Raw genomic sequence first — 144179 nt, 5'->3', positions numbered from 1 at the left:
GAGCACAGAGTACCCTGAGTACTGAGCACCCAGCACCCCGAGCACTGAGCACCCAGCACCCTGAGTACTGAGCACTGAGCACCTAGCACCCCGAGCACTGAGCACCCAGCACCCTATGTACTGAGCACTGAGTACCCAGTACCCCGAGCACTGAGACCCAGCACCCTGAGCACTGAGAACCCAGCACCCCGAGTACTGAGCACCCAGCACCCGAGTACTGAGCACCCAGCACCCTGAGTACTGAGAACCCAGCTCCCTGAGTACTGAGCACTGAGCACCTAGCACCCCGAGCACTGAGCACCCAGCACCCTGTGTACTGAGCACTGAGTACCCAGTACCCTGAGCACTGAGACCCAGCACCCTGAGCACTGAGCACCCAGCACCCCGAGCACTGAGCACCCAGCACCCTGAGTACTGAGCACCCAGCTCCCTGAGTACTGAGCACCCAGCACCCCGAGTACTGCCACCCAGCACCCTGAGTACTGAGCACCCAGCACCCTGAGCACTGAGCACCCAGCACCCCGTGCACTGAGGACCCAGCACCCTGAGCACTGAGCACAAAGCACCATGAGTACTGAGCACCCAGCACCCTGAGTACTGAGCACCCAGCACCCTGAGTACTGAGCACCCAGCACACTGAGTACTGAGCACCCAGCACCCTGAGCACTGATCACCCAGCACCCTGAGTACTGAGCACCGAGTACCCTGAGTACTGAGCACTCAGCACCCCGAGCACTGAGCACCCAGCACCCTGTGTACTGAGCACTGAGTACCCAGTACCCCGAGCACTGAGACCCAGCACCCTGAGCACTGAGCAACCAGCACCCCGAGTACTGAGCACACAGCACCCTGAGTACTGAGCACCCAGCACCCTGAGTACTAAGCACCGAGCACCCTGAGCACTGAGCACCAAGGACCCTGAGCACTGAGCACCCAGCACCTGAGTACTGAGCACCCAGCACCCCGAGCACTGAGCACCCAGCAGCCTGGGTACTGAGCACCCAGTACCCTGAGCACTGAGCACCGAGCACCCTGAGCACTGAGCACTCAGCACACTGAGGACTGAGCACCCAGCACTCCGAGCACTGAGCACCCAGCACCCTGAGCACTGAGCACCCTGAGTACTGAGCACTGAGCACCCTGAGTACTGAGCACCGAGCACCCTGAGCACTGAGCACCCAGCACCATGAGTACTGAGCACCGAGCACCCTGAGTACTGAGCACCCAGCACCCTGAGTACTGAGCACCCAGCACACTGAGTACTGAGCACCCAGCACCCTGAGCACTGAGCACCCAGCACACTGAGTACTGAGCACTGAGCACCCAGCACCCCGAGCACTGAGCACCCAGCACCCTGTGTACTGAGCACTGAGTACCCAGTACCCTGAGCACTGAGACCCAGCACCCTGAGCACTGAGCACCCAGCACCCCGAGTACTGAGCACCCAGTACCCCGAGAACTGAGCACCCAGCACCCCGAGCACTGAGCACCCAGCACCCCGAGCAATGAGCACGCAGCACCCTGAGTACTGAGCACCCAGCACCCCGAGTACTGAGCACCCAGCAACCTGAGCACTGACCACCCAGCACCCTGAGTACTGAGCACCCAGCACCCTGAGTACTGAGCACCCAGCACCCCGAGCAATGAGTACCCAGCACCCTGAGCACTGAGCACCCAGCACCCTGAGCACTGAGCACCCAGCACCCTGAGTACTGAGGACCCAGCACCCTGAGTACTGAGCACTGAGCACCCAGCACCCCGAGCACTGAGCACCTAGCACCCTGAGTACTGAGCACTGAGCACCCAGCACCCCGAGCACTGAGCACCCAGCACCCTGAGCACTGAGCACCCAGCACCCGAGTACTGAGCACCCAGCACCCTGAGTACTGAGCACCCAGCTCCCTGAGTACTGAGCACCCAGCACCCCGAGTGCTGAGCACCCAGCACCCTGAGTACTGAGCACCCAGCACCCTGAGCACTGAGCACCCAGCACCCCGAGCACTGTGGACCCAGCACCCTGAGCACTGAGCACCCAGCACACTGAGGACTGAGCACCCAGCACCCTGAGTACTGAGCACCCAGCATCCTGAGTACTGAGCACCCAGCACACTGACTACTGAGCACCCAGCACCCTGAGCACTGATCACCCAGCACCCTGAGTACTGAGCACCGAGTACCCTGAGTACTGAGCACCCAGCACCCCGAAAACTGAGCACCCAGCACCCTGAGTACTGAGCACTGAGCACCCAGCACCCCGAGCACTGAGCACCCAGCACCCTGTGTACTGAGCACTGAGTACCCAGTACCCCGAGCACTGAGACCCAGCACCCTGAGCACTGAGCACCCAGCAGCCCGAGTACTGAGCACCCAGCACCCCGAGCACTGTGCACCCAGCACCCTGAGCACTGAGCACCGAGCACCCTGAGTACTGAGCACCCAGCACCCTGAGTACTGAGCACCCAGCACCCTGAGCACTGAGCACCCAGCACCCTGAGCACTGAGCACCCAGCACCCTGAGTACTGAGCACCCAGCACCCTGAGTACTAAGCACCGAGCACCCTGAGCACTGAGCACCCAGCACCCTGAGCACCTAGCACCCAGCACCCTGAGTACTGAGCACCCAGTACCCCGAGCACTGAGCTCCCAGCACCCTGAGTACTGAGCACCCAGCACCCTGAGCACTGAGCACCGATCACCCTGAGCACTGAGCACCCAGGACCCTGAGGACTGAGCACCCAGCATCCCGAGCACTGAGCACCCAGCACTCTGAGCACTGAGCACCCTGAGTACTGAGCACTGAGCACCCTGAGTACTGAGCACTGAGCACCCTGAGTACTGAGCACCCAGCACCCTGAGCACTGAGTACCCAGCACCCTGAGAACTGAGCACCCAGCACCCTGAGCACTGAGCACCCAGCACCCTGAGCACTGAGCACCCAGCACCCTGAGTACTGAGCACTGGGCACCCAGCACCCGGAGCACAGAGCACCCAGCACCCTGAGTACTGAGCACTGAGCACCCAGCACCCCGAGCACTGAGCACCCAGCACTCTGAGCACTGAGCACCCAGCACCCGAGTACTGATCACCCAGCACCCTGAGTACTGAGCAACTAGCACCCTGAGTACTGAGCACCCAGCACCTCGAGTACTGAGCACCCAGCACCCTGAGCACTGAGCACCCAGCACCCTGAGCTCTGAGCACCCAGCACCCCGAGCACTGCGCACCAAGCACCCTGAGCACTGAGCACCCAGCACCCTGAGCTCTGAGCACCCAGCACCCCGAGCACTGCGCACCAAGCACCCTGAGTACTGAGCACCCAGCACCCTGAGCACTGAGCACCCAGCACCCTGAGCACTGAGCACCCAGCCCACTGAGCACTGTGCACCCAGCACCCTGAGTAGTGAGCACCCAACGTACTGAGCACCGAGCACCCCGAGCACTGAGCACCCAGCACCCTGAGTACTGAGCACCGAGCGCCCCGAGCACTGAGCACCCAGCACCCTGAGTACTGAGCTCCGAGCACCCCGAGCACTGAGCACCCAGCGCCCCGAGCACTGAGCACCCAGAACCCTGAGTACTGAGCACCCAGCACCCCGTGCACTGAGCACCCAGCACCCCGAGCACTAAGCACCCAGCACCCTGAGTACTGAGCACCCAGCACCCTGAGTACTGAGCACCCAGCACCCTGAGCACTGAGCACCCAGCACCATGAGTACTGAGCACCCAACACCCCAAGCACTGAGCACCCTGAGTACTGAGCACCCAGCACCCCAAGCACTGAGCACCCTGAGTACTGAGCACCCAGCACCCTGAGTACTGAGCACCCAGTACCCTGAGCACTGAACACACAGCACCCTGAGTACTGAGCACCCAGCACCCTGAGTACTGAGCACACAGCACACTGAGTACTGAGCACCCAGCACCCTGAGCACTGAGCACCCAGCACCCTGAGTACTGAGCACTGAGCACCCAGCACCCCGAGCACTGAGCACCCAGCACCCTGAGTACCGAGCACCCAGCACCCTGAGTACTGAGCACACAGCACACTGAGTACTGAGCACCCAGCACCCTGAGCACTGAGCACCCAGCACCCTGAGTACTGAGCACTGAGCACCCAGCACCCCGAGCACTGAGCACCCAGCACCCTGTGTACTGAGCACTGAGTACCCATTACCCCAAGCACTGAGACCCAGCACCCTGAGCACTGAGCACCCAGCACCCCGAGTACTGAGCACCCAGCACCCCGAGCACTGAGCACCCTGCACCCTGAGTACTGAGCACCCAGCACCCCGAGCACTGAGTACCCAGCAACCTGAGCACTGAGCACCCAGCACCCTGAGCACTGAGTACCCAGCAACCTGAGCACTGAGCACCCAGCACCCTGAGCACTGAGCACCCAGCACCCTGAGAACTGAGCACCCAGCACCCCGAGCACTGAGCACCCAGCAACCTGAGCACTGAGCACCCAGCACCCTGAGTACTGAGCACCCAGCACCCTGAGTACTGAGCACCCAGCACCCCGAGCACTGAGTACCCAGCAACCTGAGCACTGAGCACCCAGCACCCTGAGCACTGAGCACCCAGCACCCTGAGCACTGAGCACCCAGCACCCTGAGTACTGAGCACTGAGCACCCAGCACCCCGAGCACTGAGCACCTAGCACCCTGAGTACTGAGCATTGAGCACCCAGCACCCCGAGCACTGTGCACCCAGCACCCTGAGCACTGAGCACCCAGCACCCGAGTACTGAGCACCTAGCACCCTGAGTACTGAGCACACAGCTCCCTGAGTACTGAGCACCCAGCACCCCGAGTACTGAGCACCCAGCACCCTGAGTACTGAGCACCCAGCACACTGATTACTGAGCACCCAGCACCCTGAGCACTGATCACCCAGCACCCTGAGTACTGAGCACCGAGTACCCTGAGTACTGAGCACCCAGCACCCCGAGCACTGAGCACCCAGCACCCTGAGTACTGAGCACTGAGCACCCAGCACCCCGAGCACTGAGCACCCAGCACCCTGAGTACTGAGCACCCAGTACCCCGAGCACTGAGCTCCCAGCACCCTGCGTACTGAGCACCCAGCACCCTGAGCACTGAGCACCGATCACCCTGAGCACTGAGCACCCAGGACCCTGAGGACTGAGCACCCAGCATCCCGAGCACTGAGCACCCAGCACTCTGAGCACTGAGCACCCTGAGTACTGAGCACTGAGCACCCAGAGTACTGAGCACTGAGCACCCTGAGTACTGAGCACCCAGCTCCCTGAGTACTGAGCACCCAGCACCCCGAGTGCTGAGCACCCAGCACCCTGAGTACTGAGCACCCAGCACCCTGAGCACTGAGCACCCAGCACCCCGAGCACTGTGGACCCAGCACCCTAAGCACTGAGCACCCAGCACACTGAGGACTGAGCACCCAGCACCCTGAGTACTGAGCACCCAGCATCCTGAGTACTGAGCACCCAGCACACTGACTACTGAGCACCCAGCACCCTGAGCACTGATCACCCAGCACCCTGAGTACTGAGCACCGAGTACCCTGAGTACTGAGCACCCAGCACCCCGAAAACTGAGCACCCAGCACCCTGAGTACTGAGCACTGAGCACCCAGCACCCCGAGCACTGAGCACCCAGCACCCTGTGTACTGAGCACTGAGTACCCAGTACCCCGAGCACTGAGACCCAGCACCCTGAGCACTGAGCACCCAGCAGCCCGAGTACTGAGCACCCAGCACCCCGAGCACTGTGCACCCAGCACCCTGAGCACTGAGCACCGAGCACCCTGAGTACTGAGCACCCAGCACCCTGAGTACTGAGCACCCAGCACCCTGAGCACTGAGCACCCAGCACCCTGAGCACTGAGCACCCAGCACCCTGAGTACTGAGCACCCAGCACCCTGAGTACTAAGCACCGAGCACCCTGAGCACTGAGCACCCAGCACCCTGAGCACCTAGCACCCAGCACCCTGAGTACTGAGCACTCAGTACCCCGAGCACTGAGCTCCCAGCACCCTGAGTACTGAGCACCCAGCACCCTGAGCACTGAGCACCGATCACCCTGAGCACTGAGCACCCAGGACCCTGAGGACTGAGCACCCAGCATCCCGAGCACTGAGCACCCAGCACTCTGAGCACTGAGCACCCTGAGTACTGAGCACTGAGCACCCTGAGTACTGAGCACTGAGCACCCTGAGTACTGAGCAACCAGCACCCTGAGCACTGAGTACCCAGCACCCTGAGAACTGAGCACCCAGCACCCTGAGCACTGAGCACCCAGCACCCTGAGCACTGAGCACCCAGCACCCTGAGTACTGAGCACTGGGCACCCAGCACCCCGAGCACAGAGCACCCAGCACCCTGAGTACTGAGCACTGAGCACCCAGCACCCCGAGCACTGAGCACCCAGCACTCTGAGCACTGAGCACCCAGCACCCGAGTACTGATCACCCAGCACCCTGAGTACTGAGCAACTAGCACCCTGAGTACTGAGCACCCAGCACCTCGAGTACTGAGCACCCAGCACCCTGAGCACTGAGCACCCAGCACCCTGAGCTCTGAGCACCCAGCACCCCGAGCACTGCGCACCAAGCACCCTGAGCACTGAGCACCCAGCACCCTGAGCTCTGAGCACCCAGCACCCCGAGCACTGCGCACCAAGCACCCTGAGTACTGAGCACCCAGCACCCTGAGCACTGAGCACCCAGCACCCTGAGCACTGAGCACCCAGCCCACTGAGCACTGTGCACCCAGCACCCTGAGTAGTGAGCACCCAACGTACTGAGCACCGAGCACCCCGAGCACTGAGCACCCAGCACCCTGAGTACTGAGCACCGAGCGCCCCGAGCACTGAGCACCCAGCACCCTGAGTACTGAGCTCCGAGCACCCCGAGCACTGAGCACCCAGCGCCCCGAGCACTGAGCACCCAGAACCCTGAGTACTGAGCACCCAGCACCCCGTGCACTGAGCACCCAGCACCCTGAGCACTAAGCACCCAGCACCCTGAGTACTGAGCACCCAGCACCCTGAGTACTGAGCACCCAGCACCCTGAGCACTGAGCACCCAGCACCATGAGTACTGAGCACCCAACACCCCAAGCACTGAGCACCCTGAGTACTGAGCACCCAGCACCCCAAGCACTGAGCACCCTGAGTACTGAGCACCCAGCACCCTGAGTACTGAGCACCCAGTACCCTGAGCACTGAACACACAGCACCCTGAGTACTGAGCACCCAGCACCCTGAGTACTGAGCACACAGCACACTGAGTACTGAGCACCCAGCACCCTGAGCACTGAGCACCCAGCACCCTGAGTACTGAGCACTGAGCACCCAGCACCCCGAGCACTGAGCACCCAGCACCCTGAGTACCGAGCACCCAGCACCCTGAGTACTGAGCACACAGCACACTGAGTACTGAGCACCCAGCACCCTGAGCACTGAGCACCCAGCACCCTGAGTACTGAGCACTGAGCACCCAGCACCCCGAGCACTGAGCACCCAGCACCCTGTGTACTGAGCACTGAGTACCCATTACCCCAAGCACTGAGACCCAGCACCCTGAGCACTGAGCACCCAGCACCCCGAGTACTGAGCACCCAGCACCCCGAGCACTGAGCACCCTGCACCCTGAGTACTGAGCACCCAGCACCCCGAGCACTGAGTACCCAGCAACCTGAGCACTGAGCACCCAGCACCCTGAGCACTGAGTACCCAGCAACCTGAGCACTGAGCACCCAGCACCCTGAGCACTGAGCACCCAGCACCCTGAGCACTGAGCACCCAGCACCCCGAGCACTGAGCACCCAGCAACCTGAGCACTGAGCACCCAGCACCCTGAGTACTGAGCACCCAGCACCCTGAGTACTGAGCACCCAGCACCCCGAGCACTGAGTACCCAGCAACCTGAGCACTGAGCACCCAGCACCCTGAGCACTGAGCACCCAGCACCCTGAGCACTGAGCACCCAGCACCCTGAGTACTGAGCACTGAGCACCCAGCACCCCGAGCACTGAGCACCTAGCACCCTGAGTACTGAGCATTGAGCACCCAGCACCCCGAGCACTGAGCACCCAGCACCCTGAGCACTGAGCACCCAGCACCCGAGTACTGAGCACCTAGCACCCTGAGTACTGAGCACACAGCTCCCTGAGTACTGAGCACCCAGCACCCCGAGTACTGAGCACCCAGCACCCTGAGTACTGAGCACCCAGCACACTGATTACTGAGCACCCAGCACCCTGAGCACTGATCACCCAGCACCCTGAGTACTGAGCACCGAGTACCCTGAGTACTGAGCACCCAGCACCCCGAGCACTGAGCACCCAGCACCCTGAGTACTGAGCACTGAGCACCCAGCACCCCGAGCACTGAGCACCCAGCACCCTGAGTACTGAGCACCCAGTACCCCGAGCACTGAGCTCCCAGCACCCTGCGTACTGAGCACCCAGCACCCTGAGCACTGAGCACCGATCACCCTGAGCACTGAGCACCCAGGACCCTGAGGACTGAGCACCCAGCATCCCGAGCACTGAGCACCCAGCACTCTGAGCACTGAGCACCCTGAGTACTGAGCACTGAGCACCCAGAGTACTGAGCACTGAGCACCCTGAGTACTGAGCACCCAGCACCCTGAGTACTGAGCACCCAGCACCCCGAGCACTGAGTACCCAGCACCCTGAGAACTGAGCACCCAGCACCCTGAGCACTGAGCACCCAGCACCCTGAGCACTGAGCACCCAGCACCCTGAGTACTGAGCACTGGGCACCCAGCACCCCGAGCACAGAGCACCCAGCACCCTGAGTACTGAGCACTGAGCACCCAGCACCCCGAGCACTGAGCACCCAGCACTCTGAGCACTGAGCACCCAGCACCCGAGTACTGATCACCCAGCACCCTGAGTACTGAGCAACTAGCACCCTGAGTACTGAGCACCCAGCACCTCGAGTACTGAGCACCCAGCACCCTGAGCACTGAGCACCCAGCACCCTGAGCTCTGAGCACCCAGCACCCCGAGCACTGCGCACCAAGCACCCTGAGCACTGAGCACCCAGCACCCTGAGCTCTGAGCACCCAGCACCCCGAGCACTGCGCACCAAGCACCCTGAGTACTGAGCACCCAGCACCCTGAGCACTGAGCACCCAGCACCCTGAGCACTGAGCACCCAGCCCACTGAGCACTGTGCACCCAGCACCCTGAGTAGTGAGCACCCAACGTACTGAGCACCGAGCACCCCGAGCACTGAGCACCCAGCACCCTGAGTACTGAGCACCGAGCGCCCCGAGCACTGAGCACCCAGCACCCTGAGTACTGAGCTCCGAGCACCCCGAGCACTGAGCACCCAGCGCCCCGAGCACTGAGCACCCAGAACCCTGAGTACTGAGCACCCAGCACCCCGTGCACTGAGCACCCAGCACCCCGAGCACTAAGCACCCAGCACCCTGAGTACTGAGCACCCAGCACCCTGAGTACTGAGCACCCAGCACCCTGAGCACTGAGCACCCAGCACCATGAGTACTGAGCACCCAACACCCCAAGCACTGAGCACCCTGAGTACTGAGCACCCAGCACCCCAAGCACTGAGCACCCTGAGTACTGAGCACCCAGCACCCTGAGTACTGAGCACCCAGTACCCTGAGCACTGAACACACAGCACCCTGAGTACTGAGCACCCAGCACCCTGAGTACTGAGCACACAGCACACTGAGTACTGAGCACCCAGCACCCTGAGCACTGAGCACCCAGCACCCTGAGTACTGAGCACTGAGCACCCAGCACCCCGAGCACTGAGCACCCAGCACCCTGAGTACCGAGCACCCAGCACCCTGAGTACTGAGCACACAGCACACTGAGTACTGAGCACCCAGCACCCTGAGCACTGAGCACCCAGCACCCTGAGTACTGAGCACTGAGCACCCAGCACCCCGAGCACTGAGCACCCAGCACCCTGTGTACTGAGCACTGAGTACCCATTACCCCAAGCACTGAGACCCAGCACCCTGAGCACTGAGCACCCAGCACCCCGAGTACTGAGCACCCAGCACCCCGAGCACTGAGCACCCAGCACCCCGAGCACTGAGCACCCAGCACCCCGAGTACTGAGCACCCAGCACCCCGAGCACTGAGCACCCAGCACCCTGAGTACTGAGCACCCTGCACCCTGAGTACTGAGCACCCAGCACCCCGAGCACTGAGTACCCAGCAACCTGAGCACTGAGCACCCAGCACCCTGAGCACTGAGTACCCAGCAACCTGAGCACTGAGCACCCAGCACCCTGAGCACTGAGCACCCAGCACCCTGAGCACTGAGCACCCAGCACCCCGAGCACTGAGCACCCAGCAACCTGAGCACTGAGCACCCAGCACCCTGAGTACTGAGCACCCAGCACCCTGAGTACTGAGCACCCAGCACCCCGAGCACTGAGTACCCAGCAACCTGAGCACTGAGCACCCAGCACCCTGAGCACTAAGCACCCAGCACCCTGAGCACTGAGCACCCAGCACCCTGAGTACTGAGCACTGAGCACCCAGCACCCCGAGCACTGAGCACCTAGCACCCTGAGTACTGAGCATTGAGCACCCAGCACCCCGAGCACTGAGCACCCAGCACCCTGAGCACTGAGCACCCAGCACCCGAGTACTGAGCACCTAGCACCCTGAGTACTGAGCACACAGCACCCTGAGCACTGAGCACCCAGCACCCCGAGCACTGAGCACCCAGCACCCTGTGTACTGAGCACTGAGTACCCATTACCCCAAGCACTGAGACCCAGCACCCTGAGCACTGAGCACCCAGCACCCCGAGTACTGAGCACCCAGCACCCCGAGCACTGAGCACCCTGCACCCTGAGTACTGAGCACCCAGCACCCCGAGCACTGAGTACCCAGCAACCTGAGCACTGAGCACCCAGCACCCTGAGCACTGAGTACCCAGCAACCTGAGCACTGAGCACCCAGCACCCTGAGCACTGAGCACCCAGCACCCTGAGAACTGAGCACCCAGCACCCCGAGCACTGAGCACCCAGCAACCTGAGCACTGAGCACCCAGCACCCTGAGTACTGAGCACCCAGCACCCTGAGTACTGAGCACCCAGCACCCCGAGCACTGAGTACCCAGCAACCTGAGCACTGAGCACCCAGCACCCTGAGCACTGAGCACCCAGCACCCTGAGCACTGAGCACCCAGCACCCTGAGTACTGAGCACTGAGCACCCAGCACCCCGAGCACTGAGCACCTAGCACCCTGAGTACTGAGCATTGAGCACCCAGCACCCCGAGCACTGAGCACCCAGCACCCTGAGCACTGAGCACCCAGCACCCGAGTACTGAGCACCTAGCACCCTGAGTACTGAGCACACAGCTCCCTGAGTACTGAGCACCCAGCACCCCGAGTACTGAGCACCCAGCACCCTGAGTACTGAGCACCCAGCACACTGATTACTGAGCACCCAGCACCCTGAGCACTGATCACCCAGCACCCTGAGTACTGAGCACCGAGTACCCTGAGTACTGAGCACCCAGCACCCCGAGCACTGAGCACCCAGCACCCTGAGTACTGAGCACTGAGCACCCAGCACCCCGAGCACTGAGCACCCAGCACCCTGAGTACTGAGCACCCAGTACCCCGAGCACTGAGCTCCCAGCACCCTGCGTACTGAGCACCCAGCACCCTGAGCACTGAGCACCGATCACCCTGAGCACTGAGCACCCAGGACCCTGAGGACTGAGCACCCAGCATCCCGAGCACTGAGCACCCAGCACTCTGAGCACTGAGCACCCTGAGTACTGAGCACTGAGCACCCAGAGTACTGAGCACTGAGCACCCTGAGTACTGAGCACCCAGCTCCCTGAGTACTGAGCACCCAGCACCCCGAGTGCTGAGCACCCAGCACCCTGAGTACTGAGCACCCAGCACCCTGAGCACTGAGCACCCAGCACCCCGAGCACTGTGGACCCAGCACCCTAAGCACTGAGCACCCAGCACACTGAGGACTGAGCACCCAGCACCCTGAGTACTGAGCACCCAGCATCCTGAGTACTGAGCACCCAGCACACTGACTACTGAGCACCCAGCACCCTGAGCACTGATCACCCAGCACCCTGAGTACTGAGCACCGAGTACCCTGAGTACTGAGCACCCAGCACCCCGAAAACTGAGCACCCAGCACCCTGAGTACTGAGCACTGAGCACCCAGCACCCCGAGCACTGAGCACCCAGCACCCTGTGTACTGAGCACTGAGTACCCAGTACCCCGAGCACTGAGACCCAGCACCCTGAGCACTGAGCACCCAGCAGCCCGAGTACTGAGCACCCAGCACCCCGAGCACTGTGCACCCAGCACCCTGAGCACTGAGCACCGAGCACCCTGAGTACTGAGCACCCAGCACCCTGAGTACTGAGCACCCAGCACCCTGAGCACTGAGCACCCAGCACCCTGAGCACTGAGCACCCAGCACCCTGAGTACTGAGCACCCAGCACCCTGAGTACTAAGCACCGAGCACCCTGAGCACTGAGCACCCAGCACCCTGAGCACCTAGCACCCAGCACCCTGAGTACTGAGCACCCAGTACCCCGAGCACTGAGCTCCCAGCACCCTGAGTACTGAGCACCCAGCACCCTGAGCACTGAGCACCGATCACCCTGAGCACTGAGCACCCAGGACCCTGAGGACTGAGCACCCAGCATCCCGAGCACTGAGCACCCAGCACTCTGAGCACTGAGCACCCTGAGTACTGAGCACTGAGCACCCTGAGTACTGAGCACTGAGCACCCTGAGTACTGAGCAACCAGCACCCTGAGCACTGAGTACCCAGCACCCTGAGAACTGAGCACCCAGCACCCTGAGCACTGAGCACCCAGCACCCTGAGCACTGAGCACCCAGCACCCTGAGTACTGAGCACTGGGCACCCAGCACCCCGAGCACAGAGCACCCAGCACCCTGAGTACTGAGCACTGAGCACCCAGCACCCCGAGCACTGAGCACCCAGCACTCTGAGCACTGAGCACCCAGCACCCGAGTACTGATCACCCAGCACCCTGAGTACTGAGCAACTAGCACCCTGAGTACTGAGCACCCAGCACCTCGAGTACTGAGCACCCAGCACCCTGAGCACTGAGCACCCAGCACCCTGAGCTCTGAGCACCCAGCACCCCGAGCACTGCGCACCAAGCACCCTGAGCACTGAGCACCCAGCACCCTGAGCTCTGAGCACCCAGCACCCCGAGCACTGCGCACCAAGCACCCTGAGTACTGAGCACCCAGCACCCTGAGCACTGAGCACCCAGCACCCTGAGCACTGAGCACCCAGCCCACTGAGCACTGTGCACCCAGCACCCTGAGTAGTGAGCACCCAACGTACTGAGCACCGAGCACCCCGAGCACTGAGCACCCAGCACCCTGAGTACTGAGCACCGAGCGCCCCGAGCACTGAGCACCCAGCACCCTGAGTACTGAGCTCCGAGCACCCCGAGCACTGAGCACCCAGCGCCCCGAGCACTGAGCACCCAGAACCCTGAGTACTGAGCACCCAGCACCCCGTGCACTGAGCACCCAGCACCCCGAGCACTAAGCACCCAGCACCCTGAGTACTGAGCACCCAGCACCCTGAGTACTGAGCACCCAGCACCCTGAGCACTGAGCACCCAGCACCATGAGTACTGAGCACCCAACACCCCAAGCACTGAGCACCCTGAGTACTGAGCACCCAGCACCCCAAGCACTGAGCACCCTGAGTACTGAGCACCCAGCACCCTGAGTACTGAGCACCCAGTACCCTGAGCACTGAACACACAGCACCCTGAGTACTGAGCACCCAGCACCCTGAGTACTGAGCACACAGCACACTGAGTACTGAGCACCCAGCACCCTGAGCACTGAGCACCCAGCACCCTGAGTACTGAGCACTGAGCACCCAGCACCCCGAGCACTGAGCACCCAGCACCCTGAGTACCGAGCACCCAGCACCCTGAGTACTGAGCACACAGCACACTGAGTACTGAGCACCCAGCACCCTGAGCACTGAGCACCCAGCACCCTGAGTACTGAGCACTGAGCACCCAGCACCCCGAGCACTGAGCACCCAGCACCCTGTGTACTGAGCACTGAGTACCCATTACCCCAAGCACTGAGACCCAGCACCCTGAGCACTGAGCACCCAGCACCCCGAGTACTGAGCACCCAGCACCCCGAGCACTGAGCACCCTGCACCCTGAGTACTGAGCACCCAGCACCCCGAGCACTGAGTACCCAGCAACCTGAGCACTGAGCACCCAGCACCCTGAGCACTGAGTACCCAGCAACCTGAGCACTGAGCACCCAGCACCCTGAGCACTGAGCACCCAGCACCCTGAGCACTGAGCACCCAGCACCCCGAGCACTGAGCACCCAGCAACCTGAGCACTGAGCACCCAGCACCCTGAGTACTGAGCACCCAGCACCCTGAGTACTGAGCACCCAGCACCCCGAGCACTGAGTACCCAGCAACCTGAGCACTGAGCACCCAGCACCCTGAGCACTGAGCACCCAGCACCCTGAGCACTGAGCACCCAGCACCCTGAGTACTGAGCACTGAGCACCCAGCACCCCGAGCACTGAGCACCTAGCACCCTGAGTACTGAGCATTGAGCACCCAGCACCCCGAGCACTGAGCACCCAGCACCCTGAGCACTGAGCACCCAGCACCCGAGTACTGAGCACCTAGCACCCTGAGTACTGAGCACACAGCTCCCTGAGTACTGAGCACCCAGCACCCCGAGTACTGAGCACCCAGCACCCTGAGTACTGAGCACCCAGCACACTGATTACTGAGCACCCAGCACCCTGAGCACTGATCACCCAGCACCCTGAGTACTGAGCACCGAGTACCCTGAGTACTGAGCACCCAGCACCCCGAGCACTGAGCACCCAGCACCCTGAGTACTGAGCACTGAGCACCCAGCACCCCGAGCACTGAGCACCCAGCACCCTGAGTACTGAGCACCCAGTACCCCGAGCACTGAGCTCCCAGCACCCTGCGTACTGAGCACCCAGCACCCTGAGCACTGAGCACCGATCACCCTGAGCACTGAGCACCCAGGACCCTGAGGACTGAGCACCCAGCATCCCGAGCACTGAGCACCCAGCACTCTGAGCACTGAGCACCCTGAGTACTGAGCACTGAGCACCCAGAGTACTGAGCACTGAGCACCCTGAGTACTGAGCACCCAGCACCCTGAGTACTGAGCACCCAGCACCCCGAGCACTGAGTACCCAGCACCCTGAGAACTGAGCACCCAGCACCCTGAGCACTGAGCACCCAGCACCCTGAGCACTGAGCACCCAGCACCCTGAGTACTGAGCACTGGGCACCCAGCACCCCGAGCACAGAGCACCCAGCACCCTGAGTACTGAGCACTGAGCACCCAGCACCCCGAGCACTGAGCACCCAGCACTCTGAGCACTGAGCACCCAGCACCCGAGTACTGATCACCCAGCACCCTGAGTACTGAGCAACTAGCACCCTGAGTACTGAGCACCCAGCACCTCGAGTACTGAGCACCCAGCACCCTGAGCACTGAGCACCCAGCACCCTGAGCTCTGAGCACCCAGCACCCCGAGCACTGCGCACCAAGCACCCTGAGCACTGAGCACCCAGCACCCTGAGCTCTGAGCACCCAGCACCCCGAGCACTGCGCACCAAGCACCCTGAGTACTGAGCACCCAGCACCCTGAGCACTGAGCACCCAGCACCCTGAGCACTGAGCACCCAGCCCACTGAGCACTGTGCACCCAGCACCCTGAGTAGTGAGCACCCAACGTACTGAGCACCGAGCACCCCGAGCACTGAGCACCCAGCACCCTGAGTACTGAGCACCGAGCGCCCCGAGCACTGAGCACCCAGCACCCTGAGTACTGAGCTCCGAGCACCCCGAGCACTGAGCACCCAGCGCCCCGAGCACTGAGCACCCAGAACCCTGAGTACTGAGCACCCAGCACCCCGTGCACTGAGCACCCAGCACCCCGAGCACTAAGCACCCAGCACCCTGAGTACTGAGCACCCAGCACCCTGAGTACTGAGCACCCAGCACCCTGAGCACTGAGCACCCAGCACCATGAGTACTGAGCACCCAACACCCCAAGCACTGAGCACCCTGAGTACTGAGCACCCAGCACCCCAAGCACTGAGCACCCTGAGTACTGAGCACCCAGCACCCTGAGTACTGAGCACCCAGTACCCTGAGCACTGAACACACAGCACCCTGAGTACTGAGCACCCAGCACCCTGAGTACTGAGCACACAGCACACTGAGTACTGAGCACCCAGCACCCTGAGCACTGAGCACCCAGCACCCTGAGTACTGAGCACTGAGCACCCAGCACCCCGAGCACTGAGCACCCAGCACCCTGAGTACCGAGCACCCAGCACCCTGAGTACTGAGCACACAGCACACTGAGTACTGAGCACCCAGCACCCTGAGCACTGAGCACCCAGCACCCTGAGTACTGAGCACTGAGCACCCAGCACCCCGAGCACTGAGCACCCAGCACCCTGTGTACTGAGCACTGAGTACCCATTACCCCAAGCACTGAGACCCAGCACCCTGAGCACTGAGCACCCAGCACCCCGAGTACTGAGCACCCAGCACCCCGAGCACTGAGCACCCAGCACCCCGAGCACTGAGCACCCAGCACCCCGAGTACTGAGCACCCAGCACCCCGAGCACTGAGCACCCAGCACCCTGAGTACTGAGCACCCTGCACCCTGAGTACTGAGCACCCAGCACCCCGAGCACTGAGTACCCAGCAACCTGAGCACTGAGCACCCAGCACCCTGAGCACTGAGTACCCAGCAACCTGAGCACTGAGCACCCAGCACCCTGAGCACTGAGCACCCAGCACCCTGAGCACTGAGCACCCAGCACCCCGAGCACTGAGCACCCAGCAACCTGAGCACTGAGCACCCAGCACCCTGAGTACTGAGCACCCAGCACCCTGAGTACTGAGCACCCAGCACCCCGAGCACTGAGTACCCAGCAACCTGAGCACTGAGCACCCAGCACCCTGAGCACTAAGCACCCAGCACCCTGAGCACTGAGCACCCAGCACCCTGAGTACTGAGCACTGAGCACCCAGCACCCCGAGCACTGAGCACCTAGCACCCTGAGTACTGAGCATTGAGCACCCAGCACCCCGAGCACTGAGCACCCAGCACCCTGAGCACTGAGCACCCAGCACCCGAGTACTGAGCACCTAGCACCCTGAGTACTGAGCACACAGCTCCCTGAGTACTGAGCACCCAGCACCCCGAGTACTGAGCACCCAGCACCCTGAGTACTGAGCACCCAGCACACTGATTACTGAGCACCCAGCACCCTGAGCACTGATCACCCAGCACCCTGAGTACTGAGCACCGAGTACCCTGAGTACTGAGCACCCAGCACCCCGAGCACTGAGCACCCAGCACCCTGAGTACTGAGCACTGAGCACCCAGCACCCCGAGCACTGAGCACCCAGCACCCTGTGTACTGAGCACTGAGTACCCAGTACCCCGAGCACTGAGACCCAGCACCCTGAGCACTGAGCACCCAGCACCCCGAGTACTGAGCACCCAGCACCCCGAGCACTGTGCACACAGCACCCTGAGCACTGAGCACCGAGCACCCTGAGTACTGAGCACCCAGCACCCTGAGTACTGAGCACCCAGCACCCTGAGCACTGAGCACCCAGCACCCTGAGCACTGAGCACCCAGCACCCTGAGTACTGAGCACCCAGCACCCTGAGTACTAAGCACTGAGCACCCTGAGCACTGAGCAGCCAGCACCCTGAGCACTGAGCACCCAGCACTCTGAGTACTGAGCACCCAGCACCCCAAGCACTGAGCACCCAGCACCCTGAGTACTGAGCACCGAGCACCCTGAGCACTGAGCACCGAGCACCCTGAGCACTGAGCACCCAGCACCCCGAGGACTGAGCAGCCAGCACCCCGACCACTGAGCACCCAGCACCCTGAGCACTGAGCACGCTGAGTACTGAGCACTGAGCACCCTGAGTATTGAGCACTGAGCACCCTGAGTACTGAGCACCCAGCACCCTGAGTACTGAGCACCCAGCACCCCGAGCACTGAGTACCCAGCACCCTGAGCACTGAGCACCCAGCACCCTGAGCACTGAGCACCCAGCACCCTGAGTACTGAGCACTGTGCACCCAGCACCCCGAGCACTGAGCACCCAGCACCCTGAGTACTGAGCACTGAGCACCAGCACCCCGAGCACTGAGCACCCAGAACTCTGAGCACTGAGCACCCAGCACCCGAGTACTGATCACCCAGCACCCTGAGTACTGAGCACCCAGCACCCTGATTACTGAGCACCCAGCACCCCGAGTACTGAGCACCCAGCACCCTGAGCACTGAGCACCCAGCACCCTGAGCACTAAGCACCCATAACCCCGAGCACTGAGCACCCTGAGTACTGAGCACCCAGCACCCTGAGCACTGAGCACCCAGCACCCTGAGCACTGAGCACCCAGCACCCTGAGCACTGAGCACCCAGCACCCTGAGTAGTGAGCACCCAACGTACTGAGCACCGAGCACCCCGAGCACTGAGCACCCAGCACCCTGAGTACTGAGCACCCAGCATCCCGAGCACTGAGCACCCAGCACCCCGAGCACTGAGCACCGAGCACCCCGAGTACTGAGCACCCAGCACCCCGAGCACTGAGCACCCAGCACCCCGAGCACTGAGCACCCAGCACCCCGAGTACTGAGCACCCAGCACCCCGAGCACTGAGCACCCAGCACCCTGAGTACTGAGCACCCTGCACCCTGAGTACTGAGCACACAGCACCCCGAGCACTGAGTACCCAGCAACCTGAGCACTGAGCACCCAGCACCCTGAGCACTGAGTACCCAGCAACCTGAGCACTGAGCACCCAGCACCCTGAGCACTGAGCACCCAGCACCCTGAGCACTGAGCACCCAGCACCCCGAGCACTGAGCACCCAGCAACCTGAGCACTGAGCACCCAGCACCCTGAGTACTGAGCACCCAGCACCCTGAGTACTGAGCACCCAGCACCCCAAGCACTGAGCACCCTGAGTACTGAGCACCCAGTTCCCTGAGCACTGAACACACAGCACCCTGAGTACTGAGCACCCCGAGCACTGAGCACCCAGCATACTGAGTACTGAGCACTCAGCACCCTGAGTACTGAGCATCCAGCGCCCCGAGCACTGAGCACCCAGCACCCTGAGTACTGAGCACTGAGCACCCAGCACCCCGAGCACTGAGCACCCAGCACCCTGTGTACTGAGCACTGAGTACCCAGCACCCCGAGCACTGAGCACCCAGCACCCTGAGTACTGAGCACCCAGTACCCCGAGCACTGAGCTCCCAGCACCCTGCGTACTGAGCACCCAGCACCCTGAGCACTGAGCACCGATCACCCTGAGCACTGAGCACCCAGGACCCTGAGGACTGAGCACCCAGCATCCCGAGCACTGAGCACCCAGCACTCTGAGCACTGAGCACCCTGAGTACTGAGCACTGAGCACCCAGAGTACTGAGCACTGAGCACCCTGAGTACTGAGCACCCAGCTCCCTGAGTACTGAGCACCCAGCACCCCGAGTGCTGAGCACCCAGCACCCTGAGTACTGAGCACCCAGCACCCTGAGCACTGAGCACCCAGCACCCCGAGCACTGTGGACCCAGCACCCTAAGCACTGAGCACCCAGCACACTGAGGACTGAGCACCCAGCACCCTGAGTACTGAGCACCCAGCATCCTGAGTACTGAGCACCCAGCACACTGACTACTGAGCACCCAGCACCCTGAGCACTGATCACCCAGCACCCTGAGTACTGAGCACCGAGTACCCTGAGTACTGAGCACCCAGCACCCCGAAAACTGAGCACCCAGCACCCTGAGTACTGAGCACTGAGCACCCAGCACCCCGAGCACTGAGCACCCAGCACCCTGTGTACTGAGCACTGAGTACCCAGTACCCCGAGCACTGAGACCCAGCACCCTGAGCACTGAGCACCCAGCAGCCCGAGTACTGAGCACCCAGCACCCCGAGCACTGTGCACCCAGCACCCTGAGCACTGAGCACCGAGCACCCTGAGTACTGAGCACCCAGCACCCTGAGTACTGAGCACCCAGCACCCTGAGCACTGAGCACCCAGCACCCTGAGCACTGAGCACCCAGCACCCTGAGTACTGAGCACCCAGCACCCTGAGTACTAAGCACCGAGCACCCTGAGCACTGAGCACCCAGCACCCTGAGCACCTAGCACCCAGCACCCTGAGTACTGAGCACCCAGTACCCCGAGCACTGAGCTCCCAGCACCCTGAGTACTGAGCACCCAGCACCCTGAGCACTGAGCACCGATCACCCTGAGCACTGAGCACCCAGGACCCTGAGGACTGAGCACCCAGCATCCCGAGCACTGAGCACCCAGCACTCTGAGCACTGAGCACCCTGAGTACTGAGCACTGAGCACCCTGAGTACTGAGCACTGAGCACCCTGAGTACTGAGCAACCAGCACCCTGAGCACTGAGTACCCAGCACCCTGAGAACTGAGCACCCAGCACCCTGAGCACTGAGCACCCAGCACCCTGAGCACTGAGCACCCAGCACCCTGAGTACTGAGCACTGGGCACCCAGCACCCCGAGCACAGAGCACCCAGCACCCTGAGTACTGAGCACTGAGCACCCAGCACCCCGAGCACTGAGCACCCAGCACTCTGAGCACTGAGCACCCAGCACCCGAGTACTGATCACCCAGCACCCTGAGTACTGAGCAACTAGCACCCTGAGTACTGAGCACCCAGCACCTCGAGTACTGAGCACCCAGCACCCTGAGCACTGAGCACCCAGCACCCTGAGCTCTGAGCACCCAGCACCCCGAGCACTGCGCACCAAGCACCCTGAGCACTGAGCACCCAGCACCCTGAGCTCTGAGCACCCAGCACCCCGAGCACTGCGCACCAAGCACCCTGAGTACTGAGCACCCAGCACCCTGAGCACTGAGCACCCAGCACCCTGAGCACTGAGCACCCAGCCCACTGAGCACTGTGCACCCAGCACCCTGAGTAGTGAGCACCCAACGTACTGAGCACCGAGCACCCCGAGCACTGAGCACCCAGCACCCTGAGTACTGAGCACCGAGCGCCCCGAGCACTGAGCACCCAGCACCCTGAGTACTGAGCTCCGAGCACCCCGAGCACTGAGCACCCAGCGCCCCGAGCACTGAGCACCCAGAACCCTGAGTACTGAGCACCCAGCACCCCGTGCACTGAGCACCCAGCACCCCGAGCACTAAGCACCCAGCACCCTGAGTACTGAGCACCCAGCACCCTGAGTACTGAGCACCCAGCACCCTGAGCACTGAGCACCCAGCACCATGAGTACTGAGCACCCAACACCCCAAGCACTGAGCACCCTGAGTACTGAGCACCCAGCACCCCAAGCACTGAGCACCCTGAGTACTGAGCACCCAGCACCCTGAGTACTGAGCACCCAGTACCCTGAGCACTGAACACACAGCACCCTGAGTACTGAGCACCCAGCACCCTGAGTACTGAGCACACAGCACACTGAGTACTGAGCACCCAGCACCCTGAGCACTGAGCACCCAGCACCCTGAGTACTGAGCACTGAGCACCCAGCACCCCGAGCACTGAGCACCCAGCACCCTGAGTACCGAGCACCCAGCACCCTGAGTACTGAGCACACAGCACACTGAGTACTGAGCACCCAGCACCCTGAGCACTGAGCACCCAGCACCCTGAGTACTGAGCACTGAGCACCCAGCACCCCGAGCACTGAGCACCCAGCACCCTGTGTACTGAGCACTGAGTACCCATTACCCCAAGCACTGAGACCCAGCACCCTGAGCACTGAGCACCCAGCACCCCGAGTACTGAGCACCCAGCACCCCGAGCACTGAGCACCCTGCACCCTGAGTACTGAGCACCCAGCACCCCGAGCACTGAGTACCCAGCAACCTGAGCACTGAGCACCCAGCACCCTGAGCACTGAGTACCCAGCAACCTGAGCACTGAGCACCCAGCACCCTGAGCACTGAGCACCCAGCACCCTGAGCACTGAGCACCCAGCACCCCGAGCACTGAGCACCCAGCAACCTGAGCACTGAGCACCCAGCACCCTGAGTACTGAGCACCCAGCACCCTGAGTACTGAGCACCCAGCACCCCGAGCACTGAGTACCCAGCAACCTGAGCACTGAGCACCCAGCACCCTGAGCACTGAGCACCCAGCACCCTGAGCACTGAGCACCCAGCACCCTGAGTACTGAGCACTGAGCACCCAGCACCCCGAGCACTGAGCACCTAGCACCCTGAGTACTGAGCATTGAGCACCCAGCACCCCGAGCACTGAGCACCCAGCACCCTGAGCACTGAGCACCCAGCACCCGAGTACTGAGCACCTAGCACCCTGAGTACTGAGCACACAGCTCCCTGAGTACTGAGCACCCAGCACCCCGAGTACTGAGCACCCAGCACCCTGAGTACTGAGCACCCAGCACACTGATTACTGAGCACCCAGCACCCTGAGCACTGATCACCCAGCACCCTGAGTACTGAGCACCGAGTACCCTGAGTACTGAGCACCCAGCACCCCGAGCACTGAGCACCCAGCACCCTGAGTACTGAGCACTGAGCACCCAGCACCCCGAGCACTGAGCACCCAGCACCCTGAGTACTGAGCACCCAGTACCCCGAGCACTGAGCTCCCAGCACCCTGCGTACTGAGCACCCAGCACCCTGAGCACTGAGCACCGATCACCCTGAGCACTGAGCACCCAGGACCCTGAGGACTGAGCACCCAGCATCCCGAGCACTGAGCACCCAGCACTCTGAGCACTGAGCACCCTGAGTACTGAGCACTGAGCACCCAGAGTACTGAGCACTGAGCACCCTGAGTACTGAGCACCCAGCACCCTGAGTACTGAGCACCCAGCACCCCGAGCACTGAGTACCCAGCACCCTGAGAACTGAGCACCCAGCACCCTGAGCACTGAGCACCCAGCACCCTGAGCACTGAGCACCCAGCACCCTGAGTACTGAGCACTGGGCACCCAGCACCCCGAGCACAGAGCACCCAGCACCCTGAGTACTGAGCACTGAGCACCCAGCACCCCGAGCACTGAGCACCCAGCACTCTGAGCACTGAGCACCCAGCACCCGAGTACTGATCACCCAGCACCCTGAGTACTGAGCAACTAGCACCCTGAGTACTGAGCACCCAGCACCTCGAGTACTGAGCACCCAGCACCCTGAGCACTGAGCACCCAGCACCCTGAGCTCTGAGCACCCAGCACCCCGAGCACTGCGCACCAAGCACCCTGAGCACTGAGCACCCAGCACCCTGAGCTCTGAGCACCCAGCACCCCGAGCACTGCGCACCAAGCACCCTGAGTACTGAGCACCCAGCACCCTGAGCACTGAGCACCCAGCACCCTGAGCACTGAGCACCCAGCCCACTGAGCACTGTGCACCCAGCACCCTGAGTAGTGAGCACCCAACGTACTGAGCACCGAGCACCCCGAGCACTGAGCACCCAGCACCCTGAGTACTGAGCACCGAGCGCCCCGAGCACTGAGCACCCAGCACCCTGAGTACTGAGCTCCGAGCACCCCGAGCACTGAGCACCCAGCGCCCCGAGCACTGAGCACCCAGAACCCTGAGTACTGAGCACCCAGCACCCCGTGCACTGAGCACCCAGCACCCCGAGCACTAAGCACCCAGCACCCTGAGTACTGAGCACCCAGCACCCTGAGTACTGAGCACCCAGCACCCTGAGCACTGAGCACCCAGCACCATGAGTACTGAGCACCCAACACCCCAAGCACTGAGCACCCTGAGTACTGAGCACCCAGCACCCCAAGCACTGAGCACCCTGAGTACTGAGCACCCAGCACCCTGAGTACTGAGCACCCAGTACCCTGAGCACTGAACACACAGCACCCTGAGTACTGAGCACCCAGCACCCTGAGTACTGAGCACACAGCACACTGAGTACTGAGCACCCAGCACCCTGAGCACTGAGCACCCAGCACCCTGAGTACTGAGCACTGAGCACCCAGCACCCCGAGCACTGAGCACCCAGCACCCTGAGTACCGAGCACCCAGCACCCTGAGTACTGAGCACACAGCACACTGAGTACTGAGCACCCAGCACCCTGAGCACTGAGCACCCAGCACCCTGAGTACTGAGCACTGAGCACCCAGCACCCCGAGCACTGAGCACCCAGCACCCTGTGTACTGAGCACTGAGTACCCATTACCCCAAGCACTGAGACCCAGCACCCTGAGCACTGAGCACCCAGCACCCCGAGTACTGAGCACCCAGCACCCCGAGCACTGAGCACCCAGCACCCCGAGCACTGAGCACCCAGCACCCCGAGTACTGAGCACCCAGCACCCCGAGCACTGAGCACCCAGCACCCTGAGTACTGAGCACCCTGCACCCTGAGTACTGAGCACCCAGCACCCCGAGCACTGAGTACCCAGCAACCTGAGCACTGAGCACCCAGCACCCTGAGCACTGAGTACCCAGCAACCTGAGCACTGAGCACCCAGCACCCTGAGCACTGAGCACCCAGCACCCTGAGCACTGAGCACCCAGCACCCCGAGCACTGAGCACCCAGCAACCTGAGCACTGAGCACCCAGCACCCTGAGTACTGAGCACCCAGCACCCTGAGTACTGAGCACCCAGCACCCCGAGCACTGAGTACCCAGCAACCTGAGCACTGAGCACCCAGCACCCTGAGCACTAAGCACCCAGCACCCTGAGCACTGAGCACCCAGCACCCTGAGTACTGAGCACTGAGCACCCAGCACCCCGAGCACTGAGCACCTAGCACCCTGAGTACTGAGCATTGAGCACCCAGCACCCCGAGCACTGAGCACCCAGCACCCTGAGCACTGAGCACCCAGCACCCGAGTACTGAGCACCTAGCACCCTGAGTACTGAGCACACAGCTCCCTGAGTACTGAGCACCCAGCACCCCGAGTACTGAGCACCCAGCACCCTGAGTACTGAGCACCCAGCACACTGATTACTGAGCACCCAGCACCCTGAGCACTGATCACCCAGCACCCTGAGTACTGAGCACCGAGTACCCTGAGTACTGAGCACCCAGCACCCCGAGCACTGAGCACCCAGCACCCTGAGTACTGAGCACTGAGCACCCAGCACCCCGAGCACTGAGCACCCAGCACCCTGTGTACTGAGCACTGAGTACCCAGTACCCCGAGCACTGAGACCCAGCACCCTGAGCACTGAGCACCCAGCACCCCGAGTACTGAGCACCCAGCACCCCGAGCACTGTGCACACAGCACCCTGAGCACTGAGCACCGAGCACCCTGAGTACTGAGCACCCAGCACCCTGAGTACTGAGCACCCAGCACCCTGAGCACTGAGCACCCAGCACCCTGAGCACTGAGCACCCAGCACCCTGAGTACTGAGCACCCAGCACCCTGAGTACTAAGCACTGAGCACCCTGAGCACTGAGCACTGAGCACCCAGCACCCCCAGCACTGAGCACCTGAGCACCCTGAGCACCCCAAGCACTGAGCACCCAGCACCCTGAGCACTGAGCACCCAGCACCCTGAGCACTGAGCACCGAGCACCCTGAGCACTGAGCACCCAGCACCCTGAGGACTGAGCACACAGCACCCCGACCACTGAGCACCCAGCACCCTGAGCCCCCGAGTACTGAGCACCCAGCACCCTGAGTATTGAGCACTGAGCACCCTGAGTACTGAGCACCCAGCACCCTGAGTACTGAGCACCCAGCACCCTGAGTACTGAGCACCCAGCACCCTGAGTACTGAGCACCCAGCACCCCGAGCACTGAGCACCCAGCACCCTGAGTACTGAGCACTGAGCACCCAGCACCCCGAGCACTGAGCACCCAGCACCCTGAGTACTGAGCACCCAGCACCCCGAGCACTGAGCACCCAGCACCCTGAGTACTGAGCACCCAGCACCCGAGCACTGATCACCCAGCACCCTGAGTACTGAGCACCCAGCACCCTGATTACTGAGCACCCAGCACCCCGAGTACTGAGCACCCAGCACCCTGAGCACTGAGCACCCAGCACCCTGAGCACTAAGCACCCATAACCCCGAGCACTGAGCACCCTGAGTACTGAGCACCCAGCACCCTGAGCACTGAGCACCCAGCACCCTGAGCACTGAGCACCCAGCACCCTGAGCACTGAGCACCCAGCACCCTGAGTACTGAGCACCCAGCACCCCGAGCACTGAGCACCCAGCACCCTGAGCACTGAGCACCCAGCACCTGAGGACTGAGCACCCAGCACCCGAGCACTGAGCACCCAGCACCCCGAGTACTGAGCACCCAGCACCCCGAGTACTGAGCACCCAGCACCCCGAGCACTGAGCACCCAGCACCCCGAGTACTGAGCACCCAGCACCCCGAGTACTGAGCACCCAGCACCCCGAGTACTGAGCACCCAGCACCCTGAGTACTGAGCACTGAGCACCCAGCACCCCGAGCACTGAGCACCCAGCACCCCTGAGCACTGAGTACCCAGCAACCTGAGCACTGAGCACCCAGCACCCTGAGCACTGAGCACCCAGCACCCGAGCACTGAGCACCCAGCACCCCGAGCACTGAGCACCCAGCACCCTGAGCACTGAGCACCCAGCACCCTGAGTACTGAGCACCCAGCACCCTGAGTACTGAGCACCCAGCACCCTGAGCACTGAGCACCCAGCACCCTGAGCACTGAGCACCCAGCACCCTGAGTACTGAGCACCCAGCACCCTGAGTACTAAGCACCGAGCACCCCTGAGCACTGAGCACCCAGCACCCTGAGCACCTAGCACCCAGCACCCTGAGTACTGAGCACCCAGTACCCCCGAGCACTGAGCTCCCAGCACCCTGAGTACTGAGCACCCCAGCACCCTGAGCACTGAGCACCGATCACCCTGGAGCACTGAGCACCCAGGACCCTGAGGACTGAGCACCCAGCATCCGAGCACTGAGCACCCAGCACTCTGAGCACTGAGCACCCTGAGTACTGAGCACTGAGCACCCTGAGTACTGAGCACTGAGCACCCTGAGTACTGAGCAACCAGCACCCTGAGCACTGAGTACCCAGCACCCTGAGAACTGAGCACGCCAGCACCCTGAGCACTGAGCCCCAGCACCCTGAGCACTGAGCACCCCAGCACCTGAGTACTGAGCACTGGGCCACCCAGCACCCCGAGCACAGAGCACCCAGCACCCTGAGTACTGAGCACTGAGCACCCAGCACCCCGAGCCACTGAGCACCCAGCACTCTGAGCACTGAGCACCCAGCACCCGAGTACTGATCACCCAGCACCCTGAGTACTGAGCAACTAGCACCCTGAGTACTGAGCACCCAGCACCTCGAGTACTGAGCACCCAGCACCCTGAGCACTGAGCACCCAGCACCCTGAGCTCTGAGCACCCAGCACCCCGAGCACTGCGCACCAAGCACCCTGAGCACTGAGCACCCAGCACCCTGAGCTCTGAGCACCCAGCACCCCGAGCACTGCGCACCAAGCACCCTGAGTACTGAGCACCCCAGCACCCTGAGCACTGAGCACCCAGCACCCTGAGCACTGAGCACCCAGCCCACTGAGCACTGTGCACCCAGCACCCTGAGTAGTGAGCACCCAACGTACTGAGCACCGAGCACCCCGAGCACTGAGCACCCAGCACCCTGAGTACTGAGCACCGAGCGCCCCGAGCACTGAGCACCCAGCACCCTGAGTACTGAGCTCCGAGCACCCCCGAGCACTGAGCACCCAGCGCCCCGAGCACTGAGCACCCAGAACCCTGAGTACTGAGCACCCAGCACCCCGTGCACTGAGCACCCAGCACCCCCGAGCACTAAGCACCCAGCACCCTGAGTACTGAGCACCCAGCACCCTGAGTACTGAGCACCCAGCACCCTGAGCACTGAGCACCCAGCACCATGAGTACTGAGCACCCAACACCCCAAGCACTGAGCACCCTGAGTACTGAGCACCCAGCACCCCAAGCACTGAGCACCCTGAGTACTGAGCACCCAGCACCCCTGAGTACTGAGCACCCAGTACCCCTGAGCACTGAAACACACAGCACCCTGAGTACTGAGCACCCAGCACCCTGAGTACTGAGCACACAGCACACTGAGTACTGAGCACCCAGCACCCTGAGCACTGAGCACCCAGCACCCTGAGTACTGAGCACTGAGCACCCAGCACCCCCGAGCACTGAGCACCCAGCACCCTGAGTACCGAGCACCCCAGCACCCTGAGTACTGAGCACACAGCACACTGAGTACTGAGCACCCAGCACCCTGAGCACTGAGCACCCAGCACCCTGAGTACTGAGCACTGAGCACCCAGCACCCCCGAGCACTGAGCACCCAGCACCCTGTGTACTGAGCACTGAGTACCCATTACCCCAAGCACTGAGACCCAGCACCCTGAGCACTGAGCACCCCAGCACCCCCCGAGTACTGAGCACCCAGCACCCCGAGCACTGAGCACCCCTGCACCCTGAGTACTGAGCACCCAGCACCCCGAGCACTGAGTACCCAGCAACCTGAGCACTGAGCACCCAGCACCCTGAGCACTGAGTACCCAGCAACCTGAGCACTGAGCACCCAGCACCCTGAGCACTGAGCACCCAGCACCCTGAGCACTGAGCACCCCAGCACCCCGAGCACTGAGCACCCAGCAACTGAGCACTGAGCACCCAGCACCCTGAGTACTGAGCACCCAGCACCCTGAGTACTGAGCACCCAGCACCCCGAGCACTGAGTACCCAGCAACCTGAGCACTGAGCACCCAGCACCCTGAGCACTGAGCACCCAGCACCCTGAGCACTGAGCACCCAGCACCTGAGTACTGAGCACTGAGCACCCAGCACCCCCGAGCACTGAGCACCTAGCACCCTGAGTACTGAGCATTGAGCACCCAGCACCCCGAGCACTGAGCACCCAGCACCCTGAGCACTGAGCACCCCAGCACCCGAGTACTGAGCACCTAGCACCCTGAGTACTGAGCACACAGCTCCCCTGAGTACTGAGCACCCCAGCACCCCGAGTACTGAGGCACCCAGCACCCTGAGTACTGAGCACCCAGCACACTGATTACTGAGCACCCAGCACCCTGAGCACTGATCACCCAGCACCTGAGTACTGAGCACCGAGTACCCTGAGTACTGAGCACCCAGCACCCCGAGCACTGAGCACCCAGCACCCTGAGTACTGAGCACTGAGCACCCAGCACCCCAGAGCACTGAGCACCCAGCAACCCTGAGTACTGAGCACCCAGTACCCCGAGCACTGAGCTCCCAGCACCCTGCGTACTGAGCACCCAGCACCCTGAGCACTGAGCACCCGATCACCCTGAGCACTGAGCACCCAGGACCCCTGAGGACTGAGCACCCAGCATCCCGAGCACTGAGCACCCAGCACTCTGAGCACTGAGCACCCTGAGTACTGAGCACTGAGCACCCAGAGTACTGAGCACTGAGCACCCTGAGTACTGAGCACCCAGCACACCTGAGTACTGAGCACCCAGCACCCCGAGCACTGAGTACCCAGCACCCTGAGAACTGAGCACCCAGCACCCCCTGAGCCACTGAGCACCCAGCACCCTGAGCACTGAGCACCCAGGCACCCTGAGTACTGAGCACTGGGCACCCAGCACCCCCGAGCACAGAGCACCCAGCACCCTGAGTACTGAGCACTTGAGCACCCAGCACCCCGAGCACTGAGCACCCAGCACTCTGAGCACTGAGCACCCAGCACCCGAGTACTGATCACCCAGCCACCCTGAGTACTGAGCAACTAGCACCCTGAGTACTGAGCACCAGCACCTCGAGTATCTGAGCACCCAGCACCCTGAGCACTGAGCACCCAGCACCCTGAGCTCTGAGCACCCAGCACCCCGAGCACTGCGCACCAAGCACCCTGGCACTGAGCACCCAGCACCCCTGAGCTCTGAGCACCCAGCACCCCGAGCACTGCGCACCAAGCACCCTGAGTACTGAGCACCCAGCACCCTGAGCACTGAGCACCCAGCACCCTGAGCACTGAGCACCCAGCCCACTGAGCACTGTGCACCCAGCACCCTGAGTAGTGAGCACCCAACGTACTGAGCACCGAGCACCCCGAGCACTGAGCACCCAGCACCCTGAGTACTGAGCACCGAGCGCCCCGAGCACTGAGCACCCAGCACCCTGAGTACTGAGCTCCGAGCACCCCGAGCACTGAGCACCCAGCGCCCCGAGCACTGAGCACCCAGAACCCTGAGTACTGAGCACCCAGCACCCCGTGCACTGAGCACCCAGCACCCGAGCACTAAGCACCCAGCACCCTGAGTACTGAGCACCCAGCACCCTGAGTACTGAGCACCCAGCACCCTGAGCACTGAGCACCCAGCCCATGAGTACTGAGCACCCAACACCCCAAGCACTGAGCACCCTGAGTACTGAGCACCCCAGCACCCCAAGCACTGAGCACCCTGAGTACTGAGCACCCCAGCACCCTGAGTACTGAGCACCCAGTACCCTGAGCACTGAACACACAGCACCCTGAGTACTGAGCACCCAGCACCCTGAGTACTGAGCACACAGCACACTGAGTACTTGAGCACCCAGCACCCTGAGCACTGAGCACCCAGCACCCTGAGTACTGAGCACTGAGCACCCAGCACCCCGAGCACTGAGCACCCAGCACCCTGAGTACCGAGCACCCAGCACCCTGAGTACTGAGCACACCAGCACACTGAGTACTGAGCACCCAGCACCCTGAGCACTGAGCACCCAGCACCCTGAGTACTGAGCACTGAGCACCCAGCACCCCGAGCACTGAGCACCCAGCACCCTGTGTACTGAGCACTGAGTACCCATTACCCCAAGCACTGAGACCCAGCACCCTGAGCACTGAGCACCCAGCACCCCGAGTACTGAGCACCCAGCACCCCGAGCACTGAGCACCCAGCACCCCCGAGCACTGAGCACCCAGCACCCCGAGTACTGAGCACCCAGCACCCCGAGCACTGAGCACCCAGCACCCCTGAGTACTGAGCACCCTGCACCCTGAGTACTGAGCACCCAGCACCCCGAGCACTGAGTACCCAGCAACCTGAGCACTGAGCACCCAGCACCCTGAGCACTGAGTACCCAGCAACCTGAGCACTGAGCACCCAGCACCCTGAGCACTGAGCACCCAGCACCCTGAGCACTGAGCACCCAGCACCCCGAGCACTGAGCACCCCAGCAACCTGAGCACTGAGCACCCAGCACCCTGAGTACTGAGCACCCAGCACCCTGAGTACTGAGCACCCAGCACCCCGAGCACTGAGTACCCAGCAACCTGAGCACTGAGCACCCAGCACCCTGAGCACTAAGCACCCAGCACCCTGAGCACTGAGCACCCAGCACCCTGAGTACTGAGCACTGAGCACCCAGCACCCCGAGCACTGAGCACCTAGCACCCTGAGTACTGAGCATTGAGCACCCAGCACCCCGAGCACTGAGCACCCAGCACCCTGAGCACTGAGCACCCCAGCACCCCGAGTACTGAGCACCTAGCACCCTGAGTACTGAGCACACAGCTCCCTGAGTACTGAGCACCCAGCACCCCGAGTACTGAGCACCCAGCACCCTGAGTACTGAGCACCCAGCACACTGATTACTGAGCACCCAGCACCCTGAGCACTGATCACCCAGCACCCTGAGTACTGAGCACCGAGTACCCTGAGTACTGAGCACCCAGCACCCCGAGCACTGAGCACCCAGCACCCTGAGTACTGAGCACTGAGCCACCCAGCACCCCGAGCACTGAGCACCCAGCACCCTGTGTACTGAGCACTGAGTACCCAGTACCCCCCGAGCACTGAGACCCAGCACCCTGAGCACTGAGCACCCAGCACCCCGAGTACTGAGCACCCAGCACCCCGAGCACTGTGCACAACAGCACCCTGAGCACTGAGCACCGAGCACCCTGAGTACTGAGCACCCAGCACCCTGAGTACTGAGCACCCAGCACCCTGAGCACTGAGCACCCAGCACCCTGAGCACTGAGCACCCAGCACCCTGAGTACTGAGCACCCAGCACCTGAGTACTAAGCACTGAGCACCCTGAGCACTGAGCAGCCAGCACCCCTGAGCACTGAGCACCCAGCACTCTGAGTACTGAGCACCCAGCACCCCAAGCACTGAGCACCCAGCACCCTGAGTACTGAGCACCGAGCACCCTGAGCACTGAGCACCGAGCACCCTGAGCACTGAGCACCCAGCACCCCGAGGACTGAGCAGCCAGCACCCCCGACCACTGAGCACCCAGCACCCTGAGCACTGAGCACGCTGAGTACTGAGCACTGAGCACCCTGAGTATTGAGCACTGAGCACCCTGAGTACTGAGCACCCAGCACCCTGAGTACTGAGCACCCAGCACCCCGAGCACTGAGTACCCAGCACCCTGAGCACTGAGCACCCAGCACCCTGAGCACTGAGCACCCAGCACCCTGAGTACTGAGCACTGTGCACCCAGCACCCCGAGCACTGAGCACCCAGCACCCTGAGTACTGAGCACTGAGCACCAGCACCCCGAGCACTGAGCACCCAGAACTCTGAGCACTGAGCACCCAGCACCCGAGTACTGATCACCCAGCACCCTGAGTACTGAGCACCCAGCACCCTGATTACTGAGCACCCAGCACCCCGAGTACTGAGCACCCAGCACCCTGAGCACTGAGCACCCAGCACCCTGAGCACTAAGCACCCATAACCCCGAGCACTGAGCACCCTGAGTACTGAGCACCCAGCACCCTGAGCACTGAGCACCCAGCACCCTGAGCACTGAGCACCCAGCACCCTGAGCACTGAGCACCCAGCACCCTGAGTAGTGAGCACCCAACGTACTGAGCACCGAGCACCCCGAGCACTGAGCACCCAGCACCCTGAGTACTGAGCACCCAGCATCCCGAGCACTGAGCACCCCAGCACCCCCGAGCACTGAGCACCGAGCACCCCGAGTACTGAGCACCAGCACCCCGAGCACTGAGCACCCAGCACCCCCGAGCACTGAGCACCCAGCACCCCGAGTACTGAGCACCCCAGCACCCCGAGCACTGAGCACCCAGCACCCTGAGTACTGAGCACCCTGCACCCTGAGTACTGAGCACACAGCACCCCGAGCACTGAGTACCCAGCAACCTGAGCACTGAGCACCAGCACCCTGAGCACTGAGTACCCAGCAACCTGAGCACTGAGCACCCAGCACCCTGAGCACTGAGCACCCAGCACCCTGAGCACTGAGCACCAGCACCCCGAGCACTGAGCACCCAGCAACCTGAGCACTGAGCACCCAGCACCCTGAGTACTGAGCACCCAGCACCCTCGAGTACTGAGCACCCAGCACCCCAAGCACTGAGCACCCTGAGTACTGAGGCACCCAGTTCCCTGAGCACTGAACACACAGCACCCTGAGTACTGAGCACCCCGAGCACTGAGCACCCAGCATACTGAGTACTGAGCACTCAGCACCCTGAGTACTGAGCATCCAGCGCCCCGAGCACTGAGCACCCCAGCACCCTGAGTACTGAGCACTGAGCACCCAGCACCCCGAGCACTGAGCACCCAGCACCCTGTGTACTGAGCACTGAGTACCCAGCACCCCGAGCACTGAGCACCCAGCACCCTGAGTACTGAGCACCCAGTACCCCGAGCACTGAGCTCCCAGCACCCTGCGTACTGAGCACCCAGCACCCTGAGCACTGAGCACCGATCACCCTGAGCACTGAGCACCCAGGACCCTGAGGACTGAGCACCCAGCATCCCGAGCACTGAGCACCCAGCACTCTGAGCACTGAGCACCCTGAGTACTGAGCACTGAGCACCCAGAGTACTGAGCACTGAGCACCCTGAGTACTGAGCACCCAGCTCCCTGAGTACTGAGCACCCCAGCACCCCGAGTGCTGAGCACCCAGCACCCTGAGTACTGAGCACCCAGCACCCTGAGCACTGAGCACCCAGCACCCCGAGCACTGTGGACCCCAGCACCCTAAGCACTGAGCACCCAGCACACTGAGGACTGAGCACCCAGCACCCTGAGTACTGAGCACCCAGCATCCTGAGTACTGAGCACCCAGCACACTGACTACTGAGCACCCCAGCACCCTGAGCACTGATCACCCAGCACCCTGAGTACTGAGCACCGAGTACCCTGAGTACTGAGCACCCCAGCACCCCGAAAACTGAGCACCCAGCACCCTGAGTACTGAGCACTGAGCACCCAGCACCCCGAGCACTGAGCACCCAGCACCCTGTGTACTGAGCACTGAGTACCCAGTACCCCCGAGCACTGAGACCCAGCACCCTGAGCACTGAGCACCCAGCAGCCCGAGTACTGAGCACCCAGCACCCCGAGCACTGTGCACCCAGCACCCTGAGCACTGAGCACCGAGCACCCTGAGTACTGAGCACCCAGCACCCTGAGTACTGAGCACCCAGCACCCTGAGCACTGAGCACCCAGCACCCTGAGCACTGAGCACCCAGCACCCTGAGTACTGAGCACCCAGCACCCTGAGTACTAAGCACCCGAGCACCCTGAGCACTGAGCACCCAGCACCCTGAGCACCTAGCACCCAGCACCCTGAGTACTGAGCACCCAGTACCCCGAGCACTGAGCTCCCAGCACCCTGAGTACTGAGCACTGAGCACCCTGAGTACTGAGCACTGAGCACCCTGAGTACTGATCACCCAGCACCCTGAGTACTGAGCACCCAGCACCCTGAGTACTGAGCACCCAGCACCCTGAGTACTAAGCACTGAGCACCCTGAGCACTGAGCACCCAGCACCCTGAGCACTGAGCACCCAGCACCCTGAGTACTGAGCACCCAGCACCCCAAGCACTGAGCACCCAGCACCCTGAGTACTGAGCACCGAGCACCCTGAGCACTGAGCACCCAGCACCCCGAGGACTGAGCAGCCAGCACCCCGAGCACTGAGCACCCAGCACCCTGAGCACTGAGCACCCTGAGTACTGAGCACTGAGCACCCTGAGTATTGAGCACTGAGCACCCTGAGTACTGAGCACCCAGCACCCTGAGTACTGAGCACCCAGCACCCCGAGCACTGAGTACCCAGCACCCTGAGCACTGAGCACCCAGCACCCTGAGCACTGAGCACCCAGCACCCTGAGTACTGAGCACTGTGCACCCAGCACCCCGAGCACTGAGCACCCAGCACCCTGAGTACTGAGCACTGAGCACCAGCACCCCGAGCACTGAGCACCCAGAACTCTGAGCACTGAGCACCCAGCACCCGATTACTGATCACCCAGCACCCTGAGTACTGAGCACCCAGCAACCTGAGTACTGAGCACCCAGCACCCCGAGTACTGAGCACCCAGCACCCTGAGCACTGAGCACCCAGCACCCTGAGCACTAAGCACCCAGCACCCCGAGCACTGAGCACCCTGAGTACTGAGCACCCAGCACCCTGAGCACTGAGCACCCAGCACACTGAGCACTGAGCACCCAGCACCCTGAGCACTGAGCACCCAGCACCCTGAGTAGTGAGCACCCAACGTACTGAGCACCGAGCACCCCGAGCACTCAGCACCCAGCACCCTGAGTACTGAGCACCCAGCGCCCCGAGCACTGAGCACCCAGAACCCTGAGTACTGAGCACCCAGCACCCCGAGCACTGAGCACCCAGCACCCTGAGCACTGAGCACCCAGCACCCCGAGCACTAAGCACCCAGCACCCTGAGTACTGAGCACCCAGCACCCTGAGTACTGAGCACCCAGCACCCTGAGCACTGAGCACCCAGCACCATGAGTACTGAGCACCCAACACCCCAAGCACTGAGCACCCTGAGTACTGAGCACCCAGCACCCCAAGCACTGAGCACCCTGAGTACTGAGCACCCAGCACCCTGAGTACTGAGCACCCAGCACCCAAGCACTGAGCAGCCTGAGTACTGAGCACCTAGTACCCTGAGCACTGAACACACAGCACCCTGAGTACTGAGCACCCCGAGCACTGAGCACCCAGCATACTGAGTACTGAGCACTCAGCACCCTGAGTACTGAGCACCCAGCACCCTGAGCACTGAGCACCCAGCACCCTGAGTACTGAGCATCCAGCACCCCGAGCACTGAGCACCCAGCACCCTGAGTACTGAGCACTGAGCACCCAGCACCCCGAGCACTGAGCACCCAGCACCCTGTGTACTGAGTACTGAGTACCCAGCACCCCGAGGACTGAGCACCCAGCACCCTGAGCACTGAGCACCCTGAGTACTGAGCACCCAGCACCCTGAGCAATGAGCACCCAGCACCCCGAGCACTGAGCACCCAGCACCCAGAGCACTGAGCACTGAGCACCCTGAGTACTGAGCACCCAGCACACCGATCACTGAGCACCGAGCACCCTGAGCACTGAGCACCCAGCACCCTGAGTACTAAGCACCCAGCACCCTGAGTACTAAGCACACAGCACCCTGAGTACTGAGCACCCAGCACCCTGAGTACTGAGCACCCAGCACCCTGAGTACTGAGCACTGAGCACCCCGAGTACTGAGCACCGAAAACCCCGAGCACTGAGCACCCAGCGCCCCGAGCACCGAGCACCCTGAGTACTGAGCACCCAGCACCCTGAGCACTGAGCAACCAGCACCCTGAGCACTGAGCACCCAGCACCCTGAGCACTTAGCACCCAGCACCCTGAGTACTGAGCACCGAGCACCCCGAGCACTGAGCACCCAGCACCCTGAGCACTGAGCAACCTTAGTACTGAGCACTGAGCACCCTGAGTACTGAGCACCCAGCACCCTGAGTACTGTGCACCCAGCACCCTGAGCAATCATCACCCTGAGTACTGAGCACCCAGCACCTTCAGCACTGAGCACCGAGCACCCCGAGCATTGAGCATCCAGCACCCGGAGTACTGAGCACCCAGCTCCCTGAGTAGTAAGCACCGAGCACCCTGAGTACTGAGCACCCAGCACCCTGAGCACTGAACAGCACCCAGCACCCTGAGCACTGAGCACCCAGCACCCTGAGTACTGAGCACCCAGCACCCCGAGCACTGAGCACCCAGCACCCGAGCACTGAGCACCCAGCACCCTGAGCACTGAGCACCCAGCACCCTGAGTACTGAGCACCCAGCACCCTGAGCACTGAGCACCCAGCACCCGAGCACTGAGCACCCAGCACGAGTACTGAGCACTGAGCACCCTGAGTACTGAGCACTCCCTGAGTACTGAGCACCCAGCACCCCGAGTACTGAGCACCCAGCACCCTGAGTACTGAGCACCCAGCACCCCGAGCACTAAGCACACAGCACCCTGAGTACTGAGCACCCAGCACCCTGAGTACTGAGCACCCAGCACCCCGAGCACTAAGCACACAGCACCCTGAGTACTGAGCACCAAGTACCCTGAGTACTGAGCACCCAGCACCCCGAGCACTGAGCACCCAGCACCCTGAGTACTGAGCACCGAGCACCCTGAGTACCGAGCACCCAGCACCCTGAGTCCTGAGCACGCAGCACACTGAGTACTGAGCACCCAGCACCCTGAGCACTGATCACCCAGCACCCTGAGTACTGAGCACCGAGTACCCTGAGTACTGAGCACCCAGCACCCCGAGCACTGAGCACCCAGCACCCTGGGTACTGAGCACTGAGCACCTAGCACCCCGAGCACTGAGCACCCAGCACCCTGTGTACTGAGCACTGAGTACCCAGTACCCCGAGCACTGAGACCCAGCACCCTGAGCACTGAGCACTGAGAACCCAGCACCCCGAGCACTGATCACCCAGCACCCCGAGTACTGAGCACCCAGCACCCTGAGCACTAGGCACCCAGCACCCCGAGCACTGAGGACCCAGCACCCCGAGCACTGAGCACCCAACACCCTGAGTACTGAGCACCGAGTACCCTGAGTACTGAGCACCCAGCACCCCGAGCACTGAGCACCCAGCACCCTGAGTACTGAGCACCGAGCACCCTGAGTACCGAGCACCCAGCACCCTGAGTACTGAGCACCCAGCACACTGAGTACTGAGCACCCAGCACCCTGAGCACTGATCACCCAGCACCCCGAGCACTGAGCACCCCGAGAATGAGCACCCAGCACCCTGAGTACAGAGAAGCGAGCACCCTGAGTAATGAGCACTCCGCACCCTGAGTACTAAGCCCCCAGCACCCTGAGTACTGAGCACCCATCACCCCGAGCACTGAGAACCGAGCACCCCGAGAATGAGCACCCAGCACCCTGAGTACTGAGCACCCAGCACCCTGAGTACTGAGCACCAAGCACCCAGAGAACTGAGCACCCAGCACCCCTAGCACGGAGCACCCAGGACCCCGAGCACTGAGCACTGAGCACCCAGCACCCGAGTACTGAGCACCCAGCACCCTGAGTACTGAGCACCCAGCTCCCTGAGTACTGAGCACCCAGCACCCCGAGTACTGAGCACCCAGCACCCTGAGTACTGAGCATCCAGCTCCCCGAGCACTGAGCACCCTGAGTACTGAGCACCCAGCACCACGATCACTGAGCACCCAGCACCCTGAGCACTGAGCACCCAGCACCCTGAGCACTGAGCACCCAGCACCCTGAGTACTTAGCACCCAGCACGCTGAGTACTGAGCACCCAGCACCCCGAGCACTGAGCACCCAGCACCCAGAGTACTGAGCACTGAGAACCCAGCACCCCGAGCACTGAGCACCCAGCACCCTGAGTACTGAGCACAGAGTACCCTGAGTACTGAGCACCCAGCACCCCGAGCACTGAGCACCCAGCACCCTGAGTACTGAGCACTGAGCACCTAGCACCCCGAGCACTGAGCACCCAGCACCCTGTGTACTGAGCACTGAGTACCCAGTACCCCGAGCACTGAGACCCAGCACCCTGAGCACTGAGAACCCAGCACCCCGAGTACTGAGCATCCAGCACCCGAGTACTGAGCACCCAGCACCCTGAGTACTGAGAACCCAGCTCCCTGAGTACTGAGCACTGAGCACCTAGCACCCCGAGCACTGAGCACCCAGCACCCTGTGTACTGAGCACTGAGTACCCAGTACCCTGAGCACTGAGACCCAGCACCCTGAGCACTGAGCACCCAGCACCCCGAGCACTGAGCACCCAGCACCCTGAGTACTGAGCACCCAGCTCCCTGAGTACTGAGCACCCAGCACCCCGAGTACTGCCACCCAGCACCCTGAGTACTGAGCACCCAGCACCCTGAGCACTGAGCACCCAGCACCCCGTGCACTGAGGACCCAGCACCCTGAGCACTGAGCACCCAGCACCCTGAGTACTGAGCACCCAGCACCCTGAGTACTGAGCACCCAGCACCCTGAGTACTGAGCACCCAGCACACTGAGTACTGAGCACCCAGCACCCTGAGCACTGATCACCCAGCACCCTGAGTACTGAGCACCGAGTACCCTGAGTACTAAGCACCCAGCACCCCGAGCACTGAGCACCCAGCACCCTGAGTACTGAGCACTGAGCACCCAGCACCCCGAGCACTGAGCACCCAGCACCCTGTGTACTGAGCACTGAGTACCCAGTACCCCGAGCACTGAGACCCAGCACCCTGAGCACTGAGCAACCAGCACCCCGAGTACTGAGCACCCAGCACCCTGAGTACTGAGCACCCAGCACCCTGAGCACTGAGCACCCAGCACCCTGAGCACTGAGCACCCAGCACCCTGAGTACTGAGCACCCAGCACCCTGAGTACTAAGCACCGAGCACCCTGAGCACTGAGCACCCAGCACCCTGAGCACTGAGCAACCAGCACCCCGAGTACTGAGCACCCAGCACCCTGAGTACTGAGCACCCAGCACCCTGAGCACTGAGCACCCAGCACCCTGAGCACTGAGCACCCAGCACCCTGAGTACTGAGCACCCAGCACCCTGAGTACTAAGCACCGAGCACCCTGAGCACTGAGCACCCAGGACCCTGAGCACTGAGCACCCAGCACCTGAGTACTGAGCACCCAGCACCCCGAGCACTGAGCACCCAGCAGCCTGGGTACTGAGCACCCAGTACCCTGAGCACTGAGCACCGAGCACCCTGAGCACTGAGCACTCAGCACACTGAGGACTGAGCACCCAGCACCCCGAGCACTGAGCACCCAGCACCCTGAGCACTGAGCACCCTGAGTACTGAGCACTGAGCACCCTGAGTACTGAGCACCGAGCACCCTGAGCACTGAGCACCCAGCACCCTGAGTACTGAGCACCGAGCACCCTGAGTACTGAGCACCGAGCACCCTGAGCACTGAGCACCCAGCACCCTGAGTACTGAGCACCTAGCAACCTGAGTACTGAGCACCCAGCACCCTGAGTACTGAGCACCCAGCACCCTGAGTACTGAGCACCCAGCACACTGAGTACTGAGCACCCAGCACCCCGAGCACTGAGCACCCAGCACCCTGAGTACTGAGCACTGAGCACCCAGCACCCCGAGCACTGAGCACCCAGCACTCTGAGCACTGAGCACCCAGCACCCGAGTACTGATCACCCAGCACCCTGAGTACTGAGCACCTAGCACCCAGAGTACTGAGCACCCAGCACCTCGAGTACTGAGCACCCAGCACCCTGAGCACTGAGCACCCAGCACCCTGAGCTCTGAGCACCCAGCACCCCGAGCACTGCGCACCCAGCACCCTGAGTACTGAGCAGCGAGCACCCCGAGTACTGAGCACCCAGCACCTTGAGCACTCAGCACCCAGCACCCCGAGCACTGAGCACCCAGCACCCTGAGTACTGAGCTCCCAGCACCCCGAGCCCTGAGCACCCAGCACCCTGAGTACTGAGCACCCTGAGTACTGAGCACCGATCACCCTGAGCACTGAGCACCCAGCGCCCCGAGCACTGAGCACCCAGCACCCTGAGCACTGAGCACCGATCACCCTGAGCACTGAGCACCCAGCACCCCGAGCACTGAGCACCCAGCACCCTGAGCACTGAGCACCCAGCACCCCGAGCACTGAGCACCCAGCACCCTGAGTACTGAGCACCGAGCGCCCCGAGCACTGAGCACCCAGCACCCTGAGTACTGAGCTCCGAGCACCCCGAGCACTGAGCAACCAGCGCCCCGAGCACTGAGCACCCAGAACCCTGAGCACTGAGCACCCAGAACCCCAAGCACTGAGCACCCAGTACCCCGAGCACTGAGCACCCAGCACGCCGAGCAATGAGCACCCAGCACCCTGAGTACTGAGCACTGAGCACCCAGCACCCCGAGCACTGAGCACCCAGGACCCTGTGTACTGAGCACTGAGTACCCAGTACCCCGAGCACTGAGACCCAGCACCCTGAGCACTGAGCACCCAGCAGCCCGAGTACTGAGCACCCAGCACCCCGAGCACTGTGCACCCAGCACCCTGAGCACTGAGCACCGAGCACCCTGAGTACTGAGCACCCAGCACCCTGAGTACTGAGCACCCAGCACCCTGAGCACTGAGCACCCAGCACCCTGAGCACTGAGCACCCAGCACCCTGAGTACTGAGCACCCAGCACCCTGAGTACTAAGCACCGAGCACCCTGAGCAATGAGCACCCAGCACCCTGAGCACCTAGCACCCAGCACCCTGAGTACTGAGCACCCAGTACCCCGAGCACTGAGCACCCAGCACCCTGAGTACTGAGCACCCAGCACCCTGAGCAGTGAGCACCCAGAACCCTGAGTACTGAGCACCGAGCACCCTGAGTACTGAGCACCCAGCACCCTGAGTACTGAGCACCCAGCACACTGAGTACTGAGCACCCAGCACCCTGAGCACTGAGCACCCAGCACCCTGAGTACTGAGCACTGAGCACCCAGCACCCCGAGCACTGAGCACCCAGCACCCTGAATACTGAGCACCCAGCACCCTGAGTACTGAGCACCCAGCACCCCGAGCAATGAGTACCCAGCACCCTGAGCACTGAGCACCCAGCACCCTGAGCACTGAGCACCCAGCACCCTGAGCACTGAGGACCCAGCACCCTGAGTACTGAGCACTGAGCACCCAGCACCCCGAGCACTGAGCACCTAGCACCCTGAGTACTGAGCACTGAGCACCCAGCACCCCGAGCACTGAGCACCCAGCACCCTGAGCACTGAGCACCCAGCACCCGAGTACTGAGCACCCAGCACCCTGAGTACTGAGCACCCAGCTCCCTGAGTACTGAGCACCCAGCACCCCGAGTGCTGAGCACCCAGCACCCTGAGTACTGAGCACCCAGCACCCTGAGCACTGAGCACCCAGCACCCCGAGCACTGAGGACCCAGCACCCTGAGCACTGAGCACCCAGCACACTGAGTACTGAGCACCCAGCACCCTGAGTACTGAGCACCCAGCATCCTGAGTACTGAGCACCCAGCACACTGACTACTGAGCACCCAGCACCCTGAGCACTGATCACCCAGCACCCTGAGTACTGAGCACCGAGTACCCTGAGTACTGAGCACCCAGCACCCCGAGCACTGAGCACCCAGCACCCTGAGTACTGAGCACTGAGCACCCAGCACCCCGAGCACTGAGCACCCAGCACCCTGTGTACTGAGCACTGAGTACCCAGTACCCCGAGCACTGAGACCCAGCACCCTGAGCACTGAGCACCCAGCAGCCCGAGTACTGAGCACCCAGCACCCCGAGCACTGTGCACCCAGCACCCTGAGCACTGAGCACCGAGCACCCTGAGTACTGAGCACCCAGCACCCTGAGTACTGAGCACCCAGCACCCTGAGCACTGAGCACCCAGCACCCTGAGCACTGAGCACCCAGCACCCTGAGTACTGAGCACCCAGCACGCTGAGTACTAAGCACCGAGCACCCTGAGCACTGAGCACCCAGCACCCTGAGCACCTAGCACCCAGCACCCTGAGTACTGAGCACCCAGTACCCCGAGCACTGAGCACCCAGCACCCTGGGTACTGAGCACCCAGCACCCTGAGCACTGAGCACCGATCACCCTGAGCACTGAGCACCCAGGACCCTGAGGACTGAGCACCCAGCATCCCGAGCACTGAGCACCCAGCACTCTGAGCACTGAGCACCCTGAGTACTGAGCACTGAGCACCCTGAGTACTGAGCACTGAGCACCCTGAGTACTGAGCACCCAGCACCCTGAGTACTGAGCACCCAGCACCCCGAGCACTGAGTACCCAGCACCCTGAGAACTGAGCACCCAGCACCCTGAGCACTGAGCACCCAGCACCCTGAGCACTGAGCACCCAGCACCCTGAGTACTGAGCACTGTGCACCCAGCACCCCGAGCACTGAGCACCCAGCACCCTGAGTACTGAGCACTGAGCACCCAGCACCCCGAGCACTGAGCAACCAGCACTCTGAGCACTGAGCACCCAGCACCCGAGTACTAATCACCCAGCACCCTGAGTACTGAGCACCTAGCACCCTGAGTACTGAGCACCCAGCACCTCGAGTACTGAGCACCCAGCACCCTGAGCACTGAGCACCCAGCACCCTGAGCTCTGAGCACCCAGCACCCCGAGCACTGCGCACCCAGTACCCTGAGTACTGAGCACCCAGCACCCTGAGCACTGAGCACCCAGCACCCTGAGCACTGAGCACCCAGCCCACTGAGCACTGAGCACCCAGCACCCTGAGTAGTGAGCACCCAACGTACTGAGCACCGAGCACCCCGAGCACTGAGCACCCAGCACCCTGAGTACTGAGCACCGAGCGCCCCGAGCACTGAGCACCCAGCACCCTGGGTACTGAGCACCCAGCACCCCGAGCATTGAGCATCCAGCACCCGGAGTACTGAGCACCCAGCTCCCTGAGTAGTAAGCACCGAGCACCCTGAGTACTGAGCACCCAGCACCCTGAGCACTGAACACACAGCACCCTGAGTACTGAGCACCCTGAGCACTGAGCACCCAGCACCCTGAGTACTGAGCACCGAGCACCCCGAGCACTGAGCACCCAGCACACCGAGCACTGAGCACCCAGCACCCTGAGTACTGAGCACCCAGCACCCTGAGTACTGAGCACCCAGCACCCTGAGCACTGAGCACAAAGCACCCGAGTACTGAGCACCCAGCACCCTGAGTACTGAGCACCCAGCTCCCTGAGTACTGAGCACCCAGCACCCCGAGTACTGAGCACCCAGCACCCTGAGTACTGAGCACCCAGCACCCCGAGCACTAAGCACACAGCACCCTGAGTACTGAGCACCCAGCACCCTGAGTACTGAGCACCCAGCACCCCGAGCACTAAGCACACAGCACCCTGAGTACTGAGCACCAAGTACCCTGAGTACTGAGCACCCAGCACCCCGAGCACTGAGCACCCAGCACCCTGAGTACTGAGCACCGAGCACCCTGAGTACCGAGCACCCAGCACCCTGAGTCCTGAGCACGCAGCACACTGAGTACTGAGCACCCAGCACCCTGAGCACTGATCACCCAGCACCCTGAGTACTGAGCACCGAGTACCCTGAGTACTGAGCACCCAGCACCCCGAGCACTGAGCACCCAGCACCCTGGGTACTGAGCACTGAGCACCTAGCACCCCGAGCACTGAGCACCCAGCACCCTGTGTACTGAGCACTGAGTACCCAGTACCCCGAGCACTGAGACCCAGCACCCTGAGCACTGAGCACTGAGAACCCAGCACCCCGAGCACTGATCACCCAGCACCCCGAGTACTGAGCACCCAGCACCCTGAGCACTAAGCACCCAGCACCCCGAGCACTGAGGACCCAGCACCCCGAGCACTGAGCACCCAACACCCTGAGTACTGAGCACCGAGTACCCTGAGTACTGAGCACCCAGCACCCCGAGCACTGAGCACCCAGCACCCTGAGTACTGAGCACCGAGCACCCTGAGTACCGAGCACCCAGCACCCTGAGTACTGAGCACCCAGCACACTGAGTACTGAGCACCCAGCACCCTGAGCACTGATCACCCAGCACCCCGAGCACTGAGCACCCCGAGAATGAGCAACCAGCACCCTGAGTACAGAGAAGCGAGCACCCTGAGTAATGAGCACTCCGCACCCTGAGTACTAAGCCCCCAGCACCCTGAGTACTGAGCACCCATCACCCCGAGCACTGAGAACCGAGCACCCCGAGAATGAGCACCCAGCACCCTGAGTACTGAGCACCCAGCACCCTGAGTACTGAGCACCAAGCACCCAGAGAACTGAGCACCCAGCACCCCTAGCACGGAGCACCCAGGACCCCGAGCACTGAGCACTGAGCACCCAGCACCCGAGTACTGAGCACCCAGCACCCTGAGTACTGAGCACCCAGCTCCCTGAGTACTGAGCACCCAGCACCCCGAGTACTGAGCACCCAGCACCCTGAGTACTGAGCATCCAGCTCCCCGAGCACTGAGCACCCTGAGTACTGAGCACCCAGCACCACGATCACTGAGCACCCAGCACCCTGAGCACTGAGCACCCAGCACCCTGAGCACTGAGCACCCAGCACCCTGAGTACTTAGCACCCAGCACGCTGAGTACTGAGCACCCAGCACCCCGAGCACTGAGCACCCAGCACCCAGAGTACTGAGCACTGAGAACCCAGCACCCCGAGCACTGAGCACCCAGCACCCTGAGTACTGAGCACAGAGTACCCTGAGTACTGAGCACCCAGCACCCCGAGCACTGAGCACCCAGCACCCTGAGTACTGAGCACTGAGCACCTAGCACCCCGAGCACTGAGCACCCAGCACCCTGTGTACTGAGCACTGAGTACCCAGTACCCCGAGCACTGAGACCCAGCACCCTGAGCACTGAGAACCCAGCACCCCGAGTACTGAGCATCCAGCACCCGAGTACTGAGCACCCAGCACCCTGAGTACTGAGAACCCAGCTCCCTGAGTACTGAGCACTGAGCACCTAGCACCCCGAGCACTGAGCACCCAGCACCCTGTGTACTGAGCACTGAGTACCCAGTACCCTGAGCACTGAGACCCAGCACCCTGAGCACTGAGCACCCAGCACCCCGAGCACTGAGCACCCAGCACCCTGAGTACTGAGCACCCAGCTCCCTGAGTACTGAGCACCCAGCACCCCGAGTACTGCCACCCAGCACCCTGAGTACTGAGCACCCAGCACCCTGAGCACTGAGCACCCAGCACCCCGTGCACTGAGGACCCAGCACCCTGAGCACTGAGCACCCAGCACCCTGAGTACTGAGCACCCAGCACCCTGAGTACTGAGCACCCAGCACCCTGAGTACTGAGCACCCAGCACACTGAGTACTGAGCACCCAGCACCCTGAGCACTGATCACCCAGCACCCTGAGTACTGAGCACCGAGTACCCTGAGTACTAAGCACCCAGCACCCCGAGCACTGAGCACCCAGCACCCTGAGTACTGAGCACTGAGCACCCAGCACCCCGAGCACTGAGCACCCAGCACCCTGTGTACTGAGCACTGAGTACCCAGTACCCCGAGCACTGAGACCCAGCACCCTGAGCACTGAGCAACCAGCACCCCGAGTACTGAGCACCCAGCACCCTGAGTACTGAGCACCCAGCACCCTGAGCACTGAGCACCCAGCACCCTGAGCACTGAGCACCCAGCACCCTGAGTACTGAGCACCCAGCACCCTGAGTACTAAGCACCGAGCACCCTGAGCACTGAGCAGCCAGCACCCTGAGCACTGAGCAACCAGCACCCCGAGTACTGAGCACCCAGCACCCTGAGTACTGAGCACCCAGCACCCTGAGTACTGAGCACCCAGCACCCTGAGCACTGAGCACCCAGCACCCTGAGTACTGAGCACCCAGCACCCTGAGTACTAAGCACCGAGCACCCTGAGCACTGAGCACCCAGGACCCTGAGCACTGAGCACCCAGCACCTGAGTACTGAGCACCCAGCACCCCGAGCACTGAGCACCCAGCAGCCTGGGTACTGAGCACCCAGTACCCTGAGCACTGAGCACCGAGCACCCTGAGCACTGAGCACTCAGCACACTGAGGACTGAGCACCCAGCACCCCGAGCACTGAGCACCCAGCACCCTGAGCACTGAGCACCCTGAGTACTGAGCACTGAGCACCCTGAGTACTGAGCACCGAGCACCCTGAGCACTGAGCACCCAGCACCCTGAGTACTGAGCACCGAGCACCCTGAGTACTGAGCACCGAGCACCCTGAGCACTGAGCACCCAGCACCCTGAGTACTGAGCACCTAGCAACCTGAGTACTGAGCACCCAGCACCCTGAGTACTGAGCACCCAGCACCCTGAGTACTGAGCACCCAGCACACTGAGTACTGAGCACCCAGCACCCCGAGCACTGAGCACCCAGCACCCTGAGTACTGAGCACTGAGCACCCAGCACCCCGAGCACTGAGCACCCAGCACTCTGAGCACTGAGCACCCAGCACCCGAGTACTGATCACCCAGCACCCTGAGTACTGAGCACCTAGCACCCAGAGTACTGAGCACCCAGCACCTCGAGTACTGAGCACCCAGCACCCTGAGCACTGAGCACCCAGCACCCTGAGCTCTGAGCACCCAGCACCCCGAGCACTGCGCACCCAGCACCCTGAGTACTGAGCAGCGAGCACCCCGAGTACTGAGCACCCAGCACCTTGAGCACTCAGCACCCAGCACCCCGAGCACTGAGCACCCAGCACCCTGAGTACTGAGCTCCCAGCACCCCGAGCCCTGAGCACCCAGCACCCTGAGTACTGAGCACCCTGAGTACTGAGCACCGATCACCCTGAGCACTGAGCACCCAGCGCCCCGAGCACTGAGCACCCAGCACCCTGAGCACTGAGCACCGATCACCCTGAGCACTGAGCACCCAGCACCCCGAGCACTGAGCACCCAGCACCCTGAGCACTGAGCACCCAGCACCCCGAGCACTGAGCACCCAGCACCCTGAGTACTGAGCACCGAGCGCCCCGAGCACTGAGCACCCAGCACCCTGAGTACTGAGCTCCGAGCACCCCGAGCACTGAGCAACCAGCGCCCCGAGCACTGAGCACCCAGAACCCTGAGCACTGAGCACCCAGAACCCCAAGCACTGAGCACCCAGTACCCCGAGCACTGAGCACCCAGCACGCCGAGCAATGAGCACCCAGCACCCTGAGTACTGAGCACTGAGCACCCAGCACCCCGAGCACTGAGCACCCAGGACCCTGTGTACTGAGCACTGAGTACCCAGTACCCCGAGCACTGAGACCCAGCACCCTGAGCACTGAGCACCCAGCAGCCCGAGTACTGAGCACCCAGCACCCCGAGCACTGTGCACCCAGCACCCTGAGCACTGAGCACCGAGCACCCTGAGTACTGAGCACCCAGCACCCTGAGTACTGAGCACCCAGCACCCAGAGCACTGAGCACCCAGCACCCTGAGCACTGAGCACCCAGCACCCTGAGTACTGAGCACCCAGCACCCTGAGTACTAAGCACCGAGCACCCTGAGCAATGAGCACCCAGCACCCTGAGCACCTAGCACCCAGCACCCTGAGTACTGAGCACCCAGTACCCCGAGCACTGAGCACCCAGCACCCTGAGTACTGAGCACCCAGCACCCTGAGCAGTGAGCACCCAGAACCCTGAGTACTGAGCACCGAGCACCCTGAGTACTGAGCACCCAGCACCCTGAGTACTGAGCACCCAGCACACTGAGTACTGAGCACCCAGCACCCTGAGCACTGAGCACCCAGCACCCTGAGTACTGAGCACTGAGCACCCAGCACCCCGAGCACTGAGCACCCAGCACCCTGAATACTGAGCACCCAGCACCCTGAGTACTGAGCACCCAGCACCCCGAGCAATGAGTACCCAGCACCCTGAGCACTGAGCACCCAGCACCCTGAGCACTGAGCACCCAGCACCCTGAGCACTGAGGACCCAGCACCCTGAGTACTGAGCACTGAGCACCCAGCACCCCGAGCACTGAGCACCTAGCACCCTGAGTACTGAGCACTGAGCACCCAGCACCCCGAGCACTGAGCACCCAGCACCCTGAGCACTGAGCACCCAGCACCCGAGTACTGAGCACCCAGCACCCTGAGTACTGAGCACCCAGCTCCCTGAGTACTGAGCACCCAGCACCCCGAGTGCTGAGCACCCAGCACCCTGAGTACTGAGCACCCAGCACCCTGAGCACTGAGCACCCAGCACCCCGAGCACTGAGGACCCAGCACCCTGAGCACTGAGCACCCAGCACACTGAGTACTGAGCACCCAGCACCCTGAGTACTGAGCACCCAGCATCCTGAGTACTGAGCACCCAGCACACTGACTACTGAGCACCCAGCACCCTGAGCACTGATCACCCAGCACCCTGAGTACTGAGCACCGAGTACCCTGAGTACTGAGCACCCAGCACCCCGAGCACTGAGCACCCAGCACCCTGAGTACTGAGCACTGAGCACCCAGCACCCCGAGCACTGAGCACCCAGCACCCTGTGTACTGAGCACTGAGTACCCAGTACCCCGAGCACTGAGACCCAGCACCCTGAGCACTGAGCACCCAGCAGCCCGAGTACTGAGCACCCAGCACCCCGAGCACTGTGCACCCAGCACCCTGAGCACTGAGCACCGAGCACCCTGAGTACTGAGCACCCAGCACCCTGAGTACTGAGCACCCAGCACCCTGAGCACTGAGCACCCAGCACCCTGAGCACTGAGCACCCAGCACCCTGAGTACTGAGCACCCAGCACGCTGAGTACTAAGCACCGAGCACCCTGAGCACTGAGCACCCAGCACCCTGAGCACCTAGCACCCAGCACCCTGAGTACTGAGCACCCAGTACCCCGAGCACTGAGCACCCAGCACCCTGGGTACTGAGCACCCAGCACCCTGAGCACTGAGCACCGATCACCCTGAGCACTGAGCACCCAGGACCCTGAGGACTGAGCACCCAGCATCCCGAGCACTGAGCACCCAGCACTCTGAGCACTGAGCACCCTGAGTACTGAGCACTGAGCACCCTGAGTACTGAGCACTGAGCACCCTGAGTACTGAGCACCCAGCACCCTGAGTACTGAGCACCCAGCACCCCGAGCACTGAGTACCCAGCACCCTGAGAACTGAGCACCCAGCACCCTGAGCACTGAGCACCCAGCACCCTGAGCACTGAGCACCCAGCACCCTGAGTACTGAGCACTGTGCACCCAGCACCCCGAGCACTGAGCACCCAGCACCCTGAGTACTGAGCACTGAGCACCCAGCACCCCGAGCACTGAGCAACCAGCACTCTGAGCACTGAGCACCCAGCACCCGAGTACTAATCACCCAGCACCCTGAGTACTGAGCACCTAGCACCCTGAGTACTGAGCACCCAGCACCTCGAGTACTGAGCACCCAGCACCCTGAGCACTGAGCACCCAGCACCCTGAGCTCTGAGCACCCAGCACCCCGAGCACTGCGCACCCAGTACCCTGAGTACTGAGCACCCAGCACCCTGAGCACTGAGCACCCAGCACCCTGAGCACTGAGCACCCAGCCCACTGAGCACTGAGCACCCAGCACCCTGAGTAGTGAGCACCCAACGTACTGAGCACCGATCACCCCGAGCACTGAGCACCCAGCACCCTGAGTACTGAGCACCGAGCGCCCCGAGCACTGAGCACCCAGCACCCTGAGTACTGAGCTCCGAGCACCCCGAGCACTGAGCAACCAGCGCCCCGAGCACTGAGCACCCAGAACCCTGAGCACTGAGCACCCAGAACCCCGAGCACTGAGCACCCAGTACCCCGAGCACTGAGCACCCAGCACCCCGAGCACTGAGCACCCAGCACCCTGAGTACTGAGCACTGAGCACCCAGCACCCCGAGCACTGAGCACCCAGCACCCTGTGTACTGAGCACTGAGTACCCAGTACCCCGAGCACTGAGACCCAGCACCCTGAGCACTGAGCACCCAGCAGCCCGAGTACTGAGCACCCAGCACCCCGAGAACTGTGCACCCAGCACCCTGAGCACTGAGCACCGAGCACCCTGAGTACTGAGCACCCAGCACCCTGAGTACTGAGCACCCAGCACCCTGAGCACTGAGCACCCAGCACCCTGAGCACTGAGCACCCAGCAGCCTGAGTACTGAGCACCCAGCACCCTGAGTACTAAGCACCGAGCACCCTGAGCACTGAGCACCCAGCACCCTGAGCACCTAGCACCCAGCACCCTGAGTACTGAGCACCCAGTACCCCGAGCACTGAGCACCCAGCACCCTGAGTACTGAGCACCCAGCACCCTGAGCACTGAGCACCCAGATCCCTGAGTACTGAGCACCGAGCACCCTGAGTACTGAGCACCCAGCACCCTGAGTACTGAGCACCCAGCACACTGAGTACTGAGCACCCAGCACCCTGAGCACTGAGCACCCAGCACCCTGAGTACTGAGCACTGAGCACCCAGCACCCCGAGCACAGAGCACCCAGCACCCTGTGTACTGAGCACTGAGTACCCAGTACCCTGAGCACTGAGACCCAGCACCCTGAGCACTGAGCACCCAGCACCCCGAGTACTGAGCACCCAGTACCCCGAGAACTGAGCACCCAGCACACCGAGCACTGAGCACCCAGCACCCCGAGCAATGAGCACGCAGCACCCTGAGTGCTGAGCACCCAGCACCCCGAGTACTGAGCACCCAGCAACCTGAGCACTGACCACCCAGCACCCTGAGTACTGAGCACCCAGCACCCTGAGTACTGAGCACCCAGCACCCCGAGCAATGAGTACCCAGCACCCTGAGCACTGAGCACCCAGCACCCTGAGCACTGAGCACCCAGCACCCTGAGCACTGAGGACCCAGCACCCTGAGTACTGAGCACTGAGCACCCAGCACCCCGAGCACTGAGCACCCAGCACCCTGTGTACTGAGCACTGAGTACCCAGTACCCCGAGCACTGAGACCCAGCACCCTGAGCACTGAGCACCCAGCAGCCCGAGTACTGAGCACCCAGCACCCCGAGCACTGTGCACCCAGCACCCTGAGCACTGAGCACCGAGCACCCTTAGTACTGAGCACCCAGCACCCTGAGCACTGAGCACCCAGCACCCTGAGCACTGAGCACCCAGCACCCTGAGTACTGAGCACCCAGCACCCTGAGTACTAAGCACCGAGCACCCTGAGCACTGAGCACCCAGCACCCTGAGCACCTAGCACCCAGCACCCTGAGTACTGAGCACCCAGTACCCCGAGCACTGAGCACCCAGCACCCTGAGTACTGAGCACCCAGCACCCTGAGCACTGAGCACCGATCACCCTGAGCACTGAGCACCCAGGACCCTGAGGACTGAGCACCCAGCATCCCGAGCACTGAGCACCCAGCACTCTGAGCACTGAGCACCCTGAGTACTGAGCACTGAGCACCCTGAGTACTGAGCACTGAGCACCCTGAGTACTGAGCACCCAGCACCCTGAGTACTGAGCACCCAGCACCCCGAGCACTGAGTACCCAGCACCCTGAGAACTGAGCACCCAGCACCCTGAGCACTGAGCACCCAGCACCCTGAGCACTGAGCACCCAGCACCCTGAGTACTGAGCACTGTGCACCCAGCACCCCGAGCACTGAGCACCCAGCACCCTGAGTACTGAGCACTGAGCACCCAGCACCCCGAGCACTGAGCACCCAGCACTCTGAGCACTGAGCACCCAGCACCCGAGTACTGATCACCCAGCACCCTGAGTACTGAGCACCTAGCACCCTGAGTACTGAGCACCCAGCACCCCGAGTACTGAGCACCCAGCACCCTGAGCACTGAGCACCCAGCACCCTGAGCTCTGAGCACCCAGCACCCCGAGCACTGCGCACCCAGCACCCTGAGTACTGAGCACCCAGCACCCTGAGCACTGAGCACCCAGCACCCTGAGCACTGAGCACCCAGCCCACTGAGCACTGAGCACCCAGCACCCTGAGTAGTGAGCACCCAACGTACTGAGCACCGAGCACCCCGAGCACTGAGCCCCCAGCACCCTGAGTACTGAGCACCGAGCGCCCCGAGCACTGAGCACCCAGCACCCTGAGTACTGAGCTCCGAGCTCCCCGAGCACTGAGCAACCAGCGCCCCGAGCACTGAGCACCCAGAACCCTGAGCACTGAGCACCCAGAACCCCGAGCACTGAGCACCCAGTACACCGAGCACTGAGCACCCAGCACCCTGAGTACTGAGCACTGAGCACCCAGCACCCCGAGCACTGAGCACCCAGCACCCTGTGTACTGAGCACTGAGTACCCAGTACCCCGAGCACTGAGACCCAGCACCCTGAGCACTGAGCACCCAGCAGCCCGAGTACTGAGCACCCAGCACCCCGAGCACTGTGCACCCAGCACCCTGAGCACTGAGCACCGAGCACCCTGAGTACTGAGCACCCAGCACCCTGAGCACTGAGCACCCAGCACCCTGAGCACTGAGCACCCAGCACCCTGAGCACTGAGCACCCAGCACCCTGAGTACTGAGCACCCAGCACCCTGAGTAGTAAGCACCAAGCACCCTGAGCACTGAGCACCCAGCACCCTGAGCACCTAGCACCCAGCACCCTGAGTACTGAGCACCCAGTACGCCGAGCACTGAGCACCCAGCACCCTGAGTACTGAGGACCCAGCACCCTGAGCACTGAGCACAGATCACCCTGAGCACTGAGCACCCAGGACCCTGAGGACTGAGCACCCAGCATCCCGAGCACTGAGCACCCAGCACTCTGAGCACTGAGCACCCTGAGTACTGAGCACTGAGCACCCTGAGTACTGAGCACTGAGCACCCTGAGTACTGAGCACCCAGCACCCTGAGTACTGAGCACCCAGCACCCCGAGCACTGAGTACCCAGCACACTGAGAACTGAGCACCCAGCACCCTGAGCACTGAGCACCCAGCACCCTGAGCACTGAGCACCCAGCACCCTGAGTACTGAGCACTGTGCACCCAGCACCCCGAGCACTGAGCACCCAGCACCCTGAGTACTGAGCACTGAGCACCCAGCACCCCGAGCACTGAGCACCCAGCACTCTGAGTACTGAGCACCCAGCACCCGAGTACTGATCACCCAGCACCCTGAGTACTGAGCACCTAGCACCCTGAGTACTGAGGACCCAGCACCCCGAGTACTGAGCACCCAGCACCCTGAGCACTGAGCACCCAGCACCCTGAGCTCTGAGCACCCAGCACCCCGAGCACTGCGCACCCAGCACCCTGAGTACTGAGCACCCAGCACCCTGAGCACTGAGCACCCAGCACCCTGAGCACTGAGCACCCAGCCCACTGAGCACTGAGCACCCAGCACCCTGAGTAGTGAGCACCCAACGTACTGAGCACCGAGCACCCCGAGGACTGAGCACCCAGCACCCTGAGTACTGAGCACCGAGCGCCCCGAGCACTGAGCACCCAGCACCCTGAGTACTGAGCTCCGAGCACCCCGAGCACTGAGCAACCAGCGCCCCGAGCACTGAGCACCCAGAACCCTGAGCACTGAGCACCCAGAACCCCGAGCACTGAGCACCCAGTACACCGAGCACTGAGCACCCAGCACCCCGAGCACTGAGCACCCAGCACCCTGAGTACTGAGCACCCAGCACCCTGAGTACTGAGCACCCAGCACCCTGAGCACTGAGCACCCAGCACCCTGATTACTGAGCAACCAACACCCCAAGCACTGAGCACCCTGAGTACTGAGCACTCAGCACCCCAAGCACTGAGCACCCTGAGTACTGAGCACTGTGCACCCTGAGTACTGAGCACCCAGCACCCCAAGCACAGAGCACCCTGGGTACTGAGCACCCAGTACCCTGAGCACTGAACACACAGCACCCTGAGTACTGAGCACCCCGAACACTGAGCACCCAGCATACTGAGTACTGAGCACCAAGCACCCTGAGTACTGAGGAGCCAGCACCCTGATCACTGAGCACCCAGCACCCTGAGTACTGAGCATCCAGCACCCCGAGCACTGAGCACCCAGCACCCTGAGTACTGAGCACTGAGCACCCAGCACCCCGAGCACTGAGCACCCAGCACCCTGTGTACTGAGCACTGAGTACCCAGCACCCCGAGCACTGAGCACCCTTCACCCTGAGCACTGAGCACTGAGTACCCAGTACCCCGAGCACTGAGACCCAGCACCCTGAGTACTGAGCACCGAGCACCCTGAGTACTGAGCACCCAGCACCCTGAGTACTGAGCACCCAGCACACTGAGTACTGAGCACCCAGCACCCTGAGCACTGAGCACCCAGCACCCTGAGTACTGAGCACTGATCACCCAGCACCCCGAGCACTGAGCACCCAGCACCCTGTGTACTGAGCACTGAGTACCCAGTACCCCGAGCACTGAGACCCAGCACCCTGAGCACAGAGCACCCAACACCCCAAGTACTGGGCACCCAGCACCCCGAGCACTGAGCACCCAGCACACCGAGCACTGAGCACCCCGAGCAATGAGCACCCAGCACCCTGAGTACTGAGCACCCATCACCCTGAGTACTGAGCACCCAGCAACCTGAGTACTGAGCACCCAGCACCCCGAGCACTGAGCAATCAGCACACCGAGCACTGAGCACCCCGAGCAATGAGCACCCAGCACCCTGAGTACTGAGCACCCAGCACCCTGAGTACTGAGCACCCAGCACCCCGAGCACTGAGTACCCAGCACCCTGAGCACTGAGCACCCAGCACCCTGAGCACTGAGCACACAGCACCCTGAGCACTGAGCACCCAGCACCCTGAGTACTGAGCACTGAGCACCCAGCACCCCGAGCACTGAGCACCTTGCACCCTGAGTACTGAGCACTGAGCACCCAGCACCCCTAGCACTGAGCACCCAGCACCCTGAGCACTGAGCACCCAGCACCCGAGTACTGAGCACCCAGCACCCTGAGTACTGAGCACCCAGCTCCCTGAGGACTGAGCACCCAGCACCCTGAGCACTGATCACCCAGCACCCTGAGTACTGAGCACTGAGCACCCAGCACCCCGAGCACTGAGCACCCAGCACCCTGTGTACTGAGCACTGAGTACAAAGTACCCTGAGCACTGAGACCCAGCAACCTGAGCACTGAGCACCCAGCACCCCGAGTACTGAGCACCCAGCGCCCCGAGCACTGTGCACCCTGCACCCTGAGCACAGAGCACCGAGCACCCTGAGTACTGAGCACCCAGCACCCTGAATACTGAGCACCCAGCACCCTGAGCACTGAGCACCCAGCACCCTGAGTACTGAGCACCCAGCACCCTGAGCACTGAGCACCCAGCACCCTGAGTACTCAGCATCCAGCACCCTGAGCACTGAGCACCCAGCACCCTGAGTACTGAGCACTGAGCACCCAGCACTCCGAGCACTGAGCACCCAGCACCCGGTGTACCGAGCACTGAGTACCCAGCACCCCGAGCACTGAGCACCCAGCACCCTGAGCACTGAGCACCCTGAGTACTGAGCACCCAGCACCCTGAGCAATGAGCACCCAGCACCCCGAGCACTGAGCACCCAGCACCCAGAGCACTGAGCACTGAGCACCCTGATTACTGAGCACCCTGCACCCCGAGCACTGAGCACCCAGCACCCTGAGTACTGAGCACCCAGCATCCTGAGTACTGAGCACCCAGCACCCTGAGTACTGAGCACCGAGCACCCTGAGTACTGAGCACCCAGCACCCTGAGTACTGAGAACCCAGCACCCAGCGTACTGATCACCGAGCACCCCGAGCACTGAGCACCCAGCACCCTGAGTACTGAGCACCCAGCACCCTGAGCACTGAGCACCCAGCACCCTGAGTACTGAGCATTGAGCACCCCGAGTACTGAGCACCCAGCACCCTGAGTACTGAGCACCCAGCAACCTGAGTACTGAGCACCCAGCGTACTGAGCACCGAGCACCCAGCACCCTGAGTACTGAGCACCCAGCACCCTGAGCACTGAGCACCCAGCACCCTGAGTACTGAGCACTGAGCACCCAGCACCCCGAGCACTGAGCACCCAGCACCCTGAGTTCTGAGAACCCAGCAACCTGAGTACTGAGCACCCAGCGTACTGAGCACCGAGCACCCAGCACCCTGAGTACTGAGCACCCAGCACCCTGAGCACTGAGCACCCAGCACCCTGAGTACTGAGCACTGAGCACCCCGAGTACTGAGCACCGAAAACCCAGAGCACTGAGCACCCAGCACCCCGCGCACCGAGCACCCTGAGTACTGAGCACCCAGCACCCTGAGCACTGAGCAACCAGCACCCTGAGAACCTTGCACCCAGCACCCTGAGCACTGAGCACACAGCACCCTGAGTACTGAGCACCGAGCACCCCGAGCACTGAGCACCCAGCACACTGAGCACTGAGCACCCTTAGTACTGAGCACTGAGCACCCTGAGTACTGAGCACTGAGCACCCTGAGTACTGAGCACCCAGCACCCTGAGTACTGAGCACCCAGCACCCTGAGCAATGATCACCCTGAGTACTGAGCGCCCAGCACCTTGAGCACTGAGCACCGAGCACCCCGAGCACTGAGCACCCAGCACCCGGAGTACTGAGCACCCAGCACCCTGAGTACTAAGCACCGAGCACCCTGAGTACTGAGCACCCAGCACCCTGAGCACTGAACACACAGCACCCTGAGTACTGAGCACCCCGAGCACTGAGCACCCAGCACCCTGAGTACTGAGCACCGAGCACCCCGAGCACTGAGCACCCAGCACCCCGAGCACTGAGCACCCAGCACCCTGAGTACTGAGCACCCAGCACCCTGAGCACTGAGCAGCCAGCACCCTGAGCACTGAGCACCCAGCACCCCGAGCACTGAGCACCCAGCACCCAGAGCACTGAGCACCCAGCACCCTGAGCACTGAGCACCCAGCACCCTTAGCACTGAGCAACCAGCACCCTGAGTACTGAGCACTGAGCACCCAGCACCCCGAGCACTGAGCACCCAGCACCCTGAGTACTGAGCACTGAGCACCCAGCACCCCGAGCACTGAGCACCCAGCACCCTGAGCACTGATCACCCAGCACCCGAGTACTGAGCACACAGCACCCTGAGTACTGAGCACCCAGCTCCCTGAGTACTGAACACCCAGCACCCCGAGTACTGAGCACCCAGCACCCTGAGTACTGAGCACGGAGCACCCTGAGCACTGAGCACCCAGCACCCTGAGCACTGAGCACCCAGCACCCTGAGTACTGAGCCCCCAGCACCCTGAGTACTAAGCACCGAGCACCCTGAGCACAGAGCACCCAGCACCCTGAGCACTGAGCACCCAGCACCCTGAGTACTGAGCACCAAGCACCCCGAGCACTGAGCACCCAGCACCCTGAGTACTGAGCACCCAGCACCCTGAGCACTGAGCACCGAGCACCCTGAGCACTGAGCACCCAGCACCCTGAGGACTGAGCACCCAGCAACCCGAGCACTGAGCACCCAGCACCCTGAGCACTGAGCACCCTGAGTACTGAGCACTGAGCACCCTGAGTACTGAGCACTGAGCACCCTGAATACTGAGCACCCAGCACCCTGAGCACTGAGCAACCAGCACCCTGAGCACTGAACACACAGCACCCTGAGTACTGAGCACCCCGAGCACTGAGCACCCAGCACCCTGTGTACTGAGCACCGAGCACCCCGAGCACTGAGCACCCAGCACCCCGAGCACTGAGCACCCAGCACCCTGAGTACTGAGCACCCAGCACCCTGAGCACTGAGCAGCCAGCACCCTGAGCACTGAGCACCCAGCACCCCGAGCACTGAGCACCCAGCACCCTGAGCACTGAGCACCCAGCACCCTGAGCACTGAGCACCCAGCACCCTTAGCACTGAGCACCCACCACCCTGAGTACTGAGCACTGAGCACCCAGCACCCCGAGCACTGAGCACCCAGCACCCTGAGTACTGAGCACTGAGCACCCGGCACCCCGAGCACTGAGCACCCAGCACCCTGAGCACTGAGCACCCAGCACCCGAGTACTGAGCACCCAGCACCCTGAGTACTGAGCACCCAGCTCCCTGAGTACTGAGCACCCAGCACCCCGAGTACTGAGCACCCAGCACCCTGAGTACTGAGCACCCAGCACCCTGAGCACTGAGCACCCAGCACCCTGAGCACTGAGCACCCAGCACCCTGAGTACTGAGCACCCAGCACCCTGAGTACTAAGCACCGAGCACCCTGAGCACTGAGCACCCAGCACCCTGAGCACTGAGCACCCAGCACCCTGAGTACTGAGCACCAAGCAACCCGAGCACTGAGCACCCAGCACCCTGAGTACTGAGCACCCAGCACCCTGAGCACTGAGCACCGAGCACCCTGAGCACTGAGCACCCAGCACCCTGAGGACTGAGCTCCCAGCAACCCGAGCACTGAGCACCCAGCACCCTGAGCACTGAGCACCCTGAGTACTGAGCACTGAGCACCCTGAGTACTGAGCACTGAGCACCCTGAGTACTGAGCACCCAGCACCATGAGTACTGAGCACCCAGCACCCCGAGCACTGAGTACACAGCACCCTGAGCCCTGAGCACCCAGCACCCTGAGCACTGAGCACCCAGCACCCTGAGCACTGAGCACCCAGCACCCTGAGTACTGAGCACTGTGCACCCAGCACCAAGAGCACTGAGCACGCAGCACCCTGAGTACTGAGCACTGAGCACCCAGCACCCCGAGCACTGAGCCCCCAGCACTCTGAGCAATGAGCACCCAGCACCCGAGTACTGATCACCCAGCACCCTGAGTACCGAGCACCCAGCACCCTGAGTACTGAGCACCCAGCACCCCGAGTACTGAGCACCCAGCACCCCGAGCACTGAGCACCCAGCACCCTGAGCAATGAGCACCCAGCACCCCGAGCACTGCGCACCCAGCACCCTGAGCACTGAGCACCCAGCAGCCTGAGCACTGAGCACCCATCACCCTGAGCACTGAGCACCCAGCACCCTGAGTAGTGAGCACCCAAGGTACTGAGCACCGAGCACCCCGAGCACTGAGCACCCAGCACCCTGAGTACTGAGCACCGAGCACCCCGAGCACTGAGCACCCAGCACCCTGAGTACTGAGCTCCGAGCACCCCGAGCACTGAGCACCCAGCGCCCCGAGCACTGAGCACCCAGAACCCTGAGCACTGAGCACCCAGCACCCTGAGCACTGAGCACCCAGCACCCCGAGCACTGAGCACCCAGCACCCCGAGCACTGAGCACCTAGCACCCTGAGCACTGAGCACCCAGCACCCCGAGCACTGAGCACCCAGCACCCGAGCACTGAGCACCTAGCACCCTGAGTACTGAGCACCCAGCACCCCGAGCACTGAGCACCCAGCACCCTGAGTACTGAGCACCCAGCACCCTGAGCACTGAGCACCCAGCACCCTGAGTACTGCGCACCCAGCACCCTGAGTACTGAGCACCCAGCAACCTGAGTACTGAGCACCCAGCGTACTGAGCACCGAGCACCCAGCACCCTGAGTACTGAGCACCCAGCACCCTGAGCACTGAGCACCCAGCACCCTGATTACTGAGCACTGAGCACCCCGAGTACTGAGCACCGAAAAACCAGAGCACTGAGCACCCAGCACCCCGAGCACCGAGCACCCTGAGTACTGAGCACCCAGCACCCTGAGCACTGAGCAACCAGCACCCTGAGCACTGAGCACCCAGCACCCTGAGCACTGAGCACCCAGCACCCTGAATACTGAGCACCCAGCACCCTGAGTACTGAGCACCCAGCACCATGAGTACTGAGCAACCAGCACACTGAGTATTGAGCACCCAGCACCCTGAGCACTGATCACCCAGCACCCTGAGTACTGAGCACTGAGCACCCAGCACCCTGAGCACTGAGCACCCAGCACCCTGTGTACTGAGCACTGAGTACAAAGTACCCCGAGCACTGAGACCCAGCAACCTGAGCACTGAGCACCCAGCACCCCGAGTACTGAGCACCCAGCGCCCCGAGCACTGTGCACCCTGCACCCTGAGCACAGAGCACCGAGCACCCTGAGTACTGAGCACCCAGCACCCTGAGTACTGAGCACCCAGCACCCTCAGCACTGAGCACCCAGCACACTGAGTACTGAGCACCCAGCACGCTGAGCACTGAGCACCCAGCACCCTGAGTACTCAGCATCCAGCACCCTGAGCACTGAGCACCCAGCACCCTGAGTACTGAGCACTGAGCACCCAGCACCCCGAGCACTGAGCACCCAGCACCCTGTGTACCGAGCACTGAGTACCCAGCACCCCGAGCACTGAGCACCCAGCACCCTGAGCACTGAGCACCCTGAGTACTGAGCACCCAGCACCCTGAGCAATGAGCACCCAGCACCCCGAGCACTGAGCACCCAGCACCCAGAGCACTGAGAACTGAGCACCCTGATTACTGAGCACCCTGCACCCCGAGCACTTAGCACCCAGCACCCTGAGTACTGAGCACCCAGCATCCTGAATACTGAGCTCCCAGCACCCTGAGTACTGAGCACCGAGCACCCTGAGTACTGAGCACCCAGCACCCTGAGTACTGAGCACCCAGCAACCTGAGTACTGAGCACTGAGCACCCCGAGTACTGAGCACCGAAAACCCAGAGCACTGAGCACCCAGCACCCCGCGCACCGAGCACCCTGAGTACTGAGCACCCAGCACCCTGAGCACTGAGCAACCAGCACCCTGAGCACCTTGCACCCAGCACCCTGAGCACTGAGCAACCAGCACCCTGAGCACTGAGCACCCAGCACCCTGAGCACTGAGCACCCAGCACGCTGAGTACTGAGCACCGAGCACCCTGAGCACTGAGCACCCAGCACCCTGAGCACTGAGCACCCTTAGTACTGAGCACTGAGCACCCTGAGTACTGAGCACTGAGCACCCTGAGTACTGAGCACCCAGCACCCTGAGTACTGAGCACCCAGCACCCTGAGCAATGATCACCCTGAGTACTGAGCACCCAGCACCATGAGCACTGAGCACCGAGCACCCCGAGCACTGAGCACCCAGCACCCGGAGTACTGAGCACCCAGCACCCTGAGTACTAAGCACCGAGCACCCTGAGTACTGAGCACCCAGCACCCTGAGCACTGAACACACAGCACCCTGAGTACTGAGCACCCCGAGCACTGAGCACCCAGCACCCTGAGTACTGAGCACCGAGCACCCCGAGCACTGAGCACCCAGCACCCCGAGCACTGAGCACCCAGCACCCTGAGTACTGAGCACCCAGCACCCTGAGCACTGAGCAGCCAGCACCCTGAGCACTGAGCACCCAGCACCCTTAGCACTGAGCAACCAGCACCCTGAGTACTGAGCACTGAGCACCCAGCACCCCGAGCACTGAGCACCCAGCACCCTGAGTACTGAGCACTGAGCACCCAGCACCCCGAGCACTGAGCACCCAGCACCCTGCGCACTGAGCACCCAGCACCCGAGTACTGAGCACCCAGCACCCTGAGTACTGAGCACCCAGCTCCCTGAGTACTGAGCACCCAGCACCCCGAGTACTGAGCACCCAGCACCCTGAGTACTGAGCACCCAGCACCCTGAGCACTGAGCACCCAGCACCCTGAGCACTGAGCACCCAGCACCCTGAGTACTGAGCACCCAGCACCCTGAGTACTAAGCACCGAGCACCCTGAGCACTGAGCACCCAGCACCCTGAGCACTGAGCACCCAGCACCCTGAGTACTGAGCACCAAGCACCCCGAGCACTGAGCACCCAGCACCCTGAGTACTGAGCACCCAGCACCCTGCGCACTGAGCACCGAGCACCCTGAGCACTGAGCACCCAGCACCCTGAGGACTGAGCACCCAGCAACCCGAGCACTGAGCACCCAGCACCCTGAGCACTGAGCAGCCTGAGTACTGAGCACTGAGCACCCTGAGTACTGAGCACTGAGCACCCTGAGTACTGAGCACCCAGCACCCTGAGTACTGAGCACCCAGCACCCCGAGCACTGAGTACCCAGCACCCTGAGCACTGAGCACCCAGCACCCTGAGCACTGAGCACCCAGCACCCTGAGCACTGAGCACCGAGCACCCTGAGTACTGAGCACTGTGCACCCAGCACCAAGAGCACTGAGCACCCAGCACCCTGAGTACTGAGCACCCATCACCCCGAGCACTGAGCACCCAGCACCCTGAGCAATGAGCACCCAGCACCCCGAGCACTGCGCACCCAGCACCCTGAGTACTGAGCACGCAGCACCCTGAGCACTGAGAACCCAGCACCCTGAGCACTGAGCACCCATCACCCTGAGCACCCCGCACCCTGAGTAGTGAGCACCCAAGGTACTGAGCACCGAGCACCCCGAGCACTGAGCACCCAGCACCCTGAGTACTGAGCACTGAGCACCCCGAGCACTGAGCACCCAGCACCCTGAGTACTGAGCTCCGAGCACCCCGAGCACTGAGCACCCAGCGCCCCGAGCACTGAGCACCAAGAACCCTGAGCACTGAGCACCCAGCACCCTGAGCACTGAGCACCCAGCACCCCGAGCACTGAGCACCCAGCACCCCGAGCACTGAGCACCTAGCACCCTGAGTACTGAGCACCCAGCACCCTGAGTACTGAGCACCCAGCACCCTGAGCACTGAGCACCCAGCACCCTGAGTACTGAGCACCCAACACCCCAAGCACTGAGCACCCTGAGTACTGAGCACCCAGCACCCCAAGCACTGAGCACCCTGAGTACTGAGCACCAAGCACCCCGAGCACTGAGCACCCAGCACCCCGAGCACTGAGCACCCAGCATCCCGAGCAATGAGCACCCAGCACCCTGAGTACTGAGCACTGAGCACCCCGAGCACTGAGCACCCAGCACCCCGAGCACTGAGCATCCAGCACCCTGAGTACTGAGCACCCAGCACCCTGAGCGCTGAGCAGCCAGCACCCTGAGCACTGAGCACCCAGCACCACGAGCACTGAGCACCCAGCACCCTGAGCACTGAGCACCCAGCACCCTGAGCACTGAGCACCCAGCACCCTTAGCACTGAGCAACCAGCACCCTGAGTACTGAGCACTGAGCACCCAGCACCCCGAGCACTGAGCACCCAGCACCCTGAGTACTGAGCACTGAGCACCCAGCACCCCGAGCACTGAGCACCCAGCACCCTGAGCACTGAGCACCCAGCACCCGAGTACTGAGCACCCAGCACCCTGAGTACTGAGCACCCAGCTCCCTGAGTACTGAGCACCCAGCACCCCGAGTACTGAGCACCCAGCACCCTGAGTACTGAGCACCCAGCACCCTGAGCACTGAGCACCCAGCACCCTGAGCACTGAGCACCCAGCACCCTGAGTACTGAGCACCCAGCACCCTGAGTACTAAGCACCGAGCACCCTGAGCACTGAGCACCAAGCACCCTGAGCACTGAGCACCCAGCACCCTGAGTACTGAGCACCAAGCACCCCGAGCACTGAGCACCCAGCACCCTGAGTACTGAGCACCCAGCACCCTGAGCACTGAGCACCGAGCACCCTGAGCACTGAGCACCCAGCACCCTGAGGACTGAGCACCCAGCAACCCGAGCACTGAGCACCCAGCACCCTGATCACTGAGCACCCTGGGTACTGAGCACTGAGCACCCTGAGTACTGAGCACTGAGCACCCTGAGTACTGAGCACCCAGCACCCTGAGTACTGAGCACCCAGCACCCCGAGCACTGAGTACCCAGCACCCTGAGCACTGAGCACCCAGCACCCTGAGCACTGAGCACCCAGCACCCTGAGCACTGAGCACCCAGCACCCTGAGTACTGAGCACTGTGCACCCAGCACCAAGAGCACTGAGCACCCAGCACCCTGAGTACTGAGCACCCAGCACCCTGAGTACTGAGCACCCAGCGTACTGAGCACCGAGCCCCCCGAGCACTGAGCACCCAGCACCCTGAGTACTGAGCACCCAGCACCCTGAGCACTGAGCACCCAGCACCCTGAGTACTGAGCACCGAGCACCCTGAGTACTGAGCACCCAGCACCCTGAGTACTGAGCACCCAGCAACCTGAGTACTGAGCACCCAGCGTACTGAGCACCGAGCACCCAGCACCCTGAGTACTGAGCACCCAGAACCCTGAGCACTGAGCACCCAGCACCCTGAGTACTGAGCACTGAGCACCCCGAGTACTGAGCACCGAAAACCCAGAGCACTGAGCACCCAGCAACCCGAGCACCGAGCACCCTGAGTACTGAGCACCCAGCACCCTGAGCACTGAGAAACCAGCACCCTGAGCACTGAGCACCCAGCACCCTGAGCACTGAGCACCCAGCACGCTGAGTACTGAGCACCGAGCACCCCGAGCACTGAGCACCCAGCACCCTGAGCACTGAGCACCCTTAGTACTGAGCACTGAGCAACCTGAGTACTGAGCACTGAGCACCCTGAGTACTGAGCACCCAGCACCCTGAGTACTGAGCACCCAGCACCCTGAGCAATGATCACCCTGAGTACTGAGCACCCAGCACCATGAGCACTGAGCACCGAGCACCCCGAGCACTGAGCACCCAGCACCCGGAGTACTGAGCACCCAGCACCCTGAGTACTAAGCACCGAGCACCCTGAGTACTGAGCACCCAGCACCCTGAGCACTGAACACACAGCACCCTGAGTACTGAGCACCCCGAGCACTGAGCACCCAGCACCCTGAGTACTGAGCACCGAGCACCCCGAGCACTGAGCACCCAGCACCCCGAGCAGTGAGCACCCAGCACCCTGAGTACTGAGCACCCAGCACCCTGAGTACTGAGCACACAGCACCCCGAGCACTGAGTACCCAGCACCCTGAGCACTGAGCACCCAGCACCCTGAGCACTGAGCACCCAGCACCCTGAGCACTGAGCACCCAGCACCCTGAGTACTGAGCACTGAGCACCCAGCACCCCGAGCACTGAGCACCCAGCACCCTGAGTACTGAGCACTGAGCACCCAGCACCCTGAGCACTGAGCACCCAGCACCCGAGTACTGAGCACCCAGCAACCTGAGTACTGAGCACCCAGCTCCCTGAGTACTGAGCACCCAGCACCCCGAGTACTGAGCACCCAGCAGCCTGAGTACTGAGCACCCAGCACCCTGAGCACTGAGCACCCAGCACCCTGAGCACTGAGCACCCAGCACCCTGAGTACTGAGCACCCAGCACCCTGAGTACTGAGCACCGAGCACCCTGAGCACTGAGCACCCAGCACCCTGAGCACTGAGCACCCAGCACCCTGAGTACTGAGCACCCAGCACCCCGAGCACTGAGCACCCAACACCCTGATTACTGAGCACCCAGCACCCTGAGCACTGAGCACCGAGCACCCTGAGCACTGAGCACCCAGCACCCTGAGGACTGAGCACCCAGCACCCCGAGCACTGAGCACCCAGCACCCTGAGCACTGAGCACCCTGAGTACTGAGCACTGAGCACCCTGAGTACTGAGCACTGAGCACCCTGAGTACTGAGCACACAGCACCCTGAGTACTGAGCACCCAGCACCCCGAGCACTGAGTACCAAGCACCCTGAGCACTGAGCACCCAGCACCCTGAGCACTGAGCACCCAGCACCCTGAGCACTGAGCACCCAGCACCCTGAGCACTGAGCACCCAGCACCCTGAGCACTGAGCACCCAGCACCCTGAGTACTGAACACTGTGCACCCAGCACCAAGAGCACTGAGCACCCAGCACCCTGAGTACTGAGCACTGAGCACCCAGCACCCCGAGCACTGAGGCCCCAGCACTCTGAGCACTGAGCACCCAGCACCCGAATACTGATCACCCAGCACCCTGAGTACTGAGCACCCAGCACCCTGAGTACTGAGCACCCAGCACCCCGAGTACTGAGCACGCAGCACCCTGAGCACTGAGCACCCAGCACCCTGAGCACTGAGCACCCAGCACCCCGAGCACTGCGTACCCAGCACCCTGAGTACTGAGCACCCAGCACCCTGAGCACTGAGCACCCAGCACCCTGAGCACTGAGCACCCATCACCCTGAGCACTGAGCACCCAGCACCCTGAGTAGTGAGCACCCAACGTACTGAGCACCGAGCACCCCAAGCACTGAGCACCCAGCACCCTGAGTACTGAGCACCGAGCACCCCGAGCACTGAGCACCAATCACCCTGAGTACTGAGCTCCGAGCACCCCGAGCACTGAGCACCCAGCGGCCCGAGCACTGAGCACCCAGTACCCTGAGCACTGAGCACCCAGCACCTTGAGCACTGAGCACCCAGCACACCGAGCACTGAGCACCCAGCACCCCGAGCACTGAGCACCTAGCACCCTGAGTACTGAGCACCCAGCACCCTGAGTACTGAGCACCCAGCACCCTGAGCACTGAACACCCAGCACCCTGAGTACTGAGCACCCAACACCCCAAGCACTGAGCACCCTGAGTACTGAGCACCCAGCACCCCAAGCACTGAGCACCCTGAGTACTGAGCACCCAGCACCCTGAGTACTGAGCACCCAGCACCCCGAGCACTGAGCACCCAGCATCCCGAGCAATGAGCACCCAGCACCCTGAGTACTGAGCACCCAGCACCCCGAGTACTGAGCACCCAGCAACCTGAGCACTGAGCACCCAGCACCCTGAGTACTGAGCACCCAGCACCCTGAGTACTGAGCACCCAGCACCCCGAGCACTGAGTACCCAGCACCCTGAGCTCTGAGCACCCAGCACCCGAGTACTGAGCACCCAGCACCCTGAGCACTGAGCACCTATCACCCTGAGTACTGAGCACTGAGCACCCAGCACCCCGAGCACTGAGCACCCAGCACCCTGAGCTCTGAGCACCCAGCACCCGAGTACTGAGCACCCAGCACCCTGAGCACTGAGCACCCAGCACCCTGAGCACTGAGCACCCATCACCCTGAGCACTGAGCACCCAGCACCCTGAGTACTGAGCACCGAGTACCCTGAGTACTGAGCACCCAGCACCCCGAGCACTGAGCACCCAGCACCCTGAGTACTGAGCACTGAGCACCCAGCACCCCGAGCACTGAGCACCCAGCACCCCGTGTACTGAGCACTGAGTACCCAGTACCCTGAGCACTGAGACCCAGCACCCTGAGCACTGAGCACCCAGCACCCAGAGTACTGAGCACCCAGCACCCCGAGCACTGTGCACCCAGCACACTGAGCAATGAGCACCCTGAGTACTGAGCACTGAGCACCCTGAGTACTGAGCACTGTGCACCCTGAGTACTGAGCACCCAGCACCCTGAGTACTGGGCACCCAGCACCCCGAGCACTGAGTACCCAGCACGCTGAGCACTGAGCACCCAGCAGCCTGAGCACTGAGCACCCAGCAACCTGAGCACTGAGCACCCAGCACCCTGAGCACTGAGCACCCAGCACCCTGAGTACTGAGCACTGTGCACCCAGCACCCCGAGCACTGAGCACCCAGCACCCTGAGAACTGAGCACTGAGCACCCAGCACCCCGAGCACTGAGCACCCAGCAGTCTGAGCACTGAGCACCCAGCACCCGAGTACTGATCACGCAGCACCCTGAGTACTGAGCACCCAGCACACTGAGTACTGAGCACCCAGCACCCCGAGTACTGAGCACCCAGTACCCTGAGCACTGAGCACCCAGCACCCTGAGTACTGAGCACTGAGCACCCAGCAGCCCGAGCACTGAGGACCCAGCACTCTGAGCACTGAGCACCCAGCACCCGAGTATTGATCACCCAGCACCCCGAGCACTGAGCACCCAGCACCCCGAGCAATGAGCACCCAGCACCCTGAGTACTGAGCACCCAGCACACCGAGTACTGAGCACCCAGCAACCTGAGCACTGAGCACCCAGCACCCTGAGTACTGAGCACCCAGCACCCTGAGTACTAAGCACCCAGCACCCCGAGCACTGAGTATCCAGCAACATGAGCACTGAGCACCCAGCACCCTGAGCACTGAGCACCCAGCACCCTGAGCACTGAGCACCCAGCACCCTGAGTACTGAGCACTGAGCACCCAGCACCCCGAGCACTGAGCACCTAGCACCCTGAGTACTGAGCACTGAGCACCCAGCACCCCGAGCACTGAGCACCCACCACCCTGAGCACTGAGCACCCAGCACCCGAGTACTGAGCACCCAGCACCCTGAGTACTGAGCACCCAGCTCCCTGAGTACTGAGCACCCAGCACCTTGAGTACTGAGCACCCAGCACCCTGAGTACTGAGCACCCAGCACACTGAGTACTGAGCACCCAGCACCCTGAGCACTGATCACCCAGCACCCTGAGTACTGAGCACCGAGTACCATGAGTACTGAGCACCCAGCACCCCGAGCACTGAGCACCCAGCACCCTGAGTGCTGAGCACTGAGCACCCAGCACCCTGTGTACTGTGCGCTGAGTACCCAGTACCCCGAGCACTGAGACCCAGCACCCTGAGCACTGAGCACCCAGCAACCCGAGTACTGAGCACCCAGCACCCCGAGCACTATGCACACAGCACCCTGAGCACTGAGCACCCAGCACCCTGAGCACTGAGCACCCAGCACCCTGAGTACTGAGCACTGAGCACCCAGCACCCCGAGCACTGAGCACCTAGCACCCTGAGTACTGAGCACTGAGCACCCAGCACCCCGAGCACTGAGCACCCACCACCCTGAGCACTGAGCACCCAGCACCCGAGTACTGAGCACCCAGCACCCTGAGTACTGAGCACCCAGCACCCTGAGCACTGATCACCCAGCACCCTGAGTACTGAGCACCCAGCACCCTGAGTACTGCGCACCCAGCACCCTGAGTACTAAGCACCGAGCACCCTGAGCACTGAGCACCCAGCACCCTGAGCACTGAGCACCCAGCAGCCTGAGTACTGAGCACTGAGCACCCTGAGTACTGAGCACTGAGCACCCTGAGCATTGTGCACCCAGCACCCCGAGCACTGAGCACCCATCACCCTGAGTACTGAGCACTGAGCACCCAGCACCCTGAGCACTGAGCAACCAGCACCCTGCGCACTGAGCACGCAGCACCCGAGTACTGATCACCCAGCACCCTGAGTACTGAGCACCCAGCACCCTGAGCACTGATCACCCAGCACCCTGAGTACTGAGCACCCAGCACCCTGAGTACTGAGCACCCACCACCCTGAGTACTAAGCACCGAGCACCCTGAGCACTGAGCACCCAGCACCCTGAGCACTGAGCACCCAGCAGCCTGAGTACTGAGCACTGAGCACCCTGAGTACTGAGCACTGAGCACCCTGAGCATTGTGCACCCAGCACCCCGAGCACTGAGCACCCATCACCCTGAGTACTGAGCACTGAGCACCCAGCACCCTGAGCACTGAGCAACCAGCACCCTGCGCACTGAGCACGCAGCACCCGAGTACTGATCACCCAGCACCCTGAGTACTGAGCACCCAGCACCCTGAGTACTGAGCACCCAGCACCCCGAGTACTGAGCACAGAGCACCCTGAGCACTGAGCACCCATCACCCTTAGCACTAAGCACCCAGCACCCCGAGCACTGAGCACCCTGAGTACTGAGCACAGAGCACCCTGAGCACTGAGCACCCAGCACCCTGAGCACTGAGCACCCAGCACCCTGAGCACTGAGCACCCAGCAGCCTGAGTAGTGAGCACCCAACGTACTGAGCACCGAGAACCCCGAGCACTGAGCACCCAGCACCCTGAGTACTGAGCACCGAGCACCCCGAGCACTGAGCACCCAGCACCCTGAGTACTGAGCTCCGAGCACCCCGAGCACTGAGCACCCAGCGCCCTGAGCACTGAGCACCCAGAACCCTGAGTACTGAGCACCCAGCACCCCGAGCACTGAGGACCCAGCACCCCGAGCACTGAGCACCCAGCACCCCGAGCACTGAGCACCCAGCACCCTGAGTACTGAGCATCCAGCACCCCAAGCACTGAGCACCCTGAGTACTGAGCACCCAGCACCCCAAGCACTGAGCACCCTGAGTACTGAGCACCCAGCACCCTGAGCACTGAGCACCCAGCACCCTGAGTACTGAGCACCCAACACCCCAAGCATTGAGCACCCTGAGTACTGAGCTCCCAGCACCCCAAGCACAGAGCACCCTGAGTACTGAGCACCCAGCACCCTGAGTACTGAGCACCCAGCACCGCAAGCACTGAGCACCCTGAGTACTGAGCCCCCAGTACCCTGAGCACTGAACACACAGCACCCTGAGTACTGAGCACCCCGAGCACTGAGCACCCAGCATACTGAGTACTGAGCACCCAGCACCCTGAGTACTGAGCACACAGCACCCTGAGCACTGAGCACCCAGAACCCTGAGTACTGAGCACCCAGCACCCCGAGCACTGAGGACCCAGCACCCCGAGCACTGAGCACCCAGCACCCCGAGCACTGAGCACCCAGCACCCTGAGTACTGAGCATCCAGCACCCCAAGCACTGAGCACCATGAGTACTGAGCACCCAGCACCCCAAGCACTGAGCACCCTGAGTACTGAGCACCCAGCACCCTGAGCACTGAGCACCCAGCACCCTGAGTACTGAGCACCCAACACCCCAAGCACTGAGCACCCTGAGTACTGAGCACCCAGCACCCCAAGCACTGAGCACCCTGAGTACTGAGCACCCAGCACCCTGAGTACTGAGCACCCAGAACCCCAAGCACTGAGCACCCTGAGTACTGAGCCCCCAGTACCCTGAGCACTGAACACACAGCACCCTGAGTACTGAGCACACCGAGCACTGAGCACCCAGCATACTGAGTACTGAGCACCCAGCACCCTGAGTTCTGAGCACCCAGCACCCTGAGCACTGAGCACCCAGCACCCTGAATACTGAGCATCCAGCACCCCGAGCACTGAGCACCCAGCACCCTGAGTACGGAGCACTGAGCACCCAGCACCCCGAGCACTGAGCACACAGCACCCTGTGTACTGAGCACTGAGTACCCAGCACCCCGAGCACTGAGCACCCAGCACCCTGAGCACTGAGCACCCTGAGTACTGAGCACCCAGCACCCTGAGCAATGAGCACCCAGCACCCTGAGCACTGAGCACCCAGCACCCAGAGCACTGAGCACTGAGCACCCTGAGTACTGAGCACCCAGCACCCCGAGCACTGAGCACCTAGCACCCTGAGCACTGAGCACCCAGCACCCTGAGTACTAAGCACCCAGCACCCTGAGTACTAAGCACCCAGCACCCTGAGTACTGAGCACCCAGCACCCTGAGTACTGAGCACCCCGCACCCTGAGTACTGAGCACTGAGCACCCCGAGTACTGAGCACCGAAAACCCCGAGCACTGAGCACCCAGCACCCCGAGCACCGAGCACCCTAAGTACTGAGCACCCAGCACCCTGAGCACTGAGCAACCAGCACCCTAAGCACTGAGCACCCAGCACCCTGAGCACTGATCACCCAGTACCCTGAGTACTGAGCACCGAGCACCCCGAGCACTGAGCACCCAGCACCCTGAGCACTGTGCACCCTTAGTACTGAGCACTGAGCACCCTGAGTACTGAGCACTGAGCACCCTGAGTACTGAGCACCCAGCACCCTGAGTACTGTGCACCCAGCACCCTGAGCAATCATCACCCTGAGTACTGAGCACCCAGCACCTTGAGCACTGAGCACCGAGCACCCCGAGCACTGAGCACCCAGCACCCGGAGTACTGAGCACCCAGCACCCTGAGTAATAAGCACCGAGCACGCTGAGTACTGAGCACCCAGCACCCTGAGCACTGAACACACAGCACCCTGAGTACTGAGCACCGAGCACCCCGAGCACTGAGCACCCAGCACACCGAGCACTGAGCACCCAGCACCCTGAGTACTGAGCACCCATCACCCCTAGCACTAAGCACCCAGATCCCTGAGTACTGAGCACCCAGCACCCCGAGCACTGAGCACCCAGCACCCCGAGAATGAGCACCCAGCACCCTGAGTACTGAGCACCCAGCACCCTGAGTACTGAGCACTAAGCACCCAGAGAACTGAGCACCCTGCACCCCGAGCACGGAGCACCCAGGACCCCGAGCACTGAGCACCCAGTACCCGAATACTGAGCACCCAGCACCCTGAGTACTGAGCACCCAGCTCCCTGAGTACTGAGAACCCAGCACCCCGAGCACTGAGACCCAGCACATTGAGCACTGAGCACCCAGCACCCCGAGTACTGAGCACCCAGCACCCCGAGCACTGAGCACTGAGCACCCTGAGTACTGAGCACCCAGCACCCCAAGCACTGAGCACCCTGAGTACTGAGCACCCAGCACCCTGAGCACTGAGCACCCAGCACCCTGAGTACTGAGCACCCAACACCCCAAGCACTGAGCACCCTGAGTACTGAGCACCCAGCACCCCAAGCACTGAGCACCCTGAGTACTGAGCACCCAGCACCCTGAGTACTGAGCACCCAGAACCCCAAGCACTGAGCACCCTGAGTCCTGAGCCCCCAGTACCCTGAGCACTGAACACACAGCACCCTGAGTACTGAGCACACCGAGCACTGAGCACCCAGCATACTGAGTACTGAGCACCCAGCACCCTGAGTTCTGAGCACCCAGCACCCTGAGCACTGAGCACCCAGCACCCTGAATACTGAGCATCCAGCACCCCGAGCACTGAGCACCCAGCACCCTGAGTACGGAGCACTGAGCACCCAGCACCCCGAGCACTGAGCACACAGCACCCTGTGTACTGAGCACTGAGTACCCAGCACCCCGAGCACTGAGCACCCAGCACCCTGAGCACTGAGCACCCTGAGTACTGAGCACCCAGCACCCTGAGCAATGAGCACCCAGCACCCTGAGCACTGAGCACCCAGCACCCAGAGCACTGAGCACTGAGCACCCTGAGTACTGAGCACCCAGCACCCCGAGCACTGAGCACCTAGCACCCTGAGCACTGAGCACCCAGCACCCTGAGTACTAAGCACCCAGCACCCTGAGTACTAAGCACCCAGCACCCTGAGTACTGAGCACCCAGCACCCTGAGTACTGAGCACCCCGCACCCTGAGTACTGAGCACTGAGCACCCCGAGTACTGAGCACCGAAAACCCCGAGCACTGAGCACCCAGCACCCCGAGCACCGAGCACCCTAAGTACTGAGCACCCAGCACCCTGAGCACTGAGCAACCAGCACCCTAAGCACTGAGCACCCAGCACCCTGAGCACTGATCACCCAGTACCCTGAGTACTGAGCACCGAGCACCCCGAGCACTGAGCACCCAGCACCCTGAGCACTGTGCACCCTTAGTACTGAGCACTGAGCACCCTGAGTACTGAGCACTGAGCACCCTGAGTACTGAGCACCCAGCACCCTGAGTACTGTGCACCCAGCACCCTGAGCAATCATCACCCTGAGTACTGAGCACCCAGCACCTTGAGCACTGAGCACCGAGCACCCCGAGCACTGAGCACCCAGCACCCGGAGTACTGAGCACCCAGCACCCTGAGTAATAAGCACCGAGCACGCTGAGTACTGAGCACCCAGCACCCTGAGCACTGAACACACAGCACCCTGAGTACTGAGCACCGAGCACCCCGAGCACTGAGCACCCAGCACACCGAGCACTGAGCACCCAGCACCCTGAGTACTGAGCACCCATCACCCCTAGCACTAAGCACCCAGATCCCTGAGTACTGAGCACCCAGCACCCCGAGCACTGAGCACCCAGCACCCCGAGAATGAGCACCCAGCACCCTGAGTACTGAGCACCCAGCACCCTGAGTACTGAGCACTAAGCACCCAGAGAACTGAGCACCCTGCACCCCGAGCACGGAGCACCCAGGACCCCGAGCACTGAGCACCCAGTACCCGAATACTGAGCACCCAGCACCCTGAGTACTGAGCACCCAGCTCCCTGAGTACTGAGAACCCAGCACCCCGAGCACTGAGACCCAGCACATTGAGCACTGAGCACCCAGCACCCCGAGTACTGAGCACCCAGCACCCCGAGCACTGAGCACTGAGCACCCTGAGTACTGAGCACCCAGCACCCCGAGCACTGAGCACCGAGAACCCTGAGCACTGAGCACCCAGCACCCCGAGTACTGAGCACCCAGCACCCCGAGCACTGAGCACCCAGCAGCCTGAGCACTGAGCACCCAGCACCCCGAGCACTGAGCACCCAGCACCCTGAGCACTGAGCACCCAGCACCCTGAGCACTAAGCACCCAGCACCCCGAGCACTGAGCACCCAGCACCCTGAGCACTGAGCACCCAGCACCCCGAGCACTGAGCACCCAGCACCCCGAGCACCCTGAGTACTGAGCACCCAGCACACTGAGTACTGAGCACCCAGCACCCTGAGCACTGAGCACCCAGCACCCTGAGTACTGAGCACTGAGCACCCAGCACCCCGAGCACTGAGCACCCAGCACCCTGTGTACTGAGCACTGAGTACCCAGTACCCCGAGCACTGAGACCCAGCACCCTGAGCACAGAGCACCCAGCACCCTGAGTACTGAGCACCCAGTACCCCGAGCACTGAGCACCCAGCACCCCGAGCACTGAGCACCCAGCACCCCGAGCAATGAGCACCCAGCACCCTGAGTACTGAGCACCCAGCACCCCGAGTACTGAGCACCCAGCAACCTTAGCACTGACCACCCAGCACCCTGAGTAATGAGCACCCAGCACCCCGAGCACTGAGTACCCAGCACCCTGAGCACTGAGCACCCAGCACCCTGAGCACTGAGCATCCAGCACCCTGAGCACTGAGCACCCAGCACCCTGAGTACTGAGCACTGAGCACCCAGCACCCGAGTACTGAGCAGCCAGCACCCTGAGTACTGAGCACCCAGCTCCCTGAGTACTGAGCACCCAGCACCCCGAGTACTGAGCACCCAGCACCCTGAGCACTGAGCACCCAGCCCCCTGAGCACTGAGCACCCAGCACCCTGAGTACTGAGCACCCAGCACCCTGAGTACTGAGCACCCAGCACACTGAGTACTGAGCACCCAGCACCCTGAGCACTGATCACCCAGCACCCTGAGTACTGAGCACCGAGTACCCTGAGTACTGAGCACCCAGCACCCCGAGCACTGAGCACCCAGCACCCTGAGTACAGAGCACTGAGCACAGAGCACCCCGAGCACTGAGCACCCAGCACCCTGTGTACTGAGCACTGAGTACCCAGTACCCCGAGCACTGAGACCCAGCACCCTGAGCACTGAGCACCCAGCACCCTGAGTACTGAGCACACAGCACCCCGAGCACTGTGCACCCAGCACCCTGAGCACTGAGCACCGAGCACCCTGAGTACTGAGCACCCAGAACCCTGAGTACTGAGCACCCAGCACCCTGAGCACTGAGCACCCAGCACCCTGAGCACTGAGCACCCAGTACCCCGAGCACTGAGCACCCAGCACCCCGAGCACTGAGCACCCAGCACCCCGAGCAATGAGCACCCAGCACCCTGAGTACTGAGCACCCAGCACCCCGAGTACTGAGCACCCAGCAACCTTAGCACTGACCACCCAGCACCCTGAGTAATGAGCACCCAGCACCCCGAGCACTGAGTACCCAGCACCCTGAGCACTGAGCACCCAGCACCCTGAGTACTGAGCACCCAGTACCCCGAGCACTGAGCACCCAGCACCCTGAGTACTGAGCACCCAGCACCCTGAGCACTGAGCACCGAGCACCCTGAGCACTGAGCACCCTGCACCCTGAGGACTGAGCACCCAGCATCCCGAGCACTGAGCACCCAGCACCCTGAGCACTGAGCACCCTGAGTACTGAGCACTGAGCACCCTGAGTACTGAGCACCCAGCACCCTGAGTACTGAGCACCCAGCACCCCGAGCACTGAGTACCCAGCACCCTGAGCACTGAGCACACAGCACCCTGAGCACTGAGCACCCAGCACCCTGAGCACTGAGCACCCAGCACCCTGAGCACTGAGCACCCAGCACCCTGAGCACTGAGCACCCAGCACCCTGAGTAGTGAGCACCCAACGTACTGAGCACCGAGCACCCCGAGCACTGAGCACCCAGCACCCTGAGTACTGAGCACCGAGCACCCCGAGCACTGAGCAACCAGCACCCTGAGTACTGAGCTCCGAGCACCCCGAGCACTGAGCACACAGCGCCCCGAGCACTGAGCACCCAGAACCCTGAGTACTGAGCACCCAGCACCCCGAGCACTGAGGACCCAGCACCCCGAGCACTGAGCACCCAGCACCCCGAGCACTGAGCACCCAGCACCCTGAGTACTGAGCACCCAGCACCCTGAGTACTGAGCACCCAGCACCCTGAGCACTGAGCACCCAGCACCCTGAGTACTGAGCACCCAACACTCCAAGCACTGAGCACCCTGAGTACTGAGCTCCCAGCACCCCAAGCACAGAGCACCCTGAGTACTGAGCACCCAGCACCCTGAGTACTGAGCACCCAGCACCGCAAGCACTGAGCACCCTGAGTACTGAGCCCCCAGTACCCTGAGCACTGAACACACAGCACCCTGAGTACTGAGCACCCCGAGCACTGAGCACCCAGCATACTGAGTACTGAGCACCCAGCACCCTGAGTACTGAGCACACAGCACCCTGAGCACTGAGCACCCAGCACCCTGAGTACTGAGAATCCAGCACCCCGAGCACTGAGCACCCAGCACCCTGAGTACTGAGCACTGAGCACCCAGCACCACAAGCACTGAGCACACAGCACCCTGTGTACTGAGCACTGAGTACCCAGCACCCCGAGCACTGAGCACCCAGCACCCTGAGCACTGAGCACCCTGAGTACTGAGCACCCAGCACCCTGAGCAATGAGCACCCAGCACCCCGAGCACTGAGCACCCAGCACCGAGAGCACTGAGCACTGAGCACCCTGAGTACTGAGCACCCAGCACCCCGAGCACTGAGCACCGAGCACCCTGAGCACTGAGCACCCAGCACCCTGAGTACTAAGCACCCAGCACCCCGAGCACTGAGCACCCAGCACCCTGAGTACTGAGCAACCAGCACCCTGAGCACTGAGCACCCAGCACCCTGAGTACTGAGCACTGAGCACCCCGAGTACTGAGCACCGAAAACCCCGAGCACTGAGCACCCAGCACCCCGAGCACCGAGCACCCTGAGTACTGAGCACCCAGCACCCTGAGCACTGAGCAACCAGCACCCTGAGCACTGAGCACCCAGCACCCTGAGCACTGAGCACCCAGCACCCTGAGTACTGAGCACCGAGCACCCCGAGCACTGAGCACCCAGCACCCTGAGCACTGAGCACCCTTAGTACTGAGCACTGAGCACCCTGAGTACTGAGCACTGAGAACCCTGAGTACTGAGCACCCAGCACCCTGAGTACTGAGCACCCAGCACCCTGAGCAATCATCACCCTGAGTACTGAGCACCCAGCACCTTGAGCACTGAGCACCGAGCACCCCGAGCACTGAGCACCCAGCACCCGGAGTACTGAGCACCCAGCACCCTGAGTACTAAGCACCGAGCACGCTGAGTACTGATCACCCAGCACCCTGAGCACTGAACACACAGCACCCTGAGTACTGAGCACCCTGAGCACTGAGCACCCAGCACCCTGAGTACTGAGCACCGAGCACCCCGAGGACTGAGCACCCAGCACACCGAGCACTGAGAACCCAGCACCCTGAGTACTGAGCACCCAGCTCCCTGAGTACTGAGCACCCAGCACCCCGAGAACTTAGCACCCAGGACCCTGAGTACTGAGCACCCAGCACCCCGAGCACTAAGCACCCAGCTCCCTGAGTACTGAGCACCCAGCACCCCGAGCACTGAGCACCCAGCACCCCGAGAATGAGCACCCAGCACCCTGAGTACTGAGAAGCGAGCACCCTGAGTAATGAGCACTCCGCAACCTGAGTACTGAGCCCCCAGCACCCTGAGTACTGAGCACCCAGCACCCTGAGCACTGAGAACCCAGCACCCCGAGAATGAGCAACCAGCACGGTGAGTACTGAGCACCCAGGACCCTGAGTACTGAGCACTAAGCACCGAGAGAACTGAGCACCCAGCACCCCGAGCACGGAGCACCGAGCACCCTGAGCACTGAGCACACAGCACCCTGAGGACTGAGAACCCAGCACCCCGAGCACTGAGTACCCAGCACCCTGAGCACTGAGCACCCTGATTACTGAGCACTGAGCACCCAGCACCCTGAGCACTGAGCACCCAGAACCCTGAGCACTGAGCACCCAGCACCCTGAGTACTGAGCACTGTGCACCCAGCACCCCGAGCACTGAGCACCCAGCACCCTGAGTACTGAGCACTGAGCACCCAGCACCCCGAGCACTGAGCACCCAGCACTCTGAGCACTGAGAACCCAGCACCCGAGTACTGATCACACAGCACCCTGAGTACTGAGCACCCAGCACCCCGAGCACTGCGCACCCACCACCCTGAGTACTGAGCACATAGCACCCCGAGTACTGAGCACCCAGCACCCTGAGCACTGAGCACCCAGCACCCTGAGCACTGAGCAACCAGCACCCCGAGCACTTCGCACCCACCACCCTGAGTACTGAGCACCAAGCACCCCGAGCAATGAACACCCAGCACCCTGAGTACTGAGCACCCAGCACCCCGAGTACTGAGCACCCAGCACCCTGAGTACTAAGCACCGAGCACCCTGAGTACTGAGCACCCAGCACACTGAGCACTGAGCACCCAGCACCCTGAGCACTGAGCACCCAGCACCCTGAGTACTGAGCACCCAGCACCCTGAGTACTAAGCACCCAGCACCCTGAGTACTAAGCACCCAGCACCCTGAGTACTGAGCACCCAGCACCCTGAGTACTGAGCACCCAGCACCCTGAGTACTGAGCACCCAGCGTACTGAGCACCGAGCACCCCGAGCACTGAGCACCCAGCACCCTGAGTACTGAGCAACCAGCACCCTGAGCACTGAGCACCCTGCACCCTGAGTACTGAGCACTGAGCACCCCGAGTACTGAGCACCGAAAACCCCGAGCACTGAGCACCCAGCACCCCGAGCACCGAGCACCCTGAGTACTGAGCACCCAGCACCCTGAGCACTGAGCAACCAGCACCCTGAGCACTGAGCACCCAGCACCCTGAGCACTGAGCACCCAGCACCCTGAGTACTGAGCACCGAGCACCCCGAGCACTGAGCACCCAGCACCCTGAGCACTGAGCACCCTTAGTACTGAGCACTGAGCACACTGAGTACTGAGCACTGAGCACCCTGAGTACTGAGCACCCAGCACCCTGAGTACTGAGCACCCAGCACCCTGAGCAATGATCACCCTGAGTACTGAGCACCCAGCACCTTGAGCACTGAGCACCGAGCACCCCGAGCACTGAGCACCCAGCACCCGGAGTACTGAGCACCCAGCACCCTGAGTACTAAGCACCGAGCACGCTGAGTACTGAGCACCCAGCACCCTGAGCACTGAACACACAGCACCCTGAGTACTGAGCACCCCGAGCACTGAGCACCCAGCACCCTGAGTACTGAGCACAGAGCACCCCGAGCACTGAGCACCCAGCACCCCGAGCACTGAGCACCCAGCACCCTGAGTACTAAGCACCGAGCACCCTGAGTACTGAGCACCCAGCACACTGAGCACTGAGCACCCAGCACACTGAGCACTGAGCACTGAGCACCCAGCACCCCGAGCACCTTGCACCCAGCATCCTGAGTACTGAGCACTGAGCACCCAGCACCCCGAGCACTGAGCACCCAGCACCCTGAGCACTGAGCACCCAGCACCCTGAGTACTAAGCACCGAGCACCCTGAGTACTGAGCACCCAGCACACTGAGCACTGAGCACCCAGCACCCTGAGCACTGAGCACCCAGCACCCTGAGTACTGAGCACTGAGCACCCAGCACCCCGAGCACTGAGCACCCAGCATCCTGAGTACTGAGCACTGAGCACCCAGCACCCCGAGCACTGAGCACCCAGCACCCTGAGCACTGAGCACCCAGCACCCGAGTACTGAGCACCCAGCACCCTGAGTACTGAGCACCCAGCTCCCTGAGTACTGAGCACCCAGCACCCCGAGTACTGTGCACCCAGCACCCTGAGTACTGAGCACCCAGCACCCTGAGCACTGAGCACCAAGCACCCCGAGCAATGAACACCCAGCACCCTGAGTACTGAGCACCCAGCACCCCGAGTACTGAGCACCCAGCACCCTGAGTACTAAGCACCGAGCACCCTGAGTACTGAGCACCCAGCACACTGAGCACTGAGCACCCAGCACCCTGAGCACTGAGCACCCAGCACACTGAGCACTGAGCACCCAGCACCCTGAGCACTGAGCACCCAGCACCCTGAGTACTGAGCACCCAGCACCCTGAGTACTAAGCACCCAGCACCCTGGGTACTAAGCACCCAGCACCCTGAGTACTGAGCACCCAGCACCCTGAGTACTGAGCACCCAGCACCCTGAGTACTGAGCACCCAGCGTACTGAGCACCGAGCACCCCGAGCACTGAGCACCCAGCACCCTGAGTACTGAGCAACCAGCACCCTGAGCACTGAGCACCCTGCACCCTGAGCACTGAGCACCCAGCACCCTGAGTACTGAGCACTGAGCACCCCGAGTACTGAGCACCGAAAACCCCGAGCACTGAGCACCCAGCACCCCGAGCACCGAGCACCCTGAGTACTGAGCACCCAGCACCCTGAGCACTGAGCAACCAGCACCCTGAGCACTGAGCACCCAGCACCCTGAGCACTGAGCACCCAGCACCCTGAGTACTGAGCACCGAGCACCCCGAGCACTGAGCACCCAGCACCCTGAGCACTGAGCGCCCTTAGTACTGAGCACTGAGCACACTGAGTACTGAGCACTGAGCACCCTGAGTACTGAGCACCCAGCACCCTGAGTACTGAGCACCCAGCACCCTGAGCAATGATCACCCTGAGTACTGAGCACCCAGCACCTTGAGCACTGAGCACCCAGCACCCGGAGTACTGAGCACCCAGCACCCTGAGTACTAAGCACCGAGCACGCTGAGTACTGAGCACCCAGCACCCTGAGCACTGAACACACAGCACCCTGAGTACTGAGCACCCCGAGCACTGAGCACCCAGCACCCTGAGTACTGAGCACAGAGCACCCCGAGCACTGAGCACCCAGCACCCCGAGCACTGAGCACCCATCACCCTGAGTACTAAGCACCGAGCACCCTGAGTACTGAGCACCCAGCACACTGAGCACTGAGCACCCAGCACCCTGAGCACTGAGCACCCAGCACCCTGAGCACTGAGCACTGAGCACCCAGCACCCCGAGCACTGAGCACCCAGCATCCTGAGTACTGAGCACTGAGCACCCAGCACCCCGAGCACTGAGCACCCAGCACCCTGAGCACTGAGCACCCAGCACCCTGAGTACTAAGCACCGAGCACCCTGAGTACTGAGCACCCAGCACACTGAGCACTGAGCACCCAGCACCCTGAGCACTGAGCACCCAGCACCCTGAGTACTGAGCACTGAGCACCCAGCACCCCGAGCACTGAGCACCCAGCATCCTGAGTACTGAGCACTGAGCACCCAGCACCCCGAGCACTGAGCACCCAGCACCCTGAGCACTGAGCACCCAGCACCCGAGTACTGAGCACCAAGCACCCTGAGTACTGAGCACCCAGCTCCCTGAGTACTGAGCACCCAGCACCCCGAGTACTGTGCACCCAGCACCCTGAGTACTGAGCACCCAGCACCCTGAGCACTGAGCACCCAGCACCCTGAGCACTGAGCACCCAGCACCCTGAGTACTGAGCACCCAGCACCCTGAGTACTAAGCACCGAGCACCCTGAGCACTGAGCACCCAGCACCCTGAGCACTGAGCACCCAGCACCCTGAGTACTGAGCACCCAACACCCCAAGCACTGAGCACCCTGAGTACTGAGCACCCAGCACCCCAAGCACTGAGCACCCTGAGTACTGAGCACCCAGCACCCTGAGTAATGAGCACCCAGCACCCCGAGCACTGAGCACCCAGCACCCTGAGTACTGAGCACCGAGCACCCTGAGTACTGAGCAGCCAGCACCCTGAGTACTGAGCACCCAGCACCCCGAGCACTGAGCACCCAGTACCCCGAGCACTGAGCACCCAGCACCACGAGCACTGAGCACCCAGCACCCCGAGCAATGAGCACCCAGCACCCTGAGTACTGAGCACCCAGCACCCCGAGTACTGAGCACCCAGCAACCTGAGCACTGAGCACCCAGCACCCTGAGTACTGAGCACACAGCACCCTGAGTACTGAGCACCCAGCAACCCGAGCACTGAGTACCCAGCACCCTGAGCACTGAGCACCCAGCACCCTGAGCACTGAGCACCCAGCACCCTGAGCACTGAGCACCCAGCACCCTGAGTACTAAGCACTGAGCACCCAGCACCCTGAGCACTGAGCACCCAGCACCCTGAGCACTGAGCACCCAGCACCCGAGTACTGATCACCCAGCACCCCGAGTACTGAGCACTCAGCACCCTGAGTACTGAGCACCCAGCACCCTGAGCACTGAGCACCCAGCACCCCGAGCACTGTGGACCCAGCACCCTGAGCACAGAGCACCCAGCACCCTGAGTACTGAGCACCCAGCACCCTGAGTACTGAGCACCCAGCACCCTGACTACTGAGCACCCAGCACACTGAGTACTGAGCACCCAGCACCCTGAGCACTGATCACCCAGCACCCTGAGTACTGAGCACCGAGTACCCTGAGTACTGAGCACCCAGCACCCCGAGCACTGAGCACCCAGCACCCTGATTACTGAGCACTGAGCACCCAGCACCCAGAGCACTGAGCACCCAGCACCCTGTGTACTGAGCACTGAGTACCCAGTACCACGAGCACTGAGACCCAGCACCCTGAGCACTGAGCAACCAGCACCCCGAGTACTGAGCACCCAGCACCCCGAGCACTGTGCACCCAGCACCCTGAGCACTGAGCACTGAGCACCCTGAGTACTGAGCACCCAGCACCCTGAGTACTGAGCACCCAGCACCCTGAGCACTGAGCACCCAGCAGCCTGAGCACTGAGCACCCAGCACCCTGAGTACTCAGCACCCAGCACCCTGAGTATTGAGCACCCAGCACCCTTAGCACTGAGCACCGAGCACCCTGAGCACTGAGCACCCAGCACCCTGAGGACTGAGCACCCAGCACACCGAGCACTGAGCACACAGCACCCTCAGCACTGAGCACCCTGAGTACTGAGCACTGAACACCCTGAGTACTGAGCACCGAGCACCCTGAGCACTGAGCACCCAGCACCCTGAGTACTGAGCACCCAGCGCCCCGAGCACTGTGCACCCAGCACCCTGAGCACTGAGCACCGAGCACCCTGAGTACTGAGCACCCAGCACCCTGAGTACTGAGCACCCAGCACCCTGAGGACTGAGCACCCAGCACCCTGAGCACTGAGCACCCAGCACCCTGAGTACTGAGCACCCAGCACCCCGAGTACTAAGCACCGAGCACCCTGAGCACTGGGCACCCAGCACCCTGAGCACTGAGCACCCAGCACCCTGAGTACTGAGCACCCAGCACCCCGAGCACTGAGCACCCAGCACCCTGAGTATTGAGCACCCCGCACCCTGAGCACTGAGCACCGAGCACCCTGAGCACTGAGCACCCAGCACCCGGAGGACTGAGCACCCAGGACCCCGAGCACTGAACACCCAGCACCCTGAGCACTGAGCACCCTGAGTACTGAGCACTGAGCACCCTGAGTACTGAGCACTGAGCACCCTGAGTACTGAGCACCCAGCACCCTGAGTACTGAGCACCCAGCACCCCGAGCACTGAGTACCCAGCACCCTGAGCACTGAGCACCTAGCACCCTGAGCATTGAGCACCCAGCACCCTGAGCACTGATCACCCAGCACCCTGAGTACTGAGCATTGTGCACCCAGCACCCCGAGCACTGAGCACCCAGCACCCTGACTACTGAGCACTGAGCACCCAGCACCCCGAGCACTGAGCACCCAGCACCCGAGTACTGATCATCCAGCACCCTGAGTACTGAGCACCCAGCACCCTGAGTACTGAGCACACAGCACCCCGAGTACTGAGCACCCAGCACCCTGAGCACTGAGCACCCAGCACCCTGAGCACTGAGCACCCAGCACCCCGAGCACTGCGCACCCAGCACCCTGAGTACTGAGCACCCAGCACCCTGAGCACTGAGCACCCAGCACCCTGAGCACTGAGCACCCAGCACCCTGAGCACTGAGCACCCAGCACCCTGAGCACTGAGCACCCAGCACGGTGAGTAGTGAGCACCCAACGTACTGAGCACCGAGCACCCCGAGCACTGAGCACCCAGCACCCTGAGTACTGAGCTCCGAGCAACCCGAGCACTGAGCACCCAGCGCCCCGAGCACTGAGCACCCAGAACCCTGAGCACTGAGCACCCAGCACCCCGAGCACTGAGCACAAAGCACCCCGAGCACTGAGCACCCAGCACCCCGAGCACAGAGCACCCAGCACCCGAGTACTGAGCACCCAGCACCCTGACTACTGAGCACCCAGCTCCCTGAGTACTGAGCACCCAGCACCCCGAGTACTGAGCACCCAGCACCCTGAGTACTGAGCACCCAGCACCCTGAGCACTGAGCACCCAGCACCCCGAGCACTGAGGACCCAGCACACTGAGCACTGAGCACCCAGCACCCTGAGTACTGAGCACCCAGCACCCTGAGTACTGAGCACCCAGCACCCTGAGTACTGAGCACCCAGCACACTGAGTACTGAGCACCCAGCACCCTGAGCACTGATCACCCAGCACCCTGAGTACTGAGCACTGAGCACCTAGTACCCTGAGCACTGAGACCCAGCACCCTGAGCACTGAGCACCCAGCACCCCGAGTACTGAGCACTCAGCGCCCCGAGCACTGTGCACCCAGCACCCTGAGCACTGAGCACCGAGCACCCTGAGTACTGAGCACCCAGCACCCTGAGTACTGAGCACCCAGCACCCTGAGGAATGAGCACCCAGCACCCTGAGCACTGAGCACCCAGCACCCTGAGTACTGAGCACCCAGCACCCTGAGTACTAAGCACCGAGCACCCTGAGCACTGAGCACCCAGCACCCTGAGCACTGAGCACCCAGCACCCTGAGTACTGAGCACCCAGCACCCCGAGCACTGAGCACCCAGCACCCTGAGTACTGAGCACATAGCACCCTGAGCACTGAGCACCGAGCACCCTGAGCACTGAGCACCCAGCACCCTGAGGACTGAGCACCCAGGACCCCGAGCACTGAGCACCCAGCACCCTGAGCACTGAGCACCCAGCACCCTGAGTACTCAGCATCCAGCACCCCGAGCACTGAGCACCGAGCACCCTGTGTACTGAGGACTGAGTACCCAGCACCCCGAGCACTGAGCACCCAACACCCTGAGCACTGAGCACCCTGATTACTGAGCACCCAGCACCCTGAGCAATGAGCACCCAGCACCCTGAGCACAGAGCACCCAGCACCCAGAGCACTGAGCACTGAGCACGGTGAGTACTTAGCACCCAGCACCCCGAGCACTGAGCACCGAGCACCCTGAGTACTGAGCACCCAGCACCCTGAGTACTAAGCACCCAGCACCCTGAGTACTAAGCACCCAGCACCCTGAGTACTGAGCACCCAGCACCCAGAGTACTGAGCACCCAGCACCCTGAGTACTGAGCACCCAGCGTACTGAGCACCGAGCACCCCGAGCACTGAGCACCCAGCACCCTGAGTACTGAGCACCCAGCAACCTGAGTACTGAGCACCCAGTGTACTGAGCACCGAGCACCCAGCACCCTGAGTACTGAGCACCCAGCACCCTGATCACTGAGCACCCAGCACCCTGAGTACTGAGCACTGAACACCCCGAGTACTGAGCACCGAAAACCCCGAGCACTGAGCACCCAGCACCCCGAGCACCGAGCACCCTGAGTACTGAGCACCCAGCACCCTGAGCACTGAGCAACCAGCACCCTGAGCACTGAGCACCCAGCACCCTGAGCACTGAGCACACAGCACCCTGAGTACTGAGCACCGAGCACCCCGAGCACTGAGCACCCAGCACCCTGAGCACTGAGCACCCTTAGTACTGAGCACTGAGCACACTGAGTACTGAGCACTGAGCACCCTGAGTACTGAGCACCCAGCACCCTGAGTACTGAGCACCCAGCACCCTGAGCAATGATCACCCTGAGTACTGAGCACCCAGCACCTTGAGCACTGAGCACCGAGCACCCCGAGCACTGAGCACCCAGCACCCGGAGTACTGAGCACCCAGCACCCTGAGTACTAAGCACCGAGCACGCTGAGTACTGAGCACCCAGCACCCTGAGCACTGAACACACAGCACCCTGAGTACTGAGCACCCCGAGCACTGAGCACCCAGCACCCTGAGTACTGAGCACAGAGCACCCCGAGCACTGAGCACCCAGCACCCTGAGCACTGAGCACCCAGCACCCTGAGCACTGAGCACCCAGCACCCTGAGTACTGAGCACTGAGAACCCAGCACCCCGAGCACTGAGCACCCAGCATCCTGAGTACTGAGCACTGAGCACCCAGCACCCGAGTACTGAGCACCCAGCACCCTGAGTACTGAGCACCCAGCTCCCTGAGTACTGAGCACCCAGCACCCCGAGTACTGAGCACCCCGCACCCCGAGCACTGAGCACCCAGCACCCTGAGCACTGAGCACCCAGCACCCGAGTACTGAGCACCCAGCACCCTGAGTACTGAGCACCCAGCTCCCTGAGTACTGAGCACCCAGCACCCCGAGTACTGTGCACCCAGCACCCTGAGTACTGAGCACCCAGCACCCTGAGCACTGAGCACCCAGCACCCTGAGCACTGAGCACCCAGCACCCTGAGTACTGAGCACCCAGCACCCTGAGTACTAAGCACCGAGCACCCTGAGCACTGAGCACCCAGCACCCTGAGCACTGAGCACCCAGCACCCTGAGTACTGAGCACCCAACACCCCAAGCACTGAGCACCCTGAGTACTGAGCACCCAGCACCCCAAGCACTGAGCACCCTGAGTACTGAGCACCCAGCACCCTGAGTAATGAGCACCCAGCACCCCGAGCACTGAGCACCCAGCACCCTGAGTACTGAGCACCGAGCACCCTGAGTACTGAGCAGCCAGCACCCTGAGTACTGAGCACCCAGCACCCCGAGCACTGAGCACCCAGTACCCCGAGCACTGAGCACCCAGCACCACGAGCACTGAGCACCCAGCACCCCGAGCAATGAGCACCCAGCACCCTGAGTACTGAGCACCCAGCACACCGAGTACTGAGCACCCAGCAACCTGAGCACTGAGCACCCAGCACCCTGAGTACTGAGCACACAGCACCCTGAGTACTGAGCACCCAGCAACCCGAGCACTGAGTACCCAGCACCCTGAGCACTGAGCACCCAGCACCCTGAGCACTGAGCACCCAGCACCCTGAGCACTGAGCACCCAGCACCCTGAGTACTAAGCACTGAGCACCCAGCACCCTGAGCACTGAGCACCCAGCACCCTGAGCACTGAGCACCCAGCACCCGAGTACTGATCACCCAGCACCCCGAGTACTGAGCACCCAGCACCCTGAGTACTGAGCACCCAGCACCCTGAGCACTGAGCACCCAGCACCCCGAGCACTGTGGACCCAGCACCCTGAGCACAGAGCACCCAGCACCCTGAGTACTGAGCACCCAGCACCCTGAGTACTGAGCACCCAGCACCCTGACTACTGAGCACCCAGCACACTGAGTACTGAGCACCCAGCACCCTGAGCACTGATCACCCAGCACCCTGAGTACTGAGCACCGAGTACCCTGAGTACTGAGCACCCAGCACCCCGAGCACTGAGCACCCAGCACCCTGATTACTGAGCACTGAGCACCCAGCACCCAGAGCACTGAGCACCCAGCACCCTGTGTACTGAGCACCCAGCACCCCGAGCACTGAGCACCCAGCACCCTGAGTACTGAGCACCCAGCACCCCGAGCACTGAGCACCCAGCACCCGAGTACTGATCATCCAGCACCCTGAGTACTGAGCACCCAGCACCCTGAGCACTGAGCACACAGCACCCCGAGCACTGAGCACCCAGCACCCTGAGCACTGAGCACCCAGCACCCTGAGCACTGAGCACCCAGCACCCCGAGCACTGCGCACCCAGCACCCTGAGTACTGAGCACCCAGCACCCTGAGCACTGAGCACCCAGCACCCTGAGCACTGAGCACCCAGCACCCTGAGCACTGAGCACCCAGCACCCTGAGCACTGAGCACCCAGCACGGTGAGTAGTGAGCACCCAACGTACTGAGCACCGAGCACCCCGAGCACTGAGCACCCAGCACCCTGAGTACTGAGCTCCGAGCAACCCGAGCACTGAGCACCCAGCGCCCCGAGCACTGAGCACCCAGAACCCTGAGCACTGAGCACCCAGCACCCCGAGCACTGAGCACAAAGCACCCCGAGCACTGAGCACCCAGCACCCCGAGCACAGAGCACCCAGCACCCGAGTACTGAGCACCCAGCACCCTGACTACTGAGCACCCAGCTCCCTGAGTACTGAGCACCCAGCACCCCGAGTACTGAGCACCCAGCACCCTGAGTACTGAGCACCCAGCACCCTGAGCACTGAGCACCCAGCACCCCGAGCACTGAGGACCCAGCACACTGAGCACTGAGCACCCAGCACCCTGAGTACTGAGCACCCAGCACCCTGAGTACTGAGCACCCAGCACCCTGAGTACTGAGCACCCAGCACACTGAGTACTGAGCACCCAGCACCCTGAGCACTGATCACCCAGCACCCTGAGTACTGAGCACTGAGCACCTAGTACCCTGAGCACTGAGACCCAGCACCCTGAGCACTGAGCACCCAGCACCCCGAGTACTGAGCACTCAGCGCCCCGAGCACTGTGCACCCAGCACCCTGAGCACTGAGCACCGAGCACCCTGAGTACTGAGCACCCAGCACCCTGAGTACTGAGCACCCAGCACCCTGAGGAATGAGCACCCAGCACCCTGAGCACTGAGCACCCAGCACCCTGAGTACTGAGCACCCAGCACCCTGAGTACTAAGCACCGAGCACCCTGAGCACTGAGCACCCAGCACCCTGAGTACTGAGCACCCAGCACCCCGAGCACTGAGCACCCAGCACCCTGAGTACTGAGCACATAGCACCCTGAGCACTGAGCACCGAGCACCCTGAGCACTGAGCACCCAGCACCCTGAGGACTGAGCACCCAGGACCCCGAGCACTGAGCACCCAGCACCCTGAGCACTGAGCACCCAGCACCCTGAGTACTCAGCATCCAGCACCCCGAGCACTGAGCACCGAGCACCCTGTGTACTGAGGACTGAGTACCCAGCACCCCGAGCACTGAGCACCCAACACCCTGAGCACTGAGCACCCTGATTACTGAGCACCCAGCACCCTGAGCAATGAGCACCCAGCACCCTGAGCACAGAGCACCCAGCACCCAGAGCACTGAGCACTGAGCACGGTGAGTACTTAGCACCCAGCACCCCGAGCACTGAGCACCGAGCACCCTGAGTACTGAGCACCCAGCACCCTGAGTACTAAGCACCCAGCACCCTGAGTACTAAGCACCCAGCACCCTGAGTACTGAGCACCCAGCACCCAGAGTACTGAGCACCCAGCACCCTGAGTACTGAGCACCCAGCGTACTGAGCACCGAGCACCCCGAGCACTGAGCACCCAGCACCCTGAGTACTGAGCACCCAGCACCCTGAGCACTGAGCACCCAGCACCCTGATTACTGAGCACCGAGCACCCTGAGTACTGAGCACCCAGCACCCTGAGTACTGAGCACCCAGCAACCTGAGTACTGAGCACCCAGTGTACTGAGCACCGAGCACCCAGCACCCTGAGTAATGAGCACCCAGCACCCTGATCACTGAGCACCCAGCACCCTGAGTACTGAGCACTGAACACCCCGAGTACTGAGCACCGAAAACCCCGAGCACTGAGCACCCAGCACCCCGAGCACCGAGCACCCTGAGTACTGAGCACCCAGCACCCTGAGCACTGAGCAACCAGCACCCTGAGCACTGAGCACCCAGCACCCTGAGCACTGAGCACACAGCACCCTGAGTACTGAGCACCGAGCACCCCGAGCACTGAGCACCCAGCACCCTGAGCACTGAGCACCCTTAGTACTGAGCACTGAGCACACTGAGTACTGAGCACTGAGCACCCTGAGTACTGAGCACCCAGCACCCTGAGTACTGAGCACCCAGCACCCTGAGCAATGATCACCCTGAGTACTGAGCACCCAGCACCTTGAGCACTGAGCACCGAGCACCCCGAGCACTGAGCACCCAGCACCCGGAGTACTGAGCACCCAGCACCCTGAGTACTAAGCACCGAGCACGCTGAGTACTGAGCACCCAGCACCCTGAGCACTGAACACACAGCACCCTGAGTACTGAGCACCCCGAGCACTGAGCACCCAGCACCCTGAGTACTGAGCACAGAGCACCCCGAGCACTGAGCACCCAGCACCCCGAGCACTGAGCACCCAGCACACTGAGTACTAAGCACCGAGCACCCTGAGTACTGAGCACCCAGCACACTGAGCACTGAGCACCCAGCACCCTGAGCACTGAGCACCCAGCACCCTGAGCACTGAGCACCCAGCACCCTGAGTACTGAGCACTGAGAACCCAGCACCCCGAGCACTGAGCACCCAGCATCCTGAGTACTGAGCACTGAGCACCCAGCACCCGAGTACTGAGCACCCAGCACCCTGAGTACTGAGCACCCAGCTCCCTGAGTACTGAGCACCCAGCACCCCGAGTACTGAGCACCCCGCACCCTGAGTACTGAGCACCCAGCACCCTGAGCACTGAGCACCCAGCACCCTGAGCACTGAGCACCCAGCACCCTGAGTACTGAGCACCCAGCACCCTGAGTACTAAGCACCGAGCACCCTGAGCACTGAGCACCCAGCACCCTGAGCACTGAGCACCCAGCACCCTGAGTACTGAGCACCCAGCACCCCGAGCACTGAGCACCCAGCACCCTGAGCACTGAGCACCCAGCACCCTGAGCACTGAGCACCCAGCACCCTGAGGACTGAGCACCCAGCACCCCGAGCACTGAGCACCCAGCACCCTGAGTACTGAGCACCCTGAGTACTGAGCACCCTGAGTACTGAGCACTGAGCACCCTGAGTACTGAGCACTGAGCACCCTGAGCACTGAGCAAACAGCACCCTGAGTACTGAGCACCCAGCACCCCGAGCACTGAGCACCAAGCACCCTGAGTACTGAGCACCCAGCACCCTGAGCACTGAGCACCCAGCACCCTGAGGACTGAGGACCCAGCACCCCGAGCACTGAGCACCCAGCACCCTGAGCACTGAGCACCCTGAGTACTGAGCACTGAGCACCCTGAGTATTGAGCACTGAGCACCCTGAGTACTGAGCACCCTGCACCCTGAGTACTGAGCACCCAGCACCCCGAGCACTGAGTACCCAGCACCCTGAGCACTGAGCACCCAGCACCCTGAGCACTGAGCACCCAGCACCCTGAGCACTGAGCACCCAGCACCCTGAGTACTGAGTACTGTGCACCCAGCACCCCGAGCACTGAGCACCCAGCACCCTGAGTACTGAGCACTGAGCACCCAGCACCCCGAGCACTGAGCACCCAGCACCCGAGTACTGATCACCCAGCACCCTGACTACTGAGCACCCAGCACCCCGAGTACTGAGCACCCAGCACAATGAGCACTGAGCACCCAGCACCCTGAGCACTGAGCACCCAGCACCCCGAGCACTGCGCACCCAGCACCCTGAGTACTGAGCACCCAGCACCCTGAGCACTGAGCACCCAGCACCCTGAGCACTGAGCACCCAGCACCCTGAGCACTGAGCACCCAGCACGGTGAGTAGTGAGCACCCAACGTACTGAGCACCGAGCACCCCGAGCACTGAGCACCCAACTCCCTGAGTACTGAGCTCCGAGCACCCCGAGCACTGAGCACCCAGCGCCCCGAGCACTGAGCACCCAGCACCCTGAGTACTGAGCACCCAGCACCCCAAGCAATGAGCACCCTGAGTACTGAGCACCCAGCACCCCAAGCACTGAGCACCCTGAGTACTGAGCACCCAGCACCCTGAGTACTGAGCACCCAGCACCCCAAGCACTGAGCACCCTGAGTACTGAGCACCCAGTACCCTGAGCACTGAACACACAGCACCCTGAGTACTTAGCACCCTGAGCACTGAGCACCCAGCATACTGAGTACTAAGCACCCAGCACCCTGAGTACTGAGCACCCAGCACCCTGAGCACTGAGCACGCAGCACCCTGAGTACTCAGCATACAGCATCCCGAGCACTGAGCACCCAGGACCCCGAGCACTGAGGACCCAGCACCCTGTGTACTGAGGACTGTGTACCCAGCACCCCGAGCACTGAGCACCCAGCACCCTGAGCACTGAGCACCCTGAGTACTGAGCACCCAGCACCCTGAGCAATGAGCACCCAGCACCCCGAGCACAGAGCACCAAGCACCCAGAGCACTGAGCACTGAGCAAGGTGAGTACTGAGCACCCAGCACCCCGAGCACTGAGCACCGAGCACCCTGAGTACTGAGCACCCAGCACCCTGAGTACTAAGCACCCAGCACCCTGAGTACTAAGCACCCAGCACCCTGAGTACTGAGCACCCAGCACCCTGAGTACTGAGCACCCAGCACCCTGAGCACTGAGCACCCAGCACCCTGAGTACTGAGCACTGAGCACCCAGGACCCCTCGCACTGAGCACCCAGCACCCTGAGCACTGAGCACCCAGCACCCGACTACTGAGCACCCAGCACCCTGAGTACTGAGCACCCAGCTCCCTGAGTACTGAGCACCGAGCACCCCGAGTACTGTGCACCCAGCACCCTGAGTACTGAGCACCCAGCACCCTGAGCACTGAGCACCCAGCACCCCGAGCACTGAGGACCCAGCACCCTGAGCACTGAGCACCCAGCACCCTGAGTACTGAGCACCCAGCACCCTGAGTACTGAGCACCCAGCACCCTGAGTACTGAGCACCCAGCACCCTGAGTACTGAGCACCCAGCACCCTGAGCACTGAGCACCCAGCACCCTGAGCACTGAGCACCCAGCACCCTGAGTACTGAGCACCCAGCACCCTGAGTACTAAGCACCGAGCACCCTGAGCACTGAGCACCCAGCACCCTGAGCACTGAGCACCCAGCACCCTGAGTACTGAGCACCCAGCACCCCGAGCACTGAGCACCCAGCACCCTGAGCACTGAGCACCCAGCACCCTGAGCACTGAGCACCCAGCACCCTGAGGACTGAGCACCCAGCACCCCGAGCACTGAGCACCAAACACCCTGAGCACTGAGCACCCTGAGTACTGAGCACTGAGCACCCTGAGTACTGAGCACTGAGCACCCTGAGTACTGAGCACTGAGCACCCTGAGCACTGAGCACCCAGCACCCTGAGTACTGAGCACCCAGCACCCCGAGCACTGAGCACCCAGCACCCTGAGTACTGAGCACCCAGCACCCTGAGCACTGAGCACCCAGCACCCTGAGGACTGAGGACCCAGCACCCCGAGCACTGAGCACCCAGCACCCTGAGCACTGAGCACCCTGAGTACTGAGCACTGAGCACCCTGAGTACTGAGCACTGAGCACCCTGAGTACTGAGCACCCAGCACCCTGAGTACTGACCACCCAGCACCCCGAGCACTGAGTACCCAGCACCCTGAGCACTGAGCACCCAGCACCCTGATCACTGAGCACCCAGCACCCTGAGCACTGAGCACCCAGCACCCTGAGTACTGAGCACTGTGCACCCAGCACCCCGAGCACTGAGCACCCAGCACCCTGAGTACTGAGCACTGAGCACCCAGCACCCCGAGCACTGAGCACCCAGCACCCGAGAACTGATCACCCAGAACCCTGACTACTGAGCACCCCGCACCCCGAGTACTGAGCACCGAGCACCCTGAGCACTGAGCACCCAGCACCCTGAGCACTGAGCACCCAGCACCCCGAGCACTGCGCACCCAGCACCCTGAGTACTGAGCACCCAGCACCCTGAGCACTGAGCACCCAGCACCCTGAGCACTGAGCACCCAGCACCCTGAGCACTGAGCACCCAGCACGGTGAGTAGTGAGCACACAACGTACTGAGCACCGAGCACCCCGAGCACTGAGCACCCAACACCCTGAGTACTGAGCTCCGAGCACCCCGAGCACTGAGCACCCAGAACCCTGAGCACTGAGCACCCAGCACCCCGAGCACTGAGCACAAAGCCCCACGAGCACTGAGCACACAGCACCCTGAGTACTGAGCACCCAGCACCCTGAGTACTGAGCACCCAGCACCCTGAGTACTGAGCACCCAGCACCCTGAGCACTGAACACCCAGCACCCTGAGTACTGAGCACGCAACACCCCAAGCAATGAGCACCCTGAGTACTGAGCACCCAGCACCCCAAGCACTGAGCACCCTGAGTACTGAGCACCCAGCACCCTGAGTACTGAGCACCCAGCACCCCAAGCACTGAGCACCCTGAGTACTGAGCACCCAGTACCCTGAGCACTGAACACACAGCACCCTGAGTACTGAGCACCCTGAGCACTGAGCACCCAGCATACTGAGTACTGAGCACCCAGCACCCTGAGTACTGAGCACCCAGCACCCTGAGCACTGAGCACCCAGCACCCTGAGTACTCAGCATCCAGCACCCCAAGCACTGAGCACCCAGGACCCCGAGCACTAAGCACCCAGCACCCTGTGTACTGAGGACTGAGTACCCAGCATCCCGAGCACTGAGCACCCAGCACCCTGAGCACTGAGCACCCTGAGTACTGAGCACGTAGCACCCTGAGCAATGAGCACCCAGCACCCCGAGCACTGAGCAGCCAGCACCCTGAGTACTGAGCACTGAGCACCCAGCACCCCGAGCACTGAGCACCCAGCACCCTGAGCACTGAGCACCCAGCACCCCAGTACTGAGCACACAGCTCCCTGAGTACTGAGCACCCAGCTCCCTGAGTACTGAGCACCCAGCACGCCGAGTACTGAGCACCCAACACCCTGAGTACTGAGCACCCAGCACCCCGAGCACTAAGCACCCAGCACCCTGAGCACTGAGAACCAAGCACCCTGAGCACTGAGCACCCAGCACCCTGAGTACTGAGCACCGAGCACCCTGAGTACCGAGCACCCAGCACCCTGAGTACTGAGCACCCAGCACACTGAGTACTGAGCACCCAGCACCCTGAGCACTGATCACCCAGCACCCTGAGTACTGAGCACCGATTACCCTGAGTACTGAGTACCCAGCACCCCGAGCACTGAGCACCCAGCACCCTGAGTACTGAGCACTAAGCACCTAGCACCCCGAGCACTGAGCACCCAGCACCCTGTGTACTGAGCACTGAGTACCCAGCACCCCGAGCACTGTGCACCCAGCACCCTGAGCACTGAGCACCCTGAGTACTGAGCACCCAGCACCCTGAGCAATGAGCACCCAGCACCCCGAGCACTGAGCACCCAGCACCCAGAGCACTGAGCACTGAACACCCTGAGTACTGAGCACAAAGCACCCCGAGCACTGAGCACCGAGCACCCTGAGCGCTGAGCACCCAGCACCCTGAGTACTAAGCACCCAGCACCCTGAGCACTGAGCACCCAGCACCCTGAGCACTGAGCACCCAGCACCCGAGTACTGAGCACCCAGCTCCCTGAGTACTGAGCACCCAGCTCCCTGAGTACAGAGCACCCAGCACGCCGAGTACTGAGCACCCAGCACCCTGAGTACTGAGCACCCAGCACCCCGAGTACTAAGCACCCAGCACCCCGAGCACTGAGAACCAAGCACCCTGAGCACTGACCACCCAGCACCCTGAGTACTGAGCAACCAGCACCCTGAGCACTGAGCACCCAGCACCCTGAGCACTGAGCACCCAGCACCCTGAGTACTGAGCACCGAGCACCCCGAGCACTGAGCACCCTGAGTACTGAGCACTGAGCACCCTGAGTACTGAGCACCCAGCACCCTGAGTACTGAGCACCCAGCACCCTGAGTAATGATCACCCTGAGTACTGAGCACCCAGCACCTTGAGCACTGAGCACCGAGCACCCCGAGCCCTGAGCACCCAGCACCCGGAGTACTGAGCACCCAGGACCCTGAGTACTAAGCACCGAGCACCCTGAGTACTGAGCACCCAGCACCCTGAGCACTGAACACACAGCAACCTGAGTACTGAGCACCCCGAGCACTGAGCACCCAGCACCCTGAGTACTGAGCACGGAGCACCCCGAGCACTGAGCACCCAGCACCCCGAGCACTGAGCACCCAGCACCCTGAGTACTGAGCACCCCGCACCCTGAGTACTGAGCACCCAGCACCCCGAGCACTGAGTACCCAGCACCCTGAGCACTGAGCACCCAGCACCCTGAGCACTGAGGACCCAGCACCCTGAGCACTGAGCACCCTGAGTACTGAGCACCCAGCACCCTGAGCAATGAGCACCCAGCACCCTGAGCACTGAGCACCCAGCACCCAGAGCACTGAGCACTGAGCACCCTGAGTACTGAGCACCCAGCACCCTGAGCACTGAGCTCCGAGCACCCTGAGCACTGAGCACCCAGCACCCTGAGTACTAAGCACCCAGCACCTTGAGTACTAAGCACCCAGCACCCTGAGTACTGAGCACCCAGCACCCTGAGTACTGAGCACCCAGCACAGTGAGTACTGAGCACCCAGCGTACTGAGCACCGAGCACCCCGAACACTGAGCACCCAGCACCCTGAGTACTGAGCACCCAGCACCCTGAGCACTGAGCACCCAGCACCCTGAGTACTGAGCACCCAGCACCCTGAGTACTGAGCACCCAGCACCCTGAGTACTGAGCACCCAGCGTACTGAGCACCGAGCACCCAGCACCCTGAGTACTGAGCACCCAGCACCCTGAGCACTGAGCACCCAGCACCCTGAGTACTGAGCACTGAGCACCCCGAGTACTGAGCACCGAAAACCCCGAGCACTGAGCACCCAGCACCCCGAGCACCGAGCACCCTGAGTACTGCGCACCCAGCACCCTGAGCACTGAGAAACCAGCACCCTGAGCAATGAGCACCCAGCACCCTGAGCACTGAGCACCCAGCACCCTGAGTACTGAGCACCGAGCACGCTGAGTACTGAGCACCCAGCAGCCTGAGCACTGAACACACAGCACCCTGAGTAATGAGCACCCCGAGAACTGAGCACCCAGCACCCTGAGTACTGAGCACCGAGCACCCCGAGCACTGAGCACCCAGCACCCCGAGCACTGAGCACCCAGCACCCTGAGTACTGAGCACCCAGCACCCTGAGTACTGAGCACCCAGCACCCCGAGCACTGAGTACCCAGCACCCTGAGCACTGAGCACCCAGCACCCTGAGCACTGAGCACCCAGCACCCTGACCAATGAGCACCCAGCACCCTGAGTACTGAGCACTGAGGACCCAGCACCCCGAGCACTGAGCAGCCAGCACCCTGAGTACTGAGCACTGAGCACCCAGCACCCCGAGCACTGAGCACCCAGCACCCTGAGCACTGAGCACCCAGCACCCCAGTACTGACCACCCAGCTCCCTGAGTACTGAGCACCCAGCTCCCTGAGTACTGAGCACCCAGCACGCCGAGTACTGAGCACCCAACACCCTCAGTACTGAGCACCCAGCACCCCGAGCACTAAGCACCCAGCACCCTGAGCACTGAGAACCAAGCACGCTGAGCACTGAGCACCCAGCACCCTGAGTACTGAGCACCGAGCACCCTGAGTAAGGAGCACCCAGCACCCTGAGTACTGAGCACCCAGCACACTGAGTACTGAGCACCCAGCACCCTGAGCACTGATCACCCAGCACCCTGAGTACTGAGCACCGATTACCCTGAGTACTGAGCACCCAGCACCCCGAGCACTGAGCACCCAGCACCCTGAGTACTGAGCACTAAGCACCTAGCACCCCGAGCACTGAGCACCCAGCACCCTGTGTACTGAGCACTGAGTACCCAGCACCCCGAGCACTGTGCACCCAGCACCCTGAGCACTGAGCACCCTGAGTACTGAGCACCCAGCACCCTGAGCAATGAGCACCCAGCACCCCGAGCACTGAGCACCCAGCACCCAGAGCACTGAGCACCCTGAGTACTGAGCACCGATTACCCTGAGTACTGAGCACCCAGCACCCCGAGCACTGAGCACCCAGCACCCTGAGTACTGAGCACTGAGCACCCCGAGTACTGAGCACCGAAAAACCCGAGCACTGAGCACCCAGCACCCCGAGCACCCAGCACCCTGAGTACTGAGCACCGATTACCCTGAGTACTGAGCACCCAGCACCCCGAGCACTGAGCACCCAGCACCCTGAGTACTGAGCACTAAGCACCTAGCACCCCGAGCACTGAGCACCCAGCACCCTGTGTACTGAGCACTGAGTACCCAGCACCCTGAGCACTGAGCACCCAGCACCCTGAGCACTGAGCACCCAGCACCCCGAGCACTGAGCACCCAGCACCCTGAGCACTGAGCACCCTGAGTACTGAGCACCCAGCACCCTGAGTACTGAGCACCCAGCACCCCAAGCACTGAGCACCCTGAGTACTGAGCACCCAGTACCCTGAGCACTGAACACACAGCACCCTGAGTACTGAGCACCCCGAGAACTGAGCACCCAGCATACTGAGTACTGAGCACCCAGCACCCTGAGTACTGAGCACCCAGCACCATGAGTACTGAGCACCCAGCACCCTGAGTACTGAGCATCCAGCACCCCGAGCACTGAGCACCCAGCACCTTGAGTACTGAGCACTGAGCACCCAGCACCCTGAGCACTGAGCAATCAGCACCCTGTGTACTGAGCACTGAGTACCCAGCACCCCGAGCACTGAGCACCCAGCACCCTGAGCACTGAGCACCCTGAGTACTGAGCACCCAGCACCCTGAGCAATGAGCACCCAGCACCCCGAGCACTGAGCACCCAGCACCCAGAGCACTGAGCACTGAGCACCCTGAGTACTGAGCACCCAGCAACCCGAGCACTGAGCACCGAGCACCCTGAGCACTGAGCACCCAGCACCCTGAGTACTAAGCACCCAGCACCCTGAGTACTAAGCACCCAGCACCCTGAGTACTGAGCACCCAGCACCCTGAGTACTGAGCACCCAGCACAGTGAGTACTGTGCACCCAGCGTACTGAGCACCGAGCACCCCGAGCACTGAGCCCCCAGCACCCTGAGTACTGAGCACCCAGCACCCTGAGCACTGAGCACCCAGCACCCTGAGTACTGAGCACGGAGCACCCTGAGTACTGAGCACCCAGCACCCTGAGTACTGAGCACCCATCACCCTGAGTACTGAGCACCCAGCGTACTGAGCACCGAGCACCCAGCACCCTGAGTACTGAGCACCCAGCACCCTGAGCACTGAGCACCCAGCACCCTAAGTACTGAACACTGAGCACCCCGACTACTCAGCACCGAAAACCCCGAGCACTGAGCACCCAGCACCCCGAGCACCGAGCACCCTGAGTACTGAGCACCCAGCACCCTAAGCACTGAGCAACCAGCACCCTGAGCACTGAGCACCCAGCACCCTGAGCACTGAGCCCCCAGCACCCTGAGTACTGAGCACCGAGCACCCCGAGCACTGAGCACCCTGAGAACTGAGCACTGAGCACCCTGAGTACTGAGCACCCAGCACCCTGAGTACTGAGCACCCAGCACCCTGAGCAATGATCACCCTGAGTACTGAGCACCCAGCACCTTGAGCACTGAGCACCGAGCACCCCGAGACCTGAGCACCCAGCACCCGGAGTACTGAGCACCCAGCACCCTGAGTACTAAGCACCGAGCACCCTGAGTACTGAGCACCCAGCACCCTGAGCACTGAACACACAGCACCCTGAGTACTGAGCACCCCGAGCACTGAGCACCCAGCACCCCGAGTACTGAGTACCGAGCACCCCAAGCACTGAGCACCCAGCACCCCGAGCACTGAGCACCCAGCACCCTGAGTACTGAGCACCCAGCACCCTGAGTACTGAGCACCCAGCACCCCGAGCACTGAGTACCCAGCACCCTGAGCACTGAGCACCCAGCACCCTGAGCACTGAGCACCCAGCACCCTGAGTACTGAGCACTGAGGACCCAGCACCCCGAGCACTGAGCACCCAGCACCCTGAGTACTGAGCACTGAGCACCCAGCACCCCGAGCACTGAGCACCCAGCACGCCGAGTACTGAGCACCCAGCACCCTGAGTACTGAGCACCCAGCACCCCGAGCACTTAGCATCCAGCACCCCGAGCACTGAGAACCAAGCACCCTGAGCACTGAGCACCCAGCACCCTGAGCACTGAGCACCCAGCACCCTGAGTACTGAGCACTGAGGACCCAGCACCCTGAGCACTGAGCACCCAGCACCCCGAGCACTGAGCACCCAGCACCCTGAGTACTGAGCACTGAGCACCCAGCACCCCGAGCACTGAGCACCCAGCACCCTGAGCACTGAGCACCCAGCACCCGAGTACTGAGCACCCAGCTCCCTGAGTACTGAGCACCCAGCTCCCTGAGTACTGAGCACCCAGCACGTCGAGTACTGAGCACCCAGCACCCTGAGCACTGATCACCCAGCACCCTGAGTACTGAGCACCCAGCACCCCGAGCACTGAGCACCCAGCACCCTGAGTACTGAGCACTAAGCACCTAGCACCCCGAGCACTGAGCACCCAGCACCCTGTGTACTGAGCACTGAGTAGCCAGCACCCTGAGCACTGAGCACCCAGCACCCTGAGCACTGAGCACCCAGCACCCTGTGTACTGAGCACTGAGTACCCAGCACCCCGAGCACTGTGCACCCAGCACCCTGAGCACTGAGCACCCTGAGTACTGAGCACCCAGCACCCTGAGCAATGAGCACCCAGCACCCCGAGCACTGAGCACCCAGCACCCAGAGCACTGAGCACTGAGCACCCTGAGTACTGAGCACCCAGCACCCCGAGCACTGAGCACCGAGCACCCTGAGCGCTGAGCACCCAGCACCCTGAGTTCTAAGCACCCAGCACCCTGAGCACTGAGCACCCAGCACCCTGAGCACTGAGCACCCAGCACCCGAGTACTGAGCACCCAGCTCCCTGAGTACTGAGCACCCAGCTCCCTGAGTACAGAGCACCCAGCACGCCGAGTACTGAGCACCCAGCACCCTGAGTACTGAGCACCCAGCACCCCGAGTACTAAGCACCCAGCACCCCGAGCACTGAGAACCAAGCACCCTGAGCACTGACCACCCAGCACCCTGAGTACTGAGCAACCAGCACCCTGAGCACTGAGCACCCAGCACCCTGAGCACTGAGCACCCAGCACCCTGAGTACTGAGCACCGAGCACCCCGAGCACTGAGCACCCTGAGTACTGAGCACTGAGCACCCTGAGTACTGAGCACCCAGCACCCTGAGTACTGAGCACCCAGCACCCTGAGTAATGATCACCCTGAGTACTGAGCACCCAGCACCTTGAGCACTGAGCACCGAGCACCCCGAGCACTGAGCACCCAGCACCCGGAGTACTGAGCACCCAGGACCCTGAGTACTAAGCACCGAGCACCCTGAGTACTGAGCACCCAGCACCCTGAGCACTGAACACACAGCAACCTGAGTACTGAGCACCCCGAGCACTGAGCACCCAGCACCCTGAGTACTGAGCACGGAGCACCCCGAGCACTGAGCACCCAGCACCCCGAGCACTGAGCACCCAGCACCCTGAGTACTGAGCACCCCGCACCCTGAGTACTGAGCACCCAGCACCCCGAGCACTGAGTACCCAGCACCCTGAGCACTGAGCACCCAGCACCCTGAGCACTGAGGACCCAGCACCCTGAGCACTGAGCACCCTGAGTACTGAGCACCCAGCACCCTGAGCAATGAGCACCCAGCACCCTGAGCACTGAGCACCCAGCACCCAGAGCACTGAGCACTGAGCACCCTGAGTACTGAGCACCCAGCAACCTGAGCACTGAGCTCCGAGCACCCTGAGCACTGAGCACCCAGCACCCTGAGTACTAAGCACCCAGCACCCTGAGTACTAAGCACCCAGCACCCTGAGTACTGAGCACCCAGCACCCTGAGTACTGAGCACCCAGCACAGTGAGTACTGAGCACCCAGCGTACTGAGCACCGAGCACCCCGAACACTGAGCACCCAGCACCCTGAGTACTGAGCACCCAGCACCCTGAGCACTGAGCACCCAGCACCCTGAGTACTGAGCACCCAGCACCCTGAGTACTGAGCACCCAGCACCCTGAGTACTGAGCACCCAGCGTACTGAGCACCGAGCACCCAGCACCCTGAGTACTGAGCACCCAGCACCCTGAGCACTGAGCACCCAGCACCCTGAGTACTGAGCACTGAGCACCCCGAGTACTGAGCACCGAAAACCCCGAGCACTGAGCACCCAGCACCCCGAGCACCGAGCACCCTGAGTACTGCGCACCCAGCACCCTGAGCACTGAGCAACCAGCACCCTGAGCAATGAGCACCCAGCACCCTGAGCACTGAGCACCCTGCACCCTGAGTACTGAGCACCGAGCACGCTGAGTACTGAGCACCCAGCAGCCTGAGCACTGAACACACAGCACCCTGAGTAATGAGCACCCCGAGAACTGAGCACCCAGCACCCTGAGTACTGAGCACCGAGCACCCCGAGCACTGAGCACCCAGCACCCCGAGCACTGAGCACCCAGCACCCTGAGTACTGAGCACCCAGCACCCTGAGTACTGAGCACCCATCACCCCGAGCACTGAGTACCCAGCACCCTGAGCACTGAGCACCCAGCACCCTGAGCACTGAGCACCCAGCACCATGACCACTGAGCACCCAGCACCCTGAGTACTGAGCACTGAGGACCCAGCACCCCGAACACTGAGCAGCCAGCACCCTGAGTACTGAGCACTGAGCACCCAGCACCCCGAGCACTGAGCACCCAGCACCCTGAGCACTGAGCACCCAGCACCCCAGTACTGACCACCCAGCTCCCTGAGTACTGAGCACCCAGCTCCCTGAGTACTGAGCACCCAGCACGCCGAGTACTGAGCACCCAACACCCTCAGTACTGAGCACCCAGCACCCCGAGCACTAAGCACCCAGCACCCTGAGCACTGAGAACCAAGCACCCTGAGCACTGAGCACCCAGCACCCTGAGTACTGAGCACCGAGCACCCTGAGTAAGGAGCACCCAGCACCCTGAGTACTGAGCACCCAGCACACTGAGTACTGAGCACCCAGCACCCTGAGCACTGATCACCCAGCACCCTGAGTACTGAGCACCGATTACCCTGAGTACTGAGCACCCAGCACCCCGAGCACTGAGCACCCAGCACCCTGAGTACTGAGCACTAAGCACCTAGCACCCCGAGCACTGAGCACCCAGCACCCTGTGTACTGAGCACTGAGTACCCAGCACCCCGAGCACTGTGCACCCAGCACCCTGAGCACTGAGCACCCTGAGTACTGAGCACCCAGCACCCTGAGCAATGAGCACCCAGCACCCCGAGCACTGAGCACCCAGCACCCAGAGCACTGAGCACTGAGCTCCCTGAGTACTGAGCAACCAGCATCCCGAGCACTGAGCACCGAGCACCCTGAGCGCTGAGCACCCAGAACCCTGAGTACTAAGCACCCAGCACCCTGAGTACTAAGCACCCAGCACCCTGAGTACTGAGCACCCAGCACCCTGAGTACTGAGCACCAAGCACAGTGAGTACTGAGCACCCAGCATACTGAGCACCGAGCACCCCGAGCACTGAGCACACAGCACCCTGAGTACTGAACACCCAGCACCCTGAGCACTGAGCACCCAGCACCCTGAGTACTGAGCACCGAGCACCCTGAGTACTGAGCACCCAGCACCCTGAGTACTGAGCACCCAGCACCCTGAGTACTGAGCACCCAGCGTACTGAGCACCGAGCACCCAGCACCCTGAGTACTGAGCACCCAACACCCTGAGCACTGAGCACCCAGCACCCTGAGTACTGAGCACTGAGCACCCGAGTACTGAGCACGGAAAACCCCGAGCATTGAACACCCAGCACCCCGAGCACTGAGCACCCTGAGTACTGAGCACCCAGCACCCTGAGCACTGAGCAACCAGCACCCTGAGCACTGAGCACCCAGCACCCTGAGCACTGAGCACCCAGCACCCTGAGTACTGAGCCCCGAGCACCCCGAGCACTGAGCACCCTGAGTACTGAGCACTGAGCACCCTGAGTACTGAGCACCCAGCACCCTGAGTACTGAGCACCCAGCACCCTGAGCAATGATCACCCTGAGTACTGAGCACCCAGCACCTTGAGAAATGAGCACCGAGCACCCCGAGCCCTGAGCACCCAGCACCCGGAGTACTGAGCACCCAGCACCCTGAGTACTAAGCACCGAGCACCCTGAGTACTGAGCACCCAGCACCCTGAGCACTGAACACACAGCACCCTGAGTACTGAGCACCCCGAGCACTGAGCACCCAGCACCCTGAGTACTGAGCACCGAGCACCCAGAGCACTGAGCACTGAGCACCCTGAGTACTGAGCACCCAGCACCCTGAGCACTGAGCTCCGAGCACCCTGAGCACTGAGCACCCAGCACCCTGAGTACTAAGCACCCAGCACCCTGAGTACTAAGCACCCAGCACCCTGAGTACTGAGCACCCAGCACCCTGAGTACTGAGCACCCAGCACAGTGAGTACTGAGCACCCAGCGTACTGAGCACCGAGCACCCCGAACACTGAGCACCCAGCACCCTGAGTACTGAGCACCCAGCACCCTGAGCACTGAGCACCCAGCACCCTGAGTACTGAGCACCCAGCACCCTGAGTACTGAGCACCCAGCACCCTGAGTACTGAGCACCCAGCGTACTGAGCACCGAGCACCCAGCACCCTGAGTACTGAGCACCCAGCACCCTGAGCACTGAGCACCCAGCACCCTGAGTACTGAGCACTGAGCACCCCGAGTACTGAGCACCGAAAACCCCGAGCACTGAGCACCCAGCACCCCGAGCACCGAGCACCCTGAGTACTGCGCACCCAGCACCCTGAGCACTGAGCAACCAGCACCCTGAGCAATGAGCACCCAGCACCCTGAGCACTGAGCACCCTGCACCCTGAGTACTGAGCACCGAGCACGCTGAGTACTGAGCACCCAGCAGCCTGAGCACTGAACACACAGCACCCTGAGTAATGAGCACCCCGAGAACTGAGCACCCAGCACCCTGAGTACTGAGCACCGAGCACCCCGAGCACTGAGCACCCAGCACCCCGAGCACTGAGCACCCAGCACCCTGAGTACTGAGCACCCAGCACCCTGAGTACTGAGCACCCAGCACCCCGAGCACTGAGTACCCAGCACCCTGAGCACTGAGCACCCAGCACCCTGAGCACTGAGCACCCAGCACCATGACCACTGAGCACCCAGCACCCTGAGTACTGAGCACTGAGGACCCAGCACCCCGAACACTGAGCAGCCAGCACCCTGAGTACTGAGCACTGAGCACCCAGCACCCCGAGCACTGAGCACCCAGCACCCTGAGCACTGAGCACCCAGCACCCCAGTACTGACCACCCAGCTCCCTGAGTACTGAGCACCCAGCTCCCTGAGTACTGAGCACCCAGCACGCCGAGTACTGAGCACCCAACACCCTCAGTACTGAGCACCCAGCACCCCGAGCACTAAGCACCCAGCACCCTGAGCACTGAGAACCAAGCACCCTGAGCACTGAGCACCCAGCACCCTGAGTACTGAGCACCGAGCACCCTGAGTAAGGAGCACCCAGCACCCTGAGTACTGAGCACCCAGCACACTGAGTACTGAGCACCCAGCACCCTGAGCACTGATCACCCAGCACCCTGAGTACTGAGCACCGATTACCCTGAGTACTGAGCACCCAGCACCCCGAGCACTGAGCACCCAGCACCCTGAGTACTGAGCACTAAGCACCTAGCACCCCGAGCACTGAGCACCCAGCACCCTGTGTACTGAGCACTGAGTACCCAGCACCCCGAGCACTGTGCACCCAGCACCCTGAGCACTGAGCACCCTGAGTACTGAGCACCCAGCACCCTGAGCAATGAGCACCCAGCACCCCGAGCACTGAGCACCCAGCACCCAGAGCACTGAGCACTGAGCTCCCTGAGTACTGAGCAACCAGCATCCCGAGCACTGAGCACCGAGCACCCTGAGCGCTGAGCACCCAGAACCCTGAGTACTAAGCACCCAGCACCCTGAGTACTAAGCACCCAGCACCCTGAGTACTGAGCACCCAGCACCCTGAGTACTGAGCACCAAGCACAGTGAGTACTGAGCACCCAGCATACTGAGCACCGAGCACCCCGAGCACTGAGCACACAGCACCCTGAGTACTGAACACCCAGCACCCTGAGCACTGAGCACCCAGCACCCTGAGTACTGAGCACCGAGCACCCTGAGTACTGAGCACCCAGCACCCTGAGTACTGAGCACCCAGCACCCTGAGTACTGAGCACCCAGCGTACTGAGCACCGAGCACCCAGCACCCTGAGTACTGAGCACCCAACACCCTGAGCACTGAGCACCCAGCACCCTGAGTACTGAGCACTGAGCACCCGAGTACTGAGCACGGAAAACCCCGAGCCTTGAACACCCAGCACCCCGAGCACTGAGCACCCTGAGTACTGAGCACCCAGCACCCTGAGCACTGAGCAACCAGCACCCTGAGCACTGAGCACCCAGCACCCTGAGCACTGAGCACCCAGCACCCTGAGTACTGAGCCCCGAGCACCCCGAGCACTGAGCACCCTGAGTACTGAGCACTGAGCACCCTGAGTACTGAGCACCCAGCACCCTGAGTACTGAGCACCCAGCACCCTGAGCAATGATCACCCTGAGTACTGAGCACCCAGCACCTTGAGTAATGAGCACCGAGCACCCCGAGCCCTGAGCACCCAGCACCCGGAGTACTGAGCACCCAGCACCCTGAGTACTAAGCACCGAGCACCCTGAGTACTGAGCACCCAGCACCCTGAGCACTGAACACACAGCACCCTGAGTACTGAGCACCCCGAGCACTGAGCACCCAGCACCCTGAGTACTGAGCACCGAGCACCCCGAGCACTGAGCACCCAGCACCCCGAGCACTGAGCACCCAGCACCCTGAGTACTGAGCACCCAGCACCCGGAGTACTGAGCACCCAGCACCCCGAGCACTGAGTACCCAGCACCCTGAGCACTGAGCACCCAGCACCCTGAGCACTGAGCACCCAGCACCCTGAGCACTGAGCACCCAGCACCCTGAGTACTGAGCACTGAGGACCCAGCACCCCGAGCACTGAGCACCCAGCACCCTGAGTACTGAGCACTGAGCACCCAGCACCCCGAGCACTGAGCACCCATCACCCTGAGCACTGAGCACCCAGCACCCGAGTACTGATCACCCAGCTCCCTGAGTACTGAGCACCCAGCTCCCTGAGTACTGAGCACCCAGCACGCCGAGTACTGAGCACCCAGCACCCTGAGTACTGAGCACCCAGCACCCCGAGCACTAAGCACCCAGCACCCTGAGTACTGAGCACCTAGCACCCTGAGTACTGAGCACCCAGCACAGTGAGTACTGAGCACCCAGCGTACTGAGCACCGAGCACCCCGAGCACTGAGCACCCAGCACCCTGAGTACTGAGCACCCAGCACCCTGATCACTGAGCACCCAGCACCCTGAGTACTGAGCACCGAGCACCCTGAGTACTGAGCACCCAGCACCCTGAGTACTGAGCACCCAGCACCCTGAGTACTGAGCACCCAGCGTACTGAGCACCGAGCACCCAGCACCCTGAGTACTGAGCACCCAGCACCCTGAGCACTGAGCACCCAGCACCCTGAGTACTGAGCACTGAGCACCCCGAGTACTGAGCACCGAAAAACCCGAGCACTGAGCACCCAGCACCCCGAGCACCCAGCACCCTGAGTACTGAGCACCGATTACCCTGAGTACTGAGCACCCAGCACCCCGAGCACTGAGCACCCAGCACCCTGAGTACTGAGCACTAAGCACCTAGCACCCCGAGCACTGAGCACCCAGCACCCTGTGTACTGAGCACTGAGTACCCAGCACCCTGAGCACTGAGCACCCAGCACCCTGAGCACTGAGCACCCAGCACTCCGAGCACTGAGCACCCAGCACCCTGAGCACTGAGCACCCTGAGTACTGAGCACCCAGCACCCTGAGTACTGAGCACCCAGCACCCCAAGCACTGAGCACCCTGAGTACTGAGCACCCAGTACCCTGAGCACTGAACACACAGCACCCTGAGTACTGAGCACCCCGAGAACTGAGCACCCAGCATACTGAGTACTGAGCACCCAGCACCCTGAGTACTGAGCACCCAGCACCATGAGTACTGAGCACCCAGCACCCTGAGTACTGAGCATCCAGCACCCCGAGCACTGAGCACCCAGCACCCTGTGTACTGAGCACTGAGTACCCAGCACCCCGAGCACTGAGCACCCAGCACCCTGAGCACTGAGCACCCTGAGTACTGAGCACCCAGCACCCTGAGCAATGAGCACCCAGCACCCCGAGCACTGAGCACCCAGCACCCAGAGCACTGAGCACTGAGCACCCTGAGTACTGAGCACCCAGCAACCCGAGCACTGAGCACCGAGCACCCTGAGCACTGAGCACCCAGCACCCTGAGTACTAAGCACCCAGCACCCTGAGTACTAAGCACCCAGCACCCTGAGTACTGAGCACCCAGCACCCTGAGTACTGAGCACCCAGCACAGTGAGTACTGTGCACCCAGCGTACTGAGCACCGAGCACCCCGAGCACTGAGCCCCCAGCACCCTGAGTACTGAGCACCCAGCACCCTGAGCACTGAGCACCCAGCACCCTGAGTACTGAGCACGGAGCACCCTGAGTACTGAGCACCCAGCACCCTGAGTACTGAGCACCCATCACCCTGAGTACTGAGCACCCAGCGTACTGAGCACCGAGCACCCAGCACCCTGAGTACTGAGCACCCAGCACCCTGAGCACTGAGCACCCAGCACCCTAAGTACTGAACACTGAGCACCCCGACTACTCAGCACCGAAAACCCCGAGCACTGAGCACCCAGCACCCCGAGCACCGAGCACCCTGAGTACTGAGCACCCAGCACCCTAAGCACTGAGCAACCAGCACCCTGAGCACTGAGCACCCAGCACCCTGAGCACTGAGCCCCCAGCACCCTGAGTACTGAGCACCGAGCACCCCGAGCACTGAGCACCCTGAGAACTGAGCACTGAGCACCCTGAGTACTGAGCACCCAGCACCCTGAGTACTGAGCACCCAGCACCCTGAGCAATGATCACCCTGAGTACTGAGCACCCAGCACCTTGAGCACTGAGCACCGAGCACCCCGAGACCTGAGCACCCAGCACCCGGAGTACTGAGCACCCAGCACCCTGAGTACTAAGCACCGAGCACCCTGAGTCCTGAGCACCCAGCACCCTGAGCACTGAGCACCCAGCACCCTGAGTACTGAGTACCGAGCACCCCAAGCACTGAGCACCCAGCACCCCGAGCACTGAGCACCCAGCACCCTGAGTACTGAGCACCCAGCACCCTGAGTACTGAGCACCCAGCACCCCGAGCACTGAGTACCCAGCACCCTGAGCACTGAGCACCCAGCACCCTGAGCACTGAGCACCCAGCACCCTGAGTACTGAGCACTGAGGACCCAGCACCCCGAGCACTGAGCACCCAGCACCCTGAGTACTGAGCACTGAGCACCCAGCACCCCGAGCACTGAGCACCCAGCACGCCGAGTACTGAGCACCCAGCACCCTGAGTACTGAGCACCCAGCACCCCGAGCACTTAGCACCCAGCACCCCGAGCACTGAGAACCAAGCACCCTGAGCACTGAGCACCCAGCACCCTGAGCACTGAGCACCCAGCACCCTGAGTACTGAGCACTGAGGACCCAGCACCCCGAGCACTGAGCACCCAGCACCCTGAGCACTGAGCACCCAGCACCCCGAGCACTTAGCACCCAGCACCCTGAGTACTGAGCACTGAGCACCCAGCACCCCGAGCACTGAGCACCCAGCACCCTGAGCACTGAGCACCCAGCACCCGAGTACTGAGCACCCAGCTCCCTGAGTACTGAGCACCCAGCACTTCGAGTACTGAGCACCCAGAACCCTGAGCACTGATCACCCAGCACCCTGAGTACTGAGCACCGATTACCCTGAGTACTGAGCACCCAGCACCCCGAGCACTGAGCACCCAGCACCCTGAGTACTGAGCACTTAGCACCTAGCACCCCGAGCACTGAGCACCCAGCACCCTGTGTACTGAGCACTGAGTAGCCAGCACCCTGAGCACTGAGCACCCAGCACCCTGAGCACTGAGCACCCAGCACCCCGAGCACTGAGCACCCAGCACCCTGAGCACTGAGCACCCTGAGTACTGAGCACCCAGCACCCTGAGTACTGAGCACCCAGCACCCCAAGCACTGAGCACCCTGAGTACTGAGCACCCAGTACCCTGAGCACTGAACACACAGCACCCTGAGTACTGAGCACCCCGAGAACTGAGCACCCAGCATACTGAGTACTGAGCACCCAGCACCCTGAGTACTGACCACCCAGCACCATGAGCACTGAGCACCCAGCACCCTGAGTACTGAGCATCCAGCACCCCGAGCACTGAGCACCCAGCAACCTGAGTACTGAGCACTGAGCACCCAGCACCCCGAGCACTGAGCAATCAGCACCCTGTGTACTGAGCACTGAGTACCCAGCACCCCGAGCACTGAGCACCCAGCACCCTGAGCACTGAGCACCCTGAGTACTGAGCACCCAGCACCCTGAGCAATGAGCACCCAGCACCCCGAGCACTGAGCACCCAGCACCCAGAGCACTGAGTACCCAGCACCCTGAGCACTGAGCACCCAGCACCCTGAGCACTGAGCACCCAGCACCCTGACCACTGAGCACCCAGCACCCTGAGTACTGAGCACTGAGGACCCAGCACCCCGAGCACTGAGCAGCCAGCACCCTGAGTACTGAGCACTGAGCACCCAGCACCCCGAGCACTGAGCACCCAGCACCCTGAGCACTGAGCACCCAGCACCCCAGTACTGACCACCCAGCTCCCTGAGTACTGAGCACCCAGCTCCCTGAGTACTGAGCACCCAGCACGCCGAGTACTGAGCACCCAACACCCTCAGTACTGAGCACCCAGCACCCCGAGCACTAAGCACCCAGCACCCTGAGCACTGAGAACCAAGCACCCTGAGCACTGAGCACCCAGCACCCTGAGTACTGAGCACCGAGCACCCTGAGTAAGGAGCACCCAGCACCCTGAGTACTGAGCACCCAGCACACTGAGTACTGAGCACCCAGCACCCTGAGCACTGATCACCCAGCACCCTGAGTACTGAGCACCGATTACCCTGAGTACTGAGCACCCAGCACCCCGAGCACTGAGCACCCAGCACCCTGAGTACTGAGCACTAAACACCTAGCACCCCGAGCACTGAGCACCCAGCACCCTGTGTACTGAGCACTGAGTACCCAGCACCCCGAGCACTGTGCACCCAGCACCCTGAGCACTGAGCACCCTGAGTACTGAGCACCCAGCACCCTGAGCAATGAGCACCCAGCACCCCGAGCACTGAGCACCCAGCACCCAGAGCACTGAGCACTGAGCTCCCTGAGTACTGAGCAACCAGCATCCCGAGCACTGAGCACCGAGCACCCTGAGCGCTGAGCACCCAGAACCCTGAGTACTAAGCACCCAGCACCCTGAGTACTAAGCACCCAGCACCCTGAGTACTGAGCACCCAGCACCCTGAGTACTGAGCACCAAGCACAGTGAGTACTGAGCACCCAGCGTACTGAGCACCGAGCACCCCGAGCACTGAGCACACAGCACCCTGAGTACTGAACACCCAGCACCCTGAGCACTGAGCACCCAGCACCCTGAGTACTGAGCACCGAGCACCCTGAGTACTGAGCACCCAGCACCCTGAGTACTGAGCACCCAGCACCCTGAGTACTGAGCACCCAGCGTACTGAGCACCGAGCACCCAGCACCCTGAGTACTGAGCACCCAACACCCTGAGCACTGAGCACCCAGCACCCTGAGTACTGAGCACTGAGCACCCGAGTACTGAGCACGGAAAACCCCGAGCATTGAACACCCAGCACCCCGAGCACTGAGCACCCTGAGTACTGAGCACCCAGCACCCTGAGCACTGAGCAACCAGCACCCTGAGCACTGAGCACCCAGCACCCTGAGCACTGAGCACCCAGCACCCTGAGTACTGAGCCCCGAGCACCCCGAGCACTGAGCACCCTGAGTACTGAGCACTGAGCACCCTGAGTACTGAGCACCCAGCACCCTGAGTACTGAGCACACAGCACCCTGAGCAATGATCACCCTGAGTACTGAGCACCCAGCACCTTGAGTAATGAGCACCCAGCACCCTGAGTACTAAGCACCGAGCACCCTGAGTACTGAGCACCCAGCACCCTGAGCACTGAACACACAGCACCCTGAGTACTGAGCACCCCGAGCACTGAGCACCCAGCACCCTGAGTACTGAGCACCGAGCACCCCCAGCACTGAGCACCCAGCACCCCGAGCACTGAGCACCCAGCACCCTGAGTACTGAGCACCCAGCACCCGGAGTACTGAGCACCTAGCACCCCGAGCACTGAGTACCCAGCACCCTGAGCACTGAGCACCCAGCACCCTGAGCACTGAGCACCCAGCACCCTGAGCACTGAGCACCCAGCACCCTGAGTACTGAGCACTGAGGACCCAGCACCCCGAGCACTGAGCACCCAGCACCCTGAGTACTGAGCACTGAGCACCCAGCACCCCGAGCACTGAGCAACCATCACCCTGAGCACTGAGCACCCAGCACCCGAGTACTGATCACCCAGCTCCCTGAGTACTGAGCACCCAGCTCCCTGAGTACTGAGCACCCAGCACGCCGAGTACTGAGCACCCAGCACCCGGAGTACTGAGCACCCAGCACCCCGAGCACTAAGCACCCAGCACCCTGAGTACTGAGCACCCAGCACCCTGAGTACTGAGCACCCAGCACAGTGAGTACTGAGCACCCAGCGTACTGAGCACCGAGCACCCCGAGCACTGAGCACCCAGCACCCTGAGTACTGAGCACCCAGCACCCTGATCACTGAGCACCCAGCACCCTGAGTACTGAGCACCGAGCACCCTGAGTACTGAGCACCCAGCACCCTGAGTACTGAGCACCCAGCACCCTGAGTACTGAGCACCCAGCGTACTGAGCACCGAGCACCCAGCACCCTGAGTACTGAGCACCCAGCACCCTGAGCACTGAGCACCCAGCACCCTGAGTACTGAGCACTGAGCACCCCGAGTACTGAGCACCGAAAAACCCGAGCACTGAGCACCCAGCACCCCGAGCACCCAGCACCCTGAGTACTGAGCACCGATTACCCTGAGTACTGAGCACCCAGCACCCCGAGCACTGAGCACCCAGCACCCTGAGTACTGAGCACTAAGCACCTAGCACCCCGAGCACTGAGCACCCAGCACCCTGTGTACTGAGCACTGAGTACCCAGCACCCTGAGCACTGAGCACCCAGCACCCTGAGCACTGAGCACCCAGCACCCCGAGCACTGAGCACCCAGCACCCTGAGCACTGAGCACCCTGAGTACTGAGCACCCAGCACCCTGAGTACTGAGCACCCAGCACCCCAAGCACTGAGCACCCTGAGTACTGAGCACCCAGTACCCTGAGCACTGAACACACAGCACCCTGAGTACTGAGCACCCCGAGAACTGAGCACCCAGCATACTGAGTACTGAGCACCCAGCACCCTGAGTACTGAGCACCCAGCACCATGAGTACTGAGCACCCAGCACCCTGAGTACTGAGCATCCAGCACCCCGAGCACTGAGCACCCAGCACCTTGAGTACTGAGCACTGAGCACCCAGCACCCTGAGCACTGAGCAATAAGCACCCTGTGTACTGAGCACTGAGTACCCAGCACCCCGAGCACTGAGCACCCAGCACCCTGAGCACTGAGCACCCTGAGTACTGAGCACCCAGCACCCTGAGCAATGAGCACCCAGCACCCCGAGCACTGAGCACCCAGCACCCAGAGCACTGAGCACTGAGCACCCTGAGTACTGAGCACCCAGCAACCCGAGCACTGAGCACCGAGCACCCTGAGCACTGAGCACCCAGCACCCTGAGTACTAAGCACCCAGCACCCTGAGTACTAAGCACCCAGCACCCTGAGTACTGAGCACCCAGCACCCTGAGTACTGAGCACCCAGCACAGTGAGTACTGTGCACCCAGCGTACTGAGCACCGAGCACCCCGAGCACTGATCCCCCAGCACCCTGAGTACTGAGCACCCAGCACCCTGAGCACTGAGCACCCAGCACCCTGAGTACTGAGCACGGAGCACCCTGAGTACTGAGCACCCAGCACCCTGAGTACTGAGCACCCATCACCCTGAGTACTGAGCACCCAGCGTACTGAGCACCGAGCACCCAGCACCCTGAGTACTGAGCACCCAGCACCCTGAGCACTGAGCACCCAGCACCCTAAGTACTGAACACTGAGCACCCCGACTACTCAGCACCGAAAACCCCGAGCACTGAGCACCCAGCACCCCAGCACCGAGCACCCTGAGTACTGAGCACCCAGCACCCTAAACACTGAGCAACCAGCACCCTGAGCACTGAGCACCCAGCACCCTGAGCACTGAGCCCCCAGCACCCTGAGTACTGAGCACCGAGCACCCCGAGCACTGAGCACCCTGAGAACTGAGCACTGAGCACCCTGAGTACTGAGCACCCAGCACCCTGAGTACTGAGCACCCAGCACCCTGAGCAATGATCACCCTGAGTACTGAGCACCCAGCACCTTGAGCACTGAGCACCGAGCACCCCGAGACCTGAGCACCCAGCACCCGGAGTACTGAGCACCCAGCACCCTGAGTACTAAGCACCGAGCACCCTGAGTACTGAGCACCCAGCACCCTGAGCACTGAACACACAGCACCCTGAGTACTGAGCACCCCGAGCACTGAGCACCCAGCACCCTGAGTACTGAGTACCGAGCACCCCAAGCACTGAGCACCCAGCACCCCGAGCACTGAGCACCCAGCACCCTGAGTACTGAGCACCCAGCACCCTGAGTACTGAGCACCCAGCACCCCGAGCACTGAGTACCCAGCACCCTGAGCACTGAGCACCCAGCACCCTGAGCACTGAGCACCCAGCACCCTGAGTACTGAGCACTGAGGACCCAGCACCCCGAGCACTGAGCACCCAGCACCCTGAGTACTGAGCACTGAGCACCCAGCACCCCGAGCACTGAGCACCCAGCACGCCGAGTACTGAGCACCCAGCACCCTGAGTACTGAGCACCCAGCACCCCGAGCACTTAGCACCCAGCACCCCGAGCACTGAGCACCCAGCACCCTGAGTACTGAGCACCCAGCACAGTGAGTACTAAGCACCCAGCACCCTGAGTACTGAGCACCCAGCACCCTGAGTACTGAGCACCCAGCACAGTGAGTACTGTGCACCCAGCGTACTGAGCACCGAGCACCCCGAGCACTGAGCCCCCAGCACCCTGAGTACTGAGCACCCAGCACCCTGAGCACTGAGCACCCAGCACCCTGAGTACTGAGCACGGAGCACCCTGAGTACTGAGCACCCAGCACCCTGAGTACTGAGCACCCATCACCCTGAGTACTGAGCACCCAGCGTACTGAGCACCGAGCACCCAGCACCCTGAGTACTGAGCACCCAGCACCCTGAGCACTGAGCACCCAGCACCCTAAGTACTGAACACTGAGCACCCCGACTACTCAGCACCGAAAACCCCGAGCACTGAGCACCCAGCACCCCAGCACCGAGCACCCTGAGTACTGAGCACCCAGCACCCTAAACACTGAGCAACCAGCACCCTGAGCACTGAGCACCCAGCACCCTGAGCACTGAGCCCCCAGCACCCTGAGTACTGAGCACCGAGCACCCCGAGCACTGAGCACCCTGAGAACTGAGCACTGAGCACCCTGAGTACTGAGCACCCAGCACCCTGAGTACTGAGCACCCAGCACCCTGAGCAATGATCACCCTGAGTACTGAGCACCCAGCACCTTGAGCACTGAGCACCGAGCACCCCGAGACCTGAGCACCCAGCACCCGGAGTACTGAGCACCCAGCACCCTGAGTACTAAGCACCGAGCACCCTGAGTACTGAGCACCCAGCACCCTGAGCACTGAACACACAGCACCCTGAGTACTGAGCACCCCGAGCACTGAGCACCCAGCACCCTGAGTACTGAGTACCGAGCACCCCAAGCACTGAGCACCCAGCACCCCGAGCACTGAGCACCCAGCACCCTGAGTACTGAGCACCCAGCACCCTGAGTACTGAGCACCCAGCACCCCGAGCACTGAGTACCCAGCACCCTGAGCACTGAGCACCCAGCACCCTGAGCACTGAGCACCCAGCACCCTGAGTACTGAGCACTGAGGACCCAGCACCCCGAGCACTGAGCACCCAGCACCCTGAGTACTGAGCACTGAGCACCCAGCACCCCGAGCACTGAGCACCCAGCACGCCGAGTACTGAGCACCCAGCACCCTGAGTACTGAGCACCCAGCACCCCGAGCACTTAGCACCCAGCACCCCGAGCACTGAGAACCAAGCACCCTGAGCACTGAGCACCCAGCACCCTGAGCACTGAGCACCCAGCACCCTGAGTACTGAGCACTGAGGACCCAGCACCCCGAGCACTGAGCACCCAGCACCCTGAGCACTGAGCACCCAGCACCCCGAGCACTGAGCACCCAGCACCCTGAGTACTGAGCACTGAGCACCCAGCACCCCGAGCACTGAGCACCCAGCACCCTGAGCACTGAGCACCCAGCACCCGAGTACTGAGCACCCAGCTCCCTGAGTACTGAGCACCCAGCTCCCTGAGTACTGAGCACCCAGCACGTCGAGTACTGAGCACCCAGCACCCTGAGCACTGATCACCCAGCACCCTGAGTACTGAGCACCGATTACCCTGAGTACTGAGCACCCAGCACCCCGAGCACTGAGCACCCAGCACCCTGAGTACTGAGCACTAAGCACCTAGCACCCCGAGCACTGAGCACCCAGCACCCTGTGTACTGAGCACTGAGTAGCCAGCACCCTGAGCACTGAGCACCCAGCACCCTGAGCACTGAGCACCCAGCACCCCGAGCACTGAGCACCCAGCACCCTGAGCACTGAGCACCCTGAGTACTGAGCACCCAGCACCCTGAGTACTGAGCACCCAGCACCCCAAGCACTGAGCACCCTGAGTACTGAGCACCCAGTACCCTGAGCACTGAACACACAGCACCCTGAGTACTGAGCACCCCGAGAACTGAGCACCCAGCATACTGAGTACTGAGCACCCAGCACCCTGAGTACTGAGCACCCAGCACCATGAGCACTGAGCACCCAGCACCCTGAGTACTGAGCATCCAGCACCCCGAGCACTGAGCACCCAGCACCCTGAGTACTGAGCACTGAGCACCCAGCACCCCGAGCACTGAGCAATCAGCACCCTGTGTACTGAGCACTGAGTACCCAGCACCCCGAGCACTGAGCACCCAGCACCCTGAGCACTGAGCACCCTGAGTACTGAGCACCCAGCACCCTGAGCAATGAGCACCCAGCACCCCGAGCACTGAGCACCCAGCACCCAGAGCACTGAGCACTGAGCACCCTGAGTACTGAGCACCCAGCGACCCGAGCACTGAGCACCGAGCACCCTGAGCACTGAGCACCCAGCACCCTGAGTACTAAGCACCCAGCACCCTGAGTACTAAGCACCCAGCACCCTGAGTACTGAGCACCCAGCACCCTGAGTACTGAGCACCCAGCACAGTGAGTACTGAGCACCCAGCGTACTGAGCACCGAGCACCCCGAGCACTGAGCCCCCAGCACCCTGAGTACTGAGCACCCAGCACCCTGAGCACTGAGCACCCAGCACCCTGAGTACTGAGCACGGAGCACCCTGAGTACTGAGCACCCAGCACCCTGAGTACTGAGCACCCAGCACCCTGAGTACTGAGCACCCAGCGTACTGAGCACCGAGCACCCAGCACCCTGAGTACTGAGCACCCAGCACCCTGAGCACTGAGCACCCAGCACCCTGAGTACTGAACACTGAGCACCCCGACTACTCAGCACCGAAAACCCCGAGCACTGAGCACCCAGCACCCCGAGCACCGAGCCCCCTGAGTACTGAGCACCCAGCACCCTGAGCACTGAGCAACCAGCACCCTGAGCACTGAGCACCCAGCACCCTGAGCACTGAGCCCCCAGCACCCTGAGTACTGAGCACCGAGCACCCCGAGCACTGAGCACCCTGAGAACTGAGCACTGAGCACCCTGAGTACTGAGCACCCAGCACCCTGAGTACTGAGCACCCAGCACCCTGAGCAATGATCACCCTGAGTACTGAGCACCCAGCACCTTGAGCACTGAGCACCGAGCACCCCGAGACCTGAGCACCCAGCACCCGGAGTACTGAGCACCCAGCACCCTGAGTACTAAGCACCGAGCACCCTGAGTACTGAGCACCCATCACCCTGAGCACTGAACACACAGCACCCTGAGTACTGAGCACCCCGAGCACTGAGCACCCAGCACCCTGAGTACTGAGTACCGAGCACCCCGAGCACTGAGCACCCAGCACCCCGAGCACTGAGCACCCAGCACCCTGAGTACTGAGCACCCAGCACCCTGAGTAATGAGCACCCAGCACCCCGAGCACTGAGTACCCAGCACCCTGAGCACTGAGCACCCAGCACCCTGAGCACTGAGCACCCAGCACCCTGAGTACTGAGCACTGAGGACCCAGCACCCCGAGCACTGAGCACCCAGCACCCTGAGTACTGAGCAATGAGCACCCAGCACCCCGAGCACTGAGCACCCAGCACCCAGAGCACTGAGCACTGAGCTCCCTGAGTACTGAGCAACCAGCATCCCGAGCACTGAGCACCGAGCACCCTGAGCGCTGAGCACCCAGAACCCTGAGTACTAAGCACCCAGCACCCTGAGTACTAAGCACCCAGCACCCTGAGTACTGAGCACCCAGCACCCTGAGTACTGAGCACCAAGCACAGTGAGTACTGAGCACCCAGCGTACTGAGCACCGAGCACCCCGAGCACTGAGCACACAGCACCCTGAGTACTGAACACCCAGCACCCTGAGCACTGAGCACCCAGCACCCTGAGTACTGAGCACCGAGCACCCTGAGTACTGAGCACCCAGCACCCTGAGTACTGAGCACCCAGCACCCTGAGTACTGAGCACCCAGCGTACTGAGCACCGAGCACCCAGCACCCTGAGTACTGAGCACCCAACACCCTGAGCACTGAGCACCCAGCACCCTGAGTACTGAGCACTGAGCACCCGAGTACTGAGCACGGAAAACCCCGAGCATTGAACACCCAGCACCCCGAGCACTGAGCACCCTGAGTACTGAGCACCCAGCACCCTGAGCACTGAGCAACCAGCACCCTGAGCACTGAGCACCCAGCACCCTGAGCACTGAGCACCCAGCACCCTGAGTACTGAGCCCCGAGCACCCCGAGCACTGAGCACCCTGAGTACTGAGCACTGAGCACCCTGAGTACTGAGCACCCAGCACCCTGAGTACTGAGCACACAGCACCCTGAGCAATGATCACCCTGAGTACTGAGCACCCAGCACCTTGAGTAATGAGCACCCAGCACCCTGAGTACTAAGCACCGAGCACCCTGAGTACTGAGCACCCAGCACCCTGAGCACTGAACACACAGCACCCTGAGTACTGAGCACCCCGAGCACTGAGCACCCAGCACCCTGAGTACTGAGCACCGAGCACCCCCAGCACTGAGCACCCAGCACCCCGAGCACTGAGCACCCAGCACCCTGAGTACTGAGCACCCAGCACCCGGAGTACTGAGCACCCAGCACCCCGAGCACTGAGTACCCAGCACCCTGAGCACTGAGCACCCAGCACCCTGAGCACTGAGCACCCAGCACCCTGAGCACTGAGCACCCAGCACCCTGAGTACTGAGCACTGAGGACCCAGCACCCCGAGCACTGAGCACCCAGCACCCTGAGTACTGAGCACTGAGCACCCAGCACCCCGAGCACTGAGCAACCATCACCCTGAGCACTGAGCACCCAGCACCCGAGTACTGATCACCCAGCTCCCTGAGTACTGAGCACCCAGCTCCCTGAGTACTGAGCACCCAGCACGCCGAGTACTGAGCACCCAGCACCCTGAGTACTGAGCACCCAGCACCCCGAGCACTAAGCACCCAGCACCCTGAGTACTGAGCACCCAGCACCCTGAGTACTGAGCACCCAGCACAGTGAGTACTGAGCACCCAGCGTACTGAGCACCGAGCACCCCGAGCACTGAGCACCCAGCACCCTGAGTACTGAGCACCCAGCACCCTGATCACTGAGCACCCAGCACCCTGAGTACTGAGCACCGAGCACCCTGAGTACTGAGCACCCAGCACCCTGAGTATTGAGCACCCAGCACCCTGAGTACTGAGCACCCAGCGTACTGAGCACCGAGCACCCAGCACCCTGAGTACTGAGCACCCAGCACCCTGAGCACTGAGCACCCAGCACCCTGAGTACTGAGCACTGAGCACCCCGAGTACTGAGCACCGAAAAACCCGAGCACTGAGCACCCAGCACCCCGAGCACCCAGCACCCTGAGTACTGAGCACCGATTACCCTGAGTACTGAGCACCCAGCACCCCGAGCACTGAGCACCCAGCACCCTGAGTACTGAGCACTAAGCACCTAGCACCCCGAGCACTGAGCACCCAGCACCCTGTGTACTGAGCACTGAGTACCCAGCACCCTGAGCACTGAGCACCCAGCACCCTGAGCACTGAGCACCCAGCACCCCGAGCACTGAGCACCCAGCACCCTGAGCACTGAGCACCCTGAGTACTGAGCACCCAGCACCCTGAGTACTGAGCACCCAGCACCCCAAGCACTGAGCACCCTGAGTACTGAGCACCCAGTACCCTGAGCACTGAACACACAGCACCCTGAGTACTGAGCACCCCGAGAACTGAGCACCCAGCATACTGAGTACTGAGCACCCAGCACCCTGAGTACTGAGCACCCAGCACCATGAGTACTGAGCACCCAGCACCCTGAGTACTGAGCATCCAGCACCCCGAGCACTGAGCACCCAGCACCTTGAGTACTGAGCACTGAGCACCCAGCACCCTGAGCACTGAGCAATCAGCACCCTGTGTACTGAGCACTGAGTACCCAGCACCCCGAGCACTGAGCACCCAGCACCCTGAGCACTGAGCACCCTGAGTACTGAGCACCCAGCACCCTGAGCAATGAGCACCCAGCACCCCGAGCACTGAGCACCCAGCACCCAGAGCACTGAGCACTGAGCACCCTGAGTACTGAGCACCCAGCAACCCGAGCACTGAGCACCGAGCACCCTGAGCACTGAGCACCCAGCACCCTGAGTACTAAGCACCCAGCACCCTGAGTACTAAGCACCCAGCACCCTGAGTACTGAGCACCCAGCACCCTGAGTACTGAGCACCCAGCACAGTGAGTACTGTGCACCCAGCGTACTGAGCACCGAGCACCCCGAGCACTGAGCCCCCAGCACCCTGAGTACTGAGCACCCAGCACCCTGAGCACTGAGCACCCAGCACCCTGAGTACTGAGCACGGAGCACCCTGAGTACTGAGCACCCAGCACCCTGAGTACTGAGCACCCATCACCCTGAGTACTGAGCACCCAGCGTACTGAGCACCGAGCACCCAGCACCCTGAGTACTGAGCACCCAGCACCCTGAGCACTGAGCACCCAGCACCCTAAGTACTGAACACTGAGCACCCCGACTACTCAGCACCGAAAACCCCGAGCACTGAGCACCCAGCACCCCAGCACCGAGCACCCTGAGTACTGAGCACCCAGCACCCTAAACACTGAGCAACCAGCACCCTGAGCACTGAGCACCCAGCACCCTGAGCACTGAGCCCCCAGCACCCTGAGTACTGAGCACCGAGCACCCCGAGCACTGAGCACCCTGAGAACTGAGCACTGAGCACCCTGAGTACTGAGCACCCAGCACCCTGAGTACTGAGCACCCAGCACCCTGAGCAATGATCACCCTGAGTACTGAGCACCCAGCACCTTGAGCACTGAGCACCGAGCACCCCGAGACCTGAGCACCCAGCACCCGGAGTACTGAGCACCCAGCACCCTGAGTACTAAGCACCGAGCACCCTGAGTACTGAGCACCCAGCACCCTGAGCACTGAACACACAGCACCCTGAGTACTGAGCACCCCGAGCACTGAGCACCCAGCACCCTGAGTACTGAGTACCGAGCACCCCAAGCACTGAGCACCCAGCACCCCGAGCACTGAGCACCCAGCACCCTGAGTACTGAGCACCCAGCACCCTGAGTACTGAGCACCCAGCACCCCGAGCACTGAGTACCCAGCACCCTGAGCACTGAGCACCCAGCACCCTGAGCACTGAGCACCCAGCACCCTGAGTACTGAGCACTGAGGACCCAGCACCCCGAGCACTGAGCACCCAGCACCCTGAGTACTGAGCACTGAGCACCCAGCACCCCGAGCACTGAGCACCCAGCACGCCGAGTACTGAGCACCCAGCACCCTGAGTACTGAGCACCCAGCACCCCGAGCACTTAGCACCCAGCACCCCGAGCACTGAGAACCAAGCACCCTGAGCACTGAGCACCCAGCACCCTGAGCACTGAGCACCCAGCACCCTGAGTACTGAGCACTGAGGACCCAGCACCCCGAGCACTGAGCACCCAGCACCCTGAGCACTGAGCACCCAGCACCCCGAGCACTGAGCACCCAGCACCCTGAGTACTGAGCACTGAGCACCCAGCACCCCGAGCACTGAGCACCCAGCACCCTGAGCACTGAGCACCCAGCACTCGAGTACTGAGCACCCAGCTCCCTGAGTACTGAGCACCCAGCTCCCTGAGTACTGAGCACCCAGCACGTCGAGTACTGAGCACCCAGCACCCTGAGCACTGATCACCCAGCACCCTGAGTACTGAGCACCGATTACCCTGAGTACTGAGCACCCAGCACCCCGAGCACTGAGCACCCAGCACCCTGAGTACTGAGCACTAAGCACCTAGCACCCCGAGCACTGAGCACCCAGCACCCTGTGTACTGAGCACTGAGTAGCCAGCACCCTGAGCACTGAGCACCCAGCACCCTGAGCACTGAGCACCCAGCACCCCGAGCACTGAGCACCCAGCACCCTGAGCACTGAGCACCCTGAGTACTGAGCACCCAGCACCCTGAGTACTGAGCACCCAGCACCCCAAGCACTGAGCACCCTGAGTACTGAGCACCCAGTACCCTGAGCACTGAACACACAGCACCCTGAGTACTGAGCACCCCGAGAACTGAGCACCCAGCATACTGAGTACTGAGCACCCAGCACCCTGAGTACTGAGCACCCAGCACCATGAGCACTGAGCACCCAGCACCCTGAGTACTGAGCATCCAGCACCCCGAGCACTGAGCACCCAGCACCCTGAGTACTGAGCACTGAGCACCCAGCACCCCGAGCACTGAGCAATCAGCACCCTGTGTACTGAGCACTGAGTACCCAGCACCCCGAGCACTGAGCACCCAGCACCCTGAGCACTGAGCACCCTGAGTACTGAGCACCCAGCACCCTGAGCAATGAGCACCCAGCACCCCGAGCACTGAGCACCCAGCACCCAGAGCACTGAGCACTGAGCACCCTGAGTACTGAGCACCCAGCGACCCGAGCACTGAGCACCGAGCACCCTGAGCACTGAGCACCCAGCACCCTGAGTACTAAGCACCCAGCACCCTGAGTACTAAGCACCCAGCACCCTGAGTACTGAGCACCCAGCACCCTGAGTACTGAGCACCCAGCACAGTGAGTACTGAGCACCCAGCGTACTGAGCACCGAGCACCCCGAGCACTGAGCCCCCAGCACCCTGAGTACTGAGCACCCAGCACCCTGAGCACTGAGCACCCAGCACCCTGAGTACTGAGCACGGAGCACCCTGAGTACTGAGCACCCAGCACCCTGAGTACTGAGCACCCAGCACCCTGAGTACTGAGCACCCAGCGTACTGAGCACCGAGCACCCAGCACCCTGAGTACTGAGCACCCAGCACCCTGAGCACTGAGCACCCAGCACCCCGAGCACCGAGCCCCCTGAGTACTGAGCACCCAGCACCCTGAGCACTGAGCAACCAGCACCCTGAGCACTGAGCACCCAGCACCCTGAGCACTGAGCCCCCAGCACCCTGAGTACTGAGCACCGAGCACCCCGAGCACTGAGCACCCTGAGAACTGAGCACTGAGCACCCTGAGTACTGAGCACCCAGCACCCTGAGTACTGAGCACCCAGCACCCTGAGCAATGATCACCCTGAGTACTGAGCACCCAGCACCTTGAGCACTGAGCACCGAGCACCCCGAGACCTGAGCACCCAGCACCCGGAGTACTGAGCACCCAGCACCCTGAGTACTAAGCACCGAGCACCCTGAGTACTGAGCACCCAGCACCCTGAGCACTGAACACACAGCACCCTGAGTACTGAGCACCCCGAGCACTGAGCACCCAGCACCCTGAGTACTGAGTACCGAGCACCCCGAGCACTGAGCACCCAGCACCCCGAGCCCTGAGCACCCAGCACCCTGAGTACTGAGCACCCAGCACCCTGAGTACTGAGCACCCAGCACCCCGAGCACTGAGTACCCAGCACCCTGAGCACTGAGCACCCAGCACCCTGAGCACTGAGCACCCAGCACCCTGAGTACTGAGCACTGAGGACCCAGCACCCCGAGCACTGAGCACCCAGCACCCTGAGTACTGAGCACTGAGCACCCAGCACCCCGAGCACTGAGCACCCAGCACGCCGAGTACTGAGCACCCAGCACCCTGAGTACTGAGCACCCAGCACCCCGAGCACTAAGCACCCAGCACCCCGAGCACTGAGAACCAAGCACCCTGAGCACTGAGCACCCAGCACTCTGAGTACTGAGCAACCAGCACCCTGAGCACTGAGCACCCAGCACCCTGAGCACTGAGCACCCAGCACCCTGAGTACTGAGCACCGAGCACCCTGAGTACTGAGCACCCAGCACCCTGAGCAATGATCACCCTGAGTACTGAGCACCCAGCACCTTGAGCACTGAGCACCGAGCACCCCGAGCCAGGAGCACCCAGCAACCGGAGTACTGAGCACCCAGCACCCTGAGTACTAAGCACCGAGCACCCTGAGTACTGAGCACCCAGCACCCAGAGCACTGAGCACTGAGCACCCTGAGTACTGAGCACCCAGCAACCCGAGCACTGAGCACCGAGCACCCTGAGCACTGAGCACCCAGCACCCAGAGTACTAAGCACCCAGCACCCTGAGTACTAAGCACCCAGCACCCTGAGTACTGAGCACCCAGCACCCTGAGTACTAAGCACCGAGCACCGTGAGTACTGAGCACCCAGCACCCTGAGCACTGAACACACAGCACCCTGAGTACTGAGCACCCCTAGCACTGAGCACCCAGCACCCTGAGTACTTAGCACCGAGCACCCCGAGCACTGAGCACCCAGCACCCCGAGCACTGAGCACCCAGCACCCTGAGTACTGAGCACCCAGCACCCTGAGTACTGAGCAACCAGCACCCTGAGCACTGAGCACCCAGCACCCTGAGCACTGAGCACCCAGCACCCTGAGTACTGAGCACCAAGCACCCTGAGTACTGAGCACCGAGCACCCCGAGCACTGAGCACCCTGAGTACTGAGCACTGAGCACCCTGAGTACTGAGCACCCAGCACCCTGAGTACTGAGCACCCAGCACCCTGAGCAATGATCACCCTGAGCACTGAGCACCCAGCACCTTGAGCACTGAGCACCGAGCACCCCGAGCACTGAGCACCCAGCACCCGGAGTACTGAGCACCCAGTACCCTGAGTACTAAGCACCGAGCACCCTGAGTACTGAGCACCCAGCACCCTGAGCACTGAACACACAGCACCCTGAGTACTGAGCACCCCTAGCACTGAGCACCCAGCACCCTGAGTACTGAGCACCGAGCACCCCGAGCACTGAGCACCCAGCACCCCGAGCATTGAGCACCCAGCACCCTGAGTACTGAGCACCCAGCACCCTGAGTACTGAGCACCCAGCACCCTGAGCACTGAGCACCCAGCACCCTGAGCACTGAGCACCCAGCACCCTGAGCACTGAGCACCCAGCACCCTGAGCACTGAGCACCCTGAGTACTGAGCACCCAGCACCCTGAGCAATGAGCACCCAGCACCCCGAGCACTGAGCACCCAGCACCCAGAGCACTGAGCACTGAGCACCCTGAGTACTGAGCACCCAGCACCCCGAGCACTGAGTACCGAGCACCCTGAGCACTGAGCACCCAGCACCCTGAGCACTGAGCACCCAGCACCCTGAGCACTGAGCACCCTGAGTACTGAGCACCCAGCACCCTGAGCAATGAGCACCCAGCACCCCGAGCACTGCGCACCCAGCACCCAGAGCACTGAGCACCCTGAGTACTGAGCACCCAGCACCCCGAGCACTGAGCACCGAGCACCCTGAGTACTAAGCACCCAGCACCCTGAGTACTAAGCACCCAGCACCCTGAGTACTGAGCACCCAGCACCCTGAGTACTGAGCACCCAGCACAGTGAGTACTGAGCACCCAGCGTACTGAGCACCGAGCACCCCGAGCACTGAGCACCCAGCACCCTGAGTACTGAGCACCCAGCACCCTGAGCACTGAGCACCCAGCACCCTGAGTACTGAGCACCGAGCACCCTGAGTACTGAGCACCCAGCACCCTGAGTACTGAGCACCCAGCACCCTGAGTACTGAGCACCCAGCGTACTGAGCACCGAGCACCCAGCACCCTGAGTACTGAGCACCCAGCACCCTGAGCACTGAGCACCCAGCACCCTGAGTACTGAGCACTGAGCACCCCGAGTACTGAGAACCGAAAACCCCGAGCACAGAGCACCCAGAACCCCGAGCACCGAGCACCATGAGTACTGAGCACCCAGCACACTGAGCACTGAGCAACCAGCACCCTGAGCACTGAGCACCCAGCACCCTGAGCACTGAGCACCCAGCACCCTGAGTACTGAGCACCGAGCACCCCGAGCACTGAGCACCCTGAGTACTGAGCACTGAGCACCCTGAGTACTGAGCACCCGGGACCCTGAGTACTGAGAACCCAGCACCCTGAGCAATGATCACCCTGAGTACTGAGCACCCAGCATCTTGAGCACTGAGCACCGAGCACCCCGAGCCCTGAGCACCCAGCACCCGGAGTACTGAGCACCCAGCACCCTGAGTACTACGCACCGAGCACCCTGAGTACTGAGCAACCAGCACCCTGAGCACTGAACACACAGCACCCTGAGTACTGAGCACCCCGAGCACTGAGCACCCAACACGCTGAGTACTGAGCACCGAGCACTCCGAGCACTGAGCACCCAGCACCCCGAGCACTGAGCACCCAGCACCCTGAGTACTGAGCACCCAGCACCCTGAGTACTGAGCACCCAGCACCCCGAGCACTGAGTACCCAGCACCCTGAGCACTGAGCACCCAGCACCCTGAGCACTGAGCACCCAGCACCCTGAGCACTGAGCACCCAGCACCCTGAGTACTGAGCACAGAGGACCCAGCACCCCGAGCACTGAGCACCCAGCACCCTGAGCACTGAGCACTGAGCACCCAGCACCCCGAGCACTGAGCACCCAGCACCCTGAGCACTGAGCACCCAGCACCCGCGTACTGAGCACCCAGCACCCTGAGTACTGAGCACCCAGCTCCCTGAGTACTGAGCACCCAGCACGCCGAGTACCGAGCACCCAGCACCCTGAGTACTGAGCACCCAGCACCCTGAGCACTAAGCACCCAGCACCCCGAGCACTGAGAACCAAGCACCCTGAGCACTGAGCACCCAGCACCCTGAGCACTGAGCACTGAGCACCCAGCACCCCGAGCACTGAGCACCCAGCACGCCGAGTACTGAGCACCCAGCACCCTGAGTACTGAGCACCCAGCACCCCGAGCACTTAGCACCCAGCACCCCGAGCACTGAGAACCAAGCACCCTGAGCACTGAGCACCCAGCACCCTGAGCACTGAGCACCCAGCACCCTGAGTACTGAGCACTGAGGACCCAGCACCCCGAGCACTGAGCACCCAGCACCCTGAGCACTGAGCACCCAGCACCCCGAGCACTGAGCACCCAGCACCCTGAGTACTGAGCACTGAGCACCCAGCACCCCGAGCACTGAGCACCCAGCACCCTGAGCACTGAGCACCCAGCACCCGAGTACTGAGCACCCAGCTCCCTGAGTACTGAGCACCCAGCTCCCTGAGTACTGAGCACCCAGCACGTCGAGTACTGAGCACCCAGCACCCTGAGCACTGATCACCCAGCACCCTGAGTACTGAGCACCGATTACCCTGAGTACTGAGCACCCAGCACCCCGAGCACTGAGCACCCAGCACCCTGAGTACTGAGCACTAAGCACCTAGCACCCCGAGCACTGAGCACCCAGCACCCTGTGTACTGAGCACTGAGTAGCCAGCACCCTGAGCACTGAGCACCCAGCACCCTGAGCACTGAGCACCCAGCACCCCGAGCACTGAGCACCCAGCACCCTGAGCACTGAGCACCCTGAGTACTGAGCACCCAGCACCCTGAGTACTGAGCACCCAGCACCCCAAGCACTGAGCACCCTGAGTACAGAGCACCCAGTACCCTGAGCACTGAACACACAGCACCCTGAGTACTGAGCACCCCGAGAACTGAGCACCCAGCATACTGAGTACTGAGCACCCAGCACCCTGAGTACTGAGCACCCAGCACCATGAGCACTGAGCACCCAGCACCCTGAGTACTGAGCATCCAGCACCCCGAGCACTGAGCACCCAGCACCCTGAGTACTGAGCACTGAGCACCCAGCACCCCGAGCACTGAGCAATCAGCACCCTGTGTACTGAGCACTGAGTACCCAGCACCCCGAGCACTGAGCACCCAGCACCCTGAGCACTGAGCACCCTGAGTACTGAGCACCCAGCACCCTGAGCAATGAGCACCCAGCACCCCGAGCACTGAGCACCCAGCACCCAGAGCACTGAGCACTGAGCACCCTGAGTACTGAGCACCCAGCGACCCGAGCACTGAGCACCGAGCACCCTGAGCACTGAGCACCCAGCACCCTGAGTACTAAGCACCCAGCACCCTGAGTACTAAGCACCCAGCACCCTGAGTACTGAGCACCCAGCACCCTGAGTACTGAGCACCCAGCACAGTGAGTACTGAGCACCCAGCGTACTGAGCACCGAGCACCCCGAGCACTGAGCCCCCAGCACCCTGAGTACTGAGCACCCAGCACCCTGAGCACTGAGCACCCAGCACCCTGAGTACTGAGCACGGAGCACCCTGAGTACTGAGCACCCAGCACCCTGAGTACTGAGCACCCAGCACCCTGAGTACTGAGCACCCAGCGTACTGAGCACCGAGCACCCAGCACCTTGAGTACTGAGCACCCAGCACCCTGAGCACTGAGCACCCAGCACCCTGAGTACTGAACACTGAGCACCCCGACTACTCAGCACCGAAAACCCCGAGCACTGAGCACCCAGCACCCCGAGCACCGAGCCCCCTGAGTACTGAGCACCCAGCACCCTGAGCACTGAGCAACCAGCACCCTGAGCACTGAGCACCCAGCACCCTGAGCACTGAGCCCCCAGCACCCTGAGTACTGAGCACCGAGCACCCCGAGCACTGAGCACCCTGAGAACTGAGCACTGAGCACCCTGAGTACTGAGCACCCAGCACCCTGAGTACTGAGCACCCAGCACCCTGAGCAATGATCACCCTGAGTACTGAGCACCCAGCACCTTGAGCACTGAGCACCGAGCACCCCGAGACCTGAGCACCCAGCACCCGGAGTACTGAGCACCCAGCACCCTGAGTACTAAGCACCGAGCACCCTGAGTACTGAGCACCCAGCACCCTGAGCACTGAACACACAGCACCCTGAGTACTGAGCACCCCGAGCACTGAGCACCCAGCACCCTGAGTACTGAGTACCGAGCACCCCGAGCACTGAGCACCCAGCACCCCGAGCACTGAGCACCCAGCACCCTGAGTACTGAGCACCCAGCACCCTGAGTACTGAGCACCCAGCACCCCGAGCACTGAGTACCCAGCACCCTGAGCACTGAGCACCCAGCACCCTGAGCACTGAGCACCCAGCACCCTGAGTACTGAGCACTGAGGACCCAGCACCCCGAGCACTGAGCACCCAGCACCCTGAGTACTGAGCACTGAGCACCCAGCACCCCGAGCACTGAGCACCCAGCACGCCGAGTACTGAGCACCCAGCACCCTGAGTACTGAGCACCCAGCACCCCGAGCACTAAGCACCCAGCACCCCGAGAACTGAGAACCAAGCACCCTGAGCACTGAGCACCCAGCACTCTGAGTACTGAGCAACCAGCACCCTGAGCACTGAGCACCCAGCACCCTGAGCACTGAGCACCCAGCACCCTGAGTACTGAGCACCGAGCACCCTGAGTACTGAGCACCCAGCACCCTGAGCATTGATCACCCTGAGTACTGAGCAATGATCACCCTGAGTACTGAGCACCCAGCACCTTGAGCACTGAGCACCGAGCACCCCGAGCCAGGAGCACCCAGCACCCGGAGTACTGAGCACCCAGCACCCTGAGTACTAAGCACCGAGCACCCTGAGTACTGAGCACCCAGCACCCAGAGCACTGAGCACTGAGCAACCTGAGTACTGAGCACCCAGCAACCCGAGCACTGAGCACCGAGCACCCTGAGCACTGAGCACCCAGCACCCTGAGTACTAAGCACCCAGCACCCTGAGTACTAAGCACCCAGCACCCTGAGTACTGAGCACCCAGCACCCTGAGTACTAAGCACCGAGCACCGTGAGTACTGAGCACCCAGCACCCTGAGCACTGAACACACAGCACCCTGAGTACTGAGCACCCCTAGCACTGAGCACCCAGCACCCTGAGTACTGAGCACCGAGCACCCCGAGCACTGAGCACCCAGCACCCCGAGCACTGAGCACCCAGCACCCTGAGTACTGAGCACCCAGCACCCTGAGTACTGAGCAACCAGCACCCTGAGCACTGAGCACCCAGCACCCTGAGCACTGAGCACCCAGCACCCTGAGTACTGAGCACCAAGCACCCTGAGTACTGAGCACCGAGCACCCCGAGCACTGAGCACCCTGAGTACTGAGCACTGAGCACCCTGAGTACTGAGCACCCAGCACCCTGAGTACTGAGCACCCAGCACCCTGAGCAATGATCACCCTGAGCACTGAGCACCCAGCACCTTGAGCACTGAGCACCGAGCACCCCGAGCACTGAGCACCCAGCACCCGGAGTACTGAGCACCCAGTACCCTGAGTACTAAGCACCGAGCACCCTGAGTACTGAGCACCCAGCACCCTGAGCACTGAACACACAGCACCCTGAGTACTGAGCACCCCTAGCACTGAGCACCCAGCACCCTGAGTACTGAGCACCGAGCACCCCGAGCACTGAGCACCCAGCACCCCGAGCATTGAGCACCCAGCACCCTGAGTACTGAGCACCCAGCACCCTGAGTACTGAGCACCCAGCACCCTGAGCACTGAGCACCCAGCACCCTGAGCACTGAGCACCCAGCACCCTGAGCACTGAGCACCCAGCACCCTGAGCACTGAGCACCCTGAGTACTGAGCACCCAGCACCCTGAGCAATGAGCACCCAGCACCCCGAGCACTGAGCACCCAGCACCCAGAGCACTGAGCACTGAGCACCCTGAGTACTGAGCACCCAGCACCCCGAGCACTGAGTACCGAGCACCCTGAGCACTGAGCACCCAGCACCCTGAGCACTGAGCACCCAGCACCCTGAGCACTGAGCACCCTGAGTACTGAGCACCCAGCACCCTGAGCAATGAGCACCCAGCACCCCGAGCACTGCGCACCCAGCACCCAGAGCACTGAGCACCCTGAGTACTGAGCACCCAGCACCCCGAGCACTGAGCACCGAGCACCCTGAGTACTAAGCACCCAGCACCCTGAGTACTAAGCACCCAGCACCCTGAGTACTGAGCACCCAGCACCCTGAGTACTGAGCACCCAGCACAGTGAGTACTGAGCACCCAGCGTACTGAGCACCGAGCACCCCGAGCACTGAGCACCCAGCACCCTGAGTACTGAGCACCCAGCACCCTGAGCACTGAGCACCCAGCACCCTGAGTACTGAGCACCGAGCACCCTGAGTACTGAGCACCCAGCACCCTGAGTACTGAGCACCCAGCACCCTGAGTACTGAGCACCCAGCGTACTGAGCACCGAGCACCCAGCACCCTGAGTACTGAGCACCCAGCACCCTGAGCACTGAGCACCCAGCACCCTGAGTACTGAGCACTGAGCACCCCGAGTACTGAGAACCGAAAACCCCGAGCACAGAGCACCCAGAACCCCGAGCACCGAGCACCATGAGTACTGAGCACCCAGCACACTGAGCACTGAGCAACCAGCACCCTGAGCACTGAGCACCCAGCACCCTGAGCACTGAGCACCCAGCACCCTGAGTACTGAGCACCGAGCACCCCGAGCACTGAGCACCCTGAGTACTGAGCACTGAGCACCCTGAGTACTGAGCACCCGGGACCCTGAGTACTGAGAACCCAGCACCCTGAGCAATGATCACCCTGAGTACTGAGCACCCAGCATCTTGAGCACTGAGCACCGAGCACCCCGAGCCCTGAGCACCCAGCACCCGGAGTACTGAGCACCCAGCACCCTGAGTACTACGCACCGAGCACCCTGAGTACTGAGCAACCAGCACCCTGAGCACTGAACACACAGCACCCTGAGTACTGAGCACCCCGAGCACTGAGCACCCAACACGCTGAGTACTGAGCACCGAGCACTCCGAGCACTGAGCACCCAGCACCCCGAGCACTGAGCACCCAGCACCCTGAGTACTGAGCACCCAGCACCCTGAGTACTGAGCACCCAGCACCCCGAGCACTGAGTACCCAGCACCCTGAGCACTGAGCACCCAGCACCCTGAGCACTGAGCACCCAGCACCCTGAGCACTGAGCACCCAGCACCCTGAGTACTGAGCACAGAGGACCCAGCACCCCGAGCACTGAGCACCCAGCACCCTGAGCACTGAGCACTGAGCACCCAGCACCCCGAGCACTGAGCACCCAGCACCCTGAGCACTGAGCACCCAGCACCCGAGTACTGAGCACCCAGCACCCTGAGTACTGAGCACCCAGCTCCCTGAGTACTGAGCACCCAGCACGCCGAGTACCGAGCACCCAGCACCCTGAGTACTGAGCACCCAGCACCCTGAGCACTAAGCACCCAGCACCCCGAGCACTGAGAACCAAGCACCCTGAGCACTGAGCACCCAGCACCCTGAGTACTGAGCACCGAGCACCCTGAGAACCGAGCACCCAGCACCCTGAGTACTGCGCACCCAGCACACTGAGTACTGAGCACCCAGCACCCTGAACACTGATCACCCAGCACCCTGAGTACTGAGCACCGATTACCCTGAGTACTGAGCACCCAGCACCCCGAGCACTGAGCACCCAGCACCCTGAGTACTGAGCACTAAGCACCTAGCACCCCGAGCACTGAGCACCCAGCACCCTGTGTACTGAGCACTGAGTACCCAGTACCCCGAGCACTGAGACACAGCACCCTGAGCACTGAGCATCCAGCACCCCGAGTACTGAGCACCCAGCACCCCGAGCACTGAGCACCCAGCACCCGAGCACTGAGCACCCATCACCCCGAGCAATGAGCACCCAGCACCCTGAGTACTGAGCACCCATCACCCCGAGTACTGAGCACCCAGCTACCTGAGAAGGGAGCAGCCAGCACCCCGAGCACTGAGCACCCAGCAGAATGAGCACTGAGCACCCAGCACCCTGAGTACTGAGCACTGAGCACCCCGAGTACTGAGCACCCAGCACCCCGAGCACTGAGCACCGAGCACCCCGAGCACTGAGCACCCAGTACCCCGAGCACTGAGCACCCAGCACCCCGAGCACTGAGCACCCAGCACCCCGAGCACTGAGCACCCAGCACCCCGAGCACTGAGCACCCAGCACCCTGAGTACTGAGCACCCAGCACCCTGAGTACTGAGCACCCAGCACCCTGAGCACTGAGCACCCAGCACCCTGAGTACTGAGCACCCAACACCCCAAGCACTGAGCACCCTGAGTACTGAGCACCCAGCACCCCAAGCACTGAGCACCCTGAGTACTGAGCACCCAGCACCCTGAGTAATGAGAACCTAGCACCCCGAGCACTGAGCACCCAGCACCCTGAGTACTGAGCACCGAGCACACTGAGTACTGAGCAGCCAGCACACGGAGTACTGAGCACCCAGCGTACTGAGCACCGAGCACCCAACACCCTGAGTACTGAGCACCCAGCACCCTGAGCACTGAGCACCAAGCACCCTGAGTACTGAGCACCGAGCACCCCGAGTACTGAGCACCCAGCACCCCGAGCACTGAGCAACCAGCACCCTGAGCACTGAGCACCCAGCACCCCGAGCACTGAGCACCCAGCACCCTGAGCACTGAGGACCCAGCACCCCGAGCACTGAGCACCCAGCAACCCGAGCACAGAGAACCCCGAGCACCGAGCACCCTGAGTACTAAGCACCGAGCACCCTGAGCACTGAGCACCCAGCACCCTGAGCACTGAGCACCCAGCACCCTGAGTACTGAGTAGACAGCACCCCTAGCACTGAGGACCCAGCACCCTGAGTACTGAGCACCCAGCACCCTGAGCACTGAGCACCGAGCACCCTGAGCACTGACCACCCAGCACCCTGAGGACTGAGCACCCAGCACCCCGAGCACTGAGCACACAGCACCCTGAGCACTGAGCACCCTGAGTACTGAGCACTGAGCACCCTGAGTACTGAGCACTGAGCACCCTGAGTACTGAGCACCCAGCACCCTGAGTACTGAGCACCCAACACCCCGAGCACTGAGTACCCAGCACCCTGAGCACTGAGCACCCAGCACCCTGAGCACTGAGCACCCAGCACCCTGAGCACTGGGCACCCAGTACCCTGAGTACTGAGCACTGAGCACCCAGCACCCCGAGCACTGAGCACCCAGCACACTGAGCACTGAGCACCCAGCACCCTGAGTACTGAGCACCCAGCTCCCTGAGTACTGAGCACCCAGCACCCCGGGTACTGAGCACCCAGCACCCTGAGTACTGAGCACCCAGCTCCCTGAGTACTGAGCACCCAGCACCCCGGGTACTGAGCACCCAGCACCCTGAGCACTGAGCACCCTGCACCCTGCGTACTGAGCACCGAGCACCCTGAGTACTGAGCACCCAGCACCCTGAGTACTGAGCACGCAGCACACTGAGTACTGAGCCCCCAGCACCCTGAGCACTGAGCACTCAGCACCCTGAGTACTGAGCACTGAGCACCCAGCACCCCGAACACTGAGCACCCAGCACCCTGTGTACTGAGCACTGAGTACCCAGTACCCCGAGCACTGAGACCCAGCACCCTGAGCACTGAGCACCCAGCACCGCGAGTACTGAGCACCCAGCACCCCGAGCACTGAGCACCCAGTACCCCGAGCACTGAGCACCCAGCACCCCGAGCACTGAGCACCCAGCAACCCAAGCACTGAGCACCCTGAGTACTGAGCACCCAGCACCCTGAGTAATGAGCACCCAGCACCCCGAGCACTGAGCACCCAGCACCCTGAGTACTGGGCACCGAGCACCCTTAGTACTGAGCAGCCAGCACCCTGAGTACTGAGCACCCAGCGTACTGAGCACCGAGCACACAGCACCCTGAGTACTGAGCACCCAGCACCCTGAGCACTGAGCACCCAGCACCCTGAGTACTGAGCACCGAGCACCCCGAGTACTGAGCACCCAGCACCCCGAGCACTGAGCACCCAGCACCCTGAGCACTGAGCACCCAGCACCCCGAGCACTGAGCACCCAGCACCCCGAGCACCGAGCACCCTGAGTACTAAGCACCGAGCACCCTGAGCACTGAGCACCCAGCACCCTGAGCACTGAGCACCCAGCACCCTGAGTACTGAGCACCCAGCACCCCGAGCACTGAGGACCCAGCACCCTGAGTACTGAGCACCCAGCACCCTGAGCACTGAGCACCGAGCACCCTGAACACTGAGCACCCAGCACCCTGAGGACTGAGCACCCAGCACCCCGAGCACTGAGCACACAGCACCCTGAGCACTGAGCAGCCTGAGTACTGAGCACTGAGCACCCTGAGTACTGAGCACTGAGCACCCTGAGTACTGAGCACCCAGCAACCTGAGTACTGAGCACCCAGCACCCTGAGCACTGAGCACCCAGCACCCTGAGTACTGAGCACCCAACACCCCAAGCACTTAGCACCCTGAGTACTGAGCACCCAGCAGCCCAAGCACTGAGCACCCTGAGTACTGAGCACCCAGCACCCTGAGTAATGAGCACCTAGCACCCCGAGCACTGAGCACCCAGCACCCTGAGTACTGAGCACCGAGCACCCTGAGAACTGAGCAGCCAGCACCCTGAGTACTGAGCACCCAGCGTACTGAGAACAGAGCACCCAGCACCCTGAGTACTGAGCACCCAGCACCCTGAGCACTGAGCACACAGCACCCTGAGTACTGAGCACCGAGCACCCCGAGTACTGAGCACCCAGCACCCCGAGCACTGAGCACCCAGCACCCTGAGCACTGAGCACCCAGCACCCCGAGCACTGAGCACCCAGCACCCTGAGCACTGAGGACCCAGCAACCTGAGCACTGAGCACCCAGCACCCCGAGCACCGAGCACCCCGAGCACCGAGCACCCTGAGTACTAAGCACCGAGCACCCTGAGCACTGAGCACCCAGCACCCTGAGCACTGAGCACCCAGCACCCTGAGTACTGAGCAGACAGCACCCCGAGCACTGAGGACCCAGCACCCTGAGTACTGAGCACCCAGCACCCTGAGCACTGAGCACCGAGCACCCTGAGCACTGACCACACAGCACCCTGAGGACTGAGCACCCAGCACCCCGAGCACTGAGCACACAGCACCCTGAGCACTGAGCACCCTGAGTACTGAGCACTGAGCACCCTGAGTACTGAGCACTGAGCACCCTGAGTACTGAGCACCCAGCACCCTGAGTACTGTGCACCCAACACCCCGAGCACTGAGTACCCAGCACCCTGGGCACTGAGCACCCAGCACCCTGACCACTGAGCAACCAGCACCCTGAGCACTGAGCACCCAGTACCCTGAGTACTGAGCACTGAGCACCCAGCACCCCGAGCACAGAGCACCCAGCACCCTGAGTACTGAGCACTGAGCACCCAGCACCCCGAGCACTGAGCACCCAGCACCCTGAGCACTGAGCACCCAGCACCCTGAGTACTGAGCACCCAGCTCCCTGAGTACTGAGCACCCAGCACCCCGAGTACTGAGCACCCAGCACCCTGAGTACTGAGCACCCAGCACCCCGAGCACGAAGCACTCAGCACCCCGAGCACTGAGGACCCAGCACCCTGAGCACTGAGCACCCAGCACCCTGCGTACTGAGCACCGAGCACCCTGATTACTGAGCACCCAGCACCCTGAGTACTGAGCACCCAGCACACTGAGTACTGAGCACCCAGCACCCTGAGCACTGAGCACCCAGCACCCTGAGTACTGAGCAGTGAGCACCCAGCACCCCGAGCACTGAGCACCCAGCACCCTGTGTACTGAGCACTGAGAACCCAGTACCCCGAGCACTGAGACCCAGCACCCTGAGCACTGAGCACCCAGCACCCCGAGTACTGAGCACCCAGCACCCCGAGTACTGAGCACCCAGCACCCTGAGCACTGAGCACCCAGCACCCCGAGCACTGAGCACCCAGCACCCCAAGCACTGAGCACCCTGAGTACTGAGCAGCCAGCACCCTGAGTACTGAGCACCCAGCGTACTGAGCACCGAGCACCCAGCACCCTGAGTTCTGAGCACCCAGCACCCTGAGCACTGAGCACCCAGCACCCTGAGTACTGAGCACCGAGCACCCCGAGTACTGAGCACCCAGCACCCCGAGCACTGAGCACCCAGCACCCTGAGCACTGAGCACCCAGCACCCCGAGCACTGAGCACCCAGCACCCTGAGCACTGAGCACCCAGCACCCCGAGCACTGAGCACCCAGCACCCCGAGCACCGAGCACCCTGAGTACTAAGCACCGAGCACCCTGAGCACTGAGCACCCAGCACCCTGTGCACTGAGCACCCAGCACACTGAGTACTGAGCAACCAGCACCCCGAGCACTGTGGACCCAGAACCCTGAGTACTGAGCACCCAGCACCCTGAGCACTGAGCACCGAGCACCCTGAGCACTGAGCACCCAGCACCCTGAGGACTGAGCACCCAGCACCCCGAGCACTGAGCACACAGCACCCTGAGCACTGAGCAGCCTGAGTACTGAGCTCTGAGCACCCTGAGTACTGAGCACTGAGCACCCTGAGTACTGAGCACCCAGCACCCTGAGTACTGAGCACCCAGCACCCCGATCACTGAGTACCCAGCACCCTGAGCACTGAGTACCCAGCACCCTGAGCACTGAGCACCCAGCACCCTGAGCACTTAGCACCCAGCACCCTGAGCACTGAGCACCCAGCACCCTGAGTACTGAGCACTGAGCACCCAGCACCCCGAGCACTGAGAACCCAGCACCCTGAGTACTGAGCACTTAGCACCCAGCACAACGAGCACTGACCACCCAGCACCCTGAGCACTGAGCACCCAGCACCCTGAGTACTGAGCACCCAGGTCCCTGAGTACTGAGCACCCAGCAACGCGAGTACTGAGCACCCAGCACCCCGAGCACTGAGCACCCAGCACCCCGAGCACTGAGCACCCAGCACCCCGATCAATGAGCACCCAGCACCCTGAGTACTGAGCACCCAGCATACTGAGCACCGAGCACCAAGCACCCTGAGTACTGAGCACCCAGCATACTGAGCACCGAGCACCAAGCACCCTGAGTACTGAGCACCCAGCATACTGAGCACCGAGCACCAAGCACCCTGAGTACTGAGCACCCAGCATACTGAGCACCGAGCACCAAGCACCCTGAGTACTGAGCACCCAGCACCCCGAGCACTGAGTACCCAGCACCCTGAGCACTGAGTACCCAGCACCCTGAGCACTGAGCACCCAGCACCCTGAGCACTTAGCACCCAGCACCCTGAGCACTGAGCACCCAGCACCCTGAGTACTGAGCACTGAGCACCCAGCACCCCGAGCACTGAGAACCCAGCACCCTGAGTACTGAGCACTTAGCACCCAGCACAACGAGCACTGACCACCCAGCACCCTGAGCACTGAGCACCCAGCACCCTGAGTACTGAGCACCCAGGTCCCTGAGTACTGAGCACCCAGCAACGCGAGTACTGAGCACCCAGCACCCCGAGCACTGAGCACCCAGCACCCCGAGCACTGAGCACCCAGCACCCCGATCAATGAGCACCCAGCACCCTGAGTACTGAGCACCCAGCATACTGAGCACCGAGCACCAAGCACCCTGAGTACTGAGCACCCAGCATACTGAGCACCGAGCACCAAGCACCCTGAGTACTGAGCACCCAGCATACTGAGCACCGAGCACCAAGCACCCTGAGTACTGAGCACCCAGCATACTGAGCACCGAGCACCAAGCACCCTGAGTACTGAGCACCCAGCAACCTGAGTACTGAGCACCGAGCAACCCGAGTACTGAGCGCCCAGCACCCCGAGCACTGAGCACCCAGCACCCTGAGCACTGAGCACCCAGCACCCCGATCACTGAGCACCCAGCACCCCGAGCACTGAGCACCCAGCACCCCGAGCACTGAGCACCCAGCACCCCGAGCACCGAGCACCCTGATTCCTAAGCACCGAGCACCTTGAGAACTGAGCACCCAGCACCCTGAGCACTGAGCACCCAGCACCCTGAGTACTGAGCACCCAGCACCCCGAGCACTGAGCACCCAGCACGCTGAGTACTGAGCACCCAGCACCCTGAGCACTGAGCACCGAGCACCCTGAGCACTCAGCACCCAGCACCCTGAGGACTGAGCACCCAGCACCCTGAGCACTGAGCACACCGCACCCTGAGCACTGAGCACCCTGAGTAATGAGCACTGAGCACCCTGAGTACTGAGCACTGAGCACCCTGAGTACTGAGCACCCAGCACCCTGAGTACTGAGCACCGAGCACCACGAGCACTGAGTACCCAGCACCCTGAGCACTGAGTACCCAGCACCCTGAGCACTGAGCACCCAGCACCCTGAGCCCTGAGCACCCAGCACCCTGAGCACTGAGCACCCAGCAATCTGAGTACTGAGCACTGAGCACCCAGCACCCCGAGCACTGAGCACCCAGCACACTGAGTACTGAGCACCCAGCACCCCGAGTACTGAGCACCCAGCACCCTGAGCACTGAGCACCCAGCACCCTGAGCACTGAGCACCCAGCACCCTGAGCACTGAGCACCCAGCACCCTGAGTACTGAGCACCCAGCACCCTGAGTAGTGAGCAACCAACGTACTGAGCACCGAGAACCCCGAGCACTGAGCACCCAGCAACCTGAGTACTGAGCACCGAGCACCCCGAGCACTGAGCACCCAGCACCCTCAGTACTGAGCTCCGAGCACCCCGAGCACTGAGCACCCAGGGCCCCGAGCACTGAGCACCCAGCGCCCCGAGCACTGAGCACCCAGAACAACGAGCACTGAGCACCCAGCACCCCGAGCACTGAGCACCCAGCACCCCGAGTACTGAGCACCCAGCACCCTGAGTACTGAGCACCCAGCACCCTGAGCACTGAGCACCCAGCACCCTGAGTACTGAGCACCCAGCACCCTGAGTACTGAGTACCCAGCACCCTGAGCACTGAGCACCCAGCACCCTGAGTACTGAGCACCGAGCACCCTAAGTACTGAGCACCCACCACCCTGAGTACTGAGCACCCAGCAACCTGAGCACTGAGCACCCAGCTCCCTGAGTACTGAGCACCCAGCACCCCGAGTACTGAGCACCCAGCACCCCGAGCACTGAGCACCCAGCACCCTGAGTACTGAGCACTGAGCACCCTGAATACTGAGCACCGAACACCCTGAGTACTGAGCACCCAGCACCCTGAGTACTGTGCACCCAACACGCCGAGCACTGAGTACCCAGCACCCTGAGCACTGAGCACTCAGCACCCTGAGCACTGAGCAACCAGCACCCTGAGCACTGAGCACCCAGTACCCTGAGTACTGAGAACTGAGCACCCAGCACCCCGAGCACTGAGCACCCAGCACCCTGAGTACTGAGCACTGAGCACCCAGCACCCCGAGCACTGAGCACCCAGCACCCTGAGCACTGAGCACCCAGCACCCTGAGTACTGAGCACCCAGCTCCCTGAGTACTGAGCACCCAGCACCCCGAGTACTGAGCACCCAGCACCCTGAGTACTGAGCACCCAGCACCCCGAGCACGAAGCACTCAGCACCCCGAGCACTGAGGACCCAGCACCCTGAGCACTGAGCACCCAGCACCCTGCGTACTGAGCACCGAGCACCCTGATTACTGAGCACCCAGCACCCTGAGTACTGAGCACCCAGCACACTGAGTACTGAGCACCCAGCACCCTGAGCACTGAGCACCCAGCACCCTGAGTACTGAGCAGTGAGCACCCAGCACCCCGAGCACTGAGCACCCAGCACCCTGTGTACTGAGCACTAAGTACCCAGTACCCCGAGCACTGAGACCCAGCACCCTGAGCACTGAGCACCCAGCACCCCGAGTACTGAGCACCCAGCACCCCGAGTACTGAGCACCCAGCACCCCGAGCACTGAGCACCCAGCTCCCCGAGCACTGAGCACCCAGCACCCCAAGCACTGAGCACCCTGAGTACTGAGCAGCCAGCACCCTGAGTACTGAGCACCCAGCACCCTGAGTTCTGAGCACCCAGCACCCTGAGCACTGAGCACCCAGCACCCTGAGTACTGAGCACCGAGCACCCCGAGTACTGAGCACCCAGCACCCCGAGCACTGAGCACCCAGCACCCTGAGCACTGAGCACCCAGCACCCCGAGCACTGAGCACCCAGCACCCCGAGCACCGAGCACCCTGAGTACTAAGCACCGAGCACCCTGAGCACTGAGCACCCAGCACCCTGAGCACTGAGCACCCAGCACCCTGAGTACTGAGCACCCAGCACCCCGAGCACTGAGGACCCAGCACCCTGAGTACTGAGCACCCAGCACCCTGAGCACTGAGCACCGAGCACCCTGAGCACTGAGCACCCAGCACCCTGAGGACTGAGCACCCAGCACCCCGAGCACTGAGCACACAGCACCCTGAGCACTGAGCAGCCTGAGTACTGAGCACCCAGCACCCTGAGTACTGAGCACCCAGCACCCCGAGCACTGAGTACCCAGCACCCTGAGCACTGAGTACCCAGCACCCTGAGCACTGAGCACACAGCACCCTGAGCACTTAGCACCGAGCACCCTGAGCACTGAGCACCCAGCACCCTGAGTACTGAGCACTGAGCACCCAGCACCCCGAGCACTGAGAACCCAGCACCCTGAGTACTGAGCACTGAGCACCCAGCACCCCGAGCACTGACCACCCAGCACCCTGAGCACTGAGCACCCAGCACCCTGAGTACTGAGCACCCAGGTCCCTGAGTACTGAGCACCCAGCACCGCGAGTACTGAGCACCCAGTACCCTGAGTACTGAGCACCCAGCACCCCGAGCAATAAGCACCCAGCACCCCGAGCACTGAGGACCCAGCACCCTGAGCACTGAGCACCCAGCACCCTGAGTACTGAGCACCGAGCACCCTGAGTACTGAGCACCCAGCACCCTGAGTACTGAGCACAGAGCACACTGAGTACTGAGCACCCAGCACCCTGAGCACTGAGCACCCAGCACCCTGAGTACTGAGCACTGAGCACCCAGCACCCCGAGCACTGAGCACCCAGCACCCTGTGTACTGATCATTGAGTACCCAGTACGCCGAGCACTGAGACCCAGCACCCTGAGCACTGAGCACCCAGCACCCCGAGTACTGAGCACCCAGC

Source organism: Microtus oregoni, unplaced genomic scaffold (genome assembly GCF_018167655.1).
Source record: "Microtus oregoni isolate MIOR12 unplaced genomic scaffold, Mior012 000051F_ref0000332, whole genome shotgun sequence".
In the NCBI taxonomy this organism is placed as follows: Eukaryota; Metazoa; Chordata; class Mammalia; order Rodentia; family Cricetidae; genus Microtus; species Microtus oregoni.
Note: the sequence above shows the minus strand (reverse complement) of the source record.